Below are 117,857 nucleotides of genomic sequence, written 5' to 3' on the forward strand. Positions count from 1 at the left end.
CCCAAAGGAGATAACAGCATGATGAGATTGGATATGATAGGATTAATACGTTGTAAGGTTGTTTTCACAGTTTTCTTTCGTTATAAATTAGGGTTTTTAATAAAAAAAAAAAAAAGGGTGTTACTTTCTTCTAAGAAGTAGTAGTACTGATCGAAAATATATAGATTGAGCAACTGCCAGTCTGCCATGCATGCATGCCACCAGTAGCACATGTTTGGTTGCATGTGGAGCCTGATTTAGGAACAGAAAAGACATAACCCGTGAGTTTGCTCTACTGTTGCTCGAGCAAAGCTTAACTCGTGAGTTCGCTCGATTCTCGCATGACATTAAGCTCGAGCGGAACATAAATCCTAGTGTTTACTCGAACTGCGCGCGACTCATCATTTCAACAAATAATGTATTTTTTGCCAATAAGAATTTCCAACACCATTTTCTATAAATATGTAATATTTTGATCTCTTATAAATGTTTTCCAACAATTTCAGAGTGAATAAAGAGAGGCAAAGTGTGAGTGCATATTGTGAGAGAGAAAAAGCTCTAAAGTGTGAGTGCATATTGTGTGATTGTAATCTTCTCTAATTAAATTAATAGAAATATCTACAGTTTAGACATGTTGAACCCAAAGTTTTAAGTTTCATGTGATTAAAAATATATACATGGATTTTGATGATAATAAATGAATTCAAAGAATAAAGGAGTTTCAAGTTCAAGTTATCCACACAATGGAGTTAAGCACATCAAAGAACCAAGCATGAGCAAGAAGGAAACAAGTTCACATTAAAGTCATAGAGTAATGTTGTAAATCTCTTAAAATTCGAAATTAGGATTAATACTCAAAATTAATATTTTATCATAAAATATTAAAATACATTTTCCACATGTGCATGAATTTTTTGAAAATTAAATTTGAAAATTTTGAAAGATGATTGATTGTCATCTTTTACATGTGCATGCCTTGATTAAAGGGTTGAACTTTGAAAATATTAAAAATGATTGATTGTCATCTTTCACATGTGCATGTTTTATTTGAATATTTTCAAAAGTGATTGATGCTTTTTTAGACTTATACAAAAGGTAGATGATTTTGTTTGAATTTTTTGAAAAGTAAAGTGTGCTCCTTTTGTCATATACAAAAAGTAAAAGATTATGTTTGAATTTTTTGAAAAAGAAAGTGTGCTCCTTTTGTCATATGCAAAAAGTAAAATATTAGGTTTGAATTTTTTGAAAAGGAAAGTGTGCTCCTTTTGTCATATGCCAAAAGTAAAATATTAGGTTTGATTTTTTTGAAAAAGTGAATGATGTTGTCTTTAACATGTTAATCTTTTTAAATTTGAATATGAAGTCTCATATGCTTATAAATAGATCATTTGAGAGCTTCACATTTACAACATCCAGAGTATACAACATTCATTCAAAATTTTCATTCTCTCTTCTCTAAGCATTAAGTTTTAATCCTTGTTCATTTTGAAAGATATAGTTTGCGCTGTATTGTTCTTATTTCACTCATTAAGGAGTGTTTTTTGATAACCTACCCACTATCAGCTCTTGTATCAGAAAAAGGGTGTGTATAACCCTTGTGCGTGTAGAAAGTGTTCTACATGGGGAATAGTTGAATCACCATGTGTAAGGTGATTGCAAGTGTAGAGGGTGTTCTACACGGATCCTTTGTAGCGGTGTTGTTCAAAGGTGTAATAGGTTTCTATCTCTACCTGAAGGAGGTTGAATAGTGAATTTGGGGATCCTCAAGGGGTAGCTTGAGGAGAGGACGTAGGCAGTAGGGCTGAACCTCGTTAACATACTGAGTTTGCTTCTCTCTTACCCTTACTCTTTATATTTATTACTGTTTCACATTTTGTTTATATTTTATATTGTATATTTGATTTATAATTGTTATTTTCTCAAATATAACTCAATTCACCCCCCCTCTTGTGTTAGTCATCTGGGCAACAAGACATGCTATCGAACCACTTAAATTGTGTGTATCGTGTGATTGCTTGACCGTTGATTTTAAATTGTTTGCCATCGTTTGTGTGTGTTTTTCACAACAATACGTGGTAGGAACTATGAGAACAAATGGTAAAGTAAAAAATGATAACGAAATCAATCACACACACGATTATATACAAAATTTAATTAAGTGTATTCAAGAAAATTAACTTGGTAGTAGTACGTTCGTAATGAGCTGTTTAGAACAAGCACTCGATCGAGCTGGCGTTAAATTCCCAGTGTGCAGGATCAATATATATTTTGTTATATATAAGAATTGAAAGTGCTAAATCATCATAATATATAATAATTAAGTAATTATAAAATTAAGAATGAGCCTCATGTAATTGATCCTAGCCATTTGATATGTTTTGCTTTGTTTTTTTTTTTGAAGTATCTATATTCTTATATATTTGTTTGATTATATATTGAGTAGATAGTCATGCATATTAGTAATATTATCTGCTAAGCATTCATGCATATTACAAATACCATTCCAACTTTATTTATTTTATATATAATTATATATGACATGTCCCTTGGATATTTTGTATATCTTTAACTAGCCGCACTGATGATCGATGATATATATTTTGTAGATCATCGAATAAATTAAATTAATATTTTGTAGATTTATGCTCATCGATCATGCTATTCTATGATCAAACTTAAATTGGTGTCTTATTCCTTACATGATATGCTTTGATATTCTATAATACTGTACAAGTACTGAGCCCATAGAAATGTGCTGCTTGCTTTGAAGCAAGCTGTCATGATCATATAATATTTGTATAAAGCCGAATCATCTTCTCCTTCGAGTGTACGTGACATTTCTATTCAAAACAATCACGGCTTAGCCCACCATGCACCACGCCCATGAAAATCTACTCGAAATTAAGCCAATATCATCATCATGTGTAGTCATGATAATTTAATCAGTACAATCAAATACAATCCATCTCTTTAATTAATACTTGTTGCAGGAATGTTGGGTATTAACATCGGTTGAGTTTGCATTTCCCAAGAGGAATAATGCATGGGTACTAGTTATAAATAGATGATGATGGTCGACCTGCATGCAGTACTGCTGCATGGGCTGCACCCATGCTGTGAGCGGACCAACGTGCGTATATCTACCCCTGTATGCCTGCCTCCCGGCCAATTATAATTCTAATTCCTATCTATTAGTATGTGGGTAACCTATTTGGAGAGGTTGTGCATGCATACGTATAATATATGAGTGTTGTGATCATTAGATCATCATCATCATCATCTCTAAGATATATAAGATTTCATGTCATTAATTATTTATATAATGTGAAAGCAGGCGAAAGGTTCGATCTCTTGCAAATTAAGGAAAATATATGATAAGGATTCATTCATTCTTATAAAATAATCCTTTCATGATTCCTATTAGTGTGATTAGATAGATAGATAGCTTTCTTCTCGGCTAGCTTAAGCTTATATATAGTTACATATAGATCCCCCGCCCCCACTGCCACTCGTATATATACGTCGTCACTCTTATTATTTAGATTGAGAAAGAAATCAAACCAACATTCCAATCACTCAACAATTTCCTCTCTCCTTCCCCTAACCACCATATCGTCATATTATATATACAGATATAAAACATTATTTTGAACGGATGAGCAAACTAGTCTGATGGATGATCATGTCATGTATCATCATCTCATTTAACTTTACTAATTATTTCTTACAAATCTTAAAAACATTTTTTGAAGAATTATCTACTTGAAAACATGTCATAATACATGGTAATTAGTATTTTTTTTTTTAAACTTGGTATTAAAATAAATGAAAATAGATTCTTTACTTGGAAGCACCAAAGACTATATATATATATATATATATGAATGTATTATGACATGTATAGTTAAAACAAGTGAAACAATCACAAAGCAAGGCCAATTTGGCATCCCATACATTACTATTCCCCAGACTTCCCCCAACTCCAGCCCCAAATTCCCTCAATGTGTAGTGTAAGCCAACATTACCTCCACCACCACTACTCCAACGCAGACAACAACTCACGCCATCATCATCAATGGCGTAAAGCAACACCAACACCAAAAATCCTTGCGTGCACCAAACCATATATAGGAATTTATTAACAAAAAGCAAAATTTAAAGAAGAAAATCCAACTTTAACCCAGCACTGTCAACACTAGTTTCTAAACACACACTGGTCGAAGCTAGGAGAAAAGTTAAACCTGGGAAAGCCCGGAGAGTTGTTGTTGGAAGGTATTTTCAATTGCATCCATGAGATCACTGTTGCACTTGCTTTCGCTAGGATGAGCGATTCTTCCGCTTTTAGAGTTGAAACCACGTCCCGTCTTGCACAATGGAGGATCGACAGCTTGGCTTCATGCTTCTACCGCAAGTCCGATCCTTTCAAGATGGGCAACTGGAACTGGTAAAACTCAAAAACAATCCTCCTGTACCTATGTTAATTTTGGCATCATCATGCTTTCAATTGGATTGAAGGTGCTTACATGAAGCCGACACTTTACCTGTCTTTTATGATCGAGCATGTTCTCGACCGACTCTCGAGAAGATGAAAGTGAAATCATCTTTGGGACAGAGTGAATTTTTATTTTATTATTAATTTTTTTTTAATTTTTTTTTTTTTTTTTGGGTTTGTGTTTGTATTGAAGGCATTTATCTGTGGAAAAGCATCGTTTGTTGTGTGTTAAGTTATTCCCAGAGATATCGAATATAACAAAAGATAATCCCCCGATTGCATCTTTCATCGTCCGAGTGGTCACTTCTGTTGGAGATCGCAGGACCTTCACTCATCCAGGTAACAACGATCATGGTTTCTTCTTTTGCATTTATAAGTAGGAAAAGCTTCGAGGATGATGCCTTTTGGCGCCTTTTCGGGGGATTAGAAAATTAGACTTTTTTTTATATCATGGTATGTTTTTGACCCAGTAAAAGCCCATACCCATATATTATGCAATTGGAACATAGTCAGAACAGGTAACTCTGTCTTCTATGCATGCAGAGATAACAGACAAGCAGCTCAAGAACAACGACGATTTTGTCTGGGCAGTAGAGGTTCCATTAGCTGGGAAATTTATCATCGATATTGAGTTCCTTGACTTAAAGATTGCAACTCCAGACGTAAGCATCGATTTTCCATTTTTTAGTTTAACTACCATTCTACTGTACTGATTGAAAAGCATAAATATCCTAAAAGAAAGTGACCATAAATTTACTGATCTAGAAAATCTTCCTGGATCGGAGAATGTTGGCTGTGTAATTTGATGATTTGTCAATGAATGTACAGGGTCGACAACCTTGCTCTATTTGGGCTGACAGACTCACGGAGAAACGATCCAATGCGACAGCTCTTGCATCTCTTGGTCAAATGTTGACAGACGGCATCCATACAGATATTAGAATTAATGCCTCTGATGGAAGCATTGGAGCCCATCGAGCTGTTATTGGTGCAAGATCCCCTGTTTTCCACAGCATGTTCTCTCATAACTTGAAGGAGAGAGAAATGTCTTCCATAGATATACCTGACATTTCAATCGAAGCTTGCCGAGCTTTTCTCAATTACATATATGGGAACATTGAACATGAAGATTTTCTCAAGCACCGGCTGGCACTAGTTCGTGCAGCTGATAAATATGATATTTCCGACTTAAAAGAGGCTTGCCATGAGAGTCTTGTAGAAGACATTGATGCAAAAAATGTACTTGAGAGACTTCAGAATGCATATCTATATGAATTGCCCAAATTGAAGACCAGCTGCATGCGATATCTTGTGAGGTTTGGTAAGATATATGACATACAAGAAGATTTCAATTCTTTATTGCAGTGTGCAGATAGGGACCTGATAGCTGATATCTTCCATGAAGTTCTAGATGCCTGGAAAGGTTTCTGAAACCCTGCCTGCCAACAAAAGATAAGGAGAAGAACAAGCGTGTTAAGTCTGTGTATTTAGTTGTTGGAAAAATCTGGAGTGGATGGAATTAATTATACATATAAGGAGTGTTTTAACTCGATGAGAGATGAACACATTCTTAAGTATTATTCATAAAATGAAATGCAATTAATTTGTTAGATTTAAAGATGTTCTGATTATTTTAGAAGCACAGATTGTTTCCCGGGGAGTTCTGCTAGCTCTTACCTACCACAGTAGGTTTGTATTTTGTAATGCATACATCGAATTGGACTGACTACACATGACTACACCAATCACTTCTCAAGGTGAAAATACAAAATATGAGATCCAAAGATAGAAGGAGGATCTCAAGCGTTATATTTCTTCTTCTTTCTGATGATGATGATAAGAAATCTGTAATCTCGTAAATATAAATAAACAAGATTAACAAAGTTGAGTCCACGCGCACACACCAAAAAAAAAGAAAAAAGAAAAGAAACATAAAGCCTTCCATGCACCAGATCGAAGCTATTATTTTTAAAACCACATTTAGTAAAGACCCGAGTGAGTCATAGCGATTATGTTTACCGAGTCTTCATTATCAACACATGATATTCAAAGACTCTTCTCTCCATTCCCCCCCACCTGTTGAGGACACTGACTCTGCCATCAACTTACAAATGGATCGTTTCCAACCAAATGACTACTTCCGCTATCATTTTGAACGATTGTATTGGGAAGTTATTCTCTCAAAATTACCATACACCACAAAATTTTTCCCTTCAAGTGCAAAAACAAAAATTAAAAATCCTGCGGTTTCCAGTTATAAAAAGGAGAGCAGTTTTTGACTTTAAAACACAGGGGAAAGAAGAAACTGTATTAACCTCTATCCTTAAGTTATATTCGAAGGGAAAAAAATGGGTCTTTTAATTCTCCCTTTACTTCTTTCATTTGTTTTTTTCTGTCTGTTTCAAACGCCTGCCCTTGCCGTTAAAAAGGTTAGCTACATTTTGCTTTTTTGATTCATATGATGGTTCTAAAGCTTTTGCTTTATGAGTATGTAAGTTTTGAATGTCTGCGCACATGTGGGTGACTTAGTTTGCCATTATTCATCTGTATGTTCCATTGAATCTGTTTTCTTAAGTCTTCCATCAATGGCCCCACTTTTATTCTTTCTATGCAGTCTTATATAGTGTACATGGGAGGACATTCGACTGTCTTAGAGCCTTCGTTTGCTGACGTTAAAGCTGTAACGAATTCTCATTACAATCTTCTTGGATCACTATTAGGAAGGTATAAAATGTGATAGCATGTTGTGAATAATAGTCTGTTTTTTTCTTCATATTGAAGAGGAGTGTCAGTTTTGATGCTTGTAAATTTGTTGCACAGCGATCAGAAGGCTCAGGATGCAATCTTTTACTCGTACCAAAGATATATAAATGGATTTGCAGCAAACCTCGAGGAGGGAGAAGCAGCAGAGATTGCAAGTGAGAAACACAGTTTTATACGTTGCTGTTGTATATTTTTAATTTTTTTTGTAAAAAGAAAGAAAGAAAGAAAGAGGATTGATGACACAAATTTGCTCTGTTTTTCTGTGGTCGCGTCTCTGCTGCAGTCTAAATGAATTTAAGACAGTTAAAGACAATATGTGAGAACGGATTTGTTCTTGTCAATTGCAGCGAATCCAAATGTAGTATCAGTTTTCTTAAACCAAGGAAGAAAACTACACACGACGAGGTCATGGGATTTTATGGGACTTGAGAGAAATGGAGCAATTCCAGCCGATTCAGCATGGAACGTAGCCAGGTTCGGGGAAAATACAATAATTGCAAACTTCGACACCGGTGAGTTATATATTCTTCTCGACTAGAATAAGATTATAAAATCCTGTTGACATTTGTCAATTTGCACACAATCTTGGGGGACTTTTTCCTTTTTTTTCTCTGTGTATGTGTTTTTATTAATGGGGTTCATGTGCTATATATATACACGTAGGTGTTTGGCCGGAATCGGAAAGCTTCAACGATGAAGGGATGGGTCCCATCCCGTCGAAGTGGCGCGGCGTCTGTCAAAGTGAAAACAACGATGGAGTTCGTTGCAACAGGTCATTTTATATAATTTTTTTGTTTTTTGTTTTTTTGGTTTTAATGTCTCCAACCAAACATTAATGAACGAGTATCTATTCCTTTATATATATATATATATATTTATCAATAATTTGTTTCCTTCCAACGGCTATGTATGTATGCATGCATGCAGGAAGCTGATCGGCATAAGATACTTCAACAAAGGTTATGTTGCATTTGCAGCCAATAACAATATTCAACTGAACGCCTCCACCTTCACAGCTCGAGACCATGGCGGGCATGGAACCCATACCTTATCTACGGCAGGCGGTAGCTTTGTACCGGGAGCTAATGTCTTGGGATTTGGTAATGGCACCGCCAAAGGTGGATCGCCCAAGGCCCGAGTGGCTGCCTACAAGGTCTGCTGGCCAGCGCTCGTTGGCGGCGGTGAGTGTTTTGACGCGGATATCATGGCTGCCATTGATGTTGCAATAGCCGATGGCGTTGATGTGATGTCATTATCTGTGGGTAGCGGCCCTCGGGATTTTTTTCACGATGCGATAGCATTAGGCACCTTCCAAGCTATTAGAAATGGCATCACTGTGGTTGCCTCCGCTGGCAACGAGGGGCCTGGTCCTGGGACTGTTACAAATTTGGCGCCATGGATATTCACGGTTGGAGCTAGTACCATGGACCGAGAATTCGCTAGTTATGTTTCTCTTGGCAACAAGATGCATCTCAAGGTATCTTTTTTTTTGGGGGTCAAAATCTCGGCTAGCTCGCCTTTCATATATATTCATAAGAGAAACTGCAATTTTACTGACATATTCGATCCAAATGGTCGTATAATTAATTTCTAGGGATCAAGCCTTTCGGGTACAGCCCTGCCGTCTGATAAATTATTTCCATTGACCAGTGCTGCGGATGCTAAAGCTGCTAATGCATCGGCTGATGATGCGTAAGCACAAATATTAATGCTAGCTCCTCACTTCTTTATATCACTGAACTAGGAATCATTTTTTTATTAAAATTCCCTTGCGTGCAGTCTTCTGTGTCAGGCTGGAAGTCTTGATCCCACGAAGGTGAAAGGCAAGATTTTGGTATGTCTTCGAGGGTTGAGTGCAAGAGTTGAAAAGGGGTATCAGGCTCATTTAGCAGGTGCTGTGGGTATGATATTGGCTAATAATGTGAGCGATGGAAATGGAGTTCTAGCAGATGCTCATTTGCTCCCTGCTTCACATATTGGTTACACTGAGGGCCAACATGTTTTCGCTTACATTCGCAGTACCAAGTACGCGCTATATACGACTTTGTCCGTCTTTCGCCATTTTTACAACTCATCATCTTTTTGAAACTCCATCGCATTAAAATTGTTTTGATCTTCTCCATATATATATATATATATATATCAATTTACAATTAATGTTATGTATGGATGATCATCATGTGTATTATGCAGGAACCCCGTAGGTTCCATAAGTCCTGTAATGACACAACTAGACACAAAGCCAGCTCCAATAATGGCTTCATTCTCATCGGTGGGGCCCAATATCATTGAACCAGCAATCCTCAAGGTCTGCTAATATTTAAGCATAAGCATATATGCAGTCATTAATCATCTCGATAGATTTTCTTTTACTTTTTGTGATTATTACTATATATATTATATATAAATATTTTTTTTTTGGTACTAAAATTTCAGCCTGATATAACTGCACCTGGAGTGAGTGTAATTGCTGCTTACAGCGAAGCAGTAAGCCCAACCGAAATAGAATTTGATAAACGCCGCGTTCCTTTCAATACGCTCTCTGGCACTTCCATGTCCTGCCCTCATGTTTCTGGCATTGTTGGCCTCGTCAAAACGGTGCATCCTAGCTGGAGTCCAGCAGCTATCAAATCGGCAATCATGACCACCGGTGGAAACATCTTACTCCATTAATATCTGATCATGATCTCTCTCACGCACGTAGTTTCATGCATGAAAATCTTAATTGATTTATTTATATATTGATCATGACTTATTAATTTTGCATGCATGCTGCAGCAAAAACCCGTGATAACGACAAGCAGCCAATTCGGGACTCGTCCAGTCTGAAAGCCACGCCAATTGATTATGGTGCAGGACATGTGCAACCAAACCGTGCGGTCGACCCGGGACTGGTTTATGATCTCACTGTGGATGACTACTTAAACTTTTTATGTGCTCGGGGCTATAACCAGACCTTGCTGCGATTATTTACGGATAAGCCGCATGTATGTCCTAAGCCTTTCGGCCTTGAAAACTTCAATTATCCTTCAATCACCGTTCCTACTCTCCTTGCAAACCCCGTGACTGTTACGAGAACAGTAACCAATGTTGGTTCTGCAAACGGTGCGTACAAGGTTAGTGTGAAGGAACCCAGAGGGGTTATGGTGTCAGTTGAACCTACTTCACTGGATTTTAAATCAATAGGTGAAAAGAAGAGCTTCAAGGCTACTTTGAAACTCAAGAGTAGCGCATCTAAGATTGAAGATTATGTATTTGGACAGTTGGTGTGGTCAGATGGCAAACACGTCGTCAGGAGTCCCGTTGCAGTCAGCTCTACTGGCAACCAAGTAAAGATTAGATAGGTCATGAATTTAATTTATTAAATTAATTGCTAGCTGCTCTTCAGCAAGATTATATTATTTAGGAGAGATTAAAAGTAGTTAGCTATGCATGCGATAACAACGTTAATTTGTTTCTGAATAACAAATGAAATAAGCGTCGATATATATATATATTGTCGCTATTTTTTTGTAGTTCATTTCGAGTGCACACACACACACACACACATATATATATATATATATATAGAGTATGTATTCATATGCTATGACTATTTTTTATTTTTATTTTTTTGGGGATTCGAGTATGCGACTCTAGTGGATTCTTCTGTTTCCCGTTTACTAAAGGCAATCACTTTTAGAAAAGCAAAGATAAAACCTCGATCGGGGGGAATCACTCAATTATTTTTTCACAACTTTTTACCTATATATATGAGAGGAAAAAAAACCAACTCATTTCTGTCATCATATATAGGTAAATCCAAAAAAAAAAAAAAAAAAGTACTTGTAGCAAGAAGAAGTGAATTGAGAGAGAGAGAGAGAGAGAGAGAGCCACACCAAGTATAGTAGCACAAATTTAGTTTACTTCTCCTTTTGAATTGAGTACCAATCGTCTATGCATATGGGTTTAAATAGCTTAGAAGAAGATGATCGGTTCAGAATCTTTTGAATTTGTAATCAGAAATTTAATTATTGAAACCAAATATCACCCGCACAAAAAGAAGGAAAAAAAAAAAATTTTTGAAGTCTGAAAATGAAGGTTGTCGTCAGCCCCCAAAAAGAAAGCCTGCTGCCTGCTCTTCATTACCATCAAACAATTTAAGAGCTTGTATGACTGCGTCTCTTCCAAACCCAAGCTCAACAAGCTTTGCCACTTTGGCTTCAAAAACAGGTCCCTGCACCCATATAATGTATCATATCATATTTATCACCAAATTCATTACTAAATTAAGTTCTTCAATCGATGTAAGCCCTTGGTTAGCAAGACCATATCGAGGTCAATAATCAATATTCAATAGAATTTGCAAACCCTGCTGCTAATGTTCCCCTATAGATAGTTGCAGCGATTAACCACGCAATAACAAGTAACAACCAACAAAAATTAATTCTGCATGTATGGTTGGAAAAATTCTTGATAGCAAATTTACCTGGGCCACATCACCTCGAGACCCACCTGTACGCAAAAGATGACCAACAACAGACTATGAATAAAATTGCATGGTCAAACAAGAAATGCAGAATGTAGTATCCTATAGCAAATATTTTATTATACACCGTGACTAACCAGAAGATTGACCTCCTAACGGGACAACATTATTGCTCCTATCTGTTGTTCCCGATGTCCCCTGAAGATCAATAGATGAAAACAATAGTTAGAGACCAAAATGGTATTTACTCATTGCTACTATACATCACCAAATGTACATTAGAAAACGGGAAAAATCAAAGCATAAACAGCACTTCCTTTCAAAGATGTGCTGCTTTGATTCACATTATTGACAATTTCTAGCAGATTTCAAAGATAAGCCCATCATTTTTTTTTTGATAAGTAAGCACGGTCTTATTAATAATAATAGGCATAGCCCAAGTACACAAGATGGTATACAAGAGATAAGACCATCATTTATAGTCATTTCAAGCACAGCTACTGGAACATCATTTGCCCCATTGTTTTTTTTTTTTTTCCCAATAAATATCCTAGCCCAAAATTAAGGAACTTGTTAAGATGAACATGACTTTCAAATTTCCCAAGAACTTCTCCTCTGATTCAGGAAATACATGTCCAAGGTCAAGTGCCTTCCTTAATTTGCAAATATCTGTCATTCTAAAGATTTTAAACACAAAATTAACTCCTATCTTGGTGTGGGCTTGTATTGACAAGACCAACTACTGTCAATTTAAACGTCCTTGGGGGAAACTGTGTAAAGTCCACACTTTACTGAGCCAGTAAATTGCCGCCAAAAGGCAAAAAAGATTCAGCCAATTTCACTTTTATTGAATCTATATTCCCACTTGCACAAATTGAATGTGAATGCATTTTTCCTCTTTGCACAAATTGAAATGTAAAGTTTACACTTTAGCAAGCTAATAAAAATTCCAGCTGCTTTTAAAAGTTGTGTAATTCATAACCACATATTATCATTCCCCCTTATCAAAATTGAATATGCATTCAATGTTTGCTGTGTAAAAAAACAGATTTTACCTACAGTACAATGATCCAAATCATTAATCAAAAGTACATCATCAATGGTAACTTTCTCAGGAAAAGCATGTGATTGAAAGTAAACTCACCGGGGCTACTGAGCTAGATGCTTGTTTGGAGTACCTTTCTTCATCGAGAAAACGTGATGGGATATCTTTCTCTGAAAATAATGCATGATTTATTTATTTATTTTTGTCAAAGAGGTTGACCATAAAATATAGTTGAGTCTCTGTGAGATGTAAATAAAAGAAATCAAGCATATTCGCAGAAATTGGTTGTGCTATTTAAGAAGACCAACCTTGCAAAAATGGTACAGAAACTTCTCCACCTCCAACTCTCAAAAGATTCTCCTTTAAGTCTATAATGCACTACAGGCATTAGCCCGAGTCAGAAAAGAATAATAAACACGGATAACTTCTTAAAATGGAACCAAGGGAATGGAGGACAGGTACATAAGATATTAGACTGAGGATGCTACCTGGTGCTTGCGGAGCATATCCAGCCCGAAGAGGAACTCCATATTGGGAGCATCCAGTACCGTGAATGAGCAAGGGTAGAATATATTGCCAATCTACAGGAACAAAGTGAACGGGGAAAAAAGTTACACTCAGCATTGAGGATGATTAATAGATTGTTTTGTCAAAGAAAACTTAAAATAACCTAGAGATTGAATTAATAGCCAAGAGATTGAATTAGAATCATCAATCAAAAAAAAAAAAAAAAAGATAATTCTCTACTAGTAGAATAAGAGACTAGAAAGTCCCAAGGCAACTGCACTCATAAAAGCATACGTTACACCTATGAATATACATATGCACCAGAGCAAATGAACACACAAGTGGAAAGAAAAAGGAAGAGAGACAGAGCACCCCTTGTACCTAGAATGCACAAAGATATTCTGGCCCAGTACCAAAATAATAAGCCGCATAAAGTATTAATAGAAGACTAATGGATACATTACCTTGATTGGAGCAACATGTATACGGCCCAATATCTCTGATTGACCAACTCCATGAGCAATGCCCTTATAACGTTGATCTAAAAGCCTCAACAATCTGGAAAACACCATGGCCACAAAAACACAAAAACAGGCTTTTCAATTTCAAACTCTTCTTGTGGCATAAATTCTACGTCTACAAGGTGTCAGATGGTAGCATATTCCATGCTGATTGGCTATGCCTACTTTCTACCATCAATAAAGTTATTATTTACCGATACAAAAAATTCTATGCTGCTTGAATTCAATCCCACCATATTAGATGGACATTGGGGGAAACTCTTGGAAATGAAAATCTCACACTTGGATTCAGTTATATATATATATATTTTTTTTTTTTGATAAGTAAAAATATTATATATATCAATAGGAGTAACCAAGTACACTAGACGTATACAAGAAAACATCTAGCCCATACTAGAGTGCCCCGAATGACCCAAAAGCCCGTGAAAACTACCCAATTAACACCAAACCCGAATTGGAATGGAACACACCTCCCCAACCCCAGCCCCTTGTTTCCCGTACAACTAATTCAAATCCCTCTACAAGACCGTCTTCGCAGTGCCCTCCCTTTAGTCTTCGCTCAACTTGAACTACCTCCCATTGCGTCGTAGTTAATTGCCCATAAAAGAAGCTTCAACTCCCTACTTTTCTTGAAACTTGATTTGGTTTCAAGCGTGTGGCTCCCCTCAATCACAGTGAATAGAGCTTTAATTTGGTGTTCATTTGCATCATTTGAGATTCCCACAATTTGCTTAAAGCCGTTAACTTTATTAAGAACCCAATCCGATGGTGACCCCGCTATATTGTTTAACGGAGGTCGAGAAACCAAGGGAACGACATTATCCCCAGACACGGTACCCAATTGCACTCCCGACTCTAAAGCTTCCTCCACACAAGGCTCCAACGACAAACATTCCTTCCCACCATATGGTTGCTCGACAACAATATGGTTGTTGTCCATTGTTTCTGTCACCATTACAGGTTCCTCCCCTCCATCAACATTGCTTGTATGTATTCCACTCCCTGATTGCTCAGACCCTATTGCTCCCTAAGGAGACACAGAACCTTCTATAACCTCGTTTGCATCTTCTAGAAGAGGCTCGACTGTTACTTCCAAAGTATTCAAGACGCTAGATGGACCCCCATCTTCAACTAAAAAAGAACCATTGACAGAAGTACCAACCCCATCTGCAACTAGAGCTTGAGGCCTTACTGCTCCCTTAGGAGGCATGGTGACACTGGCATGAACAAAGATGCTAGCGTCCAATGACCCTATCTGTGACGGCATTGAAACCTTTGCGGGCACACTTGTGACCTTCATACCTGAAGGATCTACCTCCCGCCCTTCCTCATCCAGTCTTGACCCACCACCAAAACCCATGACTTGGTCCAGCCTTTTATTCACTTTAATCATTAGATCTCTCACATACTCAATAAATACTTTCAATTGAGCTTTAACACCCACAAGACCCCCTCCTTTCATTTATATAACTAGTTTCCAGGTTAAAATGATGGTAAAAATGCTAATGAATTCGTTTCTATAATTGATTCATAGGTGCTAACAAGTAGGCTTGAAAATATAAATGTTCTCTAAAACAAACGATCACACTTAGAAGAATTAGATTTCATATGGAGCAGAGCAAGTTTGTTTTCATGTGTTTTCAATTTACCCATTTAGCTAACATTACAGAACAAGGGTTTTTTAGGTAATCAAGAAGTTTTATTCACAAGAGAATGCCAAGTCCAAGTACACAGGAAGTATACATGAGAACAGAACCAGGTATTCTATAAGAAAATGATAGATCAAAAGCAAAGAATCAGATATAAAGCCTGTTTATCATGCTCCCTAACTCTTATAATGAAAGATGACAATAAATTTAGGCATGCCCACTAACTCGTATACTGAAAGATGATATTATCACTGCCAGTGTAAAGCAAATAACAGCAATTGAATATACAAAAGCACATACCCACAGCGCTCAGCACAGCTTTTCGATATTATCGTTGATTGGGCTCCACTGTCAACAAATGCCTGAAACATAATGAAAAGAAGTTTTCAGATAAAGTGCTTTGCCCAGTCAACAAAGGGCGGGATTAACAAGATAATTTGAAGGGGAATGCATAATTCAAAATGACTCCAATATAATTCCATTGCATATCAGATTCTTGCATAAATCTCATCAAAACACATCTGAAAGTAGGGGAGTCCGATAATGTAAGATGTTTAAAAGTAAAGAAAAGTGACCAAGCAACCCAAACGATGAGTTGAATAAGTTCATCCTGAGATATTTTTCACCCTAGTTACCTTCAATGGGACACCATTAACCTCCATGTCAACATACAACATAACCTGAAAAGTTGAACAAGAATATTTAACATTAATAAAAATAGAAATTATTAGGAGAAACAGGAGGTCCAAGACAATACGCACCACCCTCGCAAAAGCTTCAGGGTTATGTTCGAGGGCAGCTTGCCAGTTTTCATCGATTCCTTTCTGAAAAGAATTTAGAAAAACGGAGTAAATATCCACACTATGCATCCACTGTTTTGTGGAAAGCAAAAACATTATGTGAGAATACATAATTACATAAAAGGATACAGTCCACAAAAACATTATATGCGAGTGTATTAGCTGTACATAATTACATAAAAGGATATATTCCAAAAGTATGAAGAATGAATGAAGTTACAGAGTTTCAAGCAATAATTAGTTCATGTAATCACTAAAAAAAAAAAGCTTTTATGAAAACATTATGAATCAATATGGTAAAAATTGTAAAGATATCATTATTCTAAAAAACAGATATTAGCTGGTACCATGAATATGCATATTCCTTTTCTTAAAATTTACTCAAATTTATCCTACGTGGCACTGAATTACAAATCATGACTTCTAGAATGTTGAGTCAATGTTAACACTGTTTGCAGAAAACTGATGTCTGTAGACACATAGCAAAATTTTAAATCAACAAAAGAATCTATAGGCATAAAAATTCTTCAGCAATTACTCCTAGAGTATTTGTGCAATAGAAAACTTAATTATTATAATTTCAACAATCATAATGACCTAAACATCTCAATAGGATGAAAATGAAAAAGATGCAGATTGCAAGAGTACAAACAAAAGTCACACGCCACCACCCGCACCAACGAATCAGTTGAGAGGAATCATTTTATGCATTGTCACTAGAAAAACTATCACATATGATGAAATAATAAAACTGACCTGCCGAATGGCAGCTTCAATTTTCTTTTGTGCTTCAACATCAAAAGGATCTGCATAATGAAGGGCCTATATCACAAAATAAAATGGGCATATATCAGTTTCTTACCTATAAAAAAAACTACTGAAAAATAAAAACTTCAAGGATTTCTATAAGCTTATCCATCTACTAATCGCCAACAACTTAAATTGCTTTTGTTAGAACTTACAAAATTATAATTTAACTACATCTTATTAGCAAATAGTAAGTACCTAGATATATAGGTTTTTTTTAAATGCCATAATGATTTAACAAATAGTAAGTACATAAACATATAGAAATCCTGAGAACCTAAATGCCATAATGATTTAAGAATGTGACACAGACAATAAAGGCCAACAAAAAAGAAGAAGAGTTAGAGCCCCCAGATAAGCAACTTACAAGCTCTTCTTCTTGTTGACTTCGTAATTTAGATCTCTGCTGATGACGCTCTCGTAAAATTTCTTGCAATCTATTGAGATCGTTCCCTAGAACAACTTGCGCTAATTCAGGATCACTCTGTAAGTTTGATATACAAATAGATTGTCAGAAATTATAAGTTCAGAACATAACTCAGAAATTAATTGGGAAAATCAACAGAAATAGAAGTGTTTCTTTTCCATTGAAGAAAACAAATGCAATGCACAATGAGTTGAAGTGTGAATAAAATAAGGACCAAGCCGGGACTTAAGCTCCCATACATGATCTGATTGCAGATTTCTTCTCTTCCTTTTTTTTAATTAAGTAAATCCATTTCATTGAAGAGCACAGAGACACGCAACCCTAATACACAAGCTGTATACAAGAAATTATCCCTTTAATGGATAAAAGAAGAACAAAAATCCATAAATTCAGCAATATTGTCAGAATGAGAGATATTACATGCCCTGTCAATATATAAAGCGATTGTACCAGCATATTATTCAGAGAGACCATTTACATGAAGCAAATCCCAATTTGAAATGGCAAAGAATAATCTGGAGAAAAAAGATCAGCATTTTACCTGAAACAACTGAGCCATAATGTTTGAGTCACTTCGAACATGCTGCTGGAAAGCTTCAGGGTTCACAGCAGATCCATCTGGATTGAAGCCCAAATTATTCGTAGACAGACTGAAATAACATTAAATTGTAAGAGGTGGATAGAATAAAGCTTTAGACTCTGATTCAATACATAACATTTATTTGAATACAAGGACCCAATAGCAAAAAAAGGGGAAAATTTTACAATAATATACTAGTGAAGTAATTTATAAGATCTTTTTATTTTTTTATTATATATATATTTTTTTTTATATCCGTGGGTGTCTAGGCCAGCTTGCGCACACCTCGACTAATCCCATGGAGCCTTAAAGTTAACGGCCAGGTAAACCTCCAGTAGCCCTGAGGGAACTCGAATTGGTGACCATTAGAGAGCAAACTCAAGGCCTGACCAACTGAGCTACCCGTTAGGGTTAATTTACAAGATTTTCTAAAATAATGTACAAAATATGCCATCTATTAAGCCAAAATAAAACATTAGTGTGCTTCATGAGACGGAGATTTCCTGTTACATTTGATTTAAACCGTTGACAGAGGATAAGTGGAACTTCTTTACAAATAATATCAATCTAACATCTTTTGTAGCTACCCTACTGTAATCCTGGCTGCCTGTAACTTCATCAAAATAAAAAAGAGAAAACCAAAACTAATATTTTATTACTCTTGGTCGTGTGGGTTGCCCAAACATTCCAAGCCTAAGGGAGTAACGCAATGTAGCATAAAGAACGAAAATATATACATACGTAGATGCAGCAGTGGAGACCATCATCACCAAATCGTCATCTTTCACACCTAATTCACTCAATTTCTCAAAATTCCTCATCTCCTTCCCATTATACAGCAACTGTTGTTGCTTAAGCGGCACACTTATCTGCTCATATGCAAATTGAAATCAAATTAGCATTTTGAAAAATAAAACCAAGAACTAAAAGCAGCTTTCCCTCACCCTAATAACCCCCTTTGGTTTTCTAGAAAAACAAGTAACCGGTGATCAACCATACATAAACAAATATACGTCTATATTGCGGTTGCTTACTTCGCAATCTGCGTGTATTTTTCAATTATATTGAACTTGAGGTTAAGTAAACGATACTGAAGAAGTAGTGGAAGATCGAAAACTCTAAGCCACAAACTTCCATCCCAATATTTTATCAGCAATCAAACACAGCACAAGACCCAAAACATAGAAAGGACGTATGAAATAAATCTTACCTCCACTTCAAGCAACGCTTTCACGTTTTCAACCTATAGCCACAAACCAAATTCAAGAAGGAAAAAGCCAGGAATTAATGAATGAGTATCAGAAAGGGAGATGCATATAATTACGCCGACAGGAATGTATGCGTGTGTAAAAATACGGGGGTTTTGGAGTTACGGTTTCGTGAGGATCGACGTCGACGGTAATGATCTGCTCGTCTGCGGTCATTACAGTGATCTTCATCTTGTTCGCTCTCTTGGTTATGGATTGGATCTGATTTCTCCCCGTGAATCTGTGGGTCTCTATTCTATAGAAATTAGCGTCGTACTTTGGAAATATGGGACCGGACAAAGAAAAGAGGAAGAGGAAGAGGAAAAGGTTTGGAGGTTTTTGTATGGTTATTGTAGAAGTGGGGAAGTCGTTGTGGTTAATTAGAATTGAGTTTATTGCCGGCGGCTAGTTGAGGAGTCCAGCTAGGAAATAAAAATACTGTAGCTCTTCATTCATTCACGTCCGCCGCAATCTCTAATTTTTTTTTTTTTTTTTGGTAAAAGATTGTTACGTTGAAACCATTAAAGAGCTAAATTTAGGCAAAGCACGTGCACAACAAACCCTATCATACCGGCTACTTATTACCAAGAATAAACCCTAACAGCTCCTGTAAATTGTAATTTTTCAAGAATTAAAAACTTGGGTCAACAGCAATCAATCCCCAAACACACAAAAGTAAGCATCTATCCATACTCTGGTTTTTTTTTTTTTTTTTTTTTTTTTTTTTTATTGCTTTAGGGTTTAACAATGTTGAAAGAGACATTGAAAACTAACCATGCACTTTGGCTGTTGAAGTCACATCCAAAAACTACAACAAGGTCTTATTTTTTTGAAACAGTGCTTCTGCTTCTGCTTCTGCTAGCATATATATATATATATGAGTTGGCTGACTCAATGCAGAGCTTTTATTTTATTTTAGAAAAAATATAATTGCAAGTATAATTGTATACTAATCTATATATCAATATAATGTGATTGGTCAAAAAGTAAATTTTATTGAAAACAGTATTAATTTAAATCTTAGATATAAATAAATCAATATTAATACACAAATTAATACACGATTATACTTGTATACAACAAAACTCTTTATTTTATCCTTTTGAAAACATGGCAGCGTTCTTTCATCAATTACCATACAAATAATAACATAAAACTATGCACTGCAGTAGTCCAGTCCAGTGGTTAAGGCTCATCAACCCATATGCATGGATGGGCCTTTTTTTGGCAAGCCAGCCCAGAGGCGAAGTGGACCAACAATACCATAAAAAATAATTCGACAGTATCGGGTCAGTTCGGATTATAAAAATAAATTAATTATGTTTTAAAAATAATTATTAATTATCTTTCTAATCAATATCCTCTGCCATAACATGCATAAAGAGTAAAAATTAATAAAAATTTTATATGTAATTATTTTTATATTAATTATGTATTAAAAAAATTAATCTGATTAATCATATCAATAAAATATATAGAAAATAAATAAAAATAATTATACATAATATTATTCAAAAATTAAACTAAAAAATTAGAAAGACAGACACTACTTTAAATAAAAAATAGTAAAGAAACTTATTAAAAAAATAATGATAAGCTTATTATTATTTTATCACTTTTTTATTATTTTAAATTTATTTAATAATTAAGAAAATAATTATTAATAAAATTATATATATTTTTTAAAATTTTTACTTAACGATGAAGAATGATAAAAATATACTTTTAAAAAGAATTAAAAAAAAAAACTCAAAATACTTTTGAAAGGTGGAATTAAAAGTCCCCCGAATTCTTTTTCCCTTTGAAAGTCGTCTCTGGCTTTAAGCTTTTCCTGTTGCTGCACTCTCAAACCCAAAAATAATTTAATAAAAATAAACTTCCTCCCTACTTCACTTCAGATCTCACACTGAAACTCTCTCTCTCTCTCTCTCTCTCTCTCTCTCTCTCTGTGGTTTTGTCCATGGCTTCCCCTGGTAATCCCAACCACCAACAGCTGCAACATCCCCAGCAGCAATTGGACATGCAGAGTTTCTTTAAACCCACAAATCCCTCGCCTCCACAATTACCGCTACCCAATCCCGGCGGTGTTTCTACCCCAAACCCTCCAAATCTAAACCCTTCCGCTCCCCTTCCGCCATCCTCCGGCCCCTACTCCTATCCTCTCCAATCCGCACCGTTTCACAACCCCAACCCTTTCCACCACCATCAACCCTATCCTTACCATCCCCACTTGCAGCACCAACGCTCCCTCTCTTACCCCACCCCTCCTCTCCAACCCCCCATCTCTTCCTCCTCATCTTCTCCTAACCCCAATCCTAACTCTGGAGCCCGCCTTATGGCCCTCCTCAACCCCAATCTTGACCTCCCTCCTCATCAGGCCCCGCTAGCTCCTCCTAACCCTCCCTCCTCCTCCTCTTCTTCTTCTTCTGCGATGATGAGTTTGATACCCCCATCCGTCGGACCCCGCCCGATTCGGTTGCCCAGCAGTAAGCTTCCCAAGGGCCGGCATTTGGTCTCCGAACACGCGGTCTACGACGTGGATGTTCGGTTGCAAGGCGAGGTACATCCACAACTGGAGGTCACTCCCATTACCAAGTACCAATCCGATCCCCAGCTCGTCTTCGGCCGCCAGATTGCGGTCAACAAGTCTTATATCTGCTACGGATTGAGGCAGGGCAATATCCGTGTCCTTAATATCAACACTGCCTTGCGTTCTTTGCTTCGAGGCCACACTCAGGTTTGTTTTCCCTTGCATACTATAATGAATAATTTGGATTGGTTAACACGAGTGAATGAGTCAAAATAAGCTAGGCTAGAGTTTTATTCGGATAAATCATGGAAGTAGAGATTGGCACCAGTTGAAAATCGTCAGAGGGTATTTTTTTTTTAACGTTTAAGAACTATATAATTTTGAAGAGAACCATAAATACATCGAAGGAATTGGAAACCATTTAATGCAATGAACGGTAGAGTTTAACATTAAAAAAAAAAAACAAAACAAAAACATCTTGGTATTTATTACTTCATCTTGGTATTTATTACTTGATGACGCGTGTTAGTCGTTACTTTAATCAAAATTTAATCTTCGATGGTATCAATTCTTAGTATGTGGTGTCATTTTAACATTTTATTGTTCAAATTAACTCTTTTTTTTGTTTTGTTGTGTTTTCCACTGATCGTGCTTATTTGAAATGCTGGGCAGATGCATTTTCTGTTTAGGTTTTTAAATAACTTTATTCTTCGTTAAATCTAATAAGTGGTTCCATTTATTCTCCCAGAGGGTCACAGATATGACTTTCTTTGCTGAGGATGTTCACCTTTTGGCTAGGTAGCTTTTGGTTGATCTTTCATTTGTAATTACCTTCCTCTGGTTTATATTTGGTTGAAGGTTTCTGTTTTTGTGCAGTGTTGGGATAGATGGACGGGTTTATGTATGGAAGATTTCTGAAGGTCCAGATGAAGAAGATAAGCCTCAAATTACAGGAAATGCTATTGTTGCGATTCAAATTATAGGAGAGGAGGGAGCTTCTCATCCACGAGTTTGTTGGCACTGCCACAAACAAGTAATAACACATTTAATTCTGTCATTCTTAATACAAGACAGTCTAAACATTATGTTTTCTTATTAGTTATAAAAGAAATTGTGGTCTTTAGTCTCAACTGTAAAGTTGCTTAACATTTTGTTGCTTTGAATTTTACACACTTTATTCAGGAAATTTTGGTTGTTGGGATTGGAAGACGTATTCTTAGAATTGATACCACAAAAGTCGGAAAGGGTGAAGTGTATTTGGCTGAGGAACCTCTCAAATGTCCTGTTGATAAGGTCATTGATGGGGTTCAGTTGGTTGGTAACCATGATGGAGAAGTAACTGATTTGTCAATGTGCCAGTGGATGACCACCCGTTTGGTTTCAGCTTCTATCGATGGCACGGTTTGTATTTGCCCCCATCACTTTTCTTGTTTTTGTTACTCAAAGGTTTATGTTAGTGTTTGTTTTCTGAATTTTCACTACTTGATTTAATGGTTTAAATTTAATGTTTCGAACATTTTTTAGCCCAAGCAATGTTTGCACGAGTGTGCCATTGCACGTGCAAATTCATATTATTTTGTCCAAAAATTGAAATTTGCTAATGACTATGCCTTGCAAAATGTATATTATATGAACAGGTAAAGATCTGGGAAGATCGCAAACATGTTCCACTTGCTGTATTCAGACCACATGAGGGGCAGTCTGTTTGTTCGGCGACCTTTTTAACTGCTCCCCATCGGCCGGATCACATCATACTTATCACTGCGGTACATAAGCTTGTTGCTATGTTATTTTTTCAATCTAAGTCGCTGTGGTTCTGGTTGTTTTATAGATAGTTCTGATATTATATGGGTATTGCACTATGCATGCTTTATTTTTTTAACTTTAACCAATATTGACCGACTTTTTTCTGGAATTGAGTTCCAATATGCATTTTCCAGAAGTAAGCTTTGTTTGATAATGGTCATTCTGTAGTGTGGACTATTTAATTGTGTAATACCTATTTGTAGGGGTCACTGAATCGAGAAGTGAAACTGTGGGCCTCGACAAGCGAAGAAGGCTGGCTACTGCCGAGTGATGCAGAATCATGGAAGTGTACTCAGACATTGGAGTTGAAGAGTACAGATGAACCTCGAGTTGAAGAGGCCTTCTTCAATCAAGTCGCAGCATTGTCTCAAGCAGGCCTTCTCTTACTTGCAAATGCCAAGAAGAATGCTATATATGCTGTACACTTAGAATATGGTCCTAATCCAGCAGCAACCCGCATGGATTACATAGCGGAGTTTACAGTCACCATGCCTATTTTGAGTTTTACGGGAACAAGTGATATATTACCTCACGGTGAACATATTATTCAGGTTTATTGTGTCCAGACACAGGCGATTCAGCAATATGCTTTGGACTTGGCCCAGTGCTTACCCCCACCGTTGGAGATCATGGGGTTAGAAAAGCCGGATTCAAATGTCCTGCGTGATGCAACTAGTGCTGAAGGATTTACTGCTTCAGACCCATCTGGAAATAAACCAAATGAGGCACTGCCCTTAGCTGGCTCGGCACCCAAACAAAATATACAAGGAAGTAGCTCTGAGTGTGCGACTTCAGTGAGATATACTGTAAGCTCTAGTTCTGCCGAGGCAGCCACTTCGAAAGAAATTAACAGTTTCAGTATGGAATCTAAGCCTTTATCACTGACACCTGTAATGAGTGATGGTGATGGTGTCGCATCACTGCCTATTCCTTTGACTCCAAGGTTGTCTAGAGAGCTTTCTGGTTTTCGGAGTCCAACAAGTAACTTTGAACAAGGTCCCCCACTCAGTATCCATGTCGGAGACCAACCAGTTAATGATTATTTGGTTGAGAGGCAAGTGGACACCATTCGTGCAAACTCGTCTGATGTGTCTTCATTGGACGATGATTCTAGGAATGATAAGGCAAAAATTACATCAAATGCGCAGGATGATTTGTCAACTGTGCTTAATCCTCATATCATGTTCAAACAACCAACTCATCTGGTTACTCCCTCTGAGTTGAAAGTCAATTCATCCTCTGGAACAACTAGCATTCTTGAAATCAAGAGCGAGGGAGAGACAAGCATCCAGGATGTGATTGTGAACAGTGATGTGGGTAATACTGAGGTTGAGGTGAAAGTAGTTGGTGAAACAAGATCCACACAGAGTGATGGATTTGGCCCTCGAAGAGATTCTCAAAATCTTTTGGTAGAGAATAAGGAAAAGTTCTTTTGCTCACAGGCTTCAGATCTTGGTATTGAGATGACCCGAGAATGCTGTGCTATATCATCTGAAACCTACATTGTGGAGGAAGCTCGGCAAGTTGATTGCGTTGGTGTAATGGAGCAACTGGGCCAACCTCCAAATGCTGATGAGGAAGAAGTACATGACTCCACAAAAAAATTGCCTGGGAAGGTTTCTGAGTCATCTACATCTGCACAAGTTCTGCTTTCATCGACACCAAATTTAAAAGGGAAAAAACAGAAGGGTAAAAGTTCTCAAGCTTTGGGTCCATCTTCCCCGCCTCCAAGTGTTTTTAATTCAACAGATTCTTTGAATGAACCTAGTGGGAGTACGAGTCTCCCCTCCGGTGAAGCTGCTTTTTCTCAAATTTTGGCCATGCAGGAGATGCTTAATCAGGTAATTGCTTGAGACCATGGACGTTTGTACATATTATTACCAATGTGTCATGTCTGACTGTTTTCGGTGTATTTTTTTTTTGCATGCTTACCAGAGTGGCCATATGTTGTAATTGAAAACGCTGCGAATAACTTTCAATCATTTCTAGCCTCTTCATTCTTGTTTATTGCAGTGTATATATCATATGTCATTTATGATTTCAAGTTGTGTTGATAGGTAAGGCATCATTATTTCTTTTCCACAAAATAATTCATAAAAAATTGCCGAGCGGCTATGCAATCCCAGGATTAGTTAGAACGCTGTTCCCGGACATCCAGTGCCAATAAAAAAATAATAATTCATAAAAAAAAATTCTATTCCACAGAATAAATAAGTGAGACCATACATCTGAGTGGCAATGGGCAACAACTTTTTCATTCCTGAATTTGAGACTCGGGTTCATCATGGAAACTTTGACCTGTGCCATATAATTTATTCATGAGATAATCTTTATTTGCCAACAATTGCATCTACAAAGTAATGCTGCTTTCATTTTCATCCTCTCTACAAGCTTTTGGGTTGAGAAATGAGAGCTCTAGAACAATTTTCCATTTTTTCTTTCAAATTGGCAAGTTTCCTGTATAATAAGGCATTATGTTTTGCATTTTATATGGTAACGTGGCCCACTTTCATTAATAATGTATGTCTAACTTGTCTTCTTTCAACTCATCCATCTTTATTTGGCCTTTTCGTCAACCCCCCTCCTTACTCTTTATCCATTCTGTGCAGCTCATGACAATGCAAAAAGAAATGCAGAAGCAGATGGCAACAATGATTTCTGTTCCAGTTAGCAAAGAAGGTAAAAAACTAGAGACAAATCTTGGGCGTAGTATGGAGAAGGTTGTCAAAGCCAATACAGATGCTTTGTGGGCTCGTTTTCAAGAAGAGAATGCAAAGAATGAGAAGTTATTGCGAGACCGTACACAGCAAATAACAAGTTTGATTAATAACTTCATGAATAAAGACTTGCCGATGATGTTAGAAAAAGCAGTGAAGAAGGAAATGACGGCTGTAGGACCAGCTGTAGTTCGCTCAATTACTCCGGCCATTGAGAAGTCAATATCTTCAGCTATTGCAGAGTCTTTTCAGGTTAAGATCTTGAATACTTGCCTCTTCTATGAGACAGTTGTTGTTGCAGGATCTAACTGATGCTTTGTGCTTCAGAGAGGAGTCGCTGATAAGACAGTGAATCATCTGGAGAAATCTGTCAATTCAAAACTTGAAGCTACTGTTGCTAGGCAAATCCAAGTACAGTTTCAAACTGCTGGCAAACAAGCTCTTCAGGTGCTTATTAAGTGGTGTGGATTACATGAATTATTGCTTAGGACATATGATTATTTTAACGTGAATAGGATTTATATAATCGTCAACCTCGAAATAGTAACTTATACTAATGACATGAACAAGCTATCTTTTATTGCAGGATGCTTTAAAATACAGTTTGGAAACATCAGTAATTCCTGCCTTTGAGATGTCATGTAAAGCTATGTTTGAGCAAGTAGATGCTACCTTTCAGAAAGGCATGGTTGAACATACAACTGCAGCTCAGCATCACTTTGAGTCTTCCCATTCTCCATTGGCACTTGCTTTAAGGGTGTGTACAATTGTTCCATCTCACCAGTCATTGGAAAGCGGGTCTTCTTTTTTTTCAATTTGTGGTTATTCCTTCTCTTGTATTTATCTTGAATTAAAACCACTTTTTGTTCAATTAGTCAAGTACATTGGACTTTGTATCTAATAAAATAAGCAGCATATGTTTACTTGGTCGCAGAAATACTCAATTGTTTGATTCACTAGAATGATGTGAACTAGCCCTATAATAATATCAGCAGTTCAGCACTGCATATCTATGAACATATGGGACTATTTGGACAGTGTGATTTTCATAGGCATTTTTATATTAAATCTTGAATGCTTAATATTTCTATTTCTATTTTCTTTGTATCTGTGTTGGTATTTCTTTTTAAACCATGCCCCACTATTTTATGTATTGCACTTCTGTTCGTTTGAGATGATCCGTGAGATAAAAACAGTTAACGGTATGCTAGGGGAGTGATGACTATTGGAAAAGAATGGGTTTATATTGGGTTGAATGGTAGCTATAATATACCCTGCATAGTATAAGATTCATCTGGAGAACTTGTTACTGCATTTATAAAATAAATAAACATATTAATCTGGGGGACTTGTTACTGTCCTTGCCTGTCTGTTGCTTGCAGCTATCAATGCTTCTTGTCGTATTCTTCTCTGACTTTGCATTTTGATGTTATTATGCAGGATGCCATTAATTCAGCATCATCTGTGGCTCAAACCTTAGGTGGAGAATTGCTTGAGGGTCAGAGAAAGCTATTATCTCTTGCAGCTTCAGGAGCAGACTCAAGTGCAGTAAATCCCTTGGTCTCCCAATTGAGCAATGGACCTTTGGGTGGTCTCCATGATAAGGTCCACTTTGTTTTCTTAATTAGTTGTTGGTTTCTCTCTAAGATGCAAAATAGCTATGAACCTGTAATGCAAAGGTCTTCGATATGTGGCTAACAAATTTCATATTTTTGTTTTTATGAATGTTTAATTTGGCTGTACTGATTAGAAGCAATCATATATGTGCATTAGGTTGAGGTTCCGGTTGATCCAACAAAGGAGCTTTCAAGATTGGTATCTGACCGCAAATATGAGGAGGCTTTCACTACAGCCCTACAAAGAAGTGATGTTTCCATAGTATCCTGGTTATGTTCTCAGGTGTGCGATATAGTCAAGAAAAAATTACTCATAGTATGCTTTTAGATTTTTTTTTTTGTGTTCAATATTTGTCAAATTTAAACTGTGTAGTTGCATCATCATCGCTTTGATTTGGGGCTTAGTTTAGAAAACTTACGCATTTTTTCATTGATTAATTAAATTAAAGGTAGTTTAATAATATTCACTCACCTCTCTTTAATGACAAGTATTTTTTTTTTCTTTGATTCCTTCTGCATACAATTTTCATTTCTGATATGCGACTCAACTTGTTATGTGAAATCTGGTTGGAAGTTGTGGTAAATTAATGTCTCCGTGCCCCATTCTGCACCTTTCAGGTTGATCTTAGGGGGATTTTGTCAATGGTTCCGCTTCCTTTGGGCCAGGGAGTGCTGCTCTCTCTTTTGCAGCAATTGGCATGTGATATAAGTAATGATACACCACGAAAACTTGCTTGGATGACAGACGTGGCTAACGCCATAATCCCAGCGGATCCAATGATTGCCGTGCATGTGCGGCCCATCTTCGATCAAGTCTACAAGATACTAAACCACCAACGTAGTTTGCCTACGATTACTGGAGCTGAGCTCTCAAGTATCCGCCTCCTCTTGCATGTCATCAACTCCATGCTGATGACCTGTAAATGACTCTTACCTTCTCTGTACCGTTGTGCAAATCGCATGAGGCAAGATTGATGTTTTTTTTTTTTTTTTTTGGTACAAATCTCAGAGGGAGGGAGGGGCCCAACCGTGTAGAGTGAAAATTGTCTTGAGAATATGTGATCAAAGAAAAAATAGGCTAGGCTTTTCAGACTCATTTTAAATTTAGTTTTTACTTGTCAAAGTTTTCTGCCAAATGGAATTTTGCATTGAGAAGATCACGTCTCTTACCCCCATCTTTCACATGTTTAGAACAGGTTCATAATACGAAGTGGGTATGTGTTTGCTATGGGTGAAAAAGAAAAGGAAGTAAACAAAGATTAATAACTGTTCTTATTACTTATAAAAACAAAAAAACAAAGATTGATAACTGTTGTCAAATTATTATGAAGAGTAGTTTTAGGGTGTGCAAGTCTTTGAGTATTTCTTTTTAAAAAATAGATAAATTAATTTTCTAATTGTGGATCTCGTTTTTTAATTTTTTTTAATAATTGTGTGAGACTTGCATATATATATATATATATATATATTTTATTGACAAATAAAATTTTATTGATGATGAGAATATGCAAGAGTCCGGGTATATGCAAGAGCTAGTTTAGCGATACAAGAAATTCATTCTATTGAAATCAATTACAACTGACCAATGTAATTTCCTAAGCTCTTTCATTGTTGGCACTCGATCTTTGAAGCTTTATTTCTTTATTTCCAAATGCACCACCATAAGCATTTTGAACATAGATTATATCTAGCATTATTCTAAGTATTATAAATAACTATATTTTTTTGTTAGGTTCATGAAAACCTTAAATAAACTAAAATCTTTCCTGTAGAATAACCTGATCTCTCCTCGATAATTATGTTGTAAATGGGTAAAAGCAATCATTAGGTCTATAAATAAATTTTATAAATTGATATGTGTAACTATTATAAATATAATAAATCAAATAATTAAATTATTTTTATTATACAATAAATTAAATCTTTTAAATGGACGTTATTTTTGTTAAATCTAAATTTACCATACACTACACTTATTTTTCTTTATTATTTATTTTTTTTATTTTATTCTTCATAAATTAATTGATTTTTTATACTCATCATTCATATACACATTTAATAAGAGAAAAAAATTAAAAAAAAAAATTATGTGTCCTATGAGTAGAATTTTTTATTTTTTTTTTCTAATTCCACTGGTTACCGTTCATTCTACGGTCTAAACAGCATTTTGTTTTCCTCCACCGTGTTTGCTCCGTCGAAGGACCAAATATTTCTTCAAATCCAAAACCAACTCTTTCTTCTCAACTCAAGGATGTCACTTTCACTCTGTCATACGCTTACGCTTCTGCGCTTGTGAATAGAATTTCTAATTCTAAAATAAAATTTGAGTAAAAGACAGGAACTTGCCGGGAAACTGTCATAGGACGGCTACATAAATATTACGCGCAATTGTCAATTCGTAGTTGGTTTCGTCTTTCAGGAAAGTCTTTGTAAACGCATACAGCGAGAGCGAGTTTGGAACATTAGATGAGAAAATCTGGACCGGTGGGCAATACATATTGCTTTGGTTTGTTGGTTATCAATAGAACATACCGCTCTCTCTCCCTCTCTCTAGGCTATAACAAACGATTAAAGGGAAGAACCAACCCGCAGAAACCTGTCAATGTATCTATATCCTTATTTTTCCTTCTTCTTTTTTAAATATTTTTCTTTGGGATTGTAAAGCTTGTATTTTTAGTTACTTCTGTTGATTTGATCTGCAACTGATCAGAAATATCAGATCAGACGACCCAAATTAGCAAGGGGGTAGTTTCTTTTGGTCATAGCAGACCCCAGATACTTGTTTTGATTCTCGTGTTTTTGTGGTATGTCTAAGTTACTTTAACGCTTTATTTTATTTTATTTTTTGAGATTTTTGTATTGTTGGACTTCTGTTTTTTATATTAAAAATGGGGGAAGATTTTTTTTTCTCCTACAAATCGTACTGTTTTGACCGTGTTATAACTAATGTAGACCCCCACATGCCGCACCGCCCCGCCCCCCAGAGAAAAAAGAAAAAAAAAAAAAACAAAAAAAGGGGTTTCTAGAGCCAAATGTTCCTCATGAAACTTAATCGTGCAAAGGAATGTAGTTTTTAGTCTTATATCTTCTTTTCTATATGGGTTAAAGAGGTTTGGGAAAAATCTGAATATAAAGGTTCATTTTTGTGTCTGTTTTTCCTCTTTATTAGCTAACGTTACGATCACTATTGTAGTATCAACCGCACCAGATGTTCGTTACTTTGACGTTGAGGAAACTACATCTAGTAGGCGATGCCCTCCAATGATCATGACAATTGACGCGTTATAAGTAGAATATGGATTATAAGTTACAGACTGTCGACATGAAATCTCAACTTGAAGTAAGTTTTCAAATTTCATTATCATTTTTCTGTTTGATGAATGAAACTTCATACTGCATATAGTGTTTTAACAACGTTCTTCTTTATCATTGCATACACCTATAGTTATCAATGTTGTAAGCATGATTATCAAATGTATACATTTTACTTTTGTTTTCTGGGATTAACAGATGGGATCTCTTGATAGTGAATCAATTCATGAGTTCAACGAGAAGAGTCCTTCTAGCCCAGAAATAGATTCTCAGAAGTTCCATCGTTTGCATACGGCTAAGAGTGAATCGTGCTCTGGGGCTTCGCAAGCGGGTAACAGTTTAACGTCAAGGACTCTTGTGTATAAAAGCATAAAGACTGTTGTTTTCTCTAGTAAACTCAACTTGCTCATACCTTTTGGGCCATTAGCAATTCTTGTTGAGAAACTGACTGGCCATCATGTAAGTTGTAGCCCTTGCTGCCTTGAATAATTTCAAACATTGTTTCCAGACTTCTGTGTCCGTTATTTTTCTTGTGGCGGTGGGTTACAGGGTTGGGTCTTCTTTCTGAGCTTATTGGGTATAACACCTTTGGCTGAGCGTTTGGGTTATGCTACAGAGTAAGAGTTTGCGTCCCTCTAATTTATTTATTTTAAGGATACGAATTGGTAAGTAGCTAATCTGATGGTTTCATTCTGGTTTAGGCAGCTAGCCTTCTACACTGGACCTACAGGTAATTTTTTTATTATTATATTTGAACTCAAATTAGGAAATTTCAAGTCCTATATATATGTGTCATTTTTTTTCACTAGTCCTTTTTGGTTTATAACCTTGGAATTTCCAAATATCCTTTCAACTTTTTGTTGGATGTATTTATAAAAGAAGTGTCGGATGTCATATAATTTCTGCTTTGTATGCTCTCATAGTCTTGCTTCAAACCACCATAATATTCATTTGACTTCCCTCTCCCTTCTTATTGATCTCATTGAGAATATCAGACTTGAAAAAAAAATTCAAGTAGATAGTGCTGATATTGATTCCATGTGCATCTTGATCAAGAGATCAAAAGATGACCTTGGTTTCTTTTTTGTCAGCACAATCTTGTTAAAAAGTCTATTATAAAGGAGTATATTCACTTTTTTTCTGTTTTACTTTTTTAGTTTCCATTTTACTGGGCATATTCATATTTCATTTGAAGGATTCAAGGGGTGGCATTGGGTCTTAGGCAAAATTTTGCCTGTCATAATTGTTATCTTTTCGCCATGTTCATATTATGGGTGCCAGTATGTAATCCTCCGGACATTGCGATCCGCATCTGCCCAAAACATTTGGTTGTTGCTGGCATAATTTGTGTCATGTGTCTTTCATCTAATGGTTGGAGATCAGTACTGTGTCTGGCTATTTTTTTATATAACGTATTGGAATTTGCAGTTGGCGGCCTTCTGAATGCTACTTTTGGGAATGCAACGGAACTTATTATATCAATCTATGCACTTAGAAGTGGACTAATACGCGTTGTTCAACTGTCATTATTGGGCTCAATTCTGTCAAACATGTTGCTGGTGCTTGGATGTGCTTTCTTTTGTGGTGGGCTTGTTTTTCATAAGAAGGAGCAGCTTTTTAATAAGGTGGGGATGTATTAGCATCTTTTCTTGAGGTTTCATACTTTTAATTTTAGTTGTCTTCTCTTTCACGCTAAAGCTGATTTATGCTGCCATGCAGGCAACTGCTGTTGTAAGCTCTGGATTGCTATTGATGGCTGTCATGTGCCTGATTCTTCCAGCTGTTCTTCATTATACGCACACTGAGGTTCATTTTGGAAAGTCAGAGTTGGCTCTTTCAAGATTTAGCAGTTGCATCATGCTTGTTGCATATGCTGCATACCTCTTTTTCCAGCTAAAGAGTCGAGAGAATCCATGGGTATGTTTGGTTAAGAGAAATCTTGAGAATGGTTGAGAATTTTTTTGATATGTATTGGTTATTGAATTTTGTGAAAGTAGCATGTTTTGTATTGGGGTTTGTAAAAGTGGATAGGCAGAATTGAAAAGTTGTTTGAACATAATTTTTTATGGTTAGTTTTTGTTTTGTTTTTGGTAAAAGAAATTTTGATTTTTGCGTTTTTTAGTTTTCTTTAAAATATAGACAAATGGTTGGATGAAAAGTTCAAATAGAATTTTATTTGAGATCAAAAGGTATTTGGATTGAAGTTGAAAAGGCTTTTTGAAAATTTAGAATTTTTTTAACCAAATGTGGCCTATAATGAGGTTGGTTATATTTGCCATTGTACTCTCTCTCTCTCTCTCTCTCTCTCTCTCTCTCTCTCTCTCATTTGTGTATTTTATACATTAGTGACTTGCTAGGACTTTACTACTCTGCCTTGCTTTATTTGTCTATCTTGTATATTCATTTTTATGATTTGAATTGTATGGTTCAATCATTGATTTATGGTGCGATGTCAACTTAGGAAGAGAATCAGCATGAAGAGGGCTCAGACAATGATGATGGTCCAGAGATGTCTAAGTGGGAATCAGTAATTTGGCTTTTTATTATGACTACTTGGATCTCTATCCTCTCTGAACATGCAGTTCATGCAATAAAGGTAATATTTTCTTGTTCTTGCTTTCCTCTGATAAATTACTATTACATTTTTAAAGATCCATAAGTGTTTAAAGAATACATGCCATACGTGTCATTGTGCTGCACAACTTCAATGGCCTGAGCATTCCTGACTTTCTTGTATCACTAGAGAACCATGCCTAGATGTTGCTTTGTATATGTCCTGTGTACCTGGGCTATTTTTCTGATTAAAAAAAAAAAAAAAAAAAAAAAAAACCTGTACCACACAATTCTGATGTTTATATGCTGGTTTGTTACATGTGGTTACTTTGCAGGCATGCGTAAGGCTGAAAGCTAGTGTTAGACATTAGTCAAAGGTCAAAACCCTCACAAATGGAACTTCTGAATAAAATTTTGGATAATTCAAACTTATAAAAAAAAAAATCTTGGATGATGTAGATGAGAACCTGTTTGTGGATTTTTAGCATCATCTTCCCCACCCACCCCCCCCCCCCCCCCCCCCCCCCCCCCAAAAAAAAAAAAAAAAAAAAACCTGCATTTTCTATGCCCTTTCAGATTAAAATTAAAACATGATATCATTTCCAGAGTTTCTGTTGGATAGACGACTTATTCTGGTCAAAAGTTTATATTATTCTATGCCTGTGTCATTCGTTTTAATAACATTTGTCTTACCTATATATATAAAAAAAAGTTTACATTATTCTATCAACTCTGGTTTGTTGCTCTGCTTCTCTTTGATTTATGAACTTCCTTGTTGGGTTATTGTTTTACAGGGAGCATCTATTGCATGGAATATTTCAATTTCATTTATTAGTGTTATTTTTTTCCCTATCGTGGGGAATGCCGCAGAGCATGCAAGCGCTATTATGTTTGCCGTGAAAGACAAGCTCGTAAGCTTTTGGACATTCTCTTTTAACAAGTTTTGTTCAACAATTGAAATAATTTGAGTTTCTTTGCAGGACATTTCCTTAGGAGTGGCAATAGGATCATCAACACAAATATCCATGTTTGGGGTAGGTACCACTGCTTGGGTTCTTAATATGTATTTTACAATTTATAGCTCCCAGAAGAAGGGTTTGTTGATAGTATATGACTAATGGTGTATGATCCCCTCCATCTGTTGACAACAAATGAAAATGTAGTCAACCCAATGTATAGTGAGGCCAGTCATCTGCCAGTGTTTGGGATTTGGGATGTTCTGTAGTCTGTGTTGCATCTCGCCTGCTGTCTTAGCAAATGAATTAATTCCATAATGCTGAAAAGGACAGGTGATGGTCATAATTGTTTTCGTGGGTAACTTTTTTCCAAACAGCTATTGTTGCCAACTTATATTGCAGAAAACTATTATGGGACAGCATTCATGATATGCTCCTATTGAAGCCTTGTTACATAAATTTTTATCTATCAAAATTAGTAAATGCAGTTCATGTGATCTTTGTTATGTGTGATGAGAGGTTTATTGTGACCTGAGCATCAAACCTTTGAGCAAGTTAGTAGCTTAGAGCAAGTCAGGTCTTCTCTGTTTTCTTGTATCTGCATCCATCTTATCATCAGAATGGTATCCCTATATAATTCATTTAATGCTCGGATGGCTCATTCATTAAGGAGGTACCTTTGCATTCATGATTTTTTTGCTGGGATTGTTTGTTATAAATTTTTGTTTCTGATCAATACCTACTAAAATCAGCATTATGTTTTTGCAGATTCCTTTTTGTGTAATGGCTGGTTGGATTATGGGGCAACCAATGGACTTAAACTTTCAACTTTTCGAGACAGCAACACTTTTTATAACCGTCTTAGTAGTTGCCTTCATGCTGCAGGTTAGTATTTTACTGACTAAGAACAACAAATCTCTATAATTTTAAGGCTCTCTAGTAAGGAACTAAGTGTTGTACACAATAGGGGAAAGTTACTCTTCGCCCACTGGTGGTTTGGGTTGAGTTCGAGTTGCCTGCTGTGTTTTGAAAAGTTACACTTCACCCCAAGAGATCAATTTTTTTTTTTTTTTTTTTGGGGGGAGAGAGAAGAGGGGGGGGGGGGGGGGGGGGGGGAGGAGGGAGGTGGTTCATGAGTTTTATGGACACAATTCGGAAGTATCTTGATTTTTACTTTTGAAAACTACTGATTTTTTTTATTATCTTTTTTGCTTAAACATATTAAAGCATATGTGATTGAGGTTAATGATCCGAACTTGATCCAAACTATCCTTGGGTGAAGTTTAGTTTAATTTGATTTAATCCTAGATGCAAGTCCAACTGCTTTCTGATTTGTCTTGTTAACTCATTGTGTTTGGACAAGTTTCTGCTACCAACTTTTGCAGATTCAATTGTTTCGGTAAGTATTATCTTCTGGTAATTTTGGATGCATATTCTTTGATGTTGCCAATGTTTTGTTTGCAGGATGGAACTTCCAATTACTTTAAAGGACTAATGCTTATTCTCTGCTATCTAATAGTTGCTGCAAGTTTTTTTGTACATGTAGATCCTTCTCCAGTGGGTGAGTTATAAATGAAAGTTTCTATTTTAGTTCCAACTTCCAATTGATATTTATCATTGTCTGAACACAGTAAATGAAGTTTGTTTTGACTTAAGAGGGTGACAATATACGTATTGAATTATGATTTTGCAGATGCTGATAAGGAATTAAAAACTTAGTCAAGGAAGGCGCTGATTCTTGAGGTAGATCTCTAAAATCTTTGGTCAATTTGGTTATATATATATATATATAAAATTGTAATTTATTCCACCTGCTTGTGATTTTCAGTGAATTCGATTGACCAGTGTCTTACCTATTATGTTCTTTTTTCTTCAGCTACCGCGTGGCTGTCAATTGTCAAATGTTTGCTTAGATCAGAAGAAAGAATTGTATCATAGAAAGATCGAGATTCTTTTTCCTCATAAATGATAAGCACCATCAAGTTTAGTTGCGAAGGGGCGTGCATCCAATAAGAACAATAGGGACTGTGGGTAGGGTGCTGGTTTTGGAATGCCAATAAGTGACACTGTATCTGTATTATTGAATTCCAAAAGTTTAGTATCTGTATCTGTATTGGTAATTTGGTATTGTATTGTATTGTTGTAAAATTTTAGTTTTTAAGGAAGAGGTTGATCCGGGACATGGAAACCTTATTTATTGAATTGGGGCAATGCGTATTCCTCAGAATGTCCTTTTTCTTTCACTTCTGCTTTGGTCTGCCCTCGAGTCCAAATGAGGCAGCGTCACCAGTAGTCGACCCAGTTTGCAACAGTTTCAAGAGTAAAAGGTGACATTAATGCAACCTCTTTAACTCTTTTGAAACTATCTTTGCTTTGCAACAGACTACAGTCGACTACACTTAACAAAAGGGAATAATATGTGGATAAAGCCTGCTTAAATGAAATACCTTACGTTAGGCCGGTTGCTAGGGAGTACCAAGCTTCAATTATGCTGTCTATGAATAGTCTTCCTTTCTTCTTCTTGTGGGTTTTTTCTTCTTTCAAACGTTGTTGCATGGTGTCACGGATCGAGCGAAACACATTTAAAAGGTTAGGTTTGAGTAGGGAAGCATGCAGCCCGGACCGAAGCCTGTTCCGACCCATAATGCCAACAATTATGGACCCCCCCAAAACTAATAATTGGGGCTGGATCAGCAGGTTAACGGATTCACTGGAGCTCAAGTTGGCCCAACAAGAAAAGAAAGGACAATTAAAAAAAAAAAAAAAAAAAAAAAAAACCATAGTCATTAGAAGAAGATAAATGATTTGATTATAATTTTTTTTTTTTTTATAAATTAATGTGGCTTGATATAAATATATTATATTAGAAGAATAATATTAGATATAGTTTTAAAGTGTATCTCTCTTTAAAAAAATGTAGGTAAAAAAATAATTTTTTTTATGTAAAAAAATAATTTTTTTTATGTAAGTCTCAAATTTATTTAATTTTTTTTTTTAAAAAGAAGCATAAGACTTGTATAATTTAAACTGTAAAAATCATTTCACGTATTGGAAAGATGTGGGTTTAGGTGGGATGTTGGTGGCTTTAGATGCTGGAATAGTTTTGGACTTTGGTCCCTCACTCCCCTATCCTACACTCCTATTATTTTGGGTATGTTTTGTACGGACACCGTTCGAGAGAGCAGCAATGGCTTGGCTGCTGGGCGGGCCTTGCTAGTAGTGGCAGCTAAAAGCTAGTAAAGTATGCACGAAAGTTGAAACCAACTAAATAAAGAATCAAAATGAGAGACAATTGTTTCCGAGGCTTGCGTGAGAACTGCACGTGCAGCAACCCCCTTAAAGGGTTAAAAAATTAAAAGACAAGCACTCCTCACTCTCAATGGTTGATGATTTATGTGAGTAAAGCAGAAAGCCACCCAACATTTTATCACCATAACCCAAACCCAATTAAGCAAAGCAGAGCAGTCAACAAGGGCAGAGAGAGAGAGAGAGAGAGAGAGAGAGAGAGGGGTTGACCGGGCGTCTTGTGGGTGAGCTACCGGCCCATCTCTCACACGCTCAATAGCGTTGAATTCTTTAATAAAATCATGCACCTTTGATGCCTCTTCCCCCTCCGCCCTCCTTCCACAAAAATAACCCCATGCAATTGCAACACCATTCCCTTCTTTCATACGTGTATATAAATAAAACACTTAGTTGGGTCTCAAATATTAGAAAAGTAACCCAAACAAACGTTAATGGGCTCCTAAGCTCCTTTGTTTTTCTTCAAAACCTCTAAAAGATTAGCCAACCTACTAGAACTCTTAAAGAGAGTGGCAGCAGCACACAATCCTCGTCTTTTTACATCCCATCTCTCTCTCTCTCTCTCCATTTTTTTTTTCTATCGTTTCTACCTTGCATTAAAACCTTTTTTTCTTTCCTGCTCTCGGAGAATATAAATTCAAAACAAACCAGAAGATGGGTAGGATTCCATGTTGTGAGAAGGACAATGTCAAAAGGGGACAGTGGACACCGGAAGAAGACAACAAGCTCTCTTCCTACATTGCCCAACACGGCACTCGTAACTGGCGTCTCATCCCCAAGAATGCTGGTTTGCTTTCTGCCTTGTCTCTCTCTGTCTCTCTGTCTCTCTCGACAAACTAACTCCAGCTTGCTCGTATTTCATACACTTAATTAAAGGTCTTCAAAGATGCGGGAAGAGCTGCAGACTAAGGTGGACTAATTATCTTCGTCCTGATCTAAAGCATGGCCAATTCACCGATGCAGAAGAGCAAACCATAGTGAAGCTTCATTCCGTTGTTGGCAACCGGTAAACCAATTCATGATCATACTCGGCGCTCTTTTCTATATATAAATCATATTGCATGTGTTCTTCTTGACATATATGATTAATTTGAGTAGTAGTAATTAATTAATTAATTAATAATGACATGGTGAGTACGTGGGTGGGTATCCAGATGGTCCCTAATCGCAGCTCAGCTGGCTGGCCGCACAGACAACGATGTAAAAAATCACTGGAACACCAAGCTCAAAAAGAAACTTTCGGGCATGGGTATTGATCCCGTCACCCACAAGCCCTTTTCCCACCTCATGGCTGAAATTGCCACCACACTGGCACCCCCTCAGGTGGCTCACCTTGCAGAAGCAGCCCTTGGCTGCTTTAAAGACGAAATGCTCCACCTCCTTACCAAGAACCGCATTGACTTCCAGATCCAACCTCATCCCCCCAGTACTAGTACTACTACTGCAGCGCCACATGCATCTGCTTATAATATTAATATCAACGGTAAGCATGATGAAAAAGAAGACACCATCGAGAAGATCAAGCTCGGTATATCAAGGGCTATACAAGAACGTCCTCATGACAATATGCTACCATCAAACAAGCCATGGGACTCTTCAACTGCAAATTTTGCAGGGGCCTGCAGTACTACTGCTTTCCCTGCTTCTATCTCTGGAGGATATCATCATCAGTATGGCCCACCATCATCTTTTGCAAATGATGGGAACCGATCGCCATGGAGCCAGATCAGTATCTGTACAGGAAGCACGTGCAATGCAGGGGACCAGCATGTTCGGTTGCATGAAAAACTAGAGGGAGGAATTATTAATGGAGGAGAGGATTCTGAGGGGGGAAAAGAAATCAGAAATGGAACCAGCAGTATGTTCGCTTCAGATTGTGTCTTGTGGGATTTACCATCCGATCATGACCTAATGAAATATCCAATCGTTTAACAAAGTGTGTACGCACGATGCAACAGACGAGGCAGAAGAAGGCTGCAGGAACTAATCCTGGCCTACTTCAATATTGGTTATGGCAAAGAATAATATATAAAGAAAAAATAAAAAAATAAAATGTAAATTAATAAAGCTCATTCCATAAAATTAGCCTTTTTTCTGTTACTAGGAATACCATGTTGATTAAGCAAAATATGATGACGATCGAAGAGGATACATCAGAATAATTTCAGATCAATATTGGTTTTCTTGGAGGAGTAATATTTCTATTTTGTATTTCTATGCAGCTACGTATGCCAAACAGGCCGTGTGTGTATCATATAGATCTGCACGTACGGTTTTACCGGACCTCATGAGGATGCAACTGCGTTGTAACTGTACATGATGATAGATTTTACAGATGACGGCTTCAATTAATTCTCACAAAAAGAATTAATTAATGCCCCATGCATCCCTCAATCAGATCATAGTGATAGAGCACATTAATTCGTATTCTGCTCTGCTGATATGCAACATTTATCTTGACCTGTGAGCTCGATTTCATCTCATAATCTACTTTTTTTTCCACTAACATTTAGCTAGCTAGCGTGGATTAACAACGACAATTTTCTGTTTCACACATAAACCTCGAGAAGTCATATAAAACACACCTTCAGGCTTCATCAAATAACCATAGACATTACACAAGGAAAAAAAGGATGATACTGCTTTGAAAACATACAAGAATGTGACGTGACATGACATTCTACCTTCAAAAAAGGAAAGAGTGCTTTGTCATAAAAGACTGTCCCCCTTCATACTACACTAATTAAATCAAGTCTGTCCCGACAAGAAGGAAGACTTCCCCTACGCATACAGCAATCTTAAAAGCAAACATTTCTGCTCGTTTGTAGAGAGCTTGTGTCCATTTAAGTGGGGCAGCGTTCAAAATAATTTCCTAACTGGAATACACAACTCCCCCTTACCAAAAAAGCAAGTCATCAACAGCCTTTATTTTTTTTTTTTCTCTTACTAGGAATACATCTTAGATCAAGCAAAATATGATGATGAAGAGGATGTATCAGCCAGAATCTGCACATGTAACCAAATAAACAATTAAACATCGTAATATTATGTAGACTGTGTGGGAAGATAACCTCAAAATGAAGATACCTCAAGCTGCTCTTCAGTAAATAAATTTTTCTGAATGTCCCATGTATCTGCATGCGTTCTCCGGAACTCTGCAACTGCTTTTGTAACTGTGGATTTCACTGGTGATGGCTCCCCACCAAAACGAGCCAGTAATGTAACATGCTCGGGCAGCCAACTGAAATGAAACAATTAATATTTTTAGCTTAATAAGGTACAGACAGAAAAAAAGCATCATTCTGAGGTGTGGATGGAAGAAAATCAAGTCAAAATCTTTCTAAATTCTCAACCAGTGTCCCATTCTTCGAGCAGACCTTATCACAAAATTTGAGTCTTGAGATGACTCCTATGATCTAATCAAGAACCCACATTGGACATCTAACAGGCAAACAGTTTGGATGTTAGACCATGGCTAAACAGGAGTGGTTTCTCAAATCTGCTAATCTCATGTCAGGTGTAGTTTGTGGCTTTAAGCAGAACATGCCACTACAGTCTGGTGTCGATGCCTCACTCATCAAGTTGCCAATTGTTTAGGCAGATTACAAATGCTGAATTACTGAACCGTGAAACATTCTATATTTTTTAGTTTTTGCTTTCTTTTGTTTTGGTAATACAGTTGGATTGCATGAACATTGGTTTTAAATATCTTTTCCATATCATTATATTTGTAAGTACTTCGATCATCTTAAAGTGCCCATGCAGAAAAATGGATTCAGACAAAAATCTTAACTTTATGCATGCCTTTCAGGTTCACATTCCGACACAGGAATCTTATTCATGTCTATTCTTTTACCAGTTGTTGTTTCATGCGTGAAATGGCTCAATAATTACAGTAATGATTTGTGTATCCGATTTGTGTTTCCCCTATTATCCAAATATGAGGTTTCCTAAGTCCAATACATTAGCAGCACTTGTCAAAAAAAGAGTCCAATACATATCAGCTTTATCAATTATGTGGAATGAAGCTCTAAACAGATAGTTCTGCATTCACACAATAATATTAATTTCTTACTTTAACATAACACACCTGGGCATATCGTAAGGGGCTGATAGGACGGAAGCTGCCAAAGCAAGTACAGTACCATGAATAGAGGCTACAGCTTGACCATCATTTAAATTTCTGCATTTGTAAATTACCAAACTTAGGATCATAATATTCGAACATGGAGAACCCAGTTTCAAAACTTAATGAACGAGTATTTCTGTATACATGCATGCATTTTACCTGCTCATTAAGCATGTGTGCTACAAATGTTCATCGATGACATGGGGTGTAAAAATGAGTAATTAAAATACAATTCAAGAAACAAGCATGTTATATTTGATGTTGCAGGCAGTCGTGTTTCACATAAAATTTTCTTTTGGTGACCCACAGGAGGATTCATTTTAATAAGAAAAGGAACTATAATGCATTGCATAATGATAAACAGTATGCTTTGATGGCATTGATAAACACCGGGGATAGCATCTTGTTCCACAAAGTATCTATAATCCTACAAAATCCCCCTTTTTTATGTTCACTGGTTTCATTTCCACGAATTTTTTTTTTTACTAACATAAAGAGAAAACAAATATAAAAGTGAACAGATAGATATTCATGGTACATGATATGCATGCATACAGGTCCTAAGACTAATTTCATAAACATTTAGCTTATGACAGCTAGATGAGCCCAGAAGGACAAAAACTAACATCTTCTTTCTCTTCTTATGGAGAGCATTTGCGTCATTGTAAGCTCTATCAAGGAAATGTCTAGCTTGGTCTTCATCCACTCCTTTCATTAAGTCTGCTAGGACTGTTGCCGCATGCTCTCTTACCTAAGCCATAAATTAAAGTACAATATATGAGTTGAAACTAACAAAATCCTACCTCTTGGCAACTACTCTGGTCCATAACAAAAGCCATAAGCTCTTCTTAAGAACCAAATGACTGCAGGCCAGATGTTATCATTCCAGGGGTCTGACTTCTAATCACAAATTTAGGTCCATGAGATTAATGTTCTCAATAAGGATACCCCATCATTCATGAAATTACAAATACTAGTTTCTGCAAAGTAAGGATATGCCAAAACCGTTATTTCACTTCCATTTGGAGCTCAATTATTTAGCAAGACTTGCCTCCACTTGGATGTCTACGAGTAACTTCTCAACAGTTCTCCAGATTTTTTGTTTCTCTGAACGTGAGAAAATGAAAGTGTGCCTGTCAGAAAGAGTGTGCACCTTTATTTGCATATTCATTTCAACAAATATTCAGCACAGGCTAGAATTCTAAGTCATCGTCTTGTCAAGTTAGAATCAGTTACCTTATATAATTGGGAAGTACGTGGTGTAAAAGAAAACCCCTGTAAGAAGCCATACCTGTGCATGAAAGTTTGTAGATATGTCAGCGTCGCAGATCTTGTTCGCCAATTAGAATCAATAGCTGAAGAAAGAATCACAGATACGGCTTCTTGGAGATGGGGTTCCCAGAAAATTCTCCATTCTAGCAATTCAAAAGCTGCCTTGGCTAATGTTGACAAATCCTTATTTGATGTTTCCTTCAGAAAGCAAATAACATTTCTCCAACATGTATTATCATGCCCAATCAAATCAATGACAAAATATTGTGAAAAAAATACATAGAACATCTTGAGTAGATTATTTCTACATAAAAAATTTCCAAACTAATGAAAAATGTGCTATAAGAGCATGTTAGACTTTTCTAATTAAGTCATACATGCTAGACATCAGAAAGTTCCATAGAATTTATTTTCAGATTCATATTCAGTGAATCACTATGGATCAAATGCTTTACTACCGAGCACATAGACAACTACCTGTTAAGCAATAGAACGTATGTATCATGCTATCCATGATGATGAAGAGCTTGTATAAGTCCTGAAATTATAAATTTACATTGTTTTCCTAATCATACGCAAAGGGGAGGGGTGACAGGGTAGCATCAACAGACCAAGGGACAGTGGTTACTAAAAGTAAGAATCTTCATGGCAACTGTTTGTATAAAAAAATCTCATGCTGACAATTCAGCAAAATCTCATTTCGGGGGAATTTTTATGCTTTAGATTTGGCCATTTATCGGCTGCATCTATCTATTACAACATATAAAAGCTGAAACATCCCCTTTGTAAAATATTTTGCCACCTAAGCATTTGTCTATTTTAATTTTGTTTCTTAATTACTTTATTATTCTCTAATTATAATACAAACACATTACATTTCCACCCTTTATTATCTCTTGCACTTCCTGTCTTTTGTACTTCTTGTCAACTTCCATCATTTATTACCACTTCATTAGCTATCTCTTGCATAGGCAACATGGTGGTTCATTTCTATTTTAAATTTCCCTCCTCTTTGTGTATTGATTGACAAGTATGTCGAGCTTCTCACGACTATGAGAGTGGTAGAAGAATATAATAGAATTAAAAAATTAATAATTTCCCACACATCGCGCTGGTGTTCTCACTGTTTGGCAAGAATGGAAAAACCAACAGAGGCAGGGAATTGAAAAGATAACTAGGACAGCTGCAAAGCAATTTCGTTATTCTAGGCTAACTCCTTTCCAAATGGAATTCTCCACAATTTAGAAAACAAATCTATCACTACCACGAGACTCCTGCTCACTCCCACAAGACTCTTGCGTAATGGTCAACTATTTCCATTATCTCCTTAAAAATGAATTGGGACAGAAGCATGGGCAGTAGGCATTAAAATTTAGAATCGACTAGGAACCTCAAGTACGTGCTAGTGAAGTAATAAAAAGGGGACCAAATTTGTACTTATATACCTGCAAAGAAATTACAGGATAAAGGAGTCCCACAATTACATCCAGTAAACATGAAGATCTTCCAGACTTCAAAGATGAGATGATAAAATGGAACAGCTGCACATATTAAGAAATTGAAGTTATAGATAGTTTCTATAATCTAATGAAGAATCGATTAGAGCTAAATCTAAACATATAGACCTACTGTTTCCATCCATTTGACATTATCTTGGGAATCGCCATTCAAGTGCACATCTGGAGCACTTATATCCCTTGAAGTCTCCAGATTGACACAGTGGCTGGCATTTTGAATATTTGTTAACACGTGTGACGCTTTTTCTGTTAAAATTTGAAAACAATCTTCCATAAGTCGATTATTGACATCATTGTTTGCTCCTTCACGTGAATGATGATGATCAGATATCGCATAAAGCCGAATGTTAGAGCACAACACAGAAAGGGTGACACCTACAGCTTCCCTTACCTGTCCCATACCACCCAAAAAGAAAATCAAGATTCAAAACCTTGCATCAAAATAGACTAGAAAATAACCCTTAGTTGTTGCAAAACAGAAATAAAACTACAATTTTTCCTTTCCTACCAATGAACATCTAAAGATATGTTCTTTTTTATAACTAGAAAAAAGACAACAAAGATGAAAATAGTTTACCACCTTCCAATGCCAGAAGTGAAATATTTTTTATTTTATTTTCCAATAGCTCTGGTTGTCACTGTTCAAGAATTCTTGTTTAGGCAGTTCATACCATCTATACATAATGTACGTAATGTACGAAAAACATTAAGAGGATGAAATAACATATAATACAAGTTAAAATAATCTCGACCAATCTCTCTTTATATCTGTGATTACCTCAAATTAAATGTGGTTGATATTTGTTTCTGCTTCAACAAGAATATTAAGCAAACAGAAAAGCTAGATGATATTATTCTGGAATGTTTTACACTAGAATTGCTATACTCAAGATTTTTCTACATGTCCAAGTGTAATTATCTCCAGAATTTAAAACTAAGAAGGGCATATGAAAACAACATTTAATTTTTAGAAAATCTGTTGTACTATATACATAAGAGGAAAGCTCACTTGGGCAGAGGAATGACACATATTACCAAGAAGCTCCTGCAGAAGTTTATTATGGAGCTGTAATTCACCTACTGGCATCTTCTGTGGGGATAACTCTATAAGTGCAGCTGATAGAAAAGTATAGCGCTTGGCCACTACAGTGGTAGTTACTTTTGGAGGTAAAGGTTTTGCCAAACAATCTAGGATTTGTTGCCTTAGAAGAGGAATTCTGGTTCCATATCTCCCTTTTCCACCAACTGCATAACGTATACATGCTGCCCACTCAGGTATGGACTCAACCGATTGTGCTAAAATGATATTCTGCAACAGGACCATCATCCAGCTGTCCCATGCTACCAAAGTACCATTGACATCAGAATGCAATATGCCCGCGAATGCCTCGGCAGCAACACACTGCTTAGACCTCTCCTTTGCATTGGCAAACTCCTCCAGTGTACTTTTAAGTGGCAATAAAACAGACATGCCACATTCCTGGACTAGCCGCTTAAAAATCCGGGCAAATTTTGAATGAAAAGAATTACTTTCTAAGAAAGAGATCCAACAAGGAGTACGTGGCCATGAAGCTGAAAATTCAAAGTAAAAACGAGTAATGGATTTGTCTGCTTCGCTCTGAAAAATAGAACTTCCTTGGTTTCCTCCAGAAGATGTGCCTTCAACATCAGTGATTATATGAACAAGAGCTAGACTATTCAACGCCTCATTGAAAAAGCCATCTTCTTGAAAAATTTGAGTCAGAGCTCTTTCAAGTGATGATCTTGTCTTTCCTTTAAAATTATCAGAAAAGAAAGGACATTCCTCCATTGACAATTTATAAGGTGATTCTGTCAACAGTGTATTTAGGGCTGAGATTGCTAAAATTCTAGTCTGAGGAAGTTTACATTTTAAATTCTTCAAGAAGTGACCTGAGAAGGCATAACCAATAAAACAATAAAAAATGAGACCAAGACGGGTGCACTTCATCAGTAGCCTTAGCACTATTAAAAAGACGACGAAATAAAAACACAGCAAAAATTGCTGACCAGCAGTATCGCGCAACATTTTTGAAGAGGAGTTGAGGTAATTTCTAGATGTCATAGCCAAGAGGAGCAGAACCCTATTGGCCATCAGGTTATATCTGACAAAAGCAAAATTCTGGACAAATTCAGAGTGAGGAGTGAGGACATAATGATCTCTACAGATGTAGTGTGTCCACTAATTGATTTTGGTGCTTGCACATCGCAAAAAGTATATATAAAAAAATAAAATAAAAATAAAAAACAAAAACAAACAAACAAACAAACAAATGACAGGCAGATTCAAACAACCTCATCTCTAAAGAGAAAACTCAAATTGAAAAGCATATACATTATATTACCTCCAATGCAAGCTGATAGAATCAGACCCCATAGAAACAATCTTGGAAACCAAATTTGCAAAATCTTTTCCATCTATTTGATCATCTGACATCCTGAAAATGCTTCTAGATACTCCAGCATAGTAGATGTTGTATGCAACAAAAAGCTGTTGGCACTTAGATATTAACATTAAACAACTGGAACTCACAACTATGGATTGTAAATACTCTATGGTATTTACCTCATTGATTGCTTTCTGGGCTTCTAGTGACTCGTGGTGGGAGCTTCAAGTAGAAACAAGAGACTCACGATGCAAAAATATTAATAAACACCAAAGCATGTGTCAAGAAGTTATTTGGAATTTGACAATTCAAAAAGAAAAAAGGTTACCTACCTTGAAAGAATCCCAAGGATGAATGAAGATAATGACTTTGGATCCTGGAGTGGGAGAGAGATATATCAAGGAAAAAATACTTTTCAAAACATTTTGTAGCACACTATCCTAAAAGACTACCATTGCCAAATGCTTGAAAACTGCTTTTGAGGCAAGGATTGCACAAGAACCTAGCACAGCATGTTCAGATGAGTTGGGATCCTGTAAGTTCTCAGTAAGAGAGAGAATGCACTTTGAGATGATAGATGGCCACCTCTTGAATATCTTCAGCAAAGATTTTCCAGCGAGTCTGGGTACCATGTCAAAATTTAAATTAAGTACAATGGATCGCTACAAATAAAATTTAGAACCAATTTGAGCATGACTTCCTAACTTGATTAGAAACCAATTCCATAGAACTAAATGTCAACAAGATATCCTTTATTAATTTGAAATTAATGTACATATAAATGATCGAAGAAACAGAGACATGATAAACAAGTTGACCACTTGCCAGGAAAAATATTCACTATTCAACCACCTAAATTAGAGAAATTTCTGATGCTTCTTGATTATTCTAAGTTTTTCTCAAGTTTTAAGTAAGTCTATTTTGTTTTATTAGGCAATTTCGAAATGTTGTGTCCTGGAGTCTTAAACATAGCGAAATGGGGTGAGAATAAACAAATCCCACATCCAAAAAACAGAATTCAATTATTTCATCTTTACTGCTTTTATTTTGCATAATCAAATATATCAGCAGTGGTCAGAATCAAGGAGACCCACATTGGTTTCAGAAAGTGTCTTCTGATTGATTTCGCATGCTTCGTCGGGTACATGCATCATTATTTATCAAAGTCTAACTTAACACCATATGTCATCTTTAGCTTGCTTTGAATGGGCTACCAAAGCTAGAAGGAACATTTCGCACTGGTATGCAGCATACAGTCACATTATTGCACTCAAATTAAATGAAAGGTTCCTCTAAGAAAGTTTGATCAAGTAGCAGGGTCATAGAGTTGTCTCACCTGCGTATAGTTTCATAGTTATGCAGACAGAGCTTCAGAAGATCATCAATTAGATGAATCACGTGGGAGGATGGATAGAATTTCCCACTTGCACAAAATTTATGATAGAATGACTTAAACGATCTCCACATACTGTGCAGGTATGCCTTGTCGATAACATCCCACCTTGGCCTAAATGGGCAAAAAGATTCAGTAATTAATTAGGTAAGATATAGGTGCATATTTCATGTGATAAAGGGTGACCGAATCTTTGTATTCTTCACCTTTTCTTTCCTCTGGAGTGTGATAACGCAATAAAATTAATTGGAGGTTCTATTATGGCTGCAGAGTCCAAATCCCAAACCTCCCCAGACCACTGATCATACCAATAATTTCCTGTGAAACACACATAGAACGGGGAAAAATCAGGTTAGACAGGACAAAGATGGATTAATACTTTAGGTAGCTCAAAAATTGCAACATTCAATTCATCCAGATGCAATGTCCATTACCATAGTTTACTAAAGCATCCGTAATATGAATAACAAGTGTCAATAGGATGCTGTCATCTGCCTTTTCCAGTAATAAGTATCTGCCCAACAATATATAAATAAGATAAATGTGATTCATAACCAACCAATTGAGGGAAAGATACACAGAATGCTGAAATTCAAACATTACTTGCAGATGGCATGTATGATATTGGCAGCTTTCTCCCGCAATTCAGTGCTGCCAACACTAGAACCCATTGCTCCAGCTATTAGGAAAGAAGCATTATCTGGATCTTCAACCATGGCATTACTGGAGGGCATATTGAAATCCGGCAAGCAAGACAAAACACCTTGCAATGAGGAATTAATACGTAAAAGAAGCACCTTCAAGTGCTCTTTCTTGTCTCCTGGGTGACAAATTGCATGCAACTGTCAGGTACTGGGATTTATGCATAGATTGTGTATATTTTTTTTTATTAGTAATGCATAGATAGTGTATATATCTGAACATATACACGTATATGGGAATCTATTAATAGAGGAATGTGTCATTAATGTCAAGTCATATGGCAATGCTTGTTTCCACTGACACCATTCTGCTCTGATGTATTAGGGCAGGAAAATATTTTTGAATTCCACATATCCCCCAATACTCATTACAGCTGTCAGAAGTAAACTTCCAACCACCATCAATTTTGAAAAGAGAAGTGCTACAACCACAAAGAGATCCCACAAAAGTAAACCCACAAATTGACATGGTTTCATATGATACGTTAGATTTACTTTACAATAAAAGTAATTTTACAATCTAACATACTACGTCAAGCCACGTCAGTTTATGGGTTTACTTTGTAGAATCTCTTTGTGGCTAAAGCAGTTCTCTTTGGGAAAATGTTATGGGTTCCTCAAAATGCTTGGTTATAAGTGAAGATTAAAAAAAGAGTGCAACACTTTCAAAGCAAAAAATAAATAAAGGAGTAACCCCCTCAAAATAAGAGATGCCTTCACTTCATCTGTCCAGAATAAGGTGAAAACCAAAAAGGATGAACATGCAATCACCTGGGTCAGAATCGTCGCTAGCTTGGCATATTCTATAAAGATCATCCAAAGCTGATTGAAGATGAAGATCCAAGAGTTCATTTGCAAACTGGACTTCATCATCACTCGGAATATGCCACTTGGGGGCCATTGCTAGTTCATCATTAGAATAATATTTTGTGCTAATCCATTTATCTAGTGTAGTAGCACCAGGGTGACGCAACATGCAACTAGCAAACAGGAACATTAAATTTATTTATCTGTAGATAGAGATTAAAAAGGTTAACTAGAATTATGTGTTCCAGTGGAAATATTAACATACTTGTACTGATCAGCGGGATAATAGTGTGTCAGGCTTTTGAGGAGTGATTGAAGAAGATGGTTACCGGCTTTATTGACCTGTCAAATGACCATAAGCTTTACAAAAGGAAGCAAAATTTAACTAAACCATATGAATCAGCAGACTGTCACAGTATTGTATGTGACAATGCCATTTAGACACAATTGTAGAGTACTAGAGAGGATTGTCAACACTCAGATAAATCACTTAATCACAGATCATTACAAGACCTTCCACGATGGGGAATCAAAAGAAGAAAGGATAGCTTCTTTAAATTGATCCTTGTAATGTAGAAGTGCAGGACCTCCATAACTGATGGCGATTGATAATACTTTCAATCTAGAACTAATTGTCGTTTCAAGAGCTGGAGAAAGTGTGGGTTTTTCCTGAAAACAAAATCATTTAACTTTCACAAAAACAATCTAGTTGTAACATAGAAAATCTAATAAAACACCACAACAGGAGTACCCTGATTGACATTGACGCAGTGGAGATTTCTCCTTCAAACACCATAACTGGTGTATCATCTAAGGATGACAAAACAGACAACAACAGTGGCTCAATAAGTTTGTTGACCCCCTCTTCTTGGTTCGAATGGACGCACGCACAGCAAAGCAGTCCAACTTCTTCACTTGAACCAGGAAGAGTATTGGTTTTCACAAACTTGGAAATTTTCCTCAAAGCCTGTTAGTTTTTCGAGGAAAAGTTTAAACCAATATTTTAGCCAAGCTTGATAAGAATAATAAACCATTAGAGATACATATCTAAAGCCAAGAACCAAGACCTGATCATACAGAGATTCTGAAAGTCTCCCAAGCAATATTTCAAGCATGCAATAGTAGTAAGAATGGTTCTCGCAAAGAAAAGTTCCTGATGTTGCTGGGGAATATAGACCTTCATTCCTGCAATACCAGTAATCATTGATCCAAGTTAAGTTCAAATTGGGAAGCTGATGAGGATATGAATCCAATATAATTAAATTGAGGATTATACTTCTGCTGGAAAAAGAATACATGCAAGACGTGGAAAGATGGAGACTGAGGACCATTACTTACAGAACACTGCTGGGTTCCAAGTATAGAAGCAAGCAAAATAGGCGAGATAGGAACTCGTCCAGCCATTGAGAAAAGCGTATTGGCATGAATGACAACACATCTACATCATCATCTAAAGAATCCAACTGCAGTTAAACGCAGATTTGTGAAACATTTTATTCATGAAGTAGGTGCATATAAGCCATGTCTGCTTGAATGTTAGGGGTTTGTGTGCTTACATTGGAAAATATTGAAGCAATTAATTTCATGGTTGCCAAGGTTTTAGGAGGATCATTCGCATCCAAGCCAAGTAATGCATTGGATAATGAAACTGTCAGAAGATCGATGAACTCATTACCACCTCCAAGATGAACAAGTTTTATTGAGGAAGGTGAGAGGGATGTGAGAAGTAGTGAACGCATGACAAATGATATGGACTTCACAGCAATTTCCAACTGGTGGGTGGCAGTCATCTGAGCAGACAAGCATGATAAAAGATAACTTAATTTGATCAAACGAGGAATGAGAAACACTCAAAGGAGAGTATCCAACTAGTTATGAATGCTATCAAAGGTGAAGAGGTGTTTTTTTGTAAGGGAAAAAAACCACAAGTTATTCATATTAGTTTCCAAAATTTTTAGTGTGCAAACTGCAAACAAAGACATCCCAACAGCACTAACCGTCTCCAAGGCTATATAATACCGGGACGCCACAAAAGGAAGAACTAAGGAGGGCTCCACATAGGACAGTCTAGATATTGCAGCAGCAACTGTCGCAGAAAGATCATTATTCTTGCTATATTGACCTCGATCAATTAATTTGAGTACCACGTTCACAAAGAACTTCCTTTCTGATCTTCCCAGATACAGTTCAGCTTGTCCGCAGTTATTTATGTTCCTGTGATAATAGTAATTTAGTAGAAATAGTAAACTATATGTGCAATTATATGGAGAAAAAATATAATATTGAAAAATTCTTACTGTTGTTCATATTTTAGTCGTTTCTGGAATTGAATGACCAAATGAATCAAAAAACACGCCAATGAATAGGTCCATGAACCACCATTAGAAGGATGGTAATATCTGTGTCAAGACAACCAAAAACAACTGATGAATTGGATTTATTACAAATATATATGCTTTTGAAAAGAAAGTGATAAATGCATTAGAAGGATTGTGAACCAACTGTTCCAAAAGGTTGATGATTTTCTCAAGGTGTGCTAGTGCTGCACTACGAGGTTTCAGTAGATAAACCTGCAATTCAAAGCATAAGAATATTGCATAATGATATCTGAGGAAGCAATCCTATGGGAATTGCATGATGGACACAACTAATTCTAGGACATATTATATCATCCTTACAATTGATTTAGCAATGGCCTTCACTAGGGAAACTGTGTTGTTTGAGAACAAGAATCTAATGTTTTTAGGAACATCCATAGGAAAAGGATGTGATTCAGATCTATTCGCGACTGGAACCTGTGATTACCAATGAAAGCAGGAAATTTATTATGGAAATCCAAATGGCAGCAGAAAACTGAGAAACACATAGAATAAGGACAAATTATACATCACAGCTTCCTGAAAATATATGAAAGACAGAGAGAAAGAGACTGAAGGCAAACAGAAAAAATTCAACCACAATCTTCATAAGAAAGGCTCATAAGCCACGTTAATGTATAATTTGTATCCACGATGTCCTTCTACTTCATTTCTGACAATACTTCAGGTAGAAGTAAACCATACTCATTTGTATAACTCAAAACCAGCCACCAATCATCCGTTCTATAGCAGTATAGAATCAATATTACTTGAAGATTTGGCATGCTTACCTCAAACATATTTAAGTATTTAATAAAAAGTGTGGGTAAGAAACACTCCCAGTTGACAAACTTGCAATTCTTTATGACACGAGCTATAACACCAGCCCATTGACAGTTCCAAAAGTGGCAATTTGGTATTGAGTCCCACAGATCTATCCATTGTTTAATCCTATCACTGCCATGCAAAGAATGGAGTGTTAACTAGAAACGGTGTCATGTGAGAAACCGTAAAGAATAAGAGCTATATATTGGCTTATTACCATGAAAAGAAGTCCCAGTTGTCCAGATTTGTAGGAAGAAACAGTCTCAGAAATCCAGAGCCTTCAAAGGATGAATTATGCCAAGGATTTTCCACCAAAGACCTGCAAGTTTATTAAGTAAGAGGAAAAAAATAGAGCAACTAAAGAACAGTCAATATTGTCACCTAGTCAATTGTTTTAATTAACCAAGATATAGTCCCTCAAAGCAGTTACCTAAACTCTGACCATATCTCAGAGGCAGAACCTGGTGGGAAGAATCTCCTGCAGGATTGAACAAGAGAAGTAATAGTCTCAAAATGATGTTGTTTTAGTCTTGGCCCTTCTGGACCTGTATTCCTGTAGCATGTATGTAAGCCAATGTCAGCAGCATGTGGAGCAAAAAGTATAAATACAAGATCGAAAATACTCTATTGTGTGATATGTACGGAGTCAGAGATACATACACAAATAGACAGACAGAATTACTACAAGTTTGATCTTTTTACCATGAATTATTGGTTTCAAAGTCTAATAGCATTGCACATTTAAGAGCATAAAAGGAAGGAGTAATGACAGATCATATAAACAGTAAATGAATAATCTATGTCCACAAAGGGAATGCATTCGATGGAAAGCTGTTACATTAAAACTCACCTGGTAAAATGGTTTATAATCAGAGCATCATAAAGAGGCCGCCACTGAATTTTTAATGACAATTTCTTGCGATACTGACTGAGTAATAACACTAATATCTTCCCCCATTTAACCTAATCAACACAAATGGAGCTATAATTCAAAAAAAAAAAGGAAAAAAAAAAAACAATAGCAAACATATACAGAAGAAACTTCCTTTCGAAAACATGTATCACCTGTGCATAAAGCTTGTTTTGCGATTTTTCAAAAAATTCTAACCCAATTTTGACAAGTGTGCCTACATCTTCCAAAGCCACGTCGCTTTCAGCAACCATGAAACTGCACAATAAATAAGTTAGATTGACTCCTGCCATTAACCCCATACAGCAGGTTTCTAAACAAGGATAACATCAATTGTTTTTGACTCAGCTTATCAACAGATGCATGCTTACATAGATGGAAAATAGTTACCAATTTAAAAAAGAAAGAAAAAGAAGTTGAAGGAATGAGAATTGAGAATACTGTTGATAGAGATTTGGATAATGAAATAACAAAGTGGAATGTAGTAATATACATAAGGAACTTTGACCAGCCTCGATGGTTATATCAAATTCACATGAAATAAGCTACTATGTGATATTTTTAACACAATTGTGAAGAATTGTAGGAATTCACACAAACTTTGACCAGTCTTGATGGTCATATCAATTCACATGAAATAAGCCATTGTGTGATACTTTGAACCTATATGTGAAGAACCCCCATGTTGAAATTGTACTCACAAGACATACCACGATGCCCCCTATGATGGAAATACTGTGTAGTGTTGGTATTTCAGTAATAATTTTGGAAGCTTTGAGATTAATCAATATAACATGTATGCCTACACAGTTGATGTGGCATTGTTTGTATGCCTCTCCATGGCTTAATATCATGATTAATTTTCTATTTTGGTTCTCTTAATAGTTAACCTCTCGTTTGGTACTGTGTTGCGCTACATTAGCCTTTAATGGAGGGAAAGGAATTCAGATGATGCTTGTGTGGTACAATTTTTTTTTTTTTTTTGATAGGTAAGAGAAAATATTATTGATATGAATGAAAAAGGCATGAGCCATGTACACCGGAAGTGTACAGAAAAACACCTAAATACATTCTAGCTATGCTGAATCAAAGACAAAAAATCATGAGCATTATCCCCATTTAGTACAATAGCCGAAAACCAAGATAGTAGATCAAATGCAAACACAAGTGTGTGTGCATAAACATCACACATGCTTGACTCTTATCTATTTATGCCGATCTTCTATCATGAATGGCTAGAAGACATGCTTGATCACTTCAAAAGCAGCTTTTTTTTGTATGGACAACATCTTTGGACAAGATCCTCACCACACATAATTTAAGTTAATGCCGAGTAATGGTGTTGGACTGGTGTTGTATGTGTAAGAAGAATGGTGAATCGGTAGATCATTTTCTTACTCACTACAAGGCAGCCAAGACAATGTGGGATTGGATTGTCATGGGTCATGCCTCTTAGACTGGTGGATTTCCTTAAGTTGGAGAGGTTTTCGAGGCAACTCACAAGTGGCAGCAATCTGGAGAATGGTTCTTATATGTATGTGTTGGTGTATTTGGCGGGAGAGAAATATTAGAAGCTTTGGAGACCACAGGAGAACAATGGATGAGCTAAAATTCTTTTTTAAAACATTGTTCTTATGGGCGAGGGCCATTGTTTGTGATGGGCTAAATGTGTCCATGATTTTCTTCATTCGATTGCAAACTCTAATTAGGTTATTCTCATGTATACTCCCCAAGTACTTGGGCTTTGCCTACTTCTATGAATAAAATTTCCTGATTACCTATAAAAAAAATTATGGAAATCTTTGATGAAGTGGATTCTGTGCTGGTCATCCATGCCTTATGAAATGGATACCGGTATAAGCTTGTTTTGTGTATTACTAGATTCAAACTTGGTTATTTCACTATCCAAATCTCATTCTCAATTCTCATTCCTTTAATATCATTTTCTTTTTCTTTGAACTGGAAACTGTTACGTGCCAGATACGTGGAGCACCAGAGTTCCACAAAGACATGGCAAAGTCCATCAAGGGCATCTAACGCATTGCATAACAGTTTGAATGGAGAAAGGAAATAAAACACGTTGCCTGGTGTGTAGCAGCAAGATACTGTTACGATTCTGTCCAGTCATTATTTGAGTAAGAGATATTAGATATGATATTATATTGTTAATTATCATCTTATCAGTTGCTAGGAGTTGGAAATAAGGATTTATATAAAAACTAAAGGATATTATGATTCAGATAAGCAAAGTTTTAATTACCAAACTTATGTTTGAACTTTGAAGAAGGCTTAGGTCAACTCAACTAACCTACCGTTGTAAAATTAAACTATCAAAAGAGGCGATCGAAAGAGAAGAGATCCCCGAGTATTTTTCCCGTTGAACGGTCCGTTAGGATATAGATTTCTAGAGCTGGTGAGAGTAACTACTTTCCCATCTTTGTCAGCATGCATCGGTTGATAAGATGAGTCAGTATAGTCGAGGCTATCAAAGTTCAGAACCCATAGTCAAAGGGTTAAGCCAAACGTACTTGTCTGAAACTAAAAATACAAGCAAACCAGAATTGCCAACGAAATGTAAAACTGAATACACTCGAAAACAAAAGACATAGGAGAGAGTACTGACGTTTTGATGCGAGGTATCCAAGTGAGAGTGGAGTAAACTGAATCGGGTTCATCGGATTGAGAGAAATCTTCGAGGGTCCTGACGAGCCGGGAAAAGGATTCCTTCTCTCTCTTTGTTTGCTCGGCGACCGGTGGTGGAAGCCAAGCATTGTACAAATGCATTTCCCACCACCCCGAGATTGAAACCAATACCAAAAATACACCCTTCACACTCTTGTTCTCTGATTCGATTGATTGATTGATTGGAGTAGATATGAATTTTAGGCAACAATTGTTCAGTGGACCGTGGTCTACTCTGCCCAGGTCGTCGTCGACCAGTTATTATTATTATTATTATTATTATTATTATATGGGTCTACTCAATTTGGAATCGTCAGTTTCTCTCAAGTTTGCGTTCATTTACCTACTAAGGCGTCACTTTCCCAGGAAAGAACGAAGCACGTTCCCCAGTACAACCAATGGTGTCCGAAAGAAAGAAGAAAAAACAAAAGCAGGGAGAATATCTACCTTATGAGATTCTCAAAAGGTTTTATTTTTTAAACCAAAAAAAAAAAAAAAAAAAAACTGAATCAGATATTTGATTAATCTATCCACACAACTACTATAAATAACAAAAAATAAAAATAAAAATATAGAACTTTAATTGTTTTGTTGGATAATAACAAAGAGTTCCCTGCATGAAAACTAATATTACTTGAATTGATAAAATTACTATATATAGATAGATATATACACACACACATATTACAATTAAACTGAGAATGAGAAAGAAATAAGTACTGTTTATCTGATCTTCTTAAGCAATAAGCAAGCAGTCTCCGAGTCCCAGTAACAGCGATTTGGCCATGTTTTTCCGTTAATTTCTGTAGACTGAATTTATTTACTTATTAATAAAAAGTGCGAGGCACAGGCACTGACCGACACAGCTGAATGAACTCTTCTTCTTTTAAAAAGCTGTGCTTTGTAACTTGTAACTGATCGGCTGAATATTTCATTTTTAAGTGATGTTATCTCTAAATTTGATTATCGAATTATATTTATAAAAAGAGTTTTGCCGGTGTGTTAGCGTACAATTTATAGCTTTAAAAAAAAAATAAAATACTAATATTTTTTTAATATAATTGATATGAAAAGCTTTCACAGCATTCCACGTCAACAAAAAAAATAAGGGTGTAAGTTGATTTTTTCTTATAAAAAAATAAATGCATAACTAATACTTAGGACATATTTGAAATTGCGGTATGAGGTCTAAAAAATACGGTAAAACGGTATAAAGTACTTATTTGACAAAATTTATTCATTTGGTAGTTTTACATTAAATTATTTCTAAACAAAAAAAAAGTAGAAAATTACGTTTCAAAAAAAGTACCAAAGTGATGCTTTTTGTCAGAAGCATTTCAAAAAATGTAATCCATATTTTACCGTACTATGTACATTACGAAATGACCCTAATCATTTTAACACAATGACAACTTTGCCAATTTATATTTTTTATTATTCCCATATAATCTACTCAAGACTTTACCCATCAATATTTTTCATTCTTCTCATATCACTTATGCATCATTGAATAAATTTTCTTTTTCATTATAATTATTAAAAAATCTAGTAGACTATTTTTGTTATTATTTTATTATAATATTTTATTTTTATCAAGTATATGTCCTTTTATGTCATTTTTACGTCAAAAAAGTGTTTTTTAAATTTGTTTCCAAACAAATTAATATATTTAAAAGTGTTATAGATATACGGATCTCAAACAATAAATAGTTTTTTAATAGTAGAGCCTAATGCAATTAAACTCTAAGCTATAAACTTTAAGTTAAAAGTAATATTTTTCACTGTAATCTCAAACATGCACTTACTTTTAAGTGATTACTATTGTGAAATGATAATTTTATGAGTAATGATACCCAAATAGACAATTACGTGTATTCAAAAAGTAAATTATATTCTGAAAAGTATAAAAAAAAAATTATTAGTAAGATCTACTTTTTTACTAAAGATTTGCATATTTATCTAATTGAACTTATACCTCTACTATTACAAATTTACAAAGAGTAAATTTATTTATACAAAAACAACGCAATGAAGTGTTTAAAATTTATATAATCAAATTTAGAGTTTTTTTAAACGCATAATTGAAACATACGAAAACTGAAAAAAAAAAAAAAATTGAAGAAAGATCATTGAATTCATTCAATAAACTGAAATTACAGGTGTGACTTATCAATACAGGAAAATCTAGACTATAAGCCAACCTACGCATAAGCTCTTAAGCATTCCTGCACACAAAGTAGCGGACATTGTCTTAACTTTTAAAACTCTCCTAAAAGAGAGAGAACCATCCATCCTTCCAAAGAGGCGGAGTACAATACACTAATACTATGGACACCAAGTCCAAGAGCCTAAACTACGATATTAAAAACTAACTAGCAAAACTACAAAACAAAACAAAACATAAAAACAGAACCCCAAGCACCGGCCTGAACCCCGACAGCACACCTACCACAAGTATCAACTGCATGAGCCCAGAACGGCACGAGCACCCAGTTCACGCGTGAACAGCAGCCTCTACTACATAGACCAGCCATACGACCACCAGCCATAACATCGCCCGCCACTCTCAGTCAACTCTTACCCCGGATTGTGACCGATCAAGCAGCTCATCCCTCACTCAGGTACTAAACACTAATGGCCCCAAACAAAAATCTCACTCGGGTACTAAAAAATCTCCCTCGGATATATTCATCAATATTGACCGTTTTCCAACCACTACACTGTACTGCCAACATCATGCACTGCCTACAGCGTGCAGGGCACTACACTGTACTGTCTGTTTCCCATCTCGTCTGCAAGGCACTACACTGTACTGTCTGTTTCCCGTCCTGTCTGCAGGCACTACACTGTATTGTCCGTTTTCCATCCTTTCTGCACTGCCTACAAAGTGCAGTGATGTCCTACTGCTCGTTTGCTCATCCAGCTCGTTTGCACATCTGCTATAGCTCATCCGCAAGGCTTCTATGGATGCAAGCATTATCTTCGTTTCTGCGAGCCTACAAGCATGCGAGCATATAAATGAAACGCTGCAAAACTGCTGGTGGGTCAGTAATGGTAGCTTTGCCCCAGGGATGAGACACTGCAAACAGAACATCCTCCATTTCTATTGGAAACGCAGCTACAAGCAATCCATAGAGATGGAACTCTAACCCTTATTAAATGACCCAAAGCCAATAAGGGCCTTATTTACATAAAACCAAACAAAAACGAAACTAAGAAAGAGAAAAAAACCCAGAAGAACAGCAAACGAAAATAGCCTGCAAGCAAAGGAAAGAAAACCAGAAACATAAAAACGGTGCGTCACCCCCAATCCGGCCACCATCCAAGAGAATCTCCACCGTGAGTTTAGCTTGGACTTCAACCCAGAAACCTCCATCAACCCCCATGCATTCCAGCCGTTCATCCCAAAAATCACCTCTGTTTTCCATGGATAAAATAGAGTCACTGAACCCCTTGGGAGAACACCCCAGAACAACATGCATACCAAAGCTTCTGAACTCAAAATCTATGGCTCTGCACACACTGAAGGCCCTCCCTTTACCACCACGCCCAGCTACATGGTTGTCCATGGTGGTCCCTCTTTCAACCGAATGGCACTCACGGCCAAAACAACGACATCGAAATCCTCCACCTCCATCGTGTAAAATGCCTTCATCCCGTCCGATTGAAATAAAATGGTAGACAGCTTCAAAGTCCTAGACCAACGACGTCAAAGCCCTCTAGCTCCATCGTGTAAAAATGCTTCCATCTCGTCCGATTGAAAAAAAAATGGTAAATGTCTTTCATGTCCTTGACCATGTGGTGAAAACACTTTTCGGCCACCATGATCGCTGCCAACCGACGCTTATTAAAACCCTTTTTTTCTTAGAGAGAAGGATGAGCTTCTCTCTCTAGAGAAGAAGTTGTCGTATATGTGTACGAAAACTGAAAAATTAAAAGAGGCTTTTACCTAACCGTCAATATTTAGAAACTCAATTTGCAATTTCTAATTCTATTTAAACACATATATTTACACATTTATATTTATATATATATTTAAATAGAAGGAAAAAATTAATAATTCGTGCCTGCTGATAAGTTAAATTTTTCTATTTTAAATCCAAATGGTCATATTCACGCCATACATGTGAATCAAGAGAGATATTTACATATTATTTAGACAGTGAGTTAAGATGTAATGAAAATTAAAAGTTAAATAAAATATTATTAAAATATTAATTTTTAAAATTTATAAAAGTTAAATTACTTATTATATTTTACATTAATATTTAAAAAAATTATAATATTAAAACAAAATAAGATAAGATAGATAATAATTATATCCTTCTCGTATCCAAACGGACTTATAACCGTTTAAATTACTATCAGATAGAATATAGAACCAAATAAAATAAGAAATCCGACCGTTGCCGATACACACCGCAACAAGACCGTTGGGGAATCCCAGGCGTTCCTGCAACAATTTAAATAGCAGTGTCTCTTTACTTCCTCTTATATTCTTCTCTCAACGTTTCAAAGCAATCGAAACCACAATCATATTGTGTCTCTCTATTTGATCAGAAAAATCTCAAAGCTTCTCTGTTTCATTTTTAATTATACAAAGCTTTGCCTGTTTTTTTTTTTTTTTTTTCCAGTTTTCTTCTTTTAGTAAATCTGCATTTCCCCCTTCTTCTTCTTTTTTGTATTCATTTTGGCAGTATAATTCTTATCTAGACTACCCTAATATCAATCGTCAATGGCTCCTCAAATCAAAGATGCGCACATTGTAGAAATCAAAGTAGACGAAGAGCACCAGAACAAACTCTTATCTGCCATGAGCACAATCTCGACGGCAATGCATCATCACCCACTAATGGAAATCTCCGAGAGCCCCGGCCATCTTTTGCTTCTCAAGCTCTGGCAAAGAGAGGAGGACCTTTTTGGCCGGCGCATCGCTCTCAAACAAACTAGATTGGACTCGATAAAAAGAGAGCTTTTTCAGCTGTGCTGTTTCTTCTTCATCTTTCATGGGTTTTTCTTGACCATTTTATTTACCTCTTCGGTTAACTCCCGAGAGGAGCATAAACAGACTTGCAAGAAATGGTGGATACCTGGTCTATTATCTGTCTCTACCTCGCTTGTTCTTGTGTTCTTGGTCCAGGTGAAACTTTGCAGGTATTGGAAGGTGTCGAGGCAGTTGCAGAGGGAGAGAAACGATGGACGATCGCTCACGAGGTGCATTCAGGAACTAAGGATGAAAGGAGCTAGCTTTGATTTGTCGAAGGAGCCACAGAGTGGGAAGAGGATGAAAAGCTCGAGCGTGGAAATAAAATGGAAGCCGATTAATTGGTGTTCTCGGAATCTGATGACCTTAGCTCTTGTTTGCTTTGCAGGTTTGGTGCTTCCGGCTAGCAAGCTCATCCTCTGCGGCTTCTGATCGTGGGAGTTGTTTATTTTAGTGGGCTTCTCTGTTGCAGCATCACGGTAATGGCTAACCTAATGAGTACCCACTCTCCTACAATATTTTCTGGTTCTGCTTTGTCCAGATATATGTACTTAATCAGTATGTGGTTTGGGTCTCATCTCTCATACTGGTGAAGTTTCTGCAGACGGGTGATCTTGAAGAATGTAACGCGAAATAGGTTGTATATGAACTATCTGAATCTGATCAATCCAAACCAGCATCAAAGGTAGATGAAACAGTCATCTCGCCCTCGATAACTTTCAAATGCGAAACTGCTCCCGTTACATAACATATATTTGTCTGGCCTTTTCTGCAGTACTTTCCAACATTTCGTCAATGTTAGAAGAGATGGGTGGGTAATGGCAGAAATTGATCTCTTCCAGGGGATGAAGCATCTTCGGTCCGATTGATAATTATGTTTCTACACTCGGTAGAACAAGCAATTTATGCAAGTATTGGAGGTTGTGATTACGTGTCGGCTGAAAGTTGGAAGAAATTTATCGGATTTTTTCCCATCTGATCTGAACTCGGCTTCCATTTTTTTACATGAGAGATGCCTGATTGTGGAGAATTGCTCAATCACAGTAGGAGGATATATTTATTTGCCAAGTGGGTAGAAGCAAATTCAAAAGACCTTGTTTGATAGGATAGGAGGATCTGATCTTGGCTCCCTCCCAATGAAGAAGCAACACTGCCTGTGTTGTGTTCTTACTTCCTTCTATATTCAGAAAATAACATTCATTCTTATTGAGAATTTGAGAGACTTGTTTACTGTAAAGCTTGCACTCTAGCGTATCTCGTTTATCATCAATATGTAAAATATATTGACACAAAAGCAAATTCAGAAAAATATTTGAGAATTTTAGCTTGTGTTAGTCATATTCCGCGTTCTTTTTTTTTACCTTTTTTTTTACAACTGTTTAAAATTAAGGGCATTTTTGTGCAGCAGATAATGCTACGTTGTGAAATTTAAGGAGTGTGTGTGTGTGTCCGTGTGATTCGTGACATCCTTCATATGTGGACATTGTTGGAGAAGAAAATTACCATGGAATTTGACGGCCTGAAGCTTCAGTACCAGTCATAAAAGCAGAGATGGGGCTATAGAGGCTCAAATATACATTCAGGCCTTCGTCCCATCAATATCATCCATTCCCACCCATTTTTTCATAAGGAAAATTCTATACACATCATCCTATTTATCTTACTAAGTAAAATATAGTACCATTAAATGATCATTTATTACATGTTTCTTTATTATCAAACGGTAATAAATGCGCCACATCATATATTATATATACACACACCAGGGGCAAAAACACTACCTGCTACGGTGCTACCGAAGGTAAATTAACCTTCAACGACATCTATCTCTTAGGCCAATAGAATTAAGGTTTTCCAGCAACAGGCATTGAATTAATTTGAATCAACATACAAATCCCCCCCACTAAAACAAAAACAAAACAAGATTATATCCCTAAGCTTTAATCTAAATGTATCCCCCCATCTGTTACAGCAAGTTTCTTTGGCAAAAAAATGCACTCAAATAAGCATGTCTAGTGGCATATTAAATAGCCCTAAGCCGAATCGGTGGACTGCTGCTCGGCTCCTGCTTCTTCTCTGTATTCTGCACGCTAGGCTTGAACCCTATTGTGGTTCAATAGTATGATAGCGTATGTCAAGTAGTTACAAGTGAGATAGATGTGTAACTAACCTCTAAAACTAAGCCAAGGCCCGCCGATTGAAGGGAGGTAACCCGTTTGCGAGGTTGATTGCAAGGTTCCCAAAGGGAAGGGTGCCTTTGTCGGCTCCTCGATAAGCGCTGGTTAAAGGGCTAAGCTCAATTCCCAAGAAAAGCAAGCGCTATAGAAAGAATAGCTTTGAAGCCACGTTTAGAATGGGGTTCCAACTCAGCACCTTTTGAGAAGAATTGCTCTTTGGAGAGCACTGTACGATGAAAGTTGTAAGCTGTAGGAACGAGATTCTTAATGTTCATAGACACTATGATAAAAATTGTGGAAATTCACTCTTTTATTCTGAGTGCCATAAACGAGCTTCTGTGACATGCATAGATATCATGCACACACGCAGAGATCGTTACCGAATCTTTTTCATGGCTATTTGTCCAGAAGAACATTCTCCTGATGGAGTTTCATATACGGCTTCAACCATCTCACTCTTGCCGACATAACCATCCTTGTTTTTGTCCAAGAAGATGAATGGATCTACCAATGTTTCAAATGTGGCCTCTGCATCGGGATATTCGTGATTTCTAGCAGGTTCAAGGAATTCAAGGGAAAAAAGAAGCAGAATTACTGAAGAAAATATATTCATGAAGCCAATTAGCCAGGATGGTAAAATGATGATCCCCCTATCTGCACCTTTTACATGACTCGCGTTTCCCTATCATCACAGGACTGGTACCGAGTGTGAACTTGGGATGTTTAGTCAAAATATCCAGAAAAAGTCAATCAACAGGCACTCTTTGGTAGTTCTTCAAATTTGGTGGATGGATAAAATTAAACCCAAATATTTTAATATTTTTCACAGTCAGTACCAACTAAATTTAAACAAATTTACTTTGTATGTGTGTCTACGTGAGATTAAGATATATGCTCGTTCCACAAAAAGGCAAGCAAAAAGTAATAAGGCACCACAGAAACTTTTCAGGATATCTCTGAACAAGGGAACACATCCCTTTCTCTGAAATGATCAATTATTATTATTACTATTTTTTTTTTTTAATGTTGGGAACCTCTCCAAGGCATGGCCCTTTAGATCCACTCCTACAGAGTAAACTTCGGTCCTATGCACCACACTCTAGAAAGTTTCCCTACACGAAATTGATTAAATCATTAGCTTTTCACTAGGAGTATGGCCCCAAATGATTATTTGCAACCATGATGTATTAAACATTAGACTTTGAAGAGAGTGAGACTCCAAAACTAAGGCCTTTACCACTTAGGCCAACCCCTTGGGGGTTTCTGTGACAAATTTGAAAGGTTGGAAAGCATAAGGCATATGAAATATGACACCCTTCTCTAGGTAAAGAAATAAGTATAGGTTTGATGCATCAGCAATGTTAATAATAAGTGGTGATTTCCATTAGGTGCATCTTTCCATTAAATTAAACTTTTGAGATAAGTAGTGATTTTACATGGTATCATAGCAGAGATTTTGAGTTCAAACCTTGATTCTACACTCTACCCATTTAATTAAATATTATACGTGTTGAACTCATTCGTTGAGAATGAGTTTAGCTTATATGTGAGGGAGAGGTAAGAATATAATATAAATAATAAAATCTACATCTTTTCATTACTTTTGAAAAAGTGGTGGTTTCTCAGGTTAAAAATGAGATTTAAAAAGCAAAGACAGAAAATATTTTCTAGATACAGCAAGAAGGGCAGTCGGCTCATCTTTTAGAAGATTGTCGAGGTCGAGAAGTACAGTGAATTCATTGAACTTCATACCCATATTCCTATTTATTAATATACCATGCCTCAAAGAGATCGTTGATTTCATCATCTGCGAGTGAAATTTCCAGCTTATGAAAACATTTTTCCAATTCCTCATTGTCTATTGCACCATTTGAATCCTGGTCTACGCGGAAATAATTAAGACAGACATCTGAGCAGTTACAAATTAATAAAAAGAAGAGTATGCGTGTATCATATTATCACACATGCGGAGAACAATAAGCACTTCTTAATTTTATGGTCGTAATTCACAAAATTTAGTGTTACCAGAAGAAATTATCAACTACTAGTATTCAACAAAGAATTGATAGGCCACCCACCAAATTGCTCAAAAATTACACTGCAATTTCTCAAGCTCTAATCGATTTTGGGGAACTGCAAGGTCGATTATGCTGTTGAATGATTTCGTGGCGCGCACTTCCCGCTGATGCCCTCTGCTTCATAGCTTCAACCATTTTGGCCTAAAGCTTTGTTTCTGTTATCCAAACCTGTTTAGGTGATTCACTCTTTCCCACTATATTTCCCATTGTCTATACTTCCCATTGTCAGTTAACTAGACCAAATGAGATGCAGGAAACGAGCTGAGTATATGCCTATACCTATCCATATAAATAGAAAAATGAACGTTAAGAAATATGTGAGTAATTGAAGCACAAGATGCAGCAAATTGTCAAGCATGACAAAGAAATAGATCGAAAGTGTAAGCCCAACAAACAAGTACGTACCTTCCCAGCTCCCCTTAAACAAGTACGAAGTGGCCCCGACTCTAAAAAAAAATAATAATAATAATATCTGCAAAAAGGATGTTTCTTGCAGAGGTTTGGGGAAAATGTAGGCTAAATTTGAGGAAAGGAAGTGGAGGGGGTTTGTAAATCAGTTGAAAAGGTTCCTGGGGTTTTCATTTAAGTTTGAACCAATGCCTGTGCTCCACCCACCACGTATTCTGGTCCTCAAGATATATTTACAACACTGAAACTCGGTTGACTTTATCACAAATGTGCAAGGAAATACAAACAGATCGATAGAGGAAAAAGACGCTTAAGACAATGGAATAAATGTTTTAGTTTTTCCCTGGGTAACGAAAATGGGACTAACGTACATGTAGAACAAGTATTTTTGCAGTGAAACGGAGATAAGGACCCTGCATGTGGATACAAACTGAAGCAATAGATAAGTAGAACCTAATCATATACTTGATGAAAAGTATGTGCGTGGGAGAGGTTAAAGAGGGTAGTTTTATTTATAAGGCCTTACATATAAATTTGGGACCGGATGGAGAGTCTTGATATTGCAGAAAGTCAGAAACTCGGATGGACACACACAGTTATTGAATGGATTGTCGTCTTCGTTTCGAAAACCAAAACCCTGTACGATGAATGATACAAATGGCTTTTGAGTTGTTGCATGGCCAGCTTTAATGGTGAGCAATTTGCCAGCACCGACATCGAGCCACAGGCTGTGTGCAGCAGTCGATGACATGTGCGTAGCGTGGAAGACTCCGCCCACGATTTTTTTTTTTTTTTTTTTAAGGAACTCCGCCGGCGATTAATGCAGAGAGGCGTAGGCGTACATTTCGACTCGAGAACTCAAGTGATTAAATACCAACATGTCATCAAGTTTACAAAATTTAAATTTTATGTTTTAGATATATATATATTTTTAATGAGAATGATAAAATAATTTGTCATATATTTTAATAAAAATTTTATGTAGAATTATTTATATATATATTTTATTAATATGATTAGTTGTATCATTTTTTTAATATAAAATAATTATTTCGATTAATAAATTAATTAAGCACAAAAAATATATATAAAAGATAATTATATATTAAAAAAAAAACTCATATTTTAATATGCCAGTAAAAGTGATACTATTACCTTGCACTTTTTTGCTGCGTATATACATAATTATTTATAATTTAAAACAGCATTAAAAAAAACTTCGAAGAATTGTATGTGCAGTTAGTAGAATTTGACAGTTTGTTAAACGATTAAAAAAAATAGGATTTGTTAAACTCCGAAGTAGTTGCATTTTATACGAAGAATAATTAAAAAAAAAAAAATTACAAAGAGTAGCTGCTTGTAAAAGGGCTAAAAAAAAGAAGGAAAAAAAAAAAAAAAAAAAAAAAAAAGAAAAGGAATACGAAGCAGATAGGAAGGAAAATCTTACGTTACGTGTCCACAAAGTCACCGAATTTTACAGAGAAACGCCTCCCCTCCTTTCCCATCGCCTCACCGCCACACCCACACTAAACATCGATTTGCAGACTGTCTCCGTCTCTACTGCTCAGAGAGTATCTCCTCATCTCTATCTCTCTCTCAGTTCGATTTTGGAGCTCCCAAAATTCAAAAACAGAACTTCAAACTAATTATTCTTTCAAAGTTAGATTAATGTTTATATTTCTTGAGAAATTACTTTTTGATCTTTTTGGTTCAGAATTTTGCGTTTGTATACACTTTCTTCATTAATCAGTTCATGTCTTTACGTTGCGAATAAGTTACAATATTTTTAATTGACTAAAATCATGTTATTCAATATTATTACTGTATTTCGCGTCTAAATAGATCTTCACGTGCCTGCAATTTCAGTTTATTTATTTGGTTTTATATATTAATGCTTCTTACATCCGTTTCTATATATGTATCTCATTTAGACCCCGTCTGTTTGTTTGTTTATAGTTTTGAGAATAACAACTATTCGGATCGGGCACGAATTATGTGGAGATCCCAATTTCGTTTATCTGTGTGTGTGTGTGTGTGTGTGTGTGTGTGTGTGTGGTTGCTGAGAGGAATGGAAGCCATATTTTGTAATGGGTGTCAGATTAATATACGCACATATGCATATAGATGGAATTTCTTTATTTTTCATGGATTATGATTTTGGGTTCCTCTGATTAACAATATAGCGGGTTCATCATCGGATTGGGTTCTGCATGAGTTCTGCATGAGGTTAATGAGATTCAGCAGTGTGTGGGGCTTTCATATGAGGGATGTGACGACCAATTTGCAGCACTACTCGCTGCAATTGAGGTGGGCCACTTGCTTGAAACCAAATCAAGATTTAAGAAAAGCAGGGAGCTAAAGCGTTTTTCTTGGGCAATAAACTATGACGCTAAGAGAGGTAGTTCAAGTTGAGGGAAGATTAAAGGGAGAGCATTATGAAGCCATTCTCATAGAGGGAGTTTTGGGTTGGGGTTGGGGAGGTGTGTTTTGTTCCCATTCGGGCTTATTGTATTTTGGATAGATTTCTAATTTTCACGGGATTATTGGTCATTAGGGGCTCTCTAGTATGGGCTAGGTGTTTCTTGTATACGCCCAATGTACTTGCTTACTCCTATTGATATTAATATATATAATATTTGTACTCATAAAAAAATATTTATATGTGCACATATGCATATAGATGGAATTTCTTTATTTTTCATGGATTATGATTTTGGTATGTTTTTCCCTGTTTGTTTTAGGTTACCGTGAAAATTCTGAGACACCAGTGATTTTGTGATGGCTTCGAAAAGGATCAACAAGGAGTTGAAGGACCTCCAGAAAGATCCTCCTGCTTCATGCAGTGCCGGTTAGTTTCAAATTTTGACCCCCTTTAGAAAGCATACTCTCTTGTGCTGTTGGATTTGTGTCTTCCCCTGTAATTCTAATTTGAGGATTGATGGCTTCATTGGTATTATAATATAAAGGATCATAAATATGTATCTGGAAATATAGGATAACAAAAATGTTCACCTGCTAATCATTTAAATTAAGTCTAATAAATACTAGTATAAGAATGAGGGAATGGCTGACACGAGTGGGTGAAACTAACATAAAGTGTGAGTAGAAATTATCAATGTATGGCATGTATATTGGTGGCTGTTTTGGTGTTTGGCATATATGAGCGTGGGTAAGAAATTATCATCTTGAACTGTTTACACCAACATACTTGTACCTTGTTCTCTGCTGGTTAGATGGTTGCTTTTCCTTTGATATTTGATTTTGTTTTACTCTTGTAGTTACAATTTGTAATTGGCAGTTCTCCATGGTTGCAGGCCCCGTGGCTGATGATATGTTCCACTGGCAAGCAACAATTATGGGCCCAGCAGACAGCCCATTTGCTGGGGGTGTGTTCCTTATATCCATCCACTTTCCACCAGATTATCCGTTCAAGCCACCCAAGGTAAAAACTACACTCGTTTGTCTGAGGTAATTTGTTCAATCCCCAAGCAATATCTGACTTCATGCATGCATAGCTTCTCACACAAGCAGGACTTTGACAAGGCGGAGGGTGAATATATCTCAACTTTGCATGCTACAGCGATGTAGCTACGTGTTTAAACTTAAGAACTGCATTCATCAGACATGACTGAAACACCCACTGCCAATTAACTATCGTGGATTATGAGATGCTTGGTCCCCTGTCTTGTTGTAGCTTTTGACTATTGCTTATGAAAACTCACGTGGTTCTAAAAGATGGGTGCAAGTATCAATTTCACTAAATGAAGAAAAAAGTGGAAATTCGTTGATTTGACCAGAATTTTCATCTTTGATTATTTATACACATTATGATATGTAATGTTAGGGGTAATGTGAAGATGTTTTCTGCCTTTGATTGTTTTCCTTGAGGAAATGAGGTAGCAAGTGGCCCAAAGGGAGAGGTGGTAGAGATTTGAGACTCTGAACTAATGATACGTGATCCTTGGCTGATTGCGCTACCTAACTGATGCATTTACATGACTTTTGCTCGTTTATGCCATTTTACAGGTTTCCTTCCGGACAAAAGTTTTCCACCCTAACATCAATAGCAATGGTAGCATCTGTCTTGACATCCTCAAAGAACAATGGAGCCCTGCCCTTACCATATCCAAAGTAATGTGATTGTTTCAGTTGTCATTCATATGCCTTTATGCATTGCATGAGAAGCAATATTTCAGTTATTTGCATCATTTGGATCTTGTTGATTGCAATCGAGTTTGGCTTGGACTTGGCATTTTATTAAAGCAGCTCAATCGCAGGTTTTGTTTTTGTGCTTGGAAAATATTTAGATTTGTGGTTGACGGTCCATAATTGTGACGATGGTTTTTTGCAGGTCCTGCTCTCAATATGCTCACTGTTGACCGATCCAAATCCAGATGATCCTCTGGTGCCTGAGATAGCCCACATGTACAAGACTGACAGAGTGAAGTACGAGACAACAGCCCGATCCTGGACCCAGAAGTATGCCATGGGCTAGGGTGGTTCCTGTATGACCGAACATGTCATGGTTAAATTCATGATATTAGTAAATAAATAGATGTAATCTGGTATAAAGATTAAAGAACTTGCATGGTCTGTCACTGTTGTGTTGTCTCCTCTGTTTGTCATTGGGAAATTCTCTCTGTGGGGTTTCTTCGCGTGAGATAATCTTACTTTTTTTTTTTTTTTTTTAAACTTTTAAGAATGATCTTGCTTTTAAGACATGGCATAGTTATGTGGAATTTGGTGGGAAAATCATATTTTTGTTTTGCTCGACATTCATAATTCGCATATTATTGGTTGTGTTCTATGTTTTAAAAGAAGTATTCTGGTAAACAGAGATTGTTTCTGGCCTGTGGAGATTGTTTAGTTTGGATGTGGGAATGCCCTGTACTCGGAGTCGGAAGGAATTCTCTCTGGCTCCACCGTGAGGAACAGACAAGGCAGAGATAAGCATACATAGCGAAGTGTTGTGAACATGTTGGATATAATCAACAATGAGAAGGTGATGCACTAGAACGTTGTGGGCTGAGATGGGTTTAAGCTTGGTGATTATTTTCACGAATTTTCTATGGCTTAGAAAAATGGGAGGGACGAGACTGTTAAGATAATTACGTCGCAGCAATGCCATCCATGTTTGTATCATTTTCGAAATATTTATGGTCGTGACTCGCAACGGGAGGAATAGACATGATCGCCCTTCTTGAAGTTGAAGTTGGAAGTGATTCAGGAAAAGAAGAATCGAATTTTTGAGATTCTGGTTTTGATTTCACATGACGGTGATTGGTGTCATTTCGTTGTTTTTGTTTATATAAAATTCTATCGGACGATTAATGTTTGGTTTAGGTTCATAATATACAAATTTTGCCAAGTACTTTTTACAAAGATAGATTTTATTAAAAAATAATAATTTTTTTTTTTTTTTTAAATAAACGTTTATAATGGTGCACTTTTTGTTTTTAGTAAGGCCTGCATATTCCCCTCCTCATGATATAAATAAATAATGAGGTAGAGAGAAGGGATCCCAGATAAAATGGCATAACATGTGTTAAAGCAAGAAGTTGTGCACCGAAATGCCTCAAAGGGCTGAAAGAATAATTTATGTTATAAACTATCTTGAATTGTATGACTACATTTAACTAGTCATCAAATACATAGTACTAGTCGTCAAATACATAGTATTAGTGCATAGTGCTAGTCGTCAAATGCATAGTGCATAGTGCTAGCATAGTGAGCTAACCGTCAAATGCATAGTACTAGTCGTCAAAAACATAGTCCCCTTTGTACTCCTATATATATTGTTGCCCAGATGACTAACACAAGAGGGGGGGTGAATTGAGTTGTATTAAAAAAAATAATAATTATAAATCAAATATATAATATAAAATATAAACAAAATATGAAATAACAATAAATATAAAGAGTAAGGGTAAGAGAGAAGCAAACTCAGTATGTTAACGAGGTTCGGCCCCACTGCCTATGTCCTCGCTTCAAGCTACCCCTTGAGGATTTCCAAATTCACTATTCAACCTCCTTCAGGTGGAGATAGAAACCTATTACACCTTTGAACAACACCGTTACAAAGGATCCGTGTAGAACACCCTCTACACTTGCAATCACCTTCCACGTGGTGATTCAACTATTCCCCGTGTAGAATACTTTCTACACGCACAAGGGTTATACACACCCTTTTTCTGATACAAGAGCTGATAGTGGGTAGGTTATCAGAAAACACTCCTCAATGAGTGAAATAAGAACAATACAGCGCAAACTATATCTCTCAAAATGAACAAGGATTAAGGCTCAATGTTTAGAGAAGAGAGAATGAAAGCTTTGAATGAATGTTGTATGCTCTTGGTATTGTGAATGTGAAGCTCTCAAATGATCTATTTATAGACATATGAGACTTCATATTCAAATTTAAAAAGATTCACATGTCAAAGATAACATCATTCACTTTTTCAAAAAATTCAAATAAAAGGTTCTTCTTTTTCAATTGTCAAAGACATCATTCATTTTTTTTCAAAAAAATCAAACCTAATCTTTTACTTTTGGCATATGACAAAATGAGCACACTTTCATTTTCAAAAAATTCAAACCTAATCTTTTACTTTTTGCATATGACAAAAGGAGCACACTTTCCTTTTCAAAAATATTCAAACCTAATCTTTTACTTTTTGTATAAGTCTAAAAAAGTATCAATCACTTTGAAAATATTCAAATAAAACATGCACATGTGAAAGATGACAATCATTCATCTTTAATATTGTCAAAGTTCAACCCTTTAATCAAGGCATGCACATGCAAAAGATGACAATCAATCATCTTTCAAAATTTTTAAATTTAATTTTCAAAAATATTTATGCACATGTGGAAAATGTATTTTAATGCTTTATGATAAAATATTAATTTTGAGCATTAATCCTAATTTCGAATTTTAAGAGATTTACAATATTACTCTATGACTTTAATGTGAACTTATTTCCTTCTTGCTCATGCTTGGTTCTTTGATGTGCTTGATTCCATTGTGTGAACAACTTGAGCTTGAAACTCCTTTATTCTTTGAATTCATTTGTTATCATCAAAATTCATGTGTAGATTTATAATCACATGAAACTTGAAACCTTGGGTTCAACAATCTCTCCATTTTTGATGATGACAAATACTTGATAGAACTTGAAACCTGTATTAATACTTAAGCTCCCCCTGAAAATATGCGTTAGTTTTTCAAGCAAAAGTATAAATATAATTTCAAGTATATATAACAAGTTTAGCAATTTAAACAGTGTTAATGTTCTAGTCTAACACTTCTCCCCCTTTTGGCATCATTAAAAAGGATCCGTAACAAATAAATAGACTGAAGAAAACGGTGCGTTAGTAGACACTATAGATAGTTGAAAAATGGAGTCGTCCGTGACTCGACAAGTGCTGCAAAGCCTTGAGGCCTAACTCTATGAATTTAATACGGTTGAAGATTTAAACAATCGCCTGATGTTGTTGACAAACGGGATTGAAGGCTCCGAGTTTCTATAAAAAAATGATCATTTTCATCTATCGGATGCCAAAAAAATAATCGCTTCTTGACCTGAGTTCTGTTTTTCCACAACGATAGAATGGCTGAGCAATTCTCTTCCACTAATGTTCCAGACTTGAATCAGGAACCCTTGACGCATCAATCATCAATCTTCTCTCCTGAGGCCGTCAATACCATGATAGGAGCAGTGAACCGTTTTTCTAGTAAGGCTGATTCTGAGATTATTGCAGAATCAAGAATGCTCAGTAGTCAATATGTTGCCTCTGTTACGATCATGTCTCGGAGGTTAATGGCGAGGGTGAGTGAGATTGATCATCTTAACATGCAAATATTTGAGTTACGACAGAAGCTTGCTAATAAGGATAGTGAGAATAAAAGGCTAAAGCAAGAAAACCAAGAGTTGAAAAATTTTACAGATTGGTATGCTCATGATCTGCAATCACGAATAGAGGAGCTGGAACGAGAAAGGGTTCAGATACAAGGTCAACATCGGCAGATAACAGCAGAGGTTCATCGTTTACTAGAAAAATAGGGACAATCTACTGTTAATCTTGTTGGCTTAGTAAGAAAACTTTTGACAATGTGTGTCCAGCATATCTTGTATTTCTTTTGACTAAATAAGATTTGAAGAGAAAATAGTTTGTCTTATTCTTTATGTTATCTCTATAAAATCAGTCCTGAAGTTCATCCAATCCGCATCAATTTTTCATCTCATCTCTATAACTCATCTGCATTCCTTCAGCATTCTCGTTTTAAGCCTTCTACTCTTTTCTCAATGGCTCATTCTTCTAACATTTCTCTAGATCCATCTATGAGGCATTCTGTATCTCAACCTCCTGTCCTTTCTGTAGCTGTCATTGGTGCCATGTTGCAGCAAGAAAATAATAATCTGACTAATAAGTCAGATTCTGATGCTATTTATGACTTGGTGAGTCTTGGGACTCGCTACTCTTCCTCTATTGTTGCTTTTTCTCAGCGGCTACAAGCCAAAATCATGAAGTTGAAAAACTCAAAGAACAAATTGTTGTACTTCAACGAATTGTTCAAGAGTCTCACACAAGGGAAGGAATCATTCGGCAGAAGAATAAACAGTTGAATCTTTATTAGATTCTTCATTCCGCTTGCCGGTTCCCATGAATAAGAATGACATGATATTGTATGAAGAGAATGAGCGTCTCAAACATGAGGTTAAGAATCTCAAGTTTATGTAAAAGTATTTAAAAAATCCATCTCTATTTTTATTGACTCTAGTCTATTTTTTAAGAGATATTCATAACATGTATCATACCTATTTCTCTTCTGATCATACATAATCTATCTTCTGGTAAAGGCTTTGTGAAAATATCTGCTAACTGATCGTGTGTGTTTGTGAATTCTAGTACTATATCGCCTTTCTGCACATGATCTCGAAGAAAATGATATCTTATTTCAATATGCTTAGTTCTAGAATGTTGTATTGGGTTCTAAGATTTATAGCACTTGTATTATCACATTTGATTGAAATGTGATTATACTTGAGTTTAAAATCTTCAAGTTGTTGCTTCATGTAGAGAACTTGAGTACAACAACTACCCGCAGCAACATATTCTGCCTCAGCAGTAGATAGTGCAACAGAATTTTATTTTTTACTAAACCAGGAAACTAATGCATGACCTAAGAAATGGCATGCTCCACTAGTGCTTTTTCGATCTATTTTACAGCCAGCATAATCTGCATCTGTGTAGCTGATTAGATCGAAAGATGTGTGCTTAAGGTACTATAACCCTAGGTTAATTGTACCACTAAGATATCTAAGAATGCGCTTAACTGCAATTAAATGTGATTTTTTTGGAGATGATTGAAAGCGTGCACATAAGCACACACTAAACATAATATCTGGTCTACTGGCTGTTAAATATAATAAGCTACTAATCATACCTCGATATATCTTCGAGTCAATTGGTTTACCGGATTCATCTTTATCAAGTTTAGTTGATGGGCTCATTGGTGTTCCAATTTCCTTAGTATTTTCCATCCCAAACTTTTTCAGTAATTCCTTAATATATTTTGATTGATTGATGAATGTCCTACTTTTTGCTTGCTTAATTTGCAATCCGAGAAAGAATGTAATTTCTCCCATCATGCTCATCTCAAATTCTTCCTGCATAGTCTTAGCAAAAACTTGACACATATTTTCATTAGTAGCACCGAATATTATATCATCAACATAAATCTGAATCAAAAGAATATCATCATTTTCATATTTAATAAAAAGAGTTGTGTCGATTTTTCCTCTTGAAAAACCTTTTTCAATTAAGAAACCACTGAGTCTCTCGTACCAAACTCTAGGAGTTTGTTTAAGTCCATATAGTGCTTTTGTGAGTTTGAAAACATGATTTGGAGAAATATGATTTTCAAAACCTGGAGGTTGCTCAACATATACCTCTTCATTTATAAAACCATTTAAGAAAGTATTTTTAACATCCATTTGAAAAAGTTTGAAATCTTTATAACAAGAATATGCAAGTAGCATTCGAATAGCTTCTAATCTTGCGATAGGTGCATATGTCTCATCATAATCGATTCCTTCTTCTTGATTAAAACCTTGGGCTACAAGTCGAGCCTTATTTCTAGTAATGACTCCGGACTCATCTTTCTTGTTTCTAAAAACCCATTTTGTTCCAATAATAGTATGATTTTTGGGTCTAGGAACAAGTGTCCAAACATCATTTCTTTCAAATTGATTCAACTATTCTTGCATAGCTAGAATCCAAGATTCATCACGAAGTGCGTCATCAATATTTTTGGGTTCAATTTGAGATAGAAAAGCAGTATGATTGCAAATATTTCTAAGAGATGATCGAGTACTTACACCTTGTGAAGGTTCTCCCAAAATTTGTTCCACTGGATGATCTTTTACAAATTTTCACTGTTTGGTTGCATCTTGTATTAAATTTTAATGATCTTTCCTGATGGCTCCATGTTGAACTTCCTCTATTGTTTTCTCTTAGTTGAGATTGGGACTTTCCGTATTATTTATACCTCCTGTTTCTTCATCAATAGATTTCTTGGAGAGTGAAGAATTAGATTCATCAAATACTACATGCATAGATTCTTGTACAGTCAAAGTCTTTTTATTAAATACTCTATAAGCTTTACTATTAGTAGAATACCCGAGAAAGATACCTTCATCAGATTTTGCATCAAATTTGCCTAAATTATCCCTGTCATTCAAAATAAAACATTTGCATCCAAATACATGAAAGTAACCAATGTTGGGCTTTTTCTCATTCCAAAGCTCATAGGGGGTTTTATCTAACTTAGACCTTAGCATAACTCTATTTATAACATAACATGCAGTACTTACCGCTTCGGCCCAAAAATAACTAGGCAAGTTGTTCTCATTGAGCATTGTTCTTGCCATTTCTTGAAGAGATCTATTTTTCCTCTCTACTACCCCATTTTGTTGAGGAGTTCGAGGAGCAGAAAAATTATACACAAAACCGTTTTCATCACAAAATGTTTCAATATTTTTATTAACAAACTCTTTTCCCGTATCACTTCGGATACTTGAAATAGTATAGCCCTTTTCATTTTGAATTCTCTTGCATAATTTGGTAAAGGCATTATGTGCCTCATCTTTATGAGCAAGAAAGATGACCCAAGTATATCTAGAGAAATCATCAACAATAACAAATGCATAATATTTTCCTCCTAAACTTGCAACTCTATTTGGTCCAAAAAGATCCATGTGTATAAGTTGCAATGGTCTAGTAGTGGAAATATGTTTCTTAGTTTTAAAAGAAGTTTTTGTTTGTTTACCAAATTGACATGCATAACAAATTTTGTCTTTAAGAAAATAAGTTTTTGGTAAACCTCTCACAAGATCATTTTTTGAAAGTTTGGAAATAAGTTCCATGTTGGCATGACCTAATCTTCTATGCCATAACCAACTAGTTTCATTTTGAGCTGAAAAGTAAATAGCATCTTGTGAGGTAATTTCTTCAAAATCAATTGTATAAACATTATTGTTTCTAAAAGCAATAAAACAAATATTACAATCATGATCATTCAAAATAATGCACTTATCCATTTTGAAAGTAACTGTAAATCCTTTATCACATAATTGACTTATGCTCAAAAGATTATGTTTTAGACCTTCAACAAGTAGAACATCTTCAATTATGAGAGAAGATTCATTACCAATTTTATCTATTCCCACGATCTTCCCTTTCGAGTTGTCTCCAAATGTCACGTGTCCTTCTTCTTTAGATCTAAGATCAAAGAACTTAGTCTTGTCCCCGTCATGTGTCTTGAACATCCACTATCTAAAAACCATTTGTTTTTGCTTGTGGAAGACTTCATGCATACCTAAAAAAACAATTAAAATGATTTTTCTTGGTACCCAAGTTCTTTGGGTCCTTTATTTATTAATATTAGAAGAAACAAGATTTTTAGGTACCCATATAGCCCTAATAGTCATTGTATGATTTCTTCTAATATGACAAGTATGATAATTATGACCATTTCTATTACAAAAATTGCAAATAGCATGTGACATATATGAAAAACTTGAATGATTATAATAATATCCTTTTTTGACAAAATTATTTTTATGAAAAGAATTTTGAATATTAGTCTTTGATGTAGAATGATTATCAAAGAAATTTTTATAAGGTTTGTATTTTTGTTTTGGCATATATCCCAAACCTGCATTGTCAAAAACACATATTTGACTACCAAGAAGTTTTTCAAAATTTCTTTTTCCATTCGTAAAGTTTTCAACAATATTTTCTAAATCGGTTTTCTTTTTATTCAATTCAAAATTTTCATCTTTCAAAATGATACTTTCTTTTCTTACAATTTCAATTTCGTTTGTTAAAGAAGAATTTTTCTTTTTCAAAACAGTATACTTGATACCCAATTTTTTAAATTCCTCATATACCTCTTCTAAAACATTTTACAATTCTTCATATGAAGGATTTTCAATATTATCAAGATTTGTTACCTCAATGTCATCTTTAGCCATAAGACAAAGATTTGCTGATTCTTCATTGCTTGCTTCACTATCTGAGTTACTTGAATCATCATCCCATGTAGCTTTCATTGCTTTCTTGCCCTTGTTTCGATCTTTCTTTAGCAGAGGACAATCTGGCTTGATATGACCAGGTTTATTGCATTTATAACAAATTAAAGTGTCATTTTTACCTGAATCTTTCTTGGAAAACTTTTTGAAAGATTTCTTCGGAGGAGTTCTATTTTTCTTCAAGAACCTCTGAATTCTTCTTGTTATCATCGCAACTTCTTCATCTTTATCTTCATTTTCCTCATCTTCATCACTTTCACTTTCATGAGGAACAGCTTTAAGTGCTAAGTTCTTCTTTGGCTTTCTTTCTTCTTCTCCTCTTTTCAATGTGTACTCATGGGTGATAAGTGACCCGATGAGTTCATTGACTTCGAGCTTCTTGAGGTCTCTACCTTCAAGAATCGCTGTCACTTTTGATTCCCAGCGTTTTGGTAGAGAGTTGAGAATTTTTCTTACTATCTCCACCTCAGAATAAACTTTGCCAAGAGCTGTCAAGCTGTTTATGATGTTAGTAAAACGAGTGTGCATACTAGAAATAGATTCATCATCATTCATCTTAAACATTTCATATTCATGAGTAAGAATATAAATTTTTGATTCCTTGACTTGCGAAGTTCCTTCATAAGTAACTTCCAAGTTATCCCAAATTTCTTTTGCCGCAGTACAAGTCATTATTCTATTAAACTTATTTCCATTTAGAGCATTAAATAATAAATTCATAGCAGTTAAATTCAAAGTATAAAGTCTATCGTCTTCACGATCAAACTCTTCTTCTTCCTTTTTGACCTTTACTCCATCAACCACTTTTGTTGGAATATAAAGTCCATTTACAATACATTTCCAGATTTCTCGACCTTGAGCTTGAAGGAATATTCTCATTCTAACTTTCCAGAATGAGTAATTATCTCCACAAAAGAGTGGAGGCCGACTGCTAGATTGACTTTCACCAAACGAAGCTGAAATGTTAGCCATAAGATCTTAACTCAAAAGATAGTTAGTCTTATAATAGAGCTCTTAGCTTTGATACCAATTGTTGCCCAGATGACTAACACAAGAGGGGGGGTGAATTGAGTTGTATTAAAAAAAATAATAATTATAAATCAAATATATAATATAAAATATAAACAAAATATGAAATAACAATAAATATAAAGAATAAGGGTAAGAGAGAAGCAAACTCAGTATGTTAACGAGGTTCGGCCCCACTGCCTACGTCCTCGCCTCAAGCTACCCCTTGAGAATTCCCAAATTCACTATTCAACCTCCTTCAGGTGGAGATAGAAATCTATTACACCTTTGAACAACACCGCTACAAAGGATCCGTGTAGAACACCCTCTACACTTGCAATCACCTTACACGTGGTGATTCAACTATTCCCCGTGTAGAATACTTTCTACACGCACAAGGGTTATACACACCCTTTTTCTGATACAAGAGCTGATAGTGGGTAGGTTATCAGAAAACACTCCTCAATGAGTGAAATAAGAACAATACAGCGCAAACTATATCTCTCAAAATGAACAAGGATTAAGGCTCAATGTTTAGATAAGAGAGAATGAAAGTTTTGAATAAATGTTGTATGCTCTTGGTGTTGTGAATGTGAAGCTCTCAAATGATCTATTTATAGGCATATGAGACTTCATATTCAAATTTAAAAAGATTCACATGTCAAAGACAACATCATTCACTTTTTCAAAAAATTCAAATAAAAGGTTCTTCTTTTTCAATTGTCAAAGACAATATCATTTATTTTTTTCAAAAAAATCAAACCTAATATTTTACTTTTGGCATATGACAAAATGAGCACACTTTCATTTTCAAAAAATTCAAACCTAATCTTTTACTTTTTGCATATGACAAAAGGAGCACACTTTCCTTTTCAAAAAAATTCAAACCTAATCTTTTACTTTTTGTATAAGTTTAAAAAAGCATCAATCACTTTTGAAAATATTCAAATAAAACATGCACATGTGAAAGATGACAATCAATCATCTTTAATATTTTCAAAGTTCAACCCTTTAATCAAGACATGTACATGCAAAAGATGACAATCAATCATCTTTCAAAATTTTCAAATTTAATTTTCAAAAATATTCATGCACATGTGGAAAATGTATTTTAATGCTTTATGATAAAATATTAATTTTGAGCATTAATCATAATTTCGAATTTTAAGAGATTTACAATATTTCTCTATGACTTTAATGTGAACTTGTTTCCTTCTTGCTCATGCTTGGTTCTTTGATGTGCTTGATTCCATTGTATGAACAACTTGAGGTTGAAACTCCTTTATTCTTTGAATTCCTTTGTTATCATCAAAATTCATGTGTAGATTTATAACCACATGAAACTTGAAACCTTGAGTTCAACATATATCGTCGAATCCTTTAAGGAATTCATAAGTTTCATAACCTCTCTGAACTCTATCTCTTTTCTCTCTCCTTTTGACAGTTTTATAACACGTTATGGCTCTCTCTTTTCAATGATTTTATAACACGTTATCAGCACGAAAGTTCTGACGATTTTGAAACTAGTATTCCTCTACTTCAAGTAAGTTTTTCAATATATTTTTGTAGTTTCCAAAATGAATATGAAATGTTACATTACTTAATGAAAACTCTATACTTATGTTCATGATTTATATATGTAAAAAATGTCAAATTTTACAAAATTGGAATTTGTTGCTCTTGACATTTCTGGAAAAAATTATTTATCTTGAATCCTTGATGCTGAGATCCATCTGAATGCGATAAACCTGAGAAATACAATTAAAGAAGGAAATTAAGGGTCCCTGCAGGACCGTGCTAAGGCAATGATTTTCCTTCGGCACCACCTTCATGAAGAATTAAAAACTGAGTATCTAACGATGAAAGATCCACTTATTTTGTGGAATGATTTAAGGGAGAGATATGAACACCAGAAAACTGTAATCCTCCCAAAAGCTCGTCATGATTGGATGCACCTGAGGTTGCAAGACTTCAAGAGTGTTAGTGAATATAACTCTGCACTCTTTAAAATTAGCTTGCTATTGAAATTATGTAGTGAAAAAGTCACTAATAATGACTTGTTAGAGAAGACATATACTACTTTTCATGCCTCGAATGTGCTCCTGCAGCAGCAGTATCGAGAGCGAAAGTTTAAAAAATATTATGAACTTATATCTTGTCTTCTATTAGCTGAGCAAAATAATGAGCTTTTGTTAAAAAATCACCAGTCACGTTCTACTGGTTCTATATCATTCCTTGAAGTGAATGGTACTAGATTTACATCATTCTCAGAAGCGAATGGTGCATTTTTTCAAAGAAAACGAAGGCGTGGATGTGGTAGGAAAAACTATAGAAGTGGAGGTCCTAAAAGTGACCACACTAAAAGGGACAATAATAGATATACATCGTACCACCAGAAGTGGTTCAACTCAGAGAAGGGCAAAGGTCCTCAAAACAAATTTTTAAAGAAAGATGAAGATGGATGCCATAGATGTGGTATGACTGGACATTGGGCTCGTGTCTGTCGTACAAATAAGCACTTGGTTGACTTATACCAATCTTCTATAAAAGAAAAAATAAAAAAAAAATTTGAAACAAATTTTGCTGAACCATCATATGCTTTAGATTCTATAGATGGAGAAGATATTACAAGCTATGATGTTTCTGATTTCTTTAAGGATTCTAGTGGTAGAGTTAATCATGGAAGTGTTCCTTTTTAATTAATCTATTTCCTTTATCTTATTATAAAATATTTTTATATTCTGCAATATTTTGTAGTAATGAAAGTTTTTATACTTGTTATAAATTATTGATGATATGATTTATCTGAGAATGGAAATGGAGCATCCCTGAAGGATCGCCCTAAATCAATAATTTTATTGAGTATCTCATATGAGTGATACTTGTACCAAAAGCTCATTATGATTTATACACCTGAAGTTGCATAATTGAAATTGTAGAAAGAATATATATTTGAATGAACGTCTCGAATGTGCTCCTGAAGTAGCAATATCGAGTATGCTCCTGAAGTAGCAATATGAAATGTAAACTTTCACAATATATTCTAAATTTGTATCAGGTCTTTCAGTGACTGAGCAAAATAATGAGATTTTGATAAAAATCGTTAGTCACGTCTTACTAGATTTATATCATTCCCTGAAGTGAATGATAATGAATTTATATCATTCTATTCCCTGAAGTGAAAAGAATGATGCGTTTCATTCAAAAAAACTAAGAGATTAGACGTAATAATGAATATCTTTTCAGGCCAGAAGCTCATATTGGAAAAGCTGTAAACTTTCTCTTTGAGATGATATTATACAAATTATTGAATCAAATATTATGATGAATCAAATATTATGATGCATCAAAAGGTGATATGATTCAAAATATTTTTATCTTTTCATGGTTATCTTGATCATCCAAAATCAATTACGATAAGTCGAATGATTTTCATATGGACGTCCATAAAAGAACCAGAAGATTCTTTTACTATAAAGTCTTACCACCAGAAGTGGAAAGAAAAATTTACTTGAAGCAAATAAGATGAAATTATTCGACGTTATCTTGATTATCATATGTGAATCAGAAGTTCAGATGATAATTAAATTTTGGATGTAATAAGATAAAAATGTCTCATATTCTAGCTGCTAAAATCCCAGCGAGGATTGAAGTCCCTGTAGGACAATTAAGAAATTCAGCAGTCTGAAAGCATGTGAGACCTATTGATACAAAAGGCACTGCATCTCAAAAGAGAAAGGTACAAATAATTTGGTGCTCCTGAAGATGCCATACCCATAAAACAAGCAATAAAGTCCATCCAAACTCAATTACGATAAGTCGAATGATTTTCATATGGACGTCCATAAAAGAACCAGAAGATTCTTTTACTATAAAGTCCTACCACCATAAGTGGAAAGAAAAATTTGCTTGAAGCAAATAAGATGAAATTATTCGACGTTATCTTGATTATCATATGTGAACCAGAAGTTCAGATGATAATTAAATTTTGGATGCAATAAGATAAAAATGTCTCATATTCTAGCTGCGAAAATTCCATCGAGGATTGAAGTCCCTGTAGGACAATTAAGAAATTCAGCAGTCTGAAAGCATGTGAGACCTATTGATACAAAAGGTACTGCATCTCAAAAGAGAAAGGCACAAATAATTTGGTGCTCCTGAAGAGGTCATACCCATAAAACAAGCAATAAAGTCCATCCAAACTCAATTACGATAAGTCGAATGATTTTCATATGGACGTCCATAAAAGAACCAGAAGATTCTTTTACTATAAAGTCTTACCACCAGAAGTGGAAAGAAAAATTTGCTTGAAGCAAATAAGATGAAATTATTCGACGTTATCTTGATTATCATATGTGAACCAGAAGTTCAGATGATAATTAAATTTTGGATGCAATAAGATAAAAATGTCTCATATTCTAGCTGCTAAAATCCTAGTGAGGATTGAAGTCCCTGTAGGACAATTAAGAAATTCAGCAGTCTGAAAGCATGTGAGACCTATTGATACAAAAGGTACTGCATCTCAAAAGAGAAAGGCACAAATAATTTGGTGCTCCTGAAGAGCCCAAACCCACAAAACAAGCAATAAAGTCCATCCAAATTCTCTGTATAAAATTCTCCTATATAAACTCTTGAAGAGTGCCTCCTGAAGAGGTTTTTCATGAAAATGTCTTCCCTTGAAGAGGGACAGGTACCTGAAAATAACGAGATCTCGTTACATTTCATGAATAATGAAGAAATTATGGATAGAAATAAAATCGTTGTCGACAACGTATTTCCATATGAGATGGCAATTGACATTACCAGAAGTAATTATGAAAGTAAATCAAGAATTGTCGAAAAATACGACGTAAAATATTGGCCGAATTTGAAAGAAACAATTGCTGCAGAATTGATTCACTAGTAAAATATGATGCATCGGGACTTATAGTCCAAACACTTAAAGAGGTGATGCTTGTTGAATGTCAGTGGGTATTTATGGAAAGGAAATAAGAATGTGATATATAAATCACGAGTCAGTTTCTCAATTCCTGCAGAATTGATATCACTAAGTAAAATGTGATAAATATGGACTTGAAGTTCAAACACCTAAAGATGTGATTTTTGTTAAATATCAGTGGATATTTATATACATGATATAAAAAGCCTGAAACTTTTAATATGAAAATGTGATATAGAAATCACAAGTTAGTTTCTCGAAGAAACAATATTGATATGATTTTAAAGTGGTTGAAATCATATTGAGATTTTTATTAGTTTGAAAGTTACCGAAAGTTTGGATATGCATGATTAACTGCATATTTATATGGATCATTAGATCATGATATATATATATATATGAAAATCCCTGAAGGATAGAAAATGTCTGAAACTTCTAATATGAATACATCTGGAAATATGTATTCTATCAAGTTTCAAAGATCCTTATATGATCTAAAGCAATCCAAACGCATATGGAAACAAGCTATTATTGCAGTTTATATATATGATTTAAATGTCATTGAGACTCCATAAGAGCTCATGAAAACTGCACATATTTGAAATATAAATCTGAAACCCTTGCGGCTTCAAATGGAAGATGGATGATGCTATTAGTCATGAAATACCATCTTTTAATACAATTAGTATTTCAGATTCATATTATGGGTTTGATAAGAAGTGTGCATTACTAAAGAAGAAATAAAAGAGAACATACAGAACATCTACCAAAAGATAGAAACACAAATATGAATATTTGTGAAATATTATTTTATTATCTTGAAGCAAGAATTACAGAAATTTGAGGCATTTTGCCTCATTCTTCAAACGCTCTTATTCTTCAAGAATTTGCATGGCATCCCTATCTAAAAGGGTGGCCAATCGAAAAGAAGATTTAAGCAAGGATTTTAAATTCCTATTCTCTTGCTTTATTGATTCTATCTTCATGTTGGACTCCAGAAGAAGTCTCTGAAGTATAGCAATATTCTCATGGAGATTGTCAACTCCACAAGTTCTGGATTGCAGTTGCTGAGAAAATGCGACAATGGATGATGAGTATCGGGTACTGAGACTCACAAGCTCATAGATAGCTTCATTATCTGACCTATGAGTCAGATCATTATATTGCATGATAGCACCTGTGGTAGAAGCAGGAACAGTTGATGAACGAGGTGCAGAGTACCTCATATATTGGCCATGAGAAGCTCGCTGAGCCATTGTATGATAAGAATGCAGAAAGAGATTGCAGAGTAAAAATGCAGTATGATTACAGAAAAGTGAAGAAGATGAGATGCGAATGAAGATGAGCTGAATATCTCTTTTATAGAGAAAATTATGATACAACATCTCTCGTGAAGTAAGAGAAAAGAGACGAAATATAGTTTCATAGCTCTGCGGCGCCTGACAGCTGCAACACCTGACAACACGACTAACACCTATAGAGGAGTTGAAAATCTGCGATGCTTGTCTGATCTTAAAAGGCTGGCCACCGTTTTTATTAAAAAATCAGGTTAGCGGTTTAATATTGATAAATTCTCCATCAACTGTGTTATTTACAAAAACTCCAGAAGAGTAGTGATGAGCAGAAAGATCCAGTTGTGATTATTTTATCAATATGGATCAAGTTCACAGTTAGTTGGATGTACAGATGCGAGTTATCTTTCATATACACACAAGAAGATCATTGCAATTCATGATAAGAAAGTTGAAATTGATATCAAGAAGGTACGGTCAAGTAAAAATCTGGCAGATTTATTCACTAAAGCATTACCAACTGCAACATTTAAGAAGATTATGTAGAACATTGGAATGCAGAGGTTTGAAGACCTGTTATCATGCACTTTTCAATGGAAGTAATGTCTTAAAGACTTGTGCTGATTGTACTCTTTTTCCTTCGCTAAGGTTTTATCCCACTGGGTTTTCCTTTGCAAGGTTTTAATGAGGCAATCCTAAAGCACTCGGCGATACACATGAATATTGTACTCTTTTTCCTTTGCCATTGGTTTTTTTCCCACAGGGTTTTTCCTTGGCAAGGTTTTAACGAGGCATATTCTTTAAATATGGTCATCCAAAGGGGAAGTGTTATAAACTATCTTGAATTGTATGACCACATTTAGCTAGCCATCAAATGCATAGTGCTAGTCGTCAAATGCATAGTGCATAGTGCTAGCATAGTGAGCTAGTCGTCAAATGCATAGTGCATAGTGCTAGCATAGTTAGTTAGCCGTCAAATGCATAGTACTAGTCGTCAAAAGTATAATCCCCTTTGTACTCCTATATATATCGTTGAATCCTTTAAGAAATTCATAAGTTTCATAATCTCTCTGAGCTCTATCTCTTTTCTCTCTCCTTTTGAAAGTTTTATAACACGTTATGGCTCTCTCTTTTCAATGATTTTATAACAATTCGATATTTTTTCTCTTTGTTTTTTGTCCTTACATATACAATATTATAGTGTTCAATACATAACAACCAAGTCTATATGATTTAGACACGTGTATTGCTGACTCTCATACAAGAATATTCTCTGATTTATTTTTAGAGCTTTCTTTGCCTTTTTGTGTCGTGTACAACTTGATTGCCGATAGTGCTAGCTGTTAGGATTTGGCCTTGAGTGCATCCTACGGTGAGTCCTCTCCCCCCCTATACAAGCAGCACTTGACAAATAGTGAGACTTGATCGCAAAGAAGAGAACTGAGCAGTAGGTAATGGTTTTGTTAAGATATTTGCAAGTTGTTTCTTGTTGGAAACAAAGGAAACATCAAGAGTCTTTGTAGGTACCCGTTCACGAATAAAATGATAGTCCAACTCAATATGTTTTGTGTGAGTATGAAGCACTGGATTGACTGAAAAGTACGTGGCCCCCCAAGTTATCACAACATAATGTAGGAGTTTTGGATAAAAATATTTTGAGTTCTTTCATGAGAGACTATATCCATAAGATCTCACAAGTGGTGTTTGCCACAGCCTTGTATTCGGCCTCGGTAGATGATCAAACAACCGTTGGTTGCATTTTGGATCCCCAAGAGATAAGGTGTGAACCAAAGAAGATATAGAACCCTCCAGTAGACTTTCTATCATTAGGGCATCCGGCCTAGTCAATGTCAGAGTAAGCTGAAATGTCAAACAAAGAGTGAGCAGAAAAATACATTTCAAAATGATTAGTGGAACGCAGATAACAAAGGATTCACTTGACAGCTTGCCAATGGGAATTTTTTGGACAATGCATAAACTGATAAACTTTATTAACATCAAATGAAATATCAGGACGAGTGAATGCCAAATATTGCAAATAACCTAAAACACTAATATAAAGATGAGGATCCTCAAACGAGAAGCCATCAAAAGCTATGAGCTTAGTGGTAGTCAACATAAGAGAAGAAACAACTTTAGCATTATGCATATTAGTGCAATCCAAGAGATCATAGATATATTTGGACTGACTTAAATAAATACCCTAATTGGACTGAGAGACCTTTATACCAAGAAAGAAATGTAAACAACCAAGATCTTTAATAGGAAATTGCCGGTTCATGGCAGTAATAAAATCCAAAATTAACAGAGGATGTGAGCTAGTAACAATGATATCATCAATATAAACTAAGACAAAAATAACATTACCAACTTGTTTAAAAATAAATAAGGAAGAATCAAACCTGGACTCTTGGAAACCAAGAGAGGAAAGATGATAACTGAGCTTGGAGAATCAGGCCCAATGGGCTTGTTTAAGGTTATAGATGGCCTTTTTCATTTTGCAAATGTACGTCGAAAAATCAGGATTGACAAAATCAGGAGGCTGGTGCATATACACCGCTTCTTCCAAGTCATCATGCAAGAACGCATTTTGGATATCTACTTGATGTAAGGACCATTTACATAAGGCAACCATAGAAAGGAGCAATCTAATGGTCACAGGTTTTACTACAGGAGAGAAGGTTTCGGTGTAATCTACCCCCCACTGCTGATAATATCCCTTGGCAACAAGGCGGGCCTTGCACCGTTCAAGGGAGCCATCAGCACGCCTCTTTGTTTTTAGAACCCATTTTGGACCTAGAACATTAGGGGAGGAAGAGGGTGGTACCAGATTCCAAGTGGAGTTGTGAAGAAGGGCCTGAAATTCCAATTGCATGGCTTGACGCCAGTGAGGGTGTGACGCCCCCAAATTCCGTTTGGGATTGGACGGACATTTGAAGCGTCGAGACATGCAACACAAGGTTACCTGCCCCCGTTCATGACATATAAGATGCAATAATCCTAACATGCATCTAACATTATGCAATATTCGCAGCGGATAATTTTTTTCTTTAGCAATACTATGCACCAAACTGAAAATATCCCAATACTTAAAACATACTTCATACATAAAGATCCATTGAATAACTAAGATCACAGCACTATTCCAAAATAGTTATGATCCAAAAGTACTGGAGATGCAACTCCATCGTACAAGTAGTAATTTAACTACTATATTAACATTAACGACGCACCGTCGTTCAGTCGACTGTGTCTAGTTGGTCAGCTCCTGATCCTCCTTCTGGTCCTGTAACAAGATCTACCATTCGGGGAAATGGTAGTTGGGACTACCACAGTGAGATTTGATTACAAATCTCAGCAAGTTAACAAAAAAACTTCCATACAGACTAATGATGCATGTATGACAGTAAAAGCATAAATGCATAATCAAATTCATAAGTAATTAAAGCATAACTTAGCGTACAACATAGCATAATTGACATAGCTTAAATTGAATCATGAACTGAACTTGACTTGACATGAACTTGATCTGAAACTTGACTTAGCATGAACTTGCTCTGAAACTTGAATTTAACATGAAAAATACATACTCCACAGTTGTTGTGGCCCCATGTATTCTACGTGTAAATACATACTCCACAGTTGTTGTGGCCCCATGTATTCTACACAAACTTGACTTAACATTAAAAATACATACTCTACAGTTGTTGTGGCCCCATGTATTCTATGTGTAAATACATACTCCACAGTTGTTGTGGCCCCATGTATTCTATACATCACTATGCAGTTAAATACATACTCCACAGTTGTTGTGGCCCCATGTATTCTACATAAACTTGACTTAACATGAAAAATACATACTCCACAGTTGTTGTGGCCCCATGTATTTTACGCATCACAATTGTAGTTAAATACATAACCAATTTGAGATAGTAACATTTCGTAACATGGCATAACATATAACAGACAACATATTTAACATGACATATTTGTAATGTATAGTAATACATGACAGAATATATTGTGTAACAGATAAAAATTGATGACAGAATAAATTCTGTATAATAGACAATTACATGATAACTTGGCATGGTATGACATATATGATAACATACATACATACACTGTAATTCTTTTACTTAGCACACATACACAGTAGACTGCTAGTAAGTTAAAAGCTAACTTACCTCGATCTCCGCGTTTCTTATAAAACTTCAAGTGCGATCACGAGGAACTGTAATTAGTGATTCTAAAAATTAGAACTAAATCACTAATAATTTGAAATATGGAAAATATTAACTTAAAGAGTAAAATTTTCATTTTACTCTCTACATGTGGGAAATTGACCGTTTTACTCATAACTTAAGGATTTTGCATACTAACTTCAAAAGTTTCCAAAATTTACATTCCTCATGTAAATTTTGTCCTAAACTTAAATATCAACTCATAAAAATTTAAAACAAAACACAACCATGAAGAACACACTATGGTCGAAACATCCATAGGCCATTTCCCTTTATTTTTGTTGCAATTCCTTCCAACTTCAAAACTCATGCTTAAACCAAAATTTTGCAACAAACATCTTCCAATCCTAAGTTCAAAACCATACTTAAAACATCCATTTAGAAAAATCTAATAATCAACACCAAACTTTTTTGTAAAAAGATCCAAGCATTTGAATCACAAGTTTTGACCTTAAATCAAAACATCTCCAAGAATTTCAAAAATCAAATCTTACTTCTAACATATTCATAATATCATCCTAACATCAACCATGCTTTAAATCATCAAACTAAAGTCACCAAAATCACAAAATAACATTTGGAGTTTTTGGTTTTACACTTAGTCCAAAAACAGGAGCTTTTTCCTCAACTAGTTTTGATAAATCTCTTGATCTATGACTTATAAATATATGATTTTCAAACCAAACCATTACATGGTTTAAAAAGATGTCCTAAAACATATACAAGCTTCTAATTCAAGATCACATGGTTAGAAATTAACCAAAACATAAATTTAGCCAAGAATATCCACACTTTGGCTTATCTGAATATCTCTTTGCATAAAATTTCATATCTTTGAAACTAACATCAAATATCTTCAAAATAATAATATAACATGTATATAAGATGTTTAGGATCCTCCAATAAAATTATCAAAGTCATTAGAATAGGTTTAGACCACCAAAGAGTTAAACTTTCTCAAAACAGAAACTGTTTTTCCTCTTCCAGTTTCTAAGTTTTTAAATCTAAGAACATCTTTCATCAAAACCTTTAATCATGCAAAAATCCTCAACCAATAGTCACATATACATGTTAACAATACTCCATAAAAATTTCGGATCAATATCTATCCATTAGCTTGGTCAAAAACTCCAAACTATAACATATTCTCCAGTTTATCTCCCAGAATGACCTTTCTATAGTTTACATAATATTTGACTGACCAAATGATCTTCAAATGGGGCAAATAAGATATCCATGTAAACTAGACTCAAAAAGGAACAACTTATATGAAGGAGACTTTATGACAAAACACTTACAACAGCTTCGAAATGGGCGTGCAAAAGATCTCCTAAAATCTGTCCGAGAGAGAGTGTTTGATAATCTTTTATTAGAAGGAGTAATTGAAGATAAGTTCATGGGTGCTGGCTAGACACATTTATGGACGAGATAAGGGAGGTGATAAGGCTGGAGTTGAGAGTTGAGTGTGGTTTTCTCCTACCCAAAATATCTATAAAAGATTATCTCATAATATTCTATCCAATAATATCTACAAAAATCAACTTAAGATATTTTTATCTAATAATATCTATAAAAATCAACTTAAGATATTTTTATCTAATAATATCTATAAAAATCAACTCAAAATATTTTTACCCAATAATATTCACGAAAATTACCTCAAGATATTTCTTTTTATCCAATAATATCTACAGTTTTGAACAGACGTTTTGTCCGAAAATGTGAAAAAATGTTATTGCGCCATAAGACTTTAAATAACCCTCCGAGTCTAATGGCACAAATCATAATACATTTTGACACTTCTAACTATCTCCAATAATCAAAAATACACTTCTGATACCATAGTAAATAATAACACTAACTATGTAGTTAGACAAAAACCTATACGATTAATGGATTCGTGAAAACTTATGGGTTTTTCACGAGATTCCTAAAGTTAATAGAAATTTCACAATTGAATTTCTAGCAGGCTGTTACAGAGGGTACCTAGCGACTTTGGTATAGGACACTGGTTCTTCCGGAACCTCAGAAGATGGAGATGTTAAGTAAGGCAGAGTGTTTGGAAAGAGACCATGAAAGGGTTCCATCATGACGCACTTTAGGGCAACGTATATTGGCTTTCAACCTCGTGACCATTGGATGAGTGGCAGCAGCCGACAGGGAGAGAAACCATAGACTCAACAGAGGAAATAGTCATAACATTAGGGTTAGTGTGATTTCGGGAAAGGGATGAGGAACAGAGGGTGGCTAGGCTCGAGACGGGTATTGTTTCAAGAGATATGAAAGTAGGGTTGGGACTGGAAGTGGTCAATGGGCTGGAGGTTCGGATGGACCCATGGGGTTTGGCTTGGAAGTGTGCATTGGAGCCGTAATTTTGTGTGTGTCAAAATGAAATATGGGAGCCGTAGTGTATGTGGGGCAAAAACTAGAGATGGTGCCGATTTGATTTTGGACATCCCGAGAACCAGAAACAGAAGCAAAAGGAAATTGATTTTTGTGAAACAGAACATCCCGAGAAATATAAGTACAATCCGATGATAAATGAAGACAACAATAGTCTTTATGATCAAGGCTATAACCCATGAAAACATAAAATTTAGAGTGAAAATCCATTTTATGTTTATTAAAAGAATGTAAATTGGGCCAACACGAGGCTCCAAAGGTCTTGAGAAAATGATAATCAGGAGAACGATTGAAAAGTTTTTGAAAAGGGAATTTATTTTGTAAAATGGAAGTAGGCATCCAATTAATTAAAAACACAGCGGTTTGAAAAGCAGCAGACCAATATTTAAAAGGCATTGAGGCACGAGTAAGCAAAGCAAGTCCAGTCTCAACTATGTGGTGATGTCATTGCTCTATACTGCCATTTTGAGCATGAAAGTAAGGACAAGTGATACGATGATTAATGCCATATGATTGTAGTACATTTTGAAAGGGGATGAAATTCACCACCCCCATCCACTTGTACTGATTTTACGTTTGTTGTAAAGCAATTTTCAACATAACGTAAAAAGGCAATAAAAATATAAGTGACATCAAACTTTGCTTGAAGTAGGAAAAATCAAATATATTTATTAAAGTCATCAACAATTGACAAGTAAAACCGACATCCAGCAGATGACAATACTAGTGCTGGTCTCAAAACATCTATGACCAATAATTCAAAAGGGTGATGAGAATGAGATGGAGAAGGGGGGGTGAGGTAAGACATGGGTTTTGACTTGTGAACAGGTCGAACATGGTGATCCTGGGTTACTTGTGTTTGTGGGAAGCTTAAAATGACTAATAATAAAGGAGGTGACACGAGAATATGGATGACCAAGCTGCATATGCCAGTTGAAAGCCAATGTACGTTAACCAATGAGTGCTTGAGGGTGTGATGTGGTGGAGGTGGAGTCCGAAGCGGTGGTGGGAAGAACATATAATCTGTTCTTAATAGGGCCTTGAAAAAGTGCCTCCCAGGTTTGTAAATCATTCACAATAAAACAAGTAGAATAAAACTCAAAGTAAACGGAGTTATCAAGACAAAATTGACGAACAGACAAAAGATTTTTGGTTATGGATGGAACATGCAAGAGTTTAGTTTTTTTTTTTTTTTAAATTGCCAATGGGAGTATATAAGTTACGAGAACCGGTATGCTGAATGGGAATCGCCAAGCCATCTTTAACACTGACTTGATTGGTGCCTTGATAAGATATAGAGTCCACGTTTAGGTTTTGAAAATCATTAGTGAAGTGATTCATCGTAGCTGTATCAAGAAACCACACATGAGATTGAGTTGGTAGCATATAAGGAGTAGTAGTGATAAGATTAGCTAAGGGGTTTGGTGAAGTGGGGGTTTGATAATTTTGATCGAACCGATAATAGCAACGTAAGGCCATGTGGCCAGCTTTGTTACAAACCTGGCATGTCAGTTTATTTTCATTTCGGTTTGTAAAGGGATGAGGACCATTTTGATCCCCACGACCCCGATGTGTACCACGACCTCGAACCCTCATACTGGAAGAAAAATTAGAGTTAGAGGAGCACTTGGTTTGAGTAAGATTGGTGGACATATGATTGCCAAAGAGGAGAGTATGAGCCTGATGAGCCAATCGAGATTCATGGTTGAGCAAATAACTATATTTTGTTGAGGTCTGAGAGGATCAGCTCGAGTAGTGAGTCAGGTAACCAAGGAATCATAATCAGTGCCTAAGAGCATTGGCAATGGCCTCGCCATTGCCCAATGCAAGTCTATATTAAAAGCAAATGTGAGAAAGACTTCCTGCATTGGCCTAGCTATAGGGAAGAAGTTTGACATATTTGCTATAGTATATGTTAGGAGCTCTTTATGTCTGGCGAGGGACTGTACACAGATCAAAAGTTTATTTTAATATTTCTCTACCTGCCACTCGCTCTTCCCTCGATTTTTCTCTGTCTTCATCCCCGAATCCCTCCCGTTCATCTTTCTTTTCATTCTTTCTCTTGAAACACCATTCCCTTCTTCGACCCAGGCTTCCTCCTTCTCTCCCTCTCTCATTTCTTCTTCAACCCGCAACCCATATTATTCTTTAGCCCCATTCTAGAGGCCTCACTCTTCCTTAGCCTATGGTGCATCCTCTTCTCTCAAGCAGTTGCCTTCTTCAGCAATTGTCGTCGTCTGTGTTTTCTCCAACGTAAGTCTCTCTTCTCTCCCTTTCTCTGTGCATTTTCTGGCCGTCGATCCCTCTTCTTTGATTCTAACTTTATCTTCAATAGCCTGATTAAATCACCTCAACTTTCGTTGCAAGGACAAATAATCTCAGCTGAATTGGCTTGCTCCATGAATCATCCAGAAGGTTCTTCAATTTCTTCCACGAATCGGTTGGTTGGCTCTACCCTATACGGTATCTACCGATCATCAAATCTGCCATTACTCGATTTGGGTAAATGCTTTGCTAAATTTTTTTATTTTTATTTTTTATTTTTTATTTTTTGAGGATGAAATGGTATGTTGATATCTTGTATTAAATTTGCCACAGATTTGTTTGGTATTTTTTTTGGGAACTATTGATATTGCTTTTGATTCTCTGTTTTGGCAAATTGTTACTGGGCATGGTGTGTTGCGTTTTTTTCTCTGAAATGGTATGGCGTATTGCATTTGATATTTGCTATTGATTCTCTACCATCTCTGTTTATAAATATTGTTTGTCTATTATGGAACTGATTTTGGCATATTGTTTGTCCGTGATGACCTTGGATATACTGCTAGCTTGATGGTTCAAAACAATAGACATAGGCATATTATAGCTTGATGTTTACATCATGATGTGCAACTTTTTAAGCATGAATGTTGCATGATGAATGGTTGTATATGTGATTGTTGGTATGTTTGTATGTGCGATTGTTGGGTGAATAGTTGGCAAAATATATTTATTGAATAATTAGGTTGAGGGAAAAATAGTTGAAAATAATAATTTGTAGTTAAATAGTTTAATAATAATTTATTTAATAAAGTTATTAACTAATATGTGAAGTGTATTTGTAAAATATTAAAAAAATTAAATATTATTAAAATATATAATATTTTATTATTATTTAGACTTTAAGATAGCTAGTCCAATATGGACTAATCTATCTAGAAGTTTATATTAGAGCTAAAAGTTAACATTCTAGCTAAATTATAGACTAGGTCATTGCCAATACTCTAAACCGGCTAGCAAATACACTGAGAATTCGGTTTAGGACAGTGGCTGCCTTGCAACAGTCATGTAAGCTACCAGGGATTTAACTTTGTGGAAGTAGTCTATAATAGACTCAAGTCCCTTTTTATAGCAAGCTGTAGTTGGGTCTACATGAGATGAGTAGACGACCGTGCCATTAATAAATTCTGCAATGTAGTCCATATTTCTTGAGCATAAGTGCACTCAAGGACTTGTGCAAAAACACTTTCGGACAAAGAGGAGTTCAACGCCGAAATTAGTAACTGGTATTGTTGAGACCATTTTAAATATTTGGGATTGGGGCTGTTATCAATTAAGGGAGAAGGCACAACAATGGAGCCATCCATATGATGATATAACCGATTACCCTTGAAGAAAGGCACAACTTGATCCTTCCACAAGAGGTAGTTGTCGACACTCAATTTTATGGTAATAAAATAACCTACTGAGTTAAGGATGGAGGTGTTGACGATGGAGAGGGGAGGTGGTGGTGGTGGGATAGAATCATCAGAAGAAACAGTAGAAGTCATTTTGTGTTGGATCAATGAAAAGTGACGGTGGTCACTGGCTCCTTGATACCATGTTAAAGTAAGAAGAAGCTGTGCACACTAGGTATACGCTGAAATGCCTCAAAAGGCTGAAAGAATAATTCGATATTTTTCCTCTCTGTTTTCTGTCCATACATGTATAGTATTTATAGTGCTCAATACATAACGACCAACTATCTATGATTTAGACACGTGTATTGCAGACTCTCATACAAGAATATTCTTTAATTTATTTCTAGAGCTTCCTTGACCTTTTGTGCCGTGTACTTGTGCCGTGTACAACTTCATTGCCTATAGTACTAGCTATTGCGGTTTGGCCTTAAGTGCATGCTATGGTGATTGCCTTATCAACATGGCTTGGAATGGTTATCTATGCCTCTACTCTTCAATTTTTTTTCTAATTCTTCCTTTTGATGGGTCTTTCCATTTCTCCTTCCTCTTTCATTTCAGGTGATACTAATTTTTCCAAGCTCTATCTTTCTGAAACATTTTGTTTTTCCTATTTTGTTGATTTTCCTTCAACTCTTTCTTCTTCTTCTTCTTCTTCTTCTTCTTTGGATATATAATTGCAAATAGTATCTTTGTAACTCACACATGTACTGGCCGGAACCTTCTTCAAGCCAAAAAAGGTTAATCTTCACAACTCATTTATTTCTTTTGGATCATAAAACTATTTGGGTTTGACTAGGGTTGTAAATTGGTCTTGTTTGACTAGACCGTAAGCTATCCGTCCGGTCGGTCTATATCAGTCTGGACCAATTTTAAATAGGGGTTTAATCATATAGAAAAGCCTATCATTCTTGAAATATACAAAAAAACCCACAATGTGTATTTTCAGCCCATTAATATATATAAAAAAAAGTCCACAATATTTATAATTTTGAATAATACAACTATTTAATTTTATTTATATATTTTTTACTTAAAAAGAGCCTAAAAAAAGTTGTTCAAATTGTCAAAATTGATAATTATATATTATGTAATTGATATTAGTTAATTGATAATTATATATTATTTAATTGATATTAGTTAATTAATAATTATATATTTAACATTTTCTATTGTCAATAGTTATAGGTTAGATGAAAATTACATAATTCATTTATATAACTACTATATAAAATAATATATATAATTTATAAAAAATATTTAAAAATATATATTTGTAGTTCGGTCGGTCCAGTGGACCGGTCCAGAGTGAAAAAAACTCACCCTAGGACTAGACTAAAACCCATTCGGTCCCACAAATGGAGGACCAAAACTGACCAAACAAATTTTTAGTCTAGTCTGGTCAGTTTTTCCGGTCTGAAATTTTACACCCCTATTTTTAACACACCCAACATATCGTGTAAATTTTTAAGATCAATTATGTTAAAAAATTATGGATGTTTTGATTTTTTTTAAAATTATAATGAGTCTCACTGTAAGTGATATGCTAACACATCGATTGATGTAAAATAAAGCTCTTTTACTTATTGTCAATTTCAACAAAAACATTCAAACCAATTAAAACATACAATATCCTTAAAATAATAAATTTAAAATAAAAAATAGCTCAAGTTGAATTTTGATATACGTTATATGCGTCATGCTACACCTCGGTAGGTGTAACCTAACAAATTCTCTGTAAGGCTATTTGACTTTTTTTTTTCATTCATTTTTTTATATTATTAAACAAAAAAATATAATATCAATAAAAATATTTATTTAATCACTAAATAAAAAAATATATATACCCATTGTCGGAAGAGATACTTGGGACAACTAGCATTATTTATATTATATACTACACTATCTTTTTACACTTATTACACTATACTTAAGCCCCGTTTGGAAATTTATAATATATCAATATATCTATAAATAATAGTAAAATAGTTTAAATTTAAGATATTTTATTAAAATTTAAAAAATGTGAGAGAAAAAAGCTGAATGAAAATCTTATAAAGTTAAAAAACTATTTAAATATAATTGTTGTTCTAAAATTTGAAGAGTAGCATTTTTTTTTTTTTTGTAATTTATTTCGGAATTTAAAAAAATTATAATGATTCAATAATTATTAAATGAAAAAAATTAAGGATTTGAAATTAAAAGTGTTTTATTTGTTAGTTATATTTGGGAAGAAAATAATTAAGAATAGTGGTATTTCCAAATATATATATCCTTGGATGTCATTCATCCACCAACGAATAGATCAAAATTCAATTTTTTAAATAACAACTTCAAAAGTTGGTGAATATTATTATATTATCACGAGAACATGCATGTGCGTCCAGGCCAATTTTTTCCCGATCAAGTTCGAAACTTGGGCAAGTATCTAAATTTTGTATCTATTCAAGTGTGGATACGGTTACATAGTGCAAGTTTTGGATTAATATGCGGCATCCATAATCAAATTTTATATTTTAATTTATTTTTATTATAAATAAAATGATGTCATTTTGATATGAAAATTGCATCGTTTTGTGTTTGTAATCCTCATCATTAAAAGTTTTTTTAACATATATAATTATATGAATATTAGTAACCAGATACCTAAAGTTTTATAACTTGATACCTATCTGTAAGAAAATATAGCGGAAAGTACCTCAAGCTCAACTTATAAAGTTACTCCACAAGTTTCTCTAGATCGACAAATTTCAAGAATTTCTACTTAGTGGTAAAGTGTATTACGTAGTATAAAATTAGAATAACACTTAACAAATCTACAGCCTAAATATTATTTTAAGAGAGAACAAAAGAGAGAGATATTTTCATTATTCTGATTATTACCAAGAACCAAAAGAGAGGGGGCTATATATAGCCTCCCCTACACAACTAGCCTTAAAGGCCAGTCTTAAAGTACCAATTAAATGGCAGTAACGCATGGCTTAAAGCCATGTGTTATTCAGACCAGAGGAGAGGTTTGCCCCACGTGGGCGCCCCTCCATTTAACATCTCCCACTCGCACACAGTGGGTATGACCCCAGGTCAGCATCTCTCTAATGTTCTCAATCTTATTCATACAAGTAAATATGTCGTGCGACCACCGAGCACATCTATAGAAATGTGGGAGTACATACACTAAATATCTCCTAGAGAAGACTAGTATGGTAATATTCCTAAAGTGTCTGGTTATATCCTAAACTCATTCGATCTCATCAGATCAGGCATATTTGAAACCCTCTTCAGTTCAGAAAAATCAGAACAATCCTTGACTACCTCCAAATCATTTCAATATATTCACAACCTTAGTTGCTACCAGTATTTAGCGTTATAGTTTGACGTCAGTAAACAATATCGAAGATGCGATATCGAAGAATCTTCCCTTTGTACTCATATCGTTCAACTTTGGTTGAACCGTTTTCCCAACAATGCCTCTTTAGATCGTATTAATCATGGCTATAGACAATATGCCAAAGTAGCAGACATCATAACCTCCATCTCGTGACATAGTCAAAAGTAAAAGACACCTAAAAAAAAAAAAGACTCACACAGTGAGAAAAGAGGAGAACCATTTACTCACTTACTCATTTGGTCGAATAAGCACATGTAGTATGAAATACATGCTACGGTGGATTTCTCTTTTTCAAAGAGCATGTCTATATCAACACCGTACAGATCTTAGTCTAGCAGTTCCTTAAGCGTCTAACCTGAGTTCCTCCATTTGCTCACCTCCAATGCGTCAAAGAGGATCTCACATCTGGCTAACCACATGCTACATAGGTTGTGGGGTAACCCATACATAGTCCTCTCATTGGACCTCATCTTAGCTCCCACTAAAACGACATATCTTTGTGTCAACTAACTTATCTATTTGGACAAGTATCTAAGAACACAATGTCTCATCTCTACTCGCTTCTCAAACACTAGAGGCGATCGCTCGTGTGAGTGAGCCGATCTAAGTCTGTTGATATATCTTGTGTGTGTATTAGAAAAACAATACGATAAAGACAATAACTAAATCATATTGTATTAATATTCCAAAGGAAAGGTTACATCTTAATGTCATTTGAAACACATAATACATTTACAGTCTACGTAGTCCTAGATTCCTAACATAATCCTCAAAGACATCTCTTGCTATAGGCTTTGTTAAGGGATCAACAACCATGCGACTTGTAGAGAGATGTTTCAGAACCACTTCCTTTTGCATTACTATGTCTCTGATGTAATGATATCTGATATCTATATGTTTGGTTCTTTCATGGTACTTAGAGTCCTTAGCATATGCGAGAACAGTTGTGTTATCACAAAATATTATTACCGGATCTGAAGTATCCGTGCTAATATCTAAATGCTTAAGGAATCTCCGTAACTAAATAGCTTCTTGAACTGCTGCATAACAAGCTATGTATTCTACCTCCATGGTGAATAAAGCTATACAGGGTTGTTTCTTGCTGCTCCATGTAATGGCGCCATTGTTGAGCAGAAAGGCATACCCAGTGGTTGATTTACGCTCATCTAGGTCACTGCCTCAGTCGGCATCATTGTAACCTTTTAGCTGCAAATCTGAACCTTGATAGCATAGCACATAGTCTGCAGTTCCCTTGAGATATCGTATAATCCTCTTGATTGCTTTCCAGTAAGCCAGTCTGGGGTTAGATTGGAATCTACTCACTAAGCCAACTGCATAGCATATGTCAGGCCGAGTACACATTATTGCGTACATCAGACTACCCACAGCATTAGCATAAGGGGCACGGGCTATCTTTTCCTTTTCTATTTGAGTCTTAGGACACAACTCTTTAGATAAGTACTCGCTTTTTGTAACAGGGGTGTCAATGGGTTTACATCCATTCATCAGGAAACGCTCGAAGACTTTCTTTATGTAAGTCTGTTGGGACAAACACAAAAGTCTCTTTGAGCGATCTCTATAGATCTTAACTCCCAGAATGTATTCTACTTCACCCATATCCTTCATCTCAAAATTGAAGGATAACCACTCTTTTGTGACGACTATCAACACTTTATCATTTCCAGCTAGTAGTATGTCGTCAACATATAATGACAACATAATGAAACTCTTCTTGGACCTTTTGACATAGACACAATGGTCCTCTGTGAACATTGTAAACCCATTCGAAAGAACGACTCGATGGAATCTGAGGCACCATTGCCTAGATGATTGTTTTAGGCCATATATTGATCTTTTGAACTTGCATACTTTGCGCTCTTGATCTTTGACCACAAAACCCGTTGGTTGATCCATATAGATCTCCTCATCTAGTCCTTCATTGAGAAATGTTGTCTTAACATCCATTTGGTAGAGTTCCAAATCCATGTTTGCTACTATAGTTAGAATCAGGCGAATTGAAGCAAACCTCACCACTGTTGAAAAAGTTTCCTCATAGTCTATACCCTCCTGTTGGGTATATCCTTTCACCACTAAGCGAGATTTGTACTTATCTATCGATCCATCTGACTTGCGTTTGACTTTAAGAATCCATTTGTTCCTAATAGTCTTACGCTCTGTCGGTAAATCAACCAGATCCTAGACCTGATTAGTCTTCATAGACTCAATCTCATCATTAAGAGCTTTTATCCACTCATCTTTAGTAGAAGATGAGAGAGCTTCATGAATTGTCCTAAGCTCATCATCATCATGTGGAGCTACCATAAAAACTTCCCCTTCAATCTCAAAACGACGACGGGGAATACTTTCACGTGTGCTTCTACGCGGCTGAGGTTGTTGTGATTGATTGACAAGTGGTGTGCTCCCACTAGGATTTAAGTCCTTTTTATTATTTGTAGGAGTTTGAATAATTTCTTCCTCATTCTCAACTAAATTCCTTAGAGCACTTTTCTCTTGTTCCACAATCTCACGAAATTCTAAACTCCTAGCAACCTCATCTCTACTTGGAAATTTATTTTCAATGAAATCCACATCTCGTGATTCAATCTCAGTTACACTTCTATTAGTTTGTTCACCTATTAACACATACCCTCTAGAGTGTTCTGAGTACCTTATAAAAATACACATCTTCCCTCTAGGGTCTAATTTTCCATACTTATGAGAAAAATCATGAACAAAACCCGTTGAACCCCATGGCCGCAAGTTACTCAAATTTGATTTCTCGCCGGTCCATAGTTCATATGGGTTGGAAGTTATTAATTTGGAGGGCACTCGGTTAAGAATGTAGGCAGCAGTCAAAAGTGCATCCCCAAAAAGAAATTGGTAGATTTTCTTGCGCTATCATTGATCTAACTATCTCAAGCAGTGTTCGATTTCTTCTTTTCGCCACTCCATTCTGCTGTGGCTTACTCAGCATCGTTAACTGTTTTTTGATTCCTTTTTCATCATATAGCCTTTTAAATTGCTCAGAGAGATATTCTTGTCCCCGATCAGTTCTTAGAGTTTTTAAACTCTTGTCTAACTGATTATCAACCATTCTTAGATATTGCCTAAAACATTCCAATGCTTCAGACTTATGAGAGATTAAGTAGACATGATCGTAACGTGAAAAATCATCTATAAAAGTGATGAAGTAAACACCTCCGTGTCTTGCCCTCACACTCATTGGACCACAGATGTCCGAGTGGACTAATTGCAGTGGAAAAGATGCCCTAGTGGTTTTTCCAAATGGTTTTCTCTTAACTTTTCCCATTAGACAATATTCACACATGAGCAAGATGACCCTAGCGAGATTGCCTATTAGGCCTTCTCTAGCTAACCGAGTCATTCTATCTTGCCCTATATGGTCAAGCCTAGCATGTCATGTATATGAATCCAAATTATCAGTAGATGAAGAAAGAAAAGTAATAGATTCATTTCTATTAGAATAAACCAAATCCAATATCATAAAATCATCTTGCAGAAAAGCATTGTCATAAAACACATGACCCAAATAAAAGAAAACATAATTGTTTTAAAAAACAATTCGAAAACTAAGTTTTAATAGAGTAACAACTGAAATTAAGTTTCGTAGGATCTCGGGAGCGTATAGCACATTGTGGAGGAAAAGAGTGCGGCCACCCCGCAAGTCCAGCTTGTAGGTACCAAGTCCCAGTACCTCCACGCTAGCTCTATTCCCTACCTTGATATCATGACTCCTAATTGGAATCTGGCAATACTTCACAAATCCGACTCTATCTCGCGCTATGTGTTCGGTCGCTCTTGAATCAACAGTCCACAAAGGATATGAGTCATCAACCATCACATGGCTAGTTATAAAAACAATACGAGAAAAGTTAGAGTGTATCTTCTTCGGCTCAGTGCAGTCGCGAGCGAAGTGGCCAATCTTTCTACAGTTGAAGCACTTTAATTTTGACTTGTTTTTCCCGCGCTTACCCCTCTTGGTGCACTGAGAAGTTTCTGACACCTTTTTAATTTGTTCAGCAGCTACCACATTCTTGGACTTCTTGCGCTTAGGCCTTGATGCCTTACGCGAACCAACATTAGCCACACAAGTTGTATGATTGGGCTTAGCAGCCTCTAGGCGCTCAACCTCCAATTCCAAGTGACGCGAGACATCATCAAAGTCTTTGATATTCTCTTTATGCGTCAGGTTTTGGCTCATATTCTCTCAAGAATTCGGTAGTGATCTTATCACTGTCTGTACTTGTTGTTCATCTGTCAGGTTGTTTCCTGCCGACCTAAGTTCGCGGATCATAGTTGACATAGTCCTAAGATGCTGCTTCATCGTGTGATCAGAGCGCACCTTATAGGAATCGAACCTCATGGTTAATCCACGCAATCTAGTGGTTGAAGTTCCACCAAACTTCAATTTCAAAGTCTCCCACATGCTTTGGGCAGTGTCACAGACCTCGAACTCACACATTAGATCATTATGCATGCTGCTTAACATTATTATGCGCGTGCACCGATTTTTCTTAGTCCATTGAGTATAGGCTTGTTGATCTATCTTATGTTGTTCCGAGTTCCCTTCTTCCGGCACAGTAAGGTGTGAGATAAGGCCTCCAAGACCTCTTGCTCATCTAAGATATATTGGATCTTGCGATGCCATATGTCATAGTTTTTTCCATCTAATTTCTCCCATTTGTTTAAGTAGGCAACAATATTCTTGAATGCCATTTCACTACAATACGCAAAGAAGGGATATTACACACACACCTAAGAGATTTGATGCGTCCTTTCAAGTTAGAAAAAAAATAATTTAGACATGTCGCAAGATTGAAAAATCGCTAGGTTTCAAAATCACCTCTTGCACCACAATATCTAATTATTAACTTTCTAACCTAATTCCCGCGCAAATTTTAAAAACCAAATATGGGAGAATTTATCATCATAAATCTCAACCATACTCCCACTATCTTAAGTAGTCATCTAGCCCTAGTCACATGTAAAGACATAACCTACTAAAACAGCAGTAACCTTTTGGGCCAGTCTACAAGGACAGCTAACCAGACCATAGCAACCTGTTGGGCCAGTCTACAAAGACAGCTAGACTACAGTAACATGTTGGGCCAGTCTACAAAGATGGTTCATATAAGACCATTACAGTCCATTTTTCTTGTTTCATTAGTGCATTTACAGTTCTTACTGGGACCACTGTAGTCTTTTTGGCTATACAGTGCATTTACAGTTCTTACTAGGGTCACTATGGTCTTTTGGCTATACAGTGCATTTACAGTTCTTACTGGGGTTACTGCAATTCTTTCAGCCTATCATTCACACTGACAATTCTAACTAAGACTATTTAGTGGGACATTCTATTTTATCACTAAAAGAAATAAAGACTAATGTCTAAACATTAAAGTCTAACATTCATAGGTGATAAAATAATCACATTTCTACATGTTCAATACACACATACATGTTATCACATTTAATCTAAAAATTAAATAAAAGATCACATGTAATATAACATTATGGAAAAAAAAAATAGAATGAATATAACCAAATATTCACATGTAATCACTTTTAATCTAAAACATTAAATAAAATATCACATGTAATATAACAATATATTTAAGCATATATTTAATCATGCCAAAATTTTATTTTATTTTATTTTATTTTATTTTTTTAACCAAAAAAAACTATTATAAAAACATTTAAAACCTCCACCTAAACCAAAGGACATTCGCAACCCAGTAGTGCGCCTATCTCCTTAGTTTAGTAGGTGGTCTTGGGTTCAAAACCCCATTGTGCCACTTCATTCTTTTATTTCATTGAAAAAAATGGGCTTAACTTTAAAAACTGAAAAAAAAACACTGGGCCGAAATGCCCCTTTTTTGTATTTTTTTTTTAAACAGAAAACAAATGGGCTGAAAGGCCCAACCCATTTCATTTGGAAGGAAAAGAAAAAAAAAATTGGGCCGAAAAAACCCAAGCCCATACTGAAACAGATGACCTAAGAGTCATCTTCTTCCTCCAACCGTTACTGTTCACGTGAACAGTAACTCAAAAAACAGCTAGGTTCGGCTGCCGTTTATGGAGGTCACCGACGCCGCTGTTTGTCAGAAACTGCTTTCAGGAAGTTGGGTGCTGCAGCAGCACCCCTCTGGTGGGTTCAAAACCCCATTGTGCCACTTCATTCTTTTATTTCATTGAAAAAAATGGGCTTAACTTTAAAAAATGAAAAAAACACTGGGCCGAAATGCCCATTTTTTGTATTTTTTTTAAACAGAAAACAAATGGGCTGAAAGGCCCAGCCCATTTCATTTGGAAGGAAAAGGAAAAAAAAAAATTGGGCCGAACAAACCCAAGCCCATACTGAAACAGATGACCTAAGAGTCATCTTCTTCCTCTAACCACTACTGTTCACGTGAACAGTAACTCAAAAAACAGCTAGCTTCGGCTGCCGTTTGTGGAGGTCACCGACGCTGCTGTCCGTCAGAAACTACTTCCAAAGGAAGTTGGGTGCTGCAGCAAGACCCCTCTGGTGCGCGCAGCACCGCTATGGTGCCCTCACGGTGCACGGAGCACCGTGGGCTCCTGCTAGTGCGTGCGGCACCGTGGTGCGCGCAACACCATCACAAGGGTGCTGCGCAACACCCTTTGGTGCGTGCTGCACCTCCACGTACAGGTGGTGCACGCTGCACCACCAAGTGCTGAGGTGGTGCTCGCTGCACCACCGTGTGTGGGTGGTGAGCGCAGCACCACTGCACAGTAGCTCAACCTAGACATGAATGTTTTTATTTTTTAAACAAAATTTGCAGCACCACGTGTGTGCAAACAACATAAAAATAATAAAATAGCACATTCACAGTTTACATGCATATGCAAATAAAAAAAAAATGGAAGCAACTATAAAAGCTTTGATACCAATGTAAGAAAGCACATTGGAAAGTACCTCAAACTCAGCTTATAAAGTTGCTTCACAAGTTTCTCCAGATAGACAAATCTCAAGAGTTTTCACTTAGTGGTAAAGTGTACTACGTAGTATAAAACTAGAGTAACACTTAACAAATCCACAGCCTAAATACTATTTTAAGAGAGAACAAAAGAGAGAGAGAGATTTTCACTATTCTGATTATTACCAAGAACTAAAAGAGGGAGAGGTTATATATAGCCTCCCCTACATGACTGGCTTTAAAGGCCAGCCTTAAACTGCCAATTAAATGATAGTAACACATGGCCTTTAAGCCATGCGTTATAAGCAAGTAACGCATGGCTTAAAGCCATGCGTTATTCAGACCAGAGGAGGGGTCTACCCCACGTGGGCGCCCCTCCATTTAACATATCCAAATTGAGTTCCTATTTGGGCAGGTCCATCCTATATAAGGGGTTTATCGGAAACCAATGATAAAATGACACCTCAGCATTGCACATCATCTAAGCCTAAATCTGGTCGCACCATAGCAAGGGCATTTGGGATAGATTACAGAAATCCCACTTAGAATAGAAACCCTTTGCTCGTGTTTATCAAAAATCCATTCGAAAGAAAACACACCCACCCCACCGCACACCGGTGAAGGAGATCCAGACTATACCGGTGCACCTCTTCCGGCATACCCCATCGTAGTCACACGGACCATCACAGTAGATGCCTTCCAAACCTGCCACGCTATCAATCTGACTGCCCATTCCTTCTTCTTCATCAACCTATTTCTGGGTAGAGAATGGTAGATTATATGCTATGTTTTCAAAACTCAAATCACATTTCAGTTCTTCAAATCCTCTGAGTTGAGATTATATGCTCTGTTTTTTGTTATGGGTTTTTGGTGGATGTAATGCAAGACAATTCTACTCTACCAAATACTGCTTAGTCAAATAGCCTATTCTTAAGATTACTACGCAAATGCTGACACTCGAGAAAATGAAAGCTTTACTAATCCAAGTTATCTCCAATGAGAGCATCAAACCCTCTTCTCCAACTCCACCCCACCTACACCATTACCAGCTCTCCTTTCTCGATCAAATAGCACCCCACTTTTTATGCCTTTGGTTATCTTCTTCCCTAATTTAAAAGCCCATAAGGGTCTAACCAACTTAGAGATTTGTGTTTGATGCGCCCGCAATAGCGATAGTTAGAGCCATATACATTGAAAATAGTGAATATCTAAGATGCCCAACGCACGTCGACGTCAGCTTTCATATGGACCCGTTTCGGTTTCAGAGAGAGAGAGAGAGAGACGTTTGATGCGATGGGATGAGATAGTTTTAGATGTTTATAAATTATTTTATTATTATTTACAAAATGTTCACAATTTCTTTATCTTATCTCGTTATTCTTTTAGATGAGATAGGATGAGATAGTTTTAGATGAAAGATAAAAGTTAAATAAAATATTGTTATTATTGTTTTGTGATTTGAAAAAATTGAATTGAAATTTGAAAAAGTTGAATTATTTATTTATATTTAATATAAAAATTTTAAAAAAATTATAATAATAAAATAAAATAAAATAAGATGAGTCTCCCAATCCAAATCGGACGAAGGGAGTCCATTGCTTATAACTTAAAATTTCATTAGCTGTTAGCTCGTTCCGGTAACAGTGAATTGTCCATGCGAAGTTGCGAACCCATGTGATGGGCCGGGCCGGATGGGCTTGGTACGCAAGCTGGCCCAGTAGCTCTAGAACTTCTCTATTCTTTCGCTCCTCAGTTCTCACGATTCGATACCCAAAGTAAAATAAAATAAAAAAGAATAATTTTTTGTTTTTTCCACTTTGAATACTAATTAAAAAATCAGCTTTTATATTGCGACGATGCTTATCACATTCTGATTTTGGGGGTTACAGATCGAAACAGTTCCGTGCCAACCCTCTGTCGCGGACAAAAAGATAAAGGTGAATTTCATTTTATTTTATTCGTTTACAATTTATTTTTGGTATTTCCGTAAGTATTATATATGTAGGACCTGTTTACGATCCTAGGGTTTTGGTTGTTCGCGCGCGCGTATTTAAACATTGCTTTGAAGAAGATGATAAAAATTGATTCCTCATGTGTGCACAAAGTTTCTGAATCTATATTTTCTTTTTTTGTTTTTTGTTCTCTGTAAATTATTGTCTTCGCTTCATATTCTTGCTCTTCTTATTTGATTCTTATTTTGAGAAATGATATTTGCAATTCTAGAGTGTGCAAACTTCCTAGATTGTGCAAGTTTCGCTCATGTCTTGTGAAAAAGTAGATAAATCTGGAGCACACACGAAAAATTTATTTTTCAATGAGGATCTACTTTTTTAGCATTACTCATTTTATAATCAAATTGGTATTTTTGACTTCCAAGATTAGTTTTTTTTTTTTTTTAAATTCTTTTTGGGGGGGTTGATTTACCGTTTGACCCATTATATTAAAAAAAGGAAAATGATAGGTACACCAAGAAAGTGTACCTATCATTTGTACTGATCAGTTTTTTTTAGCATTTGTGTTTGTTTAGTTTTTGAGAAATGATATTTACAGTCGTAGAGTGTGCAAACGTCATACAATATTTTGAAAAGAAGTGAGTAAATATGAGATTCACGTGAAAAAAATTAATTTTTTAATAGTGGACTCTAGTATTTTTCAAAAGGATTGCCCAACACTTGCACACTATGTATACAACAACCATTTTTTCATTGTGAAGTATTCAAGGCTTTATGGGATGAAATCTTCACTAGGCTTGGTATCGCATGGATAATGCCTAGGAGGGTGATAGATTTATTGTCATGTTGGAGAGGGATTCGGGGCAATCGTCACATTGCAGCTGTTTGGAAGATGGTGCCTCTATGCTTAATGCGGTGCACATGGAACAAAAGAAATGGTTGTTGTTTTGACAATAGGGAACACTCGGGATGGTTTAAGGGCCTTTTTCTTTCATACATTGTTGCTTTGGACTTCATCTATTGTATTAAATGGAACGAGTTTTAATGACTTTTATGCTACTTTCCATAGTGCGTAGTTTGTAATTAGGCTCATTCTTGTATACTTCCTGTGTACTTGGGCATTGCCTAATTACGTGGATTAATAAAATCTCTTTTTACTTATAGAGAGAAAAAAAATAAAAATAAAGTCTTGGTAGACTTCGTCGGTGGCTGTAGCACCATCGTTAAATAAAATGAAAGTACCAACACTCATTTGCGTCAAATAGATTTATTCATTTATAAATATTCAGTCTGGTTCATGTTCAGGTGCTTAATTTATATTTATGTTCACTATTTTGTTAGAAGGTAAATGATCATAATGCCCTGTTGGTTCTGCCAAAGCAGGGCTATTTAGATATTTATTCTTCTATAATATTTTTTATGTATAAAAGAAAATATTTCTACCAAGAGAGGAGCAGAAGAGCTTCTTTGTGTATGTGCTAACTATTAAAATATGATAATTGGTTTGGCAATAGCACAAGAAATAGGATATCCCAGTTTATAGTAAGGATATTATGCATATTTGAAGCAGGTGGTGAGGAAACAATAAAGAATGGCTCGTGTGCTTAGTAAATAGTTGAAAAATGCTTGTGTTTAGTGGTGTAGCCTTGTAGTTAGGGTTTCCTATCAATTACTTGGTATTTTTGGGATTAAGCATTGCTTTGTTGTCTTTTCTGATGCTTTACGACTTGGCTTGAATTCCTGTCTGAATAGCTGTGGAATTGCCAGACCAAAAATGTCTGAGAATCAAGGAGATGATGCTGAATACATGGCAGAAGAATATGAAATGGAAGATGTAGATGATGAGATGGATGATGAGTTTCGTGGTAGAGAAATGGGGGGCTCAGAGTCCGACATTGATGAATATGACCTCTCGGTTTGTGTTTATACTGATATGTTTTGCAAGATCACATATTTGCATAGCTTAAATAAAAATAAGCTTTCTTCTTACTTGATGCTAGTACGGAATGTAGCTTCTATTTACAGAAATCATTATGATTTTTGTTGGAGAAAACTAGATTTTAAATGTCTTATATAGCTTAATATTCTAGTTCTGGTGCAGAATAGCAAAGTTACCACTGCTGGGCAAGCCAGAAGTGGAAAAGACATCCAGGGGATCCCTTGGGATAGGCTTAGCATCACTAGGGAGAAGTACAGGCAAACTAGGCTAGAACAATACAAGAACTATGAAAACATCCCTCATTCTGGAGAGGGATCGGGGAAGGTAAAAGTTATTATTTTTGTCTTCTTTAGTTTTAATACTTTTTAGTTGTGTTGTTAATTGTAATTTAACTGAGTAAATTGATACCATTACATTTTTTTTTTAAAAAAAAAAAAAATCTATTTCAAACAGGATTGTAAGGTTACCAAGAAAGGGAGCTCATTTTATGAGTTCAGAAGGAATTCAACATCTGTGCAGTCAACCATTCTTCATTTTCAGGTTAGGCGAATGGATTATCGTAATAACCTTTGGTTTTCCCATTTCCTTCTGTAGTTTTTTAAACTCCTTCGCCCATTCTTCATAATCAGTGAAATCTGTGTAATCAACCATTCTTCACTCTTGCTTCACTTTGTTGATCCTCTTATTGGTGTAAATAGCTTACATGAATCAATCTCATCAGAGCCCTTCTCAGTTACAAACTCTTCACATATAATTGCTAAAAGGGGTTAGTTGAATTGCTTTGCCGACACAGATTCCATAAATTGCTGATACCTAGGCATGGTTCCTCGTGGATAACAGGACTTTGGGTATTATTGGCTGACCCACATTTTTGCTGTGTGGTGATGCAGTTGAGGAACTTGGTTTGGGCTACCTCAAAACATGATGTCTACCTTATGTCTCATTTTTCTGTCATCCATTGGTCTTCCTTAACTTGCCGCAAATCTGAACCTCTTAATGTGTCAGGGCATGTGGCACCATCAGAGGTTGGTTTTTTGGGAAGATATTCTAGTTTGATAATAGCATCTTGCTTTTGATATCTTTAATGTGATAAATGTATTTTGCTAGATCGTTAATCATGCTCTTCCCTGAAATCTATCCATCTATTTTTCCATACAGAAGCATCCAGGAAGTCTGTTGGAGGGATTTACTCAGACTCAAGTGAGTACTCTTTCTGTTAAAGATAAGTTGCTTGTTGCTGGAGGGTTCCAAGGAGAACTTATTTGCAAGGTAAGTTGCATACCTTTTCTGTAAGTATTTTCTCAAAAGGTACTCAAAGATATTATGGACTGCAGAAGCATTGGCACTGTGGTTGCATGTTCACCTATGTGCATGGTGACAGCATACATGGCTTTTGCTATTCAATTGGGCATCATCAATATTCCATTCCCTGGAGTTTCTTATTAATCAAGCTTTACTATAGTCCTGTCACTATCTCTAACCTTTTAAGATTTTTAAAGCTGTGTTGCGAAGTATGGATATCAGGGCTAAAAATTTCTTTTACAAGTATTTTTCTGTTTGCAGCACCTGGATCGGCCTGGAGTTAGTTTTTGTTCCAGAACAACTTATGATGACAATGCCATAACCAATGCTATTGAGATCTATGCCAGCTCCAGGTACTTATTGCCTTGGTCTTGGTGGTGGAACAATGAACTTAAACTAATTGGACTCATCTCTTTTAATCCTCAGTGGTGCAGTTCACTTCATAGCTTCAAATAATGATTGTGGAGTTAGAGACTTTGATATGGAGAAATTTCAACTTTCTAAGCACTTCCGTTTTCCTTGGCCTGTGAATGTGAGCCTCTTTTCTTTTTTCATTTTTATTTTATTTTTTATTTTTATAAGTAATCGTAGATCTTATTAATGGAAAATGCAGAAGACAGAGTCTAAGTACACAGGACATATACAAGGAGAAAACGAAATTGGAAGTAGAAGAAGTACAGGAAAATCATAAAAACTGACCCATGCTCCAGAGAACTCCATCTCAAATAATGCAGATGACTTAAGCCTGCATGCAGGAGCCATATTTGTGTAATTAGTTTTTAGTATGATTCAGGTCATATAGGGTTTTGTCACTCGTCATCCCTACACACCACACACCACACTTATTTTAATTTTTTTTGTTTTATTATTCCTAAACTAATTGAATTCTTCTACTCATCATCCATTCACTACAAAGTTGGTAAGAGAAAAAAATTTAAAAATTATGTGTGGCGTGTGGGGATGATGATTGACGAGTAGAACTTTTTGGTCAATTAATGGGTTGACTGATGTTGTCCGTGATAGAAGTCTTTAGCTACATGAATCTTTGCCTTCTTTAGAATAGTTGAACCATTTTTTACTCAACACTTGGGCATCATTGACAGTTGGCCAATCATATCACATAATTTTGTTGATGGGGTCATATCATTTATTTATTTATTACTTATAATCCCTTGGTAGTATTTGTCAATGCTCCTATACTTCTACTCATTTTGTCAGACAAGATAACATTGTGTAAATTGTCGATTGATTCTGTGTGCTGCGTTTTGGATGGTTGTGGTTTAAGATGCAATTTTATCTCCTTTTCTTTTTGTTAACCGATATTGTAGTTTGGGAGTGAGATGCTATCGCCCTGATGTTGCTTATACTAAAGCTAAATTGCAAACAGTCGTTAGTTCTAAACAGTGGTTAGTTCTAATAATTGAATAACGAGTTGATTTTATATTGCTATAACATGCTTTTAACTACTATTCACAGCATACTTGTCTGAGTCCGGATGGTAAACTTCTCATAATTGTGGGAGACAACCCAGATGGTCTGATGGTGGACTCCCAAACTGGAAAGGTACGCTTTCTTTTTTAATTCTTCTTGGCTAATTTGGTGATTATCTACCTGGAGCTTTACTATCCAAATATATATAATTTCTTCTTTAAAAAAAAATTATTGCAGACAGTAACGTCCTTGCGCGGTCACTTGGATTTCTCATTTGCATCATCGTGGCACCCTGATGGTTTGACTTTTGCTACTGGAAACCAGGACAAAACCTGCAGGGTTTGGGATGCCCGAAATCTATCCAAGTCAATCGCTGTTCTGAAGGGAAACCTTGGAGCCATCAGGTCTATCCGCTATACTTCTGATGGTCGGTATATGGCAATAGCAGAGCCTGCTGATTTTGTGCATGTATATGATGTGAGAAATGGGTACGATAAGGAACAGGAGATTGATTTCTTTGGCGAAATAGCTGGCATATCATTCAGTCCAGATACAGAGTCTCTTTTTATTGGGGTGTGGGATCGTACTTATGGTAGCCTCCTCGAGTATGGTAGATGCCGAAACTACTCATACCTCGATTCTCTAATTTAAATTGAATATGACACCTGAAAACAAGCGTGGTGTTGTTGCTGATAAGTAGGCTTAATTGAAGAAAATCGGTATCATATCATGAAGTTAGAGAGGGGTGTAGTTGTTGTATATTTGAGAAGTTGTGCAATTATAGGTAATTGGTCTTGTTTTGTTGCTATTGAGGATTTGTCATAAAAGTGTGTAAAAGGGAGGGGACGTACAGAAGGCTAGAGAGAGAAGGCACTTCTTGTGCCAACAAGAGAAAAGAATGAATGAGTATATCTTGGGGGTGATGCCTGGTTGCCATCCTTCTTGTATGTTAGAAATTTTATGACTTTATTTTTTTATTTATTTTTGAGAGAGAAAGACTGTCTTGTGGAACTTACCAGTGATCATCACGGATGTTTTATTTCTCGTGTCAATATTGGTTCTTTGCAGTCGTGGCAAGAAGATTGTGCCATCTTAAAGTAGACAAAGGCTTAGACCATCTAGAATATCATCATTTTAAAGGAGCTCAGCTTTTGATGAACCATTCGGTTGGGCAAGGATCATTTGGACTCGTGTGTTGTATTGACCGTGTATGGTTTTTAGAAAATTATTAAAATTAAATAAATAAGAAAAATTTTCTTCATCTTCAGATTATATATAATTGTTTATTTATTTTATCTGATTAAATATGTGGTATATAAATGATGAGCAGAAAAAATTAATTAATTAATTAATTAAAGAAAAATAAAAAGCAAAGTGTATTAGACCATATAAAGCGAAAGGGAAAAGTTGGCGAAAAGTGGAGAATGTTAGAAGTACGCATCATCGTCTGACCTAACGATGAGATGGTACTCGGTGGTCATGGGTTTGTTTGAGTAGTTAAGATACTTTGTAAATGACAAGTGAGTTTTTCGTAAATGGTAGTGAAATATTTTGAATTAAAGTGCTTTATGAGATTTTGAAAAAAAAAAAAGTTAAATAAAAATATTATAAAGTTAAAATATCTTTATAACATAATTTTTTAATATAATTTTTGTTTTGATATTTAATTTTTTTTTAATATTTTGTTTCAAAGTTTTGAAAAGTTGTAATAATTAGATAATAATTAAATGAAAAAGTTAAAAATTTAAAATTTAAAAGTATTTATAGTGTTTAAATATTGAAATGAGATAAAAAGAAATTGAATGAGATAGAAGCATCTCTCTATCCAAATCAAGCTCAATTCTTTTGAGTTTTACTACTTATTATATCATGCACCACACAACACACTTATTTTTATTTTATTCCTATTAAACTAATTGGGTTCTTTAACTCATTATCTATATGCCACATCTTTGATAAAGGAAAAGAAAAAAATCATGTGTGGTGTAGAGAGTTTTCATTCTAGATTTCTAAAGTGTAAATATTTTCATCCATTAATTTTTCCTTTTTGACACAAAGCATGCCCATTGCATTTAGAAAAATTTTATTTATAAATAAATAGGTGCGAGTAACACACTTCATAAAAATATTTATATGACATAAATTGATTTAAAAGAATAATTTTAAAATCTAAATATTATAAATTAAATTTTATCATTTTAAATATGAAAAGTGTATTCTACATACCGACTTGACTTTTATATGTTCTAATTGAAAGCAGGCCAACTAGCTAAATAGTTTAACAATTGCATGCCGTTTATAAGAGAATTTAGCTTCTTTTCTATTTCTATTATGAAAAATGATAGAGCTACTAAGAGTTGGGTTTCGAAACTTTTTTTAATTTAATGATTAAAGATATTTTTTTAATGATGTTTTGAATTTATATATTTTAAAAATGTTTAAGGAAATAAAAAAAAATCTATGAAAAAAATAATAATAAAAAAAGAGAATTTGAGACCCATCCTCACGCTAAATCCATTAGGACTAGGGGTGAAACTAATCATATCGGTGCGGTTTCAGTTCAAACCACTAATGAAAGGGGGTAAAACCGCCAACGTAGTTTTGGCCGGTTACTCTCGATTCATTGGTGTTTCATTTGATTTCACTCTTGACAAAAAGAATCTCACAAACATGAGATCTCAACAGCTTAACTCAAGCAAAATAACAAATCTCATAACAAATTACAAATAAGCGAAAAATAGAAAAATGGAATGGAAACTTGAGACTACATGTGTCAAAGACTCAGTGCTGAGAGGGAGAAGAGAATCATCAGAGATTTGAGAGGGAGATGAGAGATTTGAGCTTGAAAGGAAGATGAGAGGGCTGCACAGCCTGCGATGGAGATGGGGAGATTGCATTGGAGAGAGAGAGAGAGAGAGATGAGAGATTTGACATTAAGTGAAATAACGTTGTTTCATATAAAACTAAAAAACACATATATAGCTACGGCTGGTTCGGTGGTTTGACATTGGTTCAAACCGAGATCAAATCGGCCGATGTTCGTTTGAGCAATTTTCTGCCGCATGCCAACCGGTTCTTCATTGGTTCTGATTAGTTCCTGATTTCAACAGCTAGTTCCCGTCAATTATGGCCAATTCGGTCAGTTCCTACAAATTGCTGATTCAACAGCATGGCTCTTATATTCAACAACCCAAATTAGGAAGGATATCAATTTTTTAAGGGACATTTATTATAATAAGAAAGCCTTCCCTGATTATTTATGATATTGATGATGTTCAGATCAATATCTATAGTGATTGTCAAAGGAATGGTGACAATTTCTGTCATCACAAATTTAGGGTAGGTTTGACATGTAGGATGAGACATAAAATTTTTATCTTATCTTATCTCATCTTTATAATTTTTTTAAAGTTTTAAATAATAATATTAAAAATTAATATTTTAAAATTTTATCTAAAATAAAAAATTGTCATATAATTGTGTAATCGGTCTTTATTGCTTTAGTGCATGTTTGGAGTTCTGATGAAAAATATTACTTTTAACTTAAAGCTTATAGCTTAAAACTTAATATGTTAAATTCTACTATTAAAAAGCTATTTATTGTTTGAAATCTGTATGTCTAAAGCACTTTCAAATATATTAGATTTGTTTGGAAATAAATTAAAAAATCACTTTTTAAGATATAAATGACATAAAACGACATATACTTGAGAAAAATAAAATATTATGATAAAATAATAACAAAAATAGTGTAATAGATTTTTTAGTAATTATAATGAAAGAAAAAATATTTTCAACGATGCATAAGTGATAGGAGAAAAATAAAAAATATTGATAGGCAAAGTCTTGAGTAGATTAAATGAAAATAATGAAAAATATAGATAAGCAAAATTGTCATTGTATTAAAATGATGATGATAATTTTGTAATGTACATAACATAATAAAATATAGACTACTT

The 117,857-nt window shown here is 35.6% G+C and overlaps 10 protein-coding genes and 1 long non-coding RNA gene across 29 annotated transcripts; 8 read left to right on the plus strand and 3 right to left on the minus strand.

Annotated features, from left to right (window-relative positions):
- Positions 1 to 3,890: 3,890 nt before the first annotated feature.
- On the plus strand, positions 3,891 to 6,110 carry LOC122290038 (BTB/POZ domain-containing protein At1g55760-like). The gene is made up of 4 exons (XM_043097554.1): positions 3,891 to 4,423; positions 4,665 to 4,810; positions 5,015 to 5,133; positions 5,300 to 6,110. Exons 1-4 carry the CDS (start codon positions 4,302 to 4,304, stop codon positions 5,900 to 5,902), a joined length of 990 nt encoding a protein of 329 aa, XP_042953488.1. The 5' UTR covers positions 3,891 to 4,301; the 3' UTR covers positions 5,903 to 6,110.
- Positions 6,111 to 6,739: 629 nt separating this feature from the next.
- LOC122290034 (subtilisin-like protease SBT5.4) lies at positions 6,740 to 10,754 on the plus strand. The gene is made up of 11 exons (XM_043097550.1): positions 6,740 to 6,900; positions 7,086 to 7,195; positions 7,292 to 7,389; positions 7,582 to 7,746; positions 7,898 to 8,006; positions 8,162 to 8,711; positions 8,829 to 8,926; positions 9,014 to 9,259; positions 9,428 to 9,542; positions 9,671 to 9,884; positions 10,013 to 10,754. Exons 1-11 carry the CDS (start codon positions 6,820 to 6,822, stop codon positions 10,576 to 10,578), a joined length of 2,352 nt encoding a protein of 783 aa, XP_042953484.1. The 5' UTR covers positions 6,740 to 6,819; the 3' UTR covers positions 10,579 to 10,754.
- A 364-nt stretch (positions 10,755 to 11,118) lies between these two features.
- On the minus strand, positions 11,119 to 19,708 carry LOC122290036 (protein DNA-DAMAGE INDUCIBLE 1). Its single transcript, XM_043097552.1, has 16 exons — positions 19,415 to 19,708; positions 19,252 to 19,284; positions 18,783 to 18,910; positions 18,003 to 18,111; positions 17,402 to 17,518; positions 16,984 to 17,049; positions 16,189 to 16,251; positions 16,063 to 16,107; positions 15,728 to 15,789; positions 13,719 to 13,812; positions 13,236 to 13,328; positions 13,056 to 13,125; positions 12,847 to 12,917; positions 11,840 to 11,900; positions 11,703 to 11,728; positions 11,119 to 11,450 (listed from the first exon to the last, which is right to left on the minus strand). Exons 1-16 carry the CDS (start codon positions 19,478 to 19,480, stop codon positions 11,322 to 11,324), a joined length of 1,233 nt encoding a protein of 410 aa, XP_042953486.1. The 5' UTR covers positions 19,481 to 19,708; the 3' UTR covers positions 11,119 to 11,321.
- Positions 19,709 to 21,115: 1,407 nt separating this feature from the next.
- Positions 21,116 to 29,112, plus strand: LOC122289583 (enhancer of mRNA-decapping protein 4-like). Its single transcript, XM_043096721.1, has 12 exons — positions 21,116 to 22,025; positions 22,567 to 22,616; positions 22,695 to 22,851; positions 23,001 to 23,219; positions 23,456 to 23,584; positions 23,828 to 25,465; positions 26,234 to 26,593; positions 26,669 to 26,788; positions 26,928 to 27,098; positions 27,782 to 27,946; positions 28,115 to 28,240; positions 28,576 to 29,112. Exons 1-12 carry the CDS (start codon positions 21,249 to 21,251, stop codon positions 28,882 to 28,884), a joined length of 4,221 nt encoding a protein of 1,406 aa, XP_042952655.1. The 5' UTR covers positions 21,116 to 21,248; the 3' UTR covers positions 28,885 to 29,112.
- Positions 29,113 to 30,183: 1,071 nt separating this feature from the next.
- Positions 30,184 to 37,005, plus strand: LOC122290205 (vacuolar cation/proton exchanger 5-like). Of its 3 annotated transcripts, XM_043097788.1 has the most exons (15): positions 30,186 to 30,561; positions 30,668 to 30,761; positions 31,151 to 31,297; positions 31,468 to 31,728; positions 31,819 to 31,886; positions 31,971 to 31,999; positions 32,698 to 32,894; positions 32,989 to 33,186; positions 33,731 to 33,865; positions 34,617 to 34,733; positions 34,803 to 34,856; positions 35,547 to 35,663; positions 36,243 to 36,339; positions 36,472 to 36,521; positions 36,655 to 37,005. In XM_043097788.1, exons 3-14 carry the CDS (start codon positions 31,253 to 31,255, stop codon positions 36,495 to 36,497), a joined length of 1,344 nt encoding a protein of 447 aa, XP_042953722.1. In that variant the 5' UTR covers positions 30,186 to 30,561; positions 30,668 to 30,761; positions 31,151 to 31,252; the 3' UTR covers positions 36,498 to 36,521; positions 36,655 to 37,005. The 3 variants fall into 3 exon arrangements, with proteins under 3 accessions (XP_042953725.1, XP_042953722.1, XP_042953724.1); XM_043097791.1 differs by lacking the exon at positions 30,668 to 30,761 and having other exon boundaries at positions 30,184 to 30,561; XM_043097790.1 differs by lacking the exons at positions 30,186 to 30,561; positions 30,668 to 30,761 and adding an exon at positions 30,787 to 31,067.
- A 1,280-nt stretch (positions 37,006 to 38,285) lies between these two features.
- LOC122289025 (transcription factor MYB80) lies at positions 38,286 to 40,369 on the plus strand. Its single transcript, XM_043095907.1, has 3 exons — positions 38,286 to 38,868; positions 38,958 to 39,087; positions 39,236 to 40,369. Exons 1-3 carry the CDS (start codon positions 38,736 to 38,738, stop codon positions 40,011 to 40,013), a joined length of 1,041 nt encoding a protein of 346 aa, XP_042951841.1. The 5' UTR covers positions 38,286 to 38,735; the 3' UTR covers positions 40,014 to 40,369.
- Positions 40,370 to 40,695: 326 nt separating this feature from the next.
- On the minus strand, positions 40,696 to 57,404 carry LOC122289024 (proteasome activator subunit 4-like). Of its 11 annotated transcripts, none has more exons than XM_043095902.1 (35): positions 57,021 to 57,388; positions 54,553 to 54,655; positions 54,338 to 54,450; positions 53,918 to 54,040; positions 53,705 to 53,806; positions 53,454 to 53,619; positions 52,984 to 53,100; positions 52,808 to 52,875; positions 52,603 to 52,704; positions 52,303 to 52,519; positions 51,862 to 52,095; positions 51,644 to 51,768; positions 51,373 to 51,490; positions 51,057 to 51,272; positions 50,819 to 50,974; positions 50,571 to 50,647; positions 50,270 to 50,478; positions 49,401 to 49,617; positions 49,232 to 49,311; positions 49,004 to 49,115; positions 48,741 to 48,911; positions 47,857 to 48,025; positions 47,737 to 47,780; positions 47,584 to 47,626; positions 47,363 to 47,508; positions 47,028 to 47,122; positions 46,009 to 46,910; positions 45,108 to 45,390; positions 44,928 to 45,023; positions 43,447 to 43,501; positions 43,262 to 43,343; positions 42,837 to 42,961; positions 42,172 to 42,264; positions 41,169 to 41,322; positions 40,696 to 41,087 (listed from the first exon to the last, which is right to left on the minus strand). In XM_043095902.1, the coding sequence occupies exons 1-35, from the start codon at positions 57,179 to 57,181 to the stop codon at positions 41,046 to 41,048; spliced, it is 5,316 nt and encodes a 1,771-aa protein (XP_042951836.1). In that variant the 5' UTR covers positions 57,182 to 57,388; the 3' UTR covers positions 40,696 to 41,045. The 11 variants fall into 11 exon arrangements, 5 of the variants coding, with proteins under 5 accessions (XP_042951836.1, XP_042951835.1, XP_042951838.1 ...); XM_043095901.1 differs by lacking the exon at positions 43,447 to 43,501 and adding an exon at positions 43,502 to 43,680 and having other exon boundaries at positions 45,112 to 45,390; positions 57,021 to 57,377; XM_043095904.1 differs by lacking the exons at positions 43,447 to 43,501; positions 57,021 to 57,388 and adding exons at positions 43,502 to 43,680; positions 56,710 to 56,851 and having other exon boundaries at positions 45,112 to 45,390.
- A 4,171-nt stretch (positions 57,405 to 61,575) lies between these two features.
- Positions 61,576 to 63,382, plus strand: LOC122290471. Of its 2 annotated transcripts, none has more exons than XM_043098201.1 (3): positions 61,576 to 62,542; positions 62,659 to 62,748; positions 62,839 to 63,382. In XM_043098201.1, exon 1 carries the CDS (start codon positions 61,815 to 61,817, stop codon positions 62,493 to 62,495), a length of 681 nt encoding a protein of 226 aa, XP_042954135.1. In that variant the 5' UTR covers positions 61,576 to 61,814; the 3' UTR covers positions 62,496 to 62,542; positions 62,659 to 62,748; positions 62,839 to 63,382. The 2 variants fall into 2 exon arrangements, with proteins under 2 accessions (XP_042954135.1, XP_042954134.1); XM_043098200.1 differs by having other exon boundaries at positions 61,577 to 62,542; positions 62,668 to 62,748.
- A 2,829-nt stretch (positions 63,383 to 66,211) lies between these two features.
- Positions 66,212 to 67,594, minus strand: LOC122290472. Its single transcript, XR_006236392.1, has 2 exons — positions 66,724 to 67,594; positions 66,212 to 66,597 (listed from the first exon to the last, which is right to left on the minus strand). It is a non-coding gene; the product is annotated as an uncharacterized LOC122290472 (long non-coding RNA).
- Positions 67,595 to 68,140: 546 nt separating this feature from the next.
- LOC122290249 (ubiquitin-conjugating enzyme E2-17 kDa-like) lies at positions 68,141 to 71,501 on the plus strand. 3 transcript variants are annotated; one of them, XM_043097852.1, is made up of 6 exons: positions 68,162 to 68,297; positions 68,910 to 69,033; positions 69,468 to 69,574; positions 70,041 to 70,168; positions 70,753 to 70,857; positions 71,078 to 71,501. In XM_043097852.1, the coding sequence occupies exons 3-6, from the start codon at positions 69,505 to 69,507 to the stop codon at positions 71,219 to 71,221; spliced, it is 447 nt and encodes a 148-aa protein (XP_042953786.1). In that variant the 5' UTR covers positions 68,162 to 68,297; positions 68,910 to 69,033; positions 69,468 to 69,504; the 3' UTR covers positions 71,222 to 71,501. The 3 variants fall into 3 exon arrangements, with proteins under 3 accessions (XP_042953785.1, XP_042953786.1, XP_042953787.1); XM_043097851.1 differs by lacking the exon at positions 68,910 to 69,033 and having other exon boundaries at positions 68,141 to 68,297; XM_043097853.1 differs by lacking the exons at positions 68,162 to 68,297; positions 68,910 to 69,033 and adding an exon at positions 68,367 to 68,385.
- A 37,546-nt stretch (positions 71,502 to 109,047) lies between these two features.
- Positions 109,048 to 114,950, plus strand: LOC122289890 (uncharacterized WD repeat-containing protein C2A9.03-like). 4 transcript variants are annotated; one of them, XM_043097265.1, is made up of 10 exons: positions 109,048 to 109,211; positions 110,994 to 111,141; positions 111,328 to 111,489; positions 111,619 to 111,705; positions 112,056 to 112,190; positions 112,324 to 112,434; positions 112,729 to 112,820; positions 112,894 to 112,999; positions 113,944 to 114,030; positions 114,136 to 114,950. In XM_043097265.1, exons 2-10 carry the CDS (start codon positions 111,001 to 111,003, stop codon positions 114,547 to 114,549), a joined length of 1,335 nt encoding a protein of 444 aa, XP_042953199.1. In that variant the 5' UTR covers positions 109,048 to 109,211; positions 110,994 to 111,000; the 3' UTR covers positions 114,550 to 114,950. The 4 variants fall into 4 exon arrangements, with proteins under 4 accessions (XP_042953199.1, XP_042953198.1, XP_042953197.1 ...); XM_043097264.1 differs by having other exon boundaries at positions 109,049 to 109,211; positions 110,979 to 111,141; XM_043097263.1 differs by lacking the exon at positions 109,048 to 109,211 and adding an exon at positions 109,272 to 110,164 and having other exon boundaries at positions 110,979 to 111,141.
- The last annotated feature ends 2,907 nt before the right edge of the window (positions 114,951 to 117,857 follow it).

This window comes from Carya illinoinensis, chromosome 12, assembly GCF_018687715.1.
Source record: "Carya illinoinensis cultivar Pawnee chromosome 12, C.illinoinensisPawnee_v1, whole genome shotgun sequence".
NCBI classification, from domain to species: Eukaryota; Viridiplantae; Streptophyta; class Magnoliopsida; order Fagales; family Juglandaceae; genus Carya; species Carya illinoinensis.

Bases quoted from the DNA above. Each gene is read 5' to 3' on its own strand.
- LOC122290038 (XM_043097554.1), top strand. From the start codon at position 4,302: ATGAGCGATTCTTCCGCTTTTAGAGTTGAAACCACGTCCCGTCTTGCA. The intron at 4,424-4,664 runs GTAAAACTCAAA...TTTGTATTGAAG, and splicing joins AAGATGGGCAACTGGAACTG to GCATTTATCTGTGGAAAAGC. The intron at 5,134-5,299 runs GTAAGCATCGAT...ATGAATGTACAG, and splicing joins TAAAGATTGCAACTCCAGAC to GGTCGACAACCTTGCTCTAT.
- LOC122290034 (XM_043097550.1), top strand. From the start codon at position 6,820: ATGGGTCTTTTAATTCTCCCTTTACTTCTTTCATTTGTTTTTTTCTGT. The intron at 8,712-8,828 runs GTATCTTTTTTT...ATTAATTTCTAG, and splicing joins GCAACAAGATGCATCTCAAG to GGATCAAGCCTTTCGGGTAC. The intron at 9,543-9,670 runs GTCTGCTAATAT...CTAAAATTTCAG, and splicing joins TTGAACCAGCAATCCTCAAG to CCTGATATAACTGCACCTGG.
- LOC122290036 (XM_043097552.1), bottom strand. From the start codon at position 19,480: ATGAAGATCACTGTAATGACCGCAGACGAGCAGATCATTACCGTCGAC. The intron at 17,050-17,401 runs GTAAGTTGCTTA...TTTGTGATATAG, and splicing joins GTCAACAAGAAGAAGAGCTT to GCCCTTCATTATGCAGATCC. The intron at 12,918-13,055 runs GTTGGTCTTCTT...CATTATTTTCAG, and splicing joins TTCTGTACCATTTTTGCAAG to AGAAAGATATCCCATCACGT.
- LOC122289583 (XM_043096721.1), top strand. From the start codon at position 21,249: ATGGCTTCCCCTGGTAATCCCAACCACCAACAGCTGCAACATCCCCAG. The intron at 22,852-23,000 runs GTAATAACACAT...CACTTTATTCAG, and splicing joins GTTGGCACTGCCACAAACAA to GAAATTTTGGTTGTTGGGAT. The intron at 25,466-26,233 runs GTAATTGCTTGA...CATTCTGTGCAG, and splicing joins TGCAGGAGATGCTTAATCAG to CTCATGACAATGCAAAAAGA.
- LOC122290205 (XM_043097791.1), top strand. From the start codon at position 31,253: ATGGATTATAAGTTACAGACTGTCGACATGAAATCTCAACTTGAA. The intron at 32,895-32,988 runs GTGGGGATGTAT...GCTGCCATGCAG, and splicing joins AGGAGCAGCTTTTTAATAAG to GCAACTGCTGTTGTAAGCTC. The intron at 33,866-34,616 runs GTAATATTTTCT...ATTGTTTTACAG, and splicing joins ATGCAGTTCATGCAATAAAG to GGAGCATCTATTGCATGGAA.
- LOC122289025 (XM_043095907.1), top strand. From the start codon at position 38,736: ATGGGTAGGATTCCATGTTGTGAGAAGGACAATGTCAAAAGGGGACAG. The intron at 38,869-38,957 runs GTTTGCTTTCTG...ACTTAATTAAAG, and splicing joins TCTCATCCCCAAGAATGCTG to GTCTTCAAAGATGCGGGAAG. The intron at 39,088-39,235 runs GTAAACCAATTC...GTGGGTATCCAG, and splicing joins CATTCCGTTGTTGGCAACCG to ATGGTCCCTAATCGCAGCTC.
- LOC122289024 (XM_043095901.1), bottom strand. From the start codon at position 57,181: ATGCATTTGTACAATGCTTGGCTTCCACCACCGGTCGCCGAGCAAACA. The intron at 50,479-50,570 runs GTATGTTAATAT...CCTGTTTGCTAG, and splicing joins TATCCCGCTGATCAGTACAA to TTGCATGTTGCGTCACCCTG. The intron at 47,509-47,583 runs GTAAATACCATA...AAGTGCCAACAG, and splicing joins CCCAGAAAGCAATCAATGAG to CTTTTTGTTGCATACAACAT.
- LOC122290471 (XM_043098201.1), top strand. From the start codon at position 61,815: ATGGCTCCTCAAATCAAAGATGCGCACATTGTAGAAATCAAAGTAGAC.
- LOC122290249 (XM_043097851.1), top strand. From the start codon at position 69,505: ATGGCTTCGAAAAGGATCAACAAGGAGTTGAAGGACCTCCAGAAAGAT. The intron at 69,575-70,040 runs GTTAGTTTCAAA...CCATGGTTGCAG, and splicing joins TCCTGCTTCATGCAGTGCCG to GCCCCGTGGCTGATGATATG. The intron at 70,169-70,752 runs GTAAAAACTACA...GCCATTTTACAG, and splicing joins ATCCGTTCAAGCCACCCAAG to GTTTCCTTCCGGACAAAAGT.
- LOC122289890 (XM_043097263.1), top strand. From the start codon at position 110,070: ATGTTGGAGAGGGATTCGGGGCAATCGTCACATTGCAGCTGTTTGGAA. The intron at 111,142-111,327 runs GTTTGTGTTTAT...GTTCTGGTGCAG, and splicing joins TTGATGAATATGACCTCTCG to AATAGCAAAGTTACCACTGC. The intron at 111,490-111,618 runs GTAAAAGTTATT...TATTTCAAACAG, and splicing joins CTGGAGAGGGATCGGGGAAG to GATTGTAAGGTTACCAAGAA.